Here is a 135,486-nt window from a genome sequence, read left to right as displayed (position 1 = left end):
GAGCGGGAGGGTAAGGGGCGCTGAGCCGGGCTGAGAAGGAGAGCCCAGCCTGGAGTTCTGGACCACCACCCTGAAAAGATGGAGACCCCTTTGGTCCAAACCTCTCAGAGTGGCAGGGCCTGCCCCCAGCTGACCTCTGTGTGACCACAGCCAGCTTGTCCCTCGGAGATGGGGGTGGGGAAACTATAGCCTTCACGCTTTCCCAAATCCAAGAGCCTGAGATTCTACAGGTCCAGACTTAAATGACCCGCCAAGGGGGCTAATTTTAGGTGCTAGCCTCGGATGGCCATGGCGGTGGCTGGAATCCCGGTCAGTACCTAGAGGGACTCACAGGAGACAGGCCGGGAGGGCAGGGGGCTGGAGGTGCTGAGTGGGGCTGACTGTGTGGCTGCGGGCCGGCTGGATGAATGGGGTCGGGGTGGGGGATAGGGAATCAGACTGAAGAGCTCTCAGAACCCACAGCCAGAAAAGAACCCGAGACCGTTTGACGATGCCGTGATCTGGTTCACCATCCTAGTTTTGCGATCCCAGGGTTCAGGTGATCACAGAACTGAGCACACTCCCCACCCGCCCCCCAGGCCACGTCCAGGCCCTGCTGGGGAAGGAGGGGCCGGGCACAGAGGCCACCCTGCAAGGCGCCTCCCAGCCCCACCACGCGGTGGTTCCTGAGGTCCCTGTCCGAGCACCGCCCCAGAGCCTGGCCCAGCCCGCACAGTGGGACCGCCCACCTCGCAGAGAGCCCCCGTGCCCCTCGCCCATGCAGGGTGGACCAGACCATCCCCAGAGAGCAGGCCTGTGCCATCTCATCCCCCCTGCCCCTTCCCCCGTCCACTGCCCAACCTGGAACAGTCCTGATGCCCAGGCTTGGTCCGCTTGCTGAGGTCTCTGTCTCGCCCGCCTCGGGCGGGCCCCTGCTTTGCGCACCCACGATGGCATGCAGAGCATGGTCCTTGTTCTCCATCTCTGGCCCCCTGACTGTGTGCTCAGAGGCCGCGTGGTCCTCCCCGGGGTAGGGAGCCCGGGGGAGCTGGGGCAGCTGTTCGGGTCAAGGCCGCTGGTCTGGGGGCCTGGGCTTGGGCAGACGATGAGCTGGAAGCAGGGCACTCAGGGCGGAGCCTTGGACTTGAGCGGGGCCATGCGTCTGAGAGGGCTCTGGGGTCCGCGGTCAAGGGGGTCAGTTCGATTCCCGGTGAGAGCTGCTTCCTGGCCTGGCAGAGGCTGCTGCTGGCTCTATGCCCAGGAGGCGGGGTCGGGGTGGGGAGGGGGCGGGAGAAGACTGGAGTCCCTTCCTACAGGGGCGGCAAGCCCACCGTGAAGTTCCCCGTCCCATCTAACCCTGTTCGCTCCCCCAAGGCCCCGCCTCCACTTCCCATGACGCTGAGGGGAGGGCTTCGCTTGCGAAATCGGGGGACACCATCCAGTCCTTAGCACAGCGGCGCAGGTGGGGGAGGAACAGAGGGGGAAGCGAGAGAAGCCGACAGGTGTTGCGCTGGAGGGATCAGGGGATGACGAAGCCGGCTGAGCCCCTCTGAAGAGCTGTGAGGTGGAAAGCTGGTGGCAGTGGTGGTCCCGCCTGCCCTCCTCCCAGGGGGCGTAGCTGGTGTCCCCTGGGCCCAGAGGGGACCCCCAGGCCTAGAGGGAGCCCTGAGCCCAGAACTGTCCCTTGCAGCTACAGGTGTCCTCAGAGGTGTGGGTGTGGGGGGACATGGCCAGCCGCTCCCGCCCAAGACTTGGAGAGACAGACAGCAGGATGCCCAGCACCTGCCCAGAGGTCCAGCAGGGTCACATACTTGCAAGTGCCCAGGATGGGTTGCCAGCGCCCTCCAGGCATTTTCTGGAACCATCTTCCCCTGAGGTCTGGCGCTGGGGTGGACCAGGCTCCCTGACATGGCCTCTGCGGGTGTTGATGATGACCAGCCCATCAGCATCGCGCCCCCAGTTCCACCACCACCCGGAAATCCTCATATTTGGAGGGGAGTCATGATTACGGCCCAAAGTGGGAGGAGCTTCCCTAGTGGCCCAGGGGTTAGGACTCAGAGCTTTCACTCAGGGGGTGAGAGTCCAGTCCTTGGTCAGGAAACTAAGGTCCTGCAAGCCCTATGTGTAATAAAAAAAAAAAGATTACAAAGGAGTTTCCTGACTCACAGTCTGACCCCAGAGTGCCCAAAATATCACTTCATATCCGGTCATTTCCTGCACCAGCCCCTGGGGGACAGGGCTACCCTGCCCTCTGCGACCTCAGGCCATCTGTGTGTGAAATGGGGGGTGGGATGCGAGGGTCTCAGCTCAGGCCCCTCTCTGCCTGACTTCTGCAGGTGCCCTTGACTTTGTGCTTCAGCCTTCAGGGAGGCCCATGGATACCACCTCTGGGGCAGAGGGACCCCTTATCTGAGGGTAGGAGCAGCCCGCTCCCCTGCCCCTGGGCTGGCTCTGCAGCAGCAGGCTCTTTGGGGGTCAAGGGCTCTGACCCCCACCCACCACTCAGCCCAACCACCCCCAGCCGGGTAGACCTGGCCTCTGCGCAGCTGTTTCAGCAGCTCCTGGTGAAAAACAACTTTTTCAGAGCCCTCCAGCTGCCGCCTGAGCCATTGTGCAACCCTCAGGCTTCTGACGCAAGCCCCTGGTGGCTGGCCCCGCAGTCCTGGGAGCTGCAAACGAGGTTCTCAGAAGGTCAAAGGCAACCCCTCACTTCTGACTTTGGGGTTTTCCCCACCCAAACACCTGGATCTCTAGATGGACGGGACTGGAAGGGGGCATCACAGCTTCCCTGGTTTGAACAACCCATTGCACAGAGGCCAAAACTGAGGCCCAGAGGGGAAAAGGATGCACAGGGTCACACGTGGGCCAGGGACTGGCTCCTGCAGGGCACCGGGCTGAGCCGGAGCAGACAGCTGTGGCCGCAGCTGCATCCGGACAAACATCCATCTGCCCGAGTGTGTGCGGCCCAGGCCGGGAGCTCCAGGAGCAGCGTTCCGGGGGTGGATGGCTGTTGTTCCTGTGAGCTACGGACCTGCAGGGCATCTTCCTCCCCTCCCCCTCTGGGATTAGTGAGTCCAGAACACAGTGACCAAAGATGGAAGTTCTGGAATGGGTCAGATGAGAGGGAAACAGCAGGGGGCCTGGCACGGCTCCCCCAGTCTCGGGCGGCGGCACCTGGGGGAACGGCTGGGGCCCGCCTGCCAACACTGCCCAGCTCCGGGTCTGCGTCAGGCAGCCTCCCGCCTCCCTCCACGCCTCCACTCCCCCGCAGGCCGGGACGCTGGTCCCCCTTCTTGCTGCCCCCGTGGCTGCCCCGCCCTCGGTCCACGATTCTCGGGTCCTTCGGGGTCTGGCTCTGCTCCCATCTCCTGCGCTTTCCCCGCCGCTGTGGAAGCTGCCCTTCTCTCGGGACGCTCTCCAGGCTGCTCTGTGTCTGCTTCTTTCTACTGACCATCTTCTCCGTGACGGGCTGAGAAGTGGTCTCCAAAGTGTCCACATCATAGCCCCGGGGAACCTGTCTTGTCAGGTCACCTGGCCCAAAGGAGCTTGCAGGTGTGATCCGATGTAAGATGCTGCGGTGGGAGGCCGCCCTGGATTTTCCAGGGCCAGGGCACGAGACCACAGGGTCCTTAGAGAAAGAGGCAGGAGAGTCAGACAGTGGACGCGAGGTCGGGGTGACGTGAAGAAGGGGCTGAAGACTGTGGACGCCTCTGGAAGCTGACAACGAGGTCTCCCCTGGAGACCCCCAGCGGAACCAGCCCCGCCCACACCTGGATTCCAGTGGTGACCCTGACCCTTCATGACAGTCAGTGGCTTTGTTCCATCAGCGTACTTGTGACCCCTGAGAGCAGGAAGCCCAAACCATCTGGGAAGCCCATCCACCTCTCCCGCATCCCGCTTGTCCCATTAATCAGACCCATGCCGACCGCTTCCTACTCTGGAAGGCCGGCTCCAGGATCAGGCAAACTGTGAACATCTCTGAAGTCCCAGCCGTGTCCCCAGAGCCAGTTCTGTCCCCACAGCAGAGCGGGTGCTTAGGGAGAACCCTCCAGAACCCATGCTTGCCGCGTCACTGCAGATCAGACTCCCAGTTCCACATCAGGGGATACCAGGTGCCAGGGCAGGACCCGGGGAGGGGAGGGGAGGGCACCATCTTCCTCATTGCCACGCATTTCTCTAAATCCCAGGAGCAAGCACCACCCCCCGCAGGCGTCCTTGCAGATGGAGCAGGCCACATGTTGTCCCCTTACCCACTCGGGGTCACCAAGCCCTGCCCGAGACCCGCTGCAGCCTCCAGGGACACCCCCGGCCAGGGAGCCTCCAGGGGGAATGGACCCTCCTCCTCACACCCGCCAGCCCCAGCCTCTGCCCCATTCCCTCCCCCCACTTCAAAGGAGACCCCCACTCTGGGCCCCCCAGGGCTCCAAGGGGGAGCCCCTCACCCTACCCCTCAGCCACTGATCGCCCAAGTCCTCTCTGACATCCAGTGTCCCCTCACAGGGTGGTCACAAGCCACACACAGCTTTCTGTTCCCAACCAGCTGCCCTCTACCTCTCAGGTTCCGAGGGGAGGCTAGAGGCCAGCCCTGACCCCCTGCACCCCAGTCTCTCCAAACCCGGGCAAACACAACCAGGATGTACAGTATGTGCTCACTGCACATGTGACTATGCACACGGCACACATGTGAATACACACAGGCACGTGTGTGTGCACACACAGTACACACTGCACATGTGACTATGCACATGGCACATGTGAATACACACACGGGCACGTGTGCATGCACACACAGCACACACTCACTGCACACGTGACTATGCACACAGCACACATGTGAATACACACACGGGCACGTGTGCATGCACACATAGCACACTCACTGCACATGTGACTATGCACATGGCACACATGTGAATACACACACGGGCACACGTGTGTACACACACAGCCCACACCCATGTGCCCACCCTTCTCCCCATCGCCCTGTCTGTTAGCGTGCCGGGTCATTGTACACAACTCCTTTCATACCACATGTCACGTTACGCCCACCTTTGTTGGATTCAATGTCGTCTTCTTTTACAATTTCTTTTTCATTTTCTTTGAAATGTTTCCTCAAGTAAATGTTTTCTAAAAGAAGCACAAGGTGTGAAAGGAGAGCTGACATGCTTGAAATGTTTTAATTTTTTCAAAAATTTTTCCCTGTGAAGTGTGACACAGACAGGAAAAGACCCAGGCCTGCGGAGGAATGCACCATCCGAAGGCGAAGCCACACCGCCCTCCCACCCCCGAGTCAGGAGCAGAGCCCTGCCGGCCCCCAGACGCCTGCAGCCCCTCCCTGGACGCCCCCTCCTCCCCGCACGTTGTGGTCACTGCTTCCTCCCTTTGTCTGAGGTGTCACCTCCTCCATCTGTGTCACTCACTCGAGGTGAGTTTTGCCTGCTTCTTTCACTATTCAAATGGGATCCCACCGCGTGTCCTCATTGGTGTCTTTTGCAGAATGTTGTGTTGTGAGGTTCATCCACAGTAGTTAGCGATGCTCATCGTTGTAGAGAGTCAGGTCCATGAGTTCCGGCCCCCTGGTGATGGACACCCAGGCTGTTTGCAGCTGAGGGCCATGCCCACCCCCACCCCCAGGCCACGCAGCCCTGAGCGTCTGTGTGAGTGTGTGTCTCTGATGACTGGGTATTCGCTTCTGTTGGGTGCATTTCTAGGGGTAAAAACTTCAAGGTCATCGGGTGCATGGCTATCCCCTTTGGGTAGAAGTACAAGTTTTCAGAGTGGTTTTACTAACTTGCGCTCCCCCGCTGTGTGTGCAAGGGTTCCTGCTGCTTCACACCCTTGGCAGCACTTGATGTGGTCAGCTTTGAGTGGGAGGCATTCTGTGGCCACGGAGCCGTAGCTCTGGGTTTCAGCTTGTGAATCCGAGACTCCTAGGGGGCAGGGCAGCTCTGCCCACATCGCTGGTCGATTACATTTCTCTGGTGCAGGGCCTTCCGCTTCTTGCCTGTTAGTCTCCAGAATGGCCTTTCCCTATGGCTTGGTGCTTCTTTCGTGCCCTGTAGAAATGACCCCGCTTTTGCCTTTTTTGTGCTGAAAATAGCTTCCCTGTCTCTGTAGTCTTCATTTCCACTCTGCTTTGATGAAGAGACGGTTTGTTTTAATAGCCCAATTTACCCATCTTTTCCTTCCTAGCTAGTGGTATTTATTGTTTGTGTGTTTGTTTATTTATTGGCTTCACTAGGTCTTTGGAAGAAAAGTTATGACCAACCTAGACAGCATATTAAAAAGCAGAGATGTTACTTTGCCCATAAAGGTCCATCTAGTCAAGGCTATGGTTTTTCCAGTAGTCATGTATAGATGTGAGAGTTGGACAATAAAGAAAGCTGAGCGCCAAAGAATTGATGCTTTTGAACTGTGGTGTTGGAGAAGACTCTGGAGAGTCCCTTGGATGCAAGGAGATCCAGCCAGTCCATCCTAAAGGAGATCAGCCCTGGATGTTCATCGGAAGGACTGATGTCGAAGCTGAAACTCCAATACTTTGGCCACCTGATGTGAAGAGTTGACTCATTGGAAAAGACCCTGCTGCTGGGAAAGATTGAGGGCAGGAGGAGAAGGGGACGACAGAGGATGAGATGGTAGGATGGCATCACTGACGTGATGGACCTGAGTTTGAGCTGGTGATGGACGAGGAGGCCTGGGTGCTACAGTCCATGGTGTCGCAGAGCTGGACATGACTGAACGACTGAACTGAACTGAGGTCTTCTTGGCCACATGCAGGCTTTTTCCAGCTGCAGCGAGCGGGGGCTGTTCTTAGTTGTGGTGCAGACTTCTCACGGCGTTGACTTCTGTTGCAGGGCGCAGGCTCCAGGCTCATGGGCTCAGTAGTCGTGGCATCTGGGCTTAGTTGATCCAATGCATGTGGGATCTTCCCCTAGCTAGTACTTTTTAATGTCTGATTTAGAAAGAATCTTCCTACCTCGGGATCGCTACCTTCCTGAAGCTTTATTATCTTACATTTAGATGCATAATCCAGCTGGAACTGCCTTTTGTGTGTGATGCAAAGGAGGGGTCAAGTCAAGCTGACGTTTTCCATCTGGACATCTGGAGATATCACCGTCCCATAAAAGGCAATTCTTTCCCCCTTTGTCAGAACCCAAGCTCCCATATGTGCACGCTATAGGGTCAGGCACACCCACGCAGAAGCATTTACACACATGGTGTCTGAGGCCGGGTCCCCCAGGGGCTGCCCCTGAGCCACAGATTCAGGTACAGGTGACCCCCAGAAGCACTGCAGAGAGTGCGGAGTTGAGACAGGTCAGGACAGGAAAAAGCAAAGAAGCTGGTGATTTAAGGGGCACCTGGGGCACGATCCTCCTAGGGGAGAAGGGGGAGGGAGAGGAGGAGGAGAAGGAGGAGGGGGAGGCTCCTGTCTGAGCCTCCATTTTCTCATCTGTGAAATGGGAGTTATGTCCATCTCATGGGGTGGTTACATGGCTTGAGAGAGGCTGCAGGTGGGGTATCACCCAGCCCATAGCGAGAAGTGGCAAGTAACTAGGGGCCATCATGATTGTGTGTTCCTGAGATGGTCCAAACTCCTTGTGTCCACCTCCAATGGCTTTCTAACTCTGGGAAGCCATGATAATGGAAAACGACTCTGAGCACACTCCCTTTAGCGAGGAGGACCCGCTCTCTCACCGAGGTCTGCCTGTTCCCACACTCCTGGCCCTGAGATCGGCCTTAGGAAGACGTTGCCTTTCTGTGAGGTTAACCGTGACACGTTTCTACGAGCATTTTTATACTGTATTTGGGTAGGAAGCATCTATGCGTCCGGGTCATCCAAGGGCTGGGCCATGGTCTGGCTGCGTTGCTGCAGGCGAAAACTCCGCCAACAGCTCAGCTTATCCGCAGATAGAGCCATTTTCTATTTTGGTGTCACAGTGAAGGCTCTGTGGACGGGGTCCAACTTGGCCACTATCTTGACAATGTGTTTGCGTTTAGAGCTGGGTTGGGTCTAAAAATAGGTCTGGGAGAGATGGCTGCTGAGGCCAGCGTTCTGCACGGCCCGAGGCAGGCCTGGGGGCTCGGGAGGGAGAATGTGAGGGGAGCGCTTACGAGACCCTGACTACTGGTCTCCCCTGGCCACCATCTGAGCACGCCGCTCCATCTTCCCGGGGCTGAGAGCCTCCTCCTCCAGGAAGCTTTCCTGGCCTGTCAGTTGGAGTGGCCTCCTTTTTGCATCCTCTGTGATCAGCTTCCTGTCTTCCCCATGAGACTGTGAGCTCCACAGGAACACGACTGAGTCTACCTGCTTCTTCTCTCCCTTCCCAGCTCTTGGTCTAGGTGTTTAGTGAAAGCTTCGGGTCAAGCCCGCGTGAGTGTTCATCTTGTTTCTGCGTCTCCAGCTCTGTGACCTCAGGCCCAGGCCCTCCCGCTCCGGGTCTCACTGTCTGCACCTGGGAGGCAGAGAGCATTTCCTCCTTGCAGAGCTAGATGTGAGGCTCAGACTCTCCAGGCACCCCCTTCCACGCTGACCTCGGACTTTTTCAGGCCTACATGAGCTGCTCTTTCACCTGGAGCAACAAGAACAAGGGACCCATGATGCGAATATAATGATGTACGTTTAGGGAGGGTTCAGGAAGCCAAAATGAGATAAATCAAGTAAAATTAAAACTCTGCCTGAGACCGAGTAGGTGTCCCCCAAGTGTTAGGAGCCATCACCGCCATAACCACCCCACCATCACCATCAATACCATCATTACCATCACCATGGCCTGGTGGGGGTGTGCTCCACAGTCTCTCAGGGACCCCACTGGGACTGAGCCCCCGAGCCCACAGCAGTGACGCCTGGTACGCCTTCCTTCTCCCACTTCCCTGCCAAGGCTTGATCCCTCTCACCAGGCTCCTCCACGAGGAGAAAGACTTCAGTGACCCAAGACACGCTGGTCACATGCATTAGGACTCCAGGCAACGGAGCAAGCTCTGTGGACCCGGGAAACCAGAGCAGGCTTCCTAGAGGAGGTGGCACTGGAGAAAGGCCTTAAAGGCTGAGCAGAGTCAGAGAAGCAAGCCCCTAACAGACCTTGGACCTCCTTGGGGCCTCTCCACTGCGGGCTCTGGGATGGGGGACTTGATTGTGAGGAACTGCAGTTGGCCTTTTCGACAGTATCTGCTCCATCATCTATTTTGGAAGAAAGGACCCCAGCTGGAGAAATAACCCCCTCTTGGCCCGTCCAGACCACAGAAAATGGATGCCTCCCAGGTGTTCCATCTCCACAGATGTAAAATGCAGGGAGGCCCAGACCCCAGGCCGGCCTGGGGGACTATCTCCCCAGCAAAGCCCTTGGCCGGGCGGGATGGGGTGGGGCCCCCAAACACTGGGAAGGAGATGTATGACAGCCGGCCCCCGTGACACTCCTGGGTGCCGTCCAGCCCACTCCAAAAGGCTCTGCTGCTGAACTCATCTGCCTGGCCCCTCTCTGCTCACTCTTCTTTCTGCATTTATTTCTTTTAAAAAAATATATCGCTTCAGTAAGTCAGAAGGGGGAAAACAAATGTCCCATATTAACTCATATACACGGAATCTAGAGAAATGGTCCTAACGAACCTATTTGCAGGGCAGGGACCGAGAGGCAGATACAGAGAACAGACTTGGTGGACACAAAGGACGAAGGAGGGGGTGGTATAAACTGAGGAAGTAGCTTTGAAACGTAAACATTGCCATGTGTAAAATAGATAGCTAGTGGGAAGTTAGAGTGTAACACAGGGAACTCAACCCAGGCTCTGCTGTGAGCGGTGGGAGGGGGTGGCAGACGGGAAGGCTGATTCACACTGCTGCATGGCAGAAGTCAGCACAATTGTAAAGCAATTATCCTCCAATTATATATGTATATGTGTATATATATGTGTGTGTATATATATATAGCTTCAATGCTCTTTTCTCTTGTGAAGAGTAATACACGCTCACTATAGAAAACCCAGAAAAACACAAGAAAAAGAAATTAAAATCACTCATACAATTACGACTGCTTCACACTGTTCTACGGCAGACGCCAACACAACACTGTAAAAATTAAAACACAAAAAATTTTTAAAAAATCACTTTTAATGTCAAGATGCAGTGGCAATACCTGCTGACGTTTGTGTGTCTTTCCAAGTCTTTGATTAACGTCCACACACACACACACACGAAAAAACAGGTTGAGATCTTGACTAGGCTGCCTTGAGTCTATAGATCAAGTTGGGGAACTGACATCTAGGCACTGTTGAGGCTTCTCTTCCATGAACATGGAATATCTCTCTTTCTTCCCTGGTGTTCATCTTTTTTCTAAACCTTGCTGCATTGAGATCATGCTGCAGGTAAATTTCAGCCCTGCTCGCCCACTTCACATTCTTTAATGTTAAGCCTTCTTCAAGCACAGATGCTAATTCTCGCCTTATTTTCTCACCCAAGGAGACAGTAGTGCACCTGTCATCCCCTATGATTGCACCTCTAGATTGTCTCCAGGCTTGAACTATAAAAACAGTAATGAAGCTGGAATCCAAGTCACCAGCAGAAATATCAGCAACCTCAGATATGCAGACGATACCAATCTAACAGCTGAAAGTGAAGAGGGATAAAGAGCCTCTTGATGAAGGTGAAAGAGGACAGTGAAAATGCTGGCTTAAAACTCAACATTCAGAAAAATGAAGATCATGGCATCCAGTCCCATCACTTCAGGGCAAGCAGATGGGGAAACAATGGAAACAGCAACAGACTTTATTTTCTTGGGCTCCAAAATCACCGTGGACAGTGACCGCAGCCGTGAAATTAAAAGTTGCTTGCTTCTTGGAAGAAAAGACATGACCAACTTAGCATATTAAAAGGCACATACATCAGTTTGTTGACAAAGGTCCGTATAGTCAAAGCTATGGTTTTTCTAGTAGTCATGCACGGATGTGAGAGCTAGTCCATAAAGAAGACTAAGCACCAAGGAATTGATGCTTTTGAACTGTGGTTTTGGAGAAGACTCTTGAGAGTCCCTTGGACTGCAAGGAGATCCAACCAGTCCATCCTAAAGGAGATCAGTCCTGAATATTCGTTGGAACAACTGATGCTAAAACTCCAATACTTTGGCCACCTGATGGGAAGAGCCGACTCACTGGAAAAGACGCTGATGCTGGGAAAGATTGAAGGCAGGAGGAGAAGGGGACGACAGAAGATGAGATGGTTGGATGGCATCATCGACTCGATGGACATGGGTTTGGGTGGAGTCCGGGAGTTGGTGATGGACAGGGAGGCCTGGTGTGCTGCCGTTCATGGGGTCACAAAGAGTCGGACACGACTGAGCAACTGAATAACAACAGTAATGAAAAAACGCTTCTGTTCACTAACACCTGGAAGCAGCTCAGTAAACAGCTCACGCAGGCTCTGTCAGCTGCCTCTCACTCTGCAAGCTGCACCCCCACCCCCACGTCCGTGCTGAGACGTGGTGTGTGCAGGCCCAGGGTCCTCAGAGAGCAGGAAGGTCCTAAGAGCGTGCAGTCAGAAATGGAGCCCCATCCGCCAGCCTGGGGACGGGACTCGCCTCCTCCTGGGTGGGCCTAGACCCTTCTGCTTCCTAAGTGCCCCAGACTGAGTCCCCAGGGGCTCTTGGAGATTCTACACACCGTGGACACCCTCAGAGCTCGTTGTCAGTGAAGGGATGAAGACCCAGGACCCTTACCCCACATCCTTCGTCCTATTTTTCTGTGCTTGCTTTGTTGATGAACCTTTTCCTGGCTGCCATGTACCTGCAAAGCAGGTCTCATCCCAAGGGCACAGCTGGTGGCTTTTCACAAGCTGACCATGCCATGCACTCAGACCAGCTCAGAGAGAGAGAGGACAGCACCAGGAATGCCCGGGGGCACCTCTGGTCCAGAGGCTCTCGCCTGGAGCAGTGCTGCCCCCAGGGCACGTCCTGGCAGTGAGTGCAGACACTTGTCATCGCTGAGAGGGTGCTGCTCGTTATCGAGCGGGTCGGGATGCGGTTCAACACCCCACTCTGCACAGGTTGGCCCCCAAAGTGAGGGCTACCCAGCCCCCAGTGACCGCAGTGCTGAGGCTGGGAGACCCCGCTCCGGTCCATCCTAATTTCTAACTGCATAGACTCGTTCTGGTTGGTGTCAGTCGCTAAGTCGTGTCCGACTCTTGCGACCCCATGAACCGTCGCCAGCCAGGCTCCTCTGTCCATGGGATTCTCCAGGTAAGAGTACTGGAGTGGGTTGCCATTTCCTTCTGCAGGGGATCTTCCCCACCCAGGAATTGAACCCAGGTGTCCGGCATTGCAGGCAGATGATTTACTGATCCAACAACCAACCCTGGTTCAATTGGGTCTTCCTGCAGTCAGGTCATCATTCCCCTCTGTTCCTTCTGTCCTACCCAGTCACCAAGCCTGGACTCTGATCACACCCTGCCTGAGCAGGAGTCCCGCCTCCCCGGCCTGGAGTCAGAGCGGTGCATGTCTCAGAGGTCAGGGACTGAAGGCATGATGCCCGTCGAGAGGACGCTCACCAGGGTCCCACCTTTGACAGGGCCCTGGCACCAGGTAGGCCCCCAAGGCGGGGGCTCTAGAAGGGAGCAGAGACACCGCGCCCCAGGCCCCTGCGAGGAACAGGACACCCCAGCGGAGGAGAGAATCCGCAGCAGGGACTCTCCCATGCTGGGCACCCCAGAGATGGACCCAGGAGGCCTGCGCCCCCAAGAACCCCCGCACTGAGCCTGACCCGGAAACAGGAGGATGGCCAGACACCGACTCTGCCGGCGGCTGGGGAGCAAGCAGCCGAGCAGATGGAGGGGTGGGAGGAGGACCAGCCTGGGAGGAGGCTGGAACTGGGCAGACTGGGAGGGAGCGGAAGGCAGTGATGTCTCAGGGAAGCTGGAGGCCAGACAATGGCCCTGGGGGCGGGTACTGGGAACGGGGGCCAGGCAGGCACACGGGGTCTGGGGGAGGCGAGCGAGCCTGGAGCCTCTCAGAGCCCTGGTGCAGCTAGCTGATCAGCAGGACCCCCTGGCTGGGTCCCTGGCATCCACACTCCTGGCAGGTTGGAGGCTGCCTGGCAGCAAGGGCCAGGTGGTTCTGCCCTCTCCAAGCCCCACGGCCCCTGGGGTACCCAGTGGCCAAACTGGCATCAGGCTGCACCTGTGAAGCCTGAATCAGGTCCCTGGGCTTGCACGCCCCCACCCCCCCCAGAGCATGCACCTGGGCACCCACCCTAGACCAGCCACGCGTGAGCCTCTGGGCACAGGGACCCATAGGTGGGCACGTGGGGCGCCCTGGGCAGGGCCTCACCCGTCACCCACCTCCCAAGCACCAGGCCCAGCAGGACGGTGCCCTGCACGGAGCTGGCACATGAGGAAGTCAGGTGGTGGGGACACCTGGGAGCTTCCAGGGCATCGGTGTCTCCCCAGAAGCCAGAGGGAGCGGATGGACTGCGACTGAGGGTGGGGTGGGGAGGAGGGGGTGGTCCCAGGCCCCCGTCCCCGTCAGCCAGGGAGGCCAAACAGGATAGCAGCTGTTTCTCACGGCCTGAAGGCGGCACATTTGATGAGACTACATTTGTCTTCAAACCAGGAAGGAAAAAATTGGATTTAACCAAAACCTAAAATCTGAGAATGTTTTTAGCATTGGAACCCTCCAGGGAGAATCACTCCAAGAACCAGAGATCAGACTCTCCAGAGTGAGACTGAACCATCTCTGCAATGTCGACTCCAGGAGTCGGACGCCTCATCCTGCCCACAAACTCTGTTTATTATTGTTATTATTATTTTGGCCGTGCCATGCAGCATGTGGGATCTTGGTTTCCCAACCAGGGATCGAAGCTGAGGTCCCCGCAGTGGAAGCGTGGAGTCCAGACCACCGGACCTCCAGGGAAGCTCCCTGTCCTCACGTTCTAGGCAGGTCCTTGTTGCCCAAACCACGCCTCCAGCCCCGCCCCACCCCCTGCCTGGAGGGGACCAGGCAAGGAAATCCCGATGCCCGGAGCAGCACTGGAGGAGTGTCGCTCTCAGGCTGACACCCGAGAGAGCGCGGGGCTCCCTCTGATGTCACCCCTGGTCCCTGTCCCTCCTGGCCCCGGCCCCACCCTGGCCCAGGCCTCGACCTTGGACTTCTAGACTGCAGAAGACAGCGACCTGCCCCCTCCTGATGGCGGGAAAGACTCCGGCAGGCTCCGCACGCAGCCTGAGGCTCGAGGGTGGTGTTTCAGGAGGTGGTTGGGCCTCCCCGTCATCGGCAGGCAGAGAGAGGTGCAGCCTGACTCCTCCACCCACCACTCTGAGACCCTGAACGAGTCAGTTCACTTCTCTGACCTCCGTTTTCTCATCTGTTAAATGGGTACAGGCTCCACCGCACGGGGGACACTGTGGAGAGGGTCTGGAAGCGCCCTCGGGCGGCGATCCAGGGCTGCACACACCTCCTGCCCCTCTGTCCTCAGGCGGTGAGCAGCAAGATGAGTCTGAGATGTGAAGGGAACACCCCCTGGATCCCACAGCCAGCTCCCAGCAGACGCAGGATCTTCCGTCCCCTCTCAGCGGCTGGCCGTGGCCACGGTCCCGCAGCTGGCAGCTCTGGGTGGGTGAGATAGTGTCTGTGTCGGCCCGGCTCCGGGGGGCACGGTGTGGGCACAGGAGGGGGCTGAGCGATGCAGAGAGCAGGCCTTTGGGGGAGACGAAAGTGCAGTGAGCCCCCAGCCCCTTCCCCACTTGGACCCTGGCCTCCACCTGGGTGGCAGGAGAGAGAATGGAGTGGGCCTTCTGCCCAGGGGACAGAGGGATGAGGGCAGAAAGATGAGGTCATGGGGAAAGAGAACATCACTTGTTTATAATCAGACACCCACAACCAGAGACACTGGGGAGCCGCATGCACAGGCCTGCGGACGGGCAGCCCTGGGCAGAGGGACCAGGCGGGGCCTCAGTGGTCAGCCAGCGGGCCTCTCTGGACAGCAAGGAGGTGACATGCATCACCTGTGAGCAGCAGGCTGTCAGGGCATCAGCCACTCAGCTCAGTGGACCCTGAAGGTCTCAGAGGGACCACAGGCCTCCGTCTCCCCGGGCAACCAGGGCCCCAGATCACGGAGGCGCCAACCCCTCTGGGCTTGTTTTGATTTGTTTCTGCTTCTTTGAGTATGCCACATAGTTTGCAGGATCTTAGTGCTCCAACCAGGGAATGAACCCAGGCCCTGGGCAGCAAAGGTGCAGAGTCTTAACCACCGGGCCGTCAGGGAATTCCCCACCCCTCCTGTTTCAAGGCAGGAGCCACTGAAATATGTTAGGTGGGAGTAGGTGACCAGGAGGCCTGGTCTGGGGGCTGGTGTCTGGGGGACCTGGGCTCCCTGGCAACCCGGGGAGAGGGGTGGGCTGGTGAGTCTGGGGTCTGCAGGAGTGGGCAGCGAGGAGGCTGCCAGCCAAGAGGTGACACCCCCCCCGCCACCAACTGAGCTTCACATCTGTACTCAGCAGACTCACAAGTTCCCAACCATTGAACTCATGTTCATGCACACAGACACACATGCACACGCATTAGTACACACACACACACACACACACATGCACAAATACATGTGGGCGTGCACATGTACATGCATGCACACACAGACATGAACGCACACATTCACACACCAGCATACACATGCACAGACACATGTGTGCACACACATGCACAGGTGCTCACACATGCACACACATGTATGAACAAACACACGCGGGAACATGTACACACATGTATATGCATGCCTGTCTGTGCACATGTGTGCATATATGCATGTACACATGCGGTGCACACACACCCATGCAGTCTTAGCCCCAGAAAGGCGTGGGCAGCCCCCCCATCTCAGCTCACCAGGAAGCCTCCTCCGACCTCCACCTGTCACAGAGCCCCCCACGCAGCCTCTGAGCCTCCGCCATCCAGTGGAAAGGAGGGAGCGCACCACGTCCACTTCAGCCGGGCCTTGGGACCTGTCCTCACCGCTGCGGACATGCACAGTCACCTCCCACCCAGAAGCTGTCAGAACCAAGGGGGCCGCCCTCAGCTGACCCCTTGCCCGTGGCTGTCGGGAGGCAGTGCGCACAAAGGAAGCGGGCAACCCGCCCCGGAACCAGCTGCTTGCCCTCGGGCCGCCCTCTCCAGCCACGCTCAGCTGCCAAGAGGGGCTTCCGATGTGGTCCTCAGCCACGCATGGAAGGCCCACTGGCTGGGCACGTGGCCCAGCCCAGCCCTGTTCACAGACCCTGAGTCCACGTCTGGCCACCTCCTCTCTGGAAGGTGCAGGTCCCCTGACTTCACCCTGCAAAGCCACCAGGGTTTGGGCTCTGACGGTTCAAGGGGGGCTCTGAGCAGACTACAGCTCGGCAGGGAGGGCCGGGGAGCTGACGGATCCTGATGGGAACCGAGGAGAGCTGGCGCCTGGCCCATCCTGGCGGGAGTCCCCGCTCCCCAGAATGGTACGTGCAGCTCTGGGCTGGGGACATGGGGGCTGTGGTCTGCCTCAGACGCCCTCTCCCTGGGGGCCAGCCTGGACCCTGTCTGGGTGAAGCCCCAAGGGGGTCTGTGTGATCAGCAGTGCTGGGCCCAGCAAGGGCCCGTGTTTCCTGGGCAGACAGTCCAACCACGAGTGCGAGGCCCTGCTGGGTGCCCCTCGGTGCACGTCGAACCTCACCTCGTTACCGCTTCAATTTTCAAAATATTCTCTTCTCCCCAGTTTGTACGTGTGGAAACCACGGCCCAAGGGATCAAGCCCCTAATATTGGTTTACATGATATGACGGCAGCCCTGTGATGTTACTTTTTATTTAAAATATATTTATTTTATGTATCTATTGGGCAATTTGGGGTCTTAACTATATCATGCGGGGGCACTGCAGCAGACTCTCCAGCTGTGGCATGGAGATTTAGTTGCTCTGTGGCTTGTGGGATCTTAGTTCCCTGATCAGGGATTGAACCCACATGCCCTGCATTGTAAGGCAGATTCTTAACCACTGGACCATCAGGAAGTCCCAGCCCTGTGATTTTAACCTTCTAATCCATGCTCATTATTGTTGTTCAGTCACTAAGCTGTGTCCAACTCTTCGTGACGCCATGGACTGCAGCATGCCAGGCTTCCCTGTCCTTCACCATCTCCTGGAGCTTACTCAAACTCATGTCCATTGAGTCGGTGACACCATCCAACCATCTCATCCTCTGTCACCTCCTTCTCCTCCTGCCTTCAATCCTTCCCAGGATCAGGGTCTTTTCCAGTGAGTCAGCTCTTCGCATCATGTGGCCAAAGTGTTGGAGCTTCAGCTTCGGCCTCAGTCCTTCCAATGAATATTCAGGGTTGATTTCCTTTAGGATGGACTGGTTGGATCTCCTTGCTGTCCAAGGGACTCTCAAGCCAGAGCGATTCCACTCAAACTCAAGGTCGACCGGAGGAGGGGACAGAGTCTGCCTGCTTCAGTGGGTCACCTGCAGCACTGGGGGTCTCACATGCCCCCGACTCCACCCTGAGTTGGGAGAGATGCCCACAGTCAGCTCCCTGAAGGTCCACAGGGATGCAGGCGGGGGCTGGTGCAGAGGTGGGTGTTCCTACAGGGGGATGGGAGATGGTGCCCTGGTGCAGGGGATGACCTGATGTCGGATGCTCCCCTGATGAGGGCCCACTGCATGTCAGGCCCTCCACACAGCATCCCTGGCCAGTTCCACAGCACAGAGACCCAGGAATAAGATTTGTGGCAATAAGGTTTACCCCCCTCGCATCACAGTGCCCAGTGCCTCCACACTAGATGGGAAACACAGCCAAGACTTACTCCTAAGATTTCTCTGGAGCGCGAAGTCAGCTCCCATGACCATACGGGAAACCAAGACTTGCTTTTGCCTATTTGAAGGATGCGGGCGGGCATGAGGACCCAATGAGACTGTTCAAAATTACTTTATTTTCTAAAAATGACTTTATTTTCATTTTTGAATAAGTAATACAAGAGGGACTCTTGTAATACATCACCGACTCAATGGACGTGAGTTTGAGTAAACTCCGGGAGTTGGTGATGGACAGGGAGGCCTGGCGTGCTGCGGTCCGTGGGGTCACAAAGACTCGGACAGGACTGAGTGAGTGAACTGAACTGAACTGAAGACAAGAGGGAAAGGCCACACATAAAGAATTAGGAATCAGGATGGCTTTGGACTTGACAATGGCTATACCGGCAATCAGAAGATAATGGAGAAATTCTTGCAAAATTGGCCTCTGTCCACCCACCCTTTCCTGTAGGAAAATGATTTCCAAACTAGAATTTTATACCCAGTGCAATAGACTGGATGTTATTTGGGAGTGTCCCCTACCCCCAAATTCACGTGTTGGAATAGCAACGTCCCATGTGCTGGTGCTGAGAGGTGGGGTCTCCGTGAAGTAACTGGGTCACGAGGGTGGGGCCCCGTGAGTAGGGCTGGTGGTCTTATATAAGGAGACCCAGAGAGCTCGCTCACCCCTCCTTCATGTGAGGACACAGCAAGACGATGGCATCTGTGGAGCGGGAAGCTGGTCTCACTCACCAGATGCTGCATCTGCTGGGGCCTTGATCTTGGACGTCCAGCCTCCAAAAGTGTGAGAGATAAGCGCTCACTGTTTCTAAGCCCCCCAGTGGCATTCTGCTGCAGCAGCACAGACACGCGGGGACCACCAAACTCCTGGTCAAGCATAGGAAAGGCCGAGGCTTCTCAGACAGTTGAACTCTCCCCAGCTCTCTTGTTGGGAAGCCTGCAGAGTACAAGCTCCTCAGAGAAGGGAATAAACCCAGACCAAGGAGGATACACCCCATGTGCCTGAGGTCTGGAGATTTAGACGAGGGGCAGAGGATTTGAAGTTGGATTAACAATAAGCATATTACGGGGAGGGGGAAAGAGCAGAACAAACAACATAGCCATGGATAACTGCAGGCGGAGAAAGATAAGGCAGGAAAAGTAATCATAGTATATTACCTGGCTCTGCTGTGAGCCCCATTTACACAGTCGTGTAAATCTAACTCACCCACATTCTTTGCATTGCAGGACTGGCGATGGGAAGGAACTGGTGAGGGAGGGGGCCATGGATAAGAGAAAATTTATGCCTCTCCCCCATAAGGCATGTCAGTAGATATCACATAAACTGATAAAAGTGAGATTGAGAAATAGGAGAATGTTATTTAGGAATGTTATTTAGGAATACAGACATAAATACCAAAAGAAATGCTTTTTTTTTTTTTTGGAGAAAGAGGAAGTGGCCGCCTCTGGGGAAGAATAACTGTGGTGGGGGCAGGGGACGGCTGTTTTTATAAAAGCCCTGGGAATTACTTAACTCATCAGATTATGCACACACACAATTTAGATTTTAAAGGCTGTAAAGGTTTTCCTGTGAACCACCGCGGAAGGAGTGCTCACTGCGGCTAGCGGGCAGTTGGCCCCGGAGGTGGGTGGAGACCCTGCCTCACCTGAGCGGCAGGCGGGAGGGAGGAGGAGGGGGATCCCAGGGCCCCGGGTTCCCTGGTGGAGATGGAGGTCTCAGAGACCACCAGGCGGTGTAGGAGCACCTGCTCTGGTGGGTGTGTCCCCCTCCCATCACAGCTCGGGAGAAGACCCTCGGCTGAGGGGCCCAGAGGCCTTCAAGGAGTCAGAGCGGCAAGACCATGTGGGACAGGACCCAGGTCTGCCCCCTCTGGTCCCGTCTGCCCTTCCATCCTAACTGGAGACCCTCGGGGTCGGAGGGTGACATGGGCCTGGGCGATTACTAGCGTCCCTCACTGAGCTGACTCAGCCACCCTGGGGGCCACGGGGACTCTGCCCTCCTGCTTCCACCAGATGCAAAGTCAGCACTGGGTTGTTGCCCTTTGGAGGACTCGGGAATGAGGGCCGAGATTCCTTTGTATTCTGAGAAGAATACAATATCTGGTCCCTCTGCCCTGAGCGTGGGAACAAACAACCCTCGAAGTGTGTGTGTGTGTGCACACGCGTGTGTGTGCACACAGAATCACACTCCTAGGCCCCATCTGTCCTTCAGGCTTCAGGCTAGCTTCTGGCAAATCCTCCAGTTGTGACAACAGCTGTGAACACTCTGCTCATGCCCCGTGAACCCCAGGGCCTCACAAAGGGCTCCGTCCTGCCCCCAGCCCCGTGTGATGTGCCGGGCACGGGTGTGGCTCAGGGGCTCCAGGGGCGGGATCCTCTGCTGGGCCCCCTGGGCCTTCCGCTCAGAGTGTGACCCGGGTCCAGGGCCGCAGGCTCTGGGCCGCGCAGGGACAGGGAGGTCGTGCAGCAGCCCAGCGGGGCCAGGGCGGCAGAGCCCGGGAGTGCCCCCAGAAGCAGTGCCCGGGGCCGAGGTGGAGGACCAGCCTTCACGGGAACGGCCCCAAGCACAGACCCGCGGGTCGGAGGCTCTCGGGGCAGCGGCTGCACCCAGACCTGCCCAGTGGCGGATGATGCCCCCTCCACCATCAGGAAGCAGATTCAGGCCCTGCCACCTGTCCCAAGTCATGGGGTCAGAGGGCTGGGTTCAGGCCCGTCAGAATCCGCCTCCCCGCCACCTTCAAAGTCAATCTACCCCCTCGGGCTCGGCGGTCTGGAGACCGGCTGTCACTCCTCTTTCTCCCACAGTCTCAAGCATCTGACCAGCAAGTCGCAAAGGCTCCACCTCCAGCAGACCCAGAACCTGCCCACCTCCCTGGCAGCTTGGCACCACCATCTGCTGGTGCCTCTGACTCTTTCCCTGCTCCCGCCCTCGCGGCCCACGACCCGGCCCCGTCCTGCCTTTATTCTCCCCGGAGCATGCGCCCGGCGGTCTGTGTTTCCTGTCTGTGCTTTAGTCGACCTCTCCCCGCGGGACGGCAGCCCCCAGGAGCAGAGCCCTCTGCTTCCTCCCTACGCAGGTACCCCTGTTCCAGAAAGACATCAGAGGGCAGGCATGCGCAGGGAGGCCCGCCCAGAGCGGGCTGTTCTGATGCAGAACGGAAGGGTGCTGACCCAGGGGCCCAGGAGGGCTTGCTGGAGGAGGTGGGGCTCGGTCACGTGGGCTTGGTCGCCCACACTCAGTGGCTCATATGGGCAAGGGCTCTCAGGAAGCCGCCTCAGCTCTGCTATTCAGGACGCAGTTTTGAAGGAGTCCTGTGCCCAGGCCCACGGGAGTCGGGAGCATCGGATGAGGCCCTGCCATGCGGCCTTGGGCCTCGGGAGCTACAGGCATCCATGTAGTGAGGTGTCCACCCAGCAAGTATTGACTGGACCCTGTTGTATAGGTGTGAGGCTCGAGGGGCCTGGAGGGGGCACCACAGAACCCACTTCTGCAAGAGAACACATCCGTGGAACACAGACAGGCCACCTGGGATGCAGAGATGTGGTGAAGATAGGTCTGGGGAAGAGGAGCTGCTGGGAGGACAATGAGGGGAACAGTGTTGGAGGTAGAGGGAACAGCCCATGCAAAGGCTCTGAGCAGAAGGCCCCAGCTGCCCCTGTGTCCTCCGAGGGATGTGCTGGGATGGTGGGGGTGGACAGCAGTTCCAGCCGGAGGGCAGGAGTGTGTGCAGGGCCCTTTCAAGCGGACTTTCTCCAACACAGCTGTTGGCATCCCTCATGTGGCCACCAGCAGCCTGGCAAACGTGCCGCTGAAACCCTGCTTCATTGTTTGGGTTTGGGCTTGTGTTTTCTTTTTAAGGAGAAACAGCTGGGAGGCCAGGAGAGCATGGACATTTGGAGAGACTCCTGAGGCCACGGGCCAGGACAGCCCGCCGCCCCGCCAGGCAGGGTGACGGCCCTGCCCTCGCAGGCCTCAGACACTGGCCTCTGAGACAAGGGTCTCCCTCCAGGCAGAGCAGCTCAGCATGCCTCCCACGCTTTTGGGAGCCCAGCTCAACCTGGCCGGGCTGAGCCCAGGCCGAGTCCTCAGCTGCCCCACCCGGGGCTCCACCCTGAACGTCTGCTGGGCCTGGGGCCACCCTGCATGCCCCCAGGGCCCCAGACAGCACCGTGCGCCCCGCCGTGACCCTGCACAGCGGCGGCCGGTCATCACCTCCTGGACATGTCCTAGGAGCCAGGCCCACTCTCTCCCCCCAGTCCTCACAGAAGCCCTGCTGGGTAAGCGATGCCGCCCATTTTACAGGTGTGGCAACTGAGGCACCAGCAGTTTGTGTCGCTAGCCTGCACCCTGGAGTGGGGGGTCAGCACCTCTGATGCCGGCACACAAGTTCTCTCCCCTCCCGTGTGTGGGTCCAGCCTAGACAAGGGGCAAGAGTCAGGGAACAGTGTGGGCCTGGGAACGGAGGCTGGCATCGCAGGCTGGGCTCCCACGTCAGTGCTGCCCAGAGAGGCTGAGGGTGGGGCCCCCTCCTCCCTCCACCCTCCGCTCGCTGCCCTCCCACACCCAGGGCAGGAAGGAGGGTCCCCACGTGCCTCAGAGGCGAAGCAGAGCCTCCCTGGGTTGGGGAGGAGGCAGGCGGTGCTCCAGAGAGGGTCCAAGCGGAGCTGGCCCAGGGGGTGGTGAGTGTCCTGGGATGGCTGGTGCTGGGCGGGGGTGGCAGGGGGACAAGGTGGAGGGTGGGGGGTCCACAGACTGCCATGAAGGGCCCTGCATGCCAGTCCAAGGACCTACCACCTGACCCGGAGGGGTGGGGAGTGGAAAGAGGCCCCTGCCTCAGGCCCAGGTGATGAGTACTGCTAGGGAGGGCTGTGGGTGGGCATGGAGAAGGGCCTTCTGAGGGAAGGGGCCCCCCAGGGCCTTGTCAGAACCAGGTCCTAGGGGCCGGCAGTGACCCCGGGGTGTCTGGCTGGGGGTTCCCACAGCCATGCCCTTCCCTGGAGGGAGACCTGGGGGACAGAGGGGTAAGCTGACCACAGTCGTCGGGGCAGTGAGATGCAGACCCTGGCTCCTGGCCTGCCCAGAGCTCTCTGCATCCAGCCTACCTCCCCCGAGTCCTGGCCGTGCCATGGGAATGAGGGTCAGTCACTGGAGAGTGCGGAATAAAACCTGCATTCATTGTGGATCCTCTGAGCCAAGAAACAGCAAGTTAAAGCCATGGCGGGGGGGGGGGGGGTGGGTGGGGGGTGGGGGTGGGGGGGGGTTGTCTCTTCCCGTCTATTACGGTTAAATGCCCTGAAGCAGCATCGCCCATGCTGGGGAGTGAGCTGGCAGCCGCATCCCCAAGCCTGCCTGTTGACTTTACGGACTGGGGCAACGGGTGTGAAAAGCAAAGTCATACGAGCCATGAAAACATCAAAAATGTGCGCCAACCGCAACCTAGACCTCCCACTCTGGGAGGGCACCCTAAGGAAATAATCCCAAACACACAGCGGAGGACACACACACAACCTTGTCCACCCCGGTCTGCGCCACCAGCTGTAGCAGGAACCAGGAAACAGCCTCCTGTCCAACCGCAGGGAAATGGCGGTGGCGACCGTGGCCCCCCTCGCTGGACGGAATACCACGCAGCTCTTTAAAAAGACAGATGTGGGTGCTGCATGGTGCCATGGGGAATACTGAGTATTGAATATTTACAGAGGAAATGAGGAAAAAATCAGGTGAGCCCAGGAGCATAACTATGTTCAGAAAACTTACTGCGGGTAAAGGTGTGGAGTGGAATGTCCCATGATGAAGGGTTTGCTGTTTGCAGGTGAGTGACTGGGGCTCCAGGCGACTCTTCCTTGAGCTGAAAATGTGATGCAATGTGTTTATATTGTTTTTCTGATTTTAAAATCCCTAAGTGGAGAGAGATGATGTCAGCTGGAAGGCTCAAGATGGAGCTTTGAGTTCACACTCGCTTCCCAGGTACAGCTAGACAATGCAGGAGACACAGGAGATACAGGTTCGATCCCTGGGTCGGGAAGATTCCCCTGGAGGAGGGCAGGGCAACCCACACCAGTATTCTTGCCTGGAGACTCCCATGGACAGAGGAGCCTGGTGGGCTGCAGCCCATGGGGTTGCAGAGTTGGACACGACTGAATGACTGAACACGCACATATGGTCCTTGGTGAAGTTGGTATGCAGGAGGCGAGGTGAGACCCGCCAAGCCCAGGTGACCCCTGCTGGACCAGGAGCTGTGAGGGCTCCAGGGGGTCTGACACCGAGGCAGGGACAGGGTGGGGGGGCAGACTAGGAGACAGCCTCCAGGGTAGAGATGAGCACTCCCGAGAACCTGCTCTCCACACCCTGGAACCGTGCACTTCCCAGATACTGATGAAGCTAGAGACCCCCCTTCTCCCCTGGCCCATCTCCACAAGCTGGGTTCTCCAGGGGCGAAAATCTACACCTTGAAATCCTTAAGGAAAGTGGGCTGAGTACCCCAGTACAGATACTATCAGCCCGGATGGAAGAGCACGACGGGCCGTGGAACAGAATCACAGCAAAGACCAGGACACGGACAAGCACTCCACACAAGGAGATGTCCCAACGTCCCAGCATGGAGACGCGCCACTCCCGCCCCCTCCCCGGGGCCACCAGGGAATGCAGACTGGAACCCCAGCCAGCCGCTCCTCTGGATCACCAGGGGGGTCGGAGTGCAAGGATGGGGCTGCATGTGGGTGAGGCTGTGGAGGCAGAAATCAGTCCATCCACTCTGTAGACCGTCCAGTAGGATCACCTGCAGACGCTGGCCCCCTCGATGAACACCCGGCAGGCACGTGACGTGTTCAGAGCAGCTCTGCTCACAACGGCCCCAGAGTGGACACAGCCCAGACGCCCATCATCGGGAATGCGGACCAACCACGTGATAACCACGTGACGGAAAACCACACAGCAAGAGGATGAGACATCCACAACCAGGCACGTCAGCAGGCGATGCCCTCAAACGCAGCACTGGGCAGAGGGGGGCGAACGCCAGGTACACTCCGTGTTTCCATTCCCGTCAAGTGAAGGCAGGCAAGCTCCGTCGGTGCTGAGTGGTCCTGGGGCCCCCGGGGCAAAGGACCAGGCTGAAGTTCATCTCCTCACAGTTCTGGAGGCTGCAGGTCTCAGATGCGGGCAGGGCTGCTCCTTCCAAGGCCTCTCTCCTCGGCCTGAAGACGGCCACCTTCTCCCCGTGTGTTCACGGCTCATCCCTCAGTCCATGCCTGTGAGCTCATCTCTTCTTGAAAGGACACCGGTCATATTGGACGAAGGCCCACCCTCAGGACCTTTGTTTTAATTTAATCACCTCTTTAGAGGCCCTAACTCCAATTGCCAGGCACATTCCAAGGTACTGGGGTGGGGGCTGAATTTGGGAACACCATCCAGCCCGTAACACACGGCCGCCCCTAGCTGCAAGGGAGGCTGGGAAAGCAGGCCGTTCAGGTCCAGCCACACAGAGGAGGAAACAGCTGCAGACCAGACGCACGCGGGTCTGCTGCCCCGCCCCACCCCGAGGCTGGTGAAGGGGACACGGGAAGCAGGAAGGGCACAGAGGCCCCCCTGCATGTCTGTGTGACCCTCCACCCCCAAGGCTGACTGCTGACTTGTTTGGGCTCAGTTTCCTGCCACTGTTTCAGCTGGACAATAGGCACATGCTCCGCCACGACGGGACGTTTGCACAAAGGTAGTAGGTTGGGAAAGTCCATCGCTTCCTGCACGGCCAGGGCTTCTGGAGCTCTGCTGGTACCGACAGCGCCCTTAGCGTGTGTCTGGCATGGCGGCGGGGCTGGGAACACAGAGGAGGGTCCCTCAGAGTGACCTTCCTGCAGATCCACTGTCCAGAGGGCAGAGGGAAGGGTGTCCCGGGCAGGGGGAACAGACCGTTCGAAGCCCCAACCACCTGCAGAGGGGCTGCAGGCGGCAGCGGACAGGGCTGGAAGCTCAGGTGTGGGCCGGCGGGCGAGGGGAGCCCTGGGGAGGCAGGAATGGGTGGGGAGAGGGACGGGGTCTGAACGGAGGGGCTGTGGGGAGGGAGAGCCTGAGGCTGAGACCAGGGACACTGGGCAAGAACCACGAGTGGCTGGAGCGAGAAGGGAGGCAGGGAGGACATACCCGGAGGACACGCCACTTACTTGAGTGGCGTCAGTGGACACACAATCATTGTTGCTTATATTTTTAAAAATTGCTTTAAGAGCCCCCAGTTTGCCAGCCCAGCAGGGCAATAGAGCCCCCCCCCCTCACCCTGACAGTCCCCATCCTGCCTGGGGCCCTCTGTCTGCTTCTGCAGGCTTTGCGGGTGGGGGGCACACCTGTCCACTCACCATGGTCGTCCATTCTCCTCATGCCGGGAGGGAGGGAGACCCAAGTTGCCCGGCTCTGCACACCACCCCTCCTCCACCCCCGCCCCGATCCTGGCTCCAGACTGAGCGCCCACAGGTCTGCCCAGGCCAGTGAAGGGGACCCGAGACAGTGGGTCTGATGGGTCCCACTGCCTTGTCACATGACCTGGGGTGAGGCTCACAACCTTGCTGAGCCCACCTACCGAAATCTGGGGAAGCGGGAGATTCAACAGGTCACGTAACTGAGAGGCCTGGCCCAGCCTTGGGGTGCAGTATACAGTCGGCACTCACCAAGGGGCAGACTGACTCCTGAAGCTCAACTGTGGACAGTGAGCTCGGGGAGGGGGGGGGGGGCCCGAGTGGTTAACGTGCCACCTGGTGAGAGGCAGGGAGTTTGCCAAAGGAGTGCTGTCAGGATTCACCAGGGGCTTTTTGTCCCAATACGCTCTCCCGTGGGCATGGGCTATCTCAGAAGCCCGCCTGCCTCCCAGGCTTGGGCCTGACTCACAGGCAGGCTGATTAACTGGACAGTCATGGCCTCACAGGGCGGCTCCGCACAACGCCCAGGCTCGGTGATAAGGGGCAGACAGGCTCCCGCATCTGGGATGGATCAGCTGCCGTGGAGAGTCGGCCCTGCTTGCGGGGACAGCCGTGAGCGCCAGGACCACCGGGAGGAGGGCCTCGGAGATGGGCCGCCAGAGCGTGGGTGTGAGAAGTGCGGGGGTGGGGGGGATGGGCGGGAGGGGGAGGCGGGGCGGGGGGCAGGGGGCAGGCAGACCCGGCCTCCCCCAGGCGCCCGAGGTCAGGCGTGCAGGGGCTGCCAGGGCTGGAGGGCGCCTGCAGCCGTGCGGGGGAGCCACACACACAGGAGCAGCCTGCGCTGGCCCGCCCGGCCAAGGGCTGCAGCGCTGCTAGGCCTGGCCACCCTGCTGGGGCACTCGGACTGCTCTGCATCCCAGATTTTGTCCCCACAGTGCCCGAGAGCATGCATGAGAAGCTGCAGCAAAGAGCACCAGAGCAGCCAGCCCTCCCTCTGCTGGGCGGTTCCGAGCACAGTGACCAGCCAGCACCCCCACGTACTCGCCTGTGCAGAGATCACACAGCAAGGCTTAGTGCATGCTAAGTCGCTTCAGTCTTGTCTGACTCTTTGCGACCCTATGGGTTGTACCCCGCCAGGCTCCTCCGTTCGTGGGGTTTTCCAGGCCAGAATATTGGAGTGGGTAGCTGTTCCCTTCTCCAGGGGATCTTCCCAACCCAGGGATTGAACCTGCATCTCATATGATCTCCTGCATTGGCAGGCAAGTTTTTTACCACTGTGCCACCTAGGAAGCCCAAAATGCTTAGTAAAGTGAAAGTCGTGTCTGACTCTTTGTGACCCCATGGACTGTACAGTCCATGGAATTCTCCAGGTCAGAATACTGGAGTGGGTAGCCATTCCCTTCTCCAGGGGATCTTCCCAACCCAGGGACTGAACCCTGGTCTCCCCCATTGCAGGCGGAGTCTTTACCAGCTGACCTACAAACAAAGACCAAAAAATGCTTAGTAGGTGTTTGTTAAATAAGCGGTTGGTGGTACAAGAGGTAGGGCTGAGTGGTGAGGGCGGGGCTTGGAGTGGGCGAGGTTTTCATGGAAGTGGGGCGGGGCCGAGTGGCTTGGGGGCGGGGCCGGCTGGTTGTGGGCGGGGCTGGATGGAGGTGGGGGCGGGGCTGGGTGGGCTGGGCGGAGCCAGCTGGTTGTGGGCGGGGCTGGGTGGAGCTGGACGAAGGTGGGGGCTGGCGGATGCGGTACTGGTCTTTTCATGCCTCTCAGTTCAGTTTAGTTGCTCAGTCATGTCCGACTCTTTGCAACCCCATGAACTGCAGCACGCCAGGCCTCCCTGTCCGTCACCAATGCCCGGAGTTTACCCAAACTCATACACATTGAGTCGGTGATGCCATCAACCATCTCACTCTCTGTCGTCCCCTTCTCCTCCCGCCTTCAATCTTTCCCAGCATCAGGGTCTTTTCCAATGAGTCAGTTCTTCGAATCAGGTGGCCAGCGTATCGGAGTTTCAGCTTCAGCATCAGTCCTTCCAATGAATATTCAAGGTTGATTTCCTTCAGGATGGACTGGTTGGATCTCCTTGAGGTTCAACGGACTCTCAAGAGTCTTTTCCAACACCACAGTTCAAAAGCATCAGTTCTTCAGTGTTCAGCTTTCTTTATAATCCAGCTCTCACATCTCTACATGACCACTGGAAAAACCATAGCCTTGCCTAGGTGGACCTTTATTGGCAACGTAATGTCTCTGCTTTTCAATATGCTGTCTAGGTTGGTCATAACTTTCCTTCCAAGGAGTAAGCGTCTTTTAATTTCATGGCTGCAGTCACCATCTGCAGTGATTTTCATGCCTCTCACACAGAGCTTACCACCCTGGAGTTTTCAAGGTTGCTTCAGGGAAGCATGGCACCTGGTCCAAGGCTGAGAGTTGTTGAAACTCCTGTGGTCCTGGAGCACAGTAGAGAGAGGAAATCTCTCCCCAGTGGCCAGACCGTGGGGGGTGCTTCTGCAGCCTGGCTGTGGGAAGACATGGAGCAAACACAGACCAGACAGTGTCTGAGGCCGGCAGCTGGGCAGGACGCCCGCACCTGCTTCCCTCCCGTCCCCACAAAGGGCCCTGTGTCCCCCTGGCTGGACCCGTGTCACAGCTCTGAGCATTATTGGCTCCAGTGCCTGTGGCCCCTGTGGGGTGGGGCGGCCCTGTCCGCAGAGTGGTCACTGCCTTTGAGGCTGCACGTGGTGAGCGAGGGTCCTGCAGAGGTGCCAGCAAGCCCGCAGCCCTCACCCTCCTCAGGACACCCCTGGGGGGCAGGGCGCCTTCCTGGAACAGCCCACCCTCTCTGGGAGGAAGCCTCAGTTCAGTTCAGGCACTCAGTCGTGTCTGACTCTATGTGACTCCATGGACTGCAGCTCGCCAGGCCTCCCTGTCCATCACCAATTCCCAGAATTTGCTCAAACTCATGTCCATCGCGTCAGTGATGCCATCCCTGGCCCCCCAACCCGGGCTCCGGGTGAGACTCTCCCGACCTCGGGCCTGGAACACGCCCTGGGGGCTGGCCGAATGCTCCTGGTTCCTCGCGGTCCTGGGGAGGATCGTCATCCCAGCCTCTTGTCCTTTCCACTCCTAACACCTACCCAACTCAGCGCTCCAGACGGAACCTCCACACTGGTCCTGAGGCCCCTGCTATCTCCATTGCCTGGAGAGGGAGGAGAAAGGAAACTTCTGGAAAGACGATTTCACAGCAGACCACCCAGACAGAACACCAGGAGGCCGGTCTCCTCTCTCACATCCTTTTTAGCACATGGGCAGCGGGCCTGCGGCCTCCTTCGGACTCACAAATATTAGCCCTCGAGGGAGGCGCTCAGCCCCCTGCCAGGAACCTCGCCCCCAACCCCCACAGCCCCGGTAGGGGCTGTGGAAGCACCTGGGGCTGCAGGCAGGTCACCTGAGCTCTCAAGGAGCCACGTCCTCACCCGGAAAGTGGGGACAATCCTGCCCTTGGAATCGGGTGGCTGTGGTTTCTCCCTAGAGGCAGCCCGGCACACTATGGACCAGGGGACCCGAGTCTGCACCCCCGGCCCTGACCGTGGACTGCTGACCCGAGAGCCCACTTCCTCGCTCTGGCCACCATGCCCACCCCCGGCTGCAGGCAGGGAGACGCTGGCTGAAGGTCACCACCTGGCACCTGATCCCCAAGCCAGCCTCGCACACACCTCATCCTGGCTCTGCTTTCAACGTCCCCATTGGCCAGCATCCACACACCCGGGAATTCCCTGGACAGGCATCGTCCCTGTCCCCTCAGCCTCTTCCCTCCGGGCAGCAGTAACAGAAGTGGAAAACTGCACACTTCGGGTGCAGAGTGCCCGCTGTCAGAAGGACCCTGTAGGCCAGCCACCCAACCACCCTCTGAAACGGGTGGAACCACATGGCTGCTGGCTGGGCTCACAGACATCGCATGGGAATGGGTCCTGTGTGTTAGCTCGCCTGGGCTTCCAAACCACAGAGACTAACTTCCCACAGCCCTGGAGGCGGGAAGTCCAAGATCAAGGGGAGGGCGTCTTCCGAGGCCTGTTTCTTGGTGTGTAGGCAGCTCTCTTCTTCCCGGTCCTCATGTGGTCAACCCTCTGTGTGTCTGTGTCCTGATTCCCTCTTTTCACGAGGACAGTGGTCTGATTGGGACCCACGTGCGTGACCTCATTTTACCTTAATCACCTCGGTAAAGGCTCATCTCCAAGTAGGGTCACATCTGAGTGCTGGGGTGGGGCTCTGGTGCATGGATTTGAGGGAGGGGTGCACAATTCAGGCCTAACACCTTGTGTGGTCATTATTTTAGGGAAGTGAAAGTGAAAGTGTTAGTCGCTCACTGGTGTCTGACTCTTTGCGACCCCATGGGCTGTAGCCCGACAGGCTCCTCTGTCCATGGGCTTCTCCAGGCAAGCATACTGGAGTGGGCTGCCATTCCCTTCTCCAGGGGATCTTCCCAACCCAGGGATCGAACTCAGGTGTCCCACATTGCAGGTGGATTCGTTACCATCTGAGCCACCAGGGAAACACAACTTTAGGGAAAAAGAAAAGTGTTCGTTGCTCAGTCATGTCTGACTCTTTGTGACCCCATGGACTGCAGCCCGCCAGGCTCCTCTGTCCATGGAATTCTCCAGGCCAGAACACTGGAGTGGGTTGCCATTTCGTTCTCCAGGGGATCTTCCCAACCCAAGGATTGAACCCGGGACTCCCGCATTGCAGGCAGATTCCTTACTGTCTGAGCCCCCAGGGAAGCCCTGCTCTAGGGAAGGAGGACATCAAATCCGAGACGCAAGGAGCAGTCTGGCCACAAGGGAGCCCCGGGACCCCAAGTCCACCTTGCCGAGCACCCCCTCTTCAAAGGACACCGAGGCCGCCGCTCCCACACTGCCTCCCTCCTGCACTTCCCCTCCTGTAAGTTCCCGTGCAAGGCCTGCATCTGCTCCCTGAATGACCAGGGCTGGGCATGACCATCGCTGCTTCCCCGGCCAAGATCAGAGCTCATGTTCACGAAGCCCGTACCCAGTGTTCTGTCGTGAGAGGCATGATTTTCTACATGGGAGTAGAAGTGCACACCCCGAAAAAAATCCTCAGTTACTGAGGCTGACAAGCAAGGAGTAGCTCTGGAAACAGCATCTGTTCATTTAATAGGGCCGGAGGGGAACAGCGGTTTTGGCGTTTCTTTTCCTTGTGATGATTTTTAAAGAATTTCCACCGCAAGGATATTGCGAGATGAAAAATGGATTTTTCACTGGAGAGTGGGCTCCGTCACGCCATACTGTACTCCAGCATTGCTCTCACGGCGGTTCGCACGCCCTGCCTGCTGTAGACAGGATGCTTTGGTCCTCAGTGTGAGGGACGTGTCCACTCCTCCACTCACCTCTCCCTCCATGGAGCACCTCATGGACAGGGCCCTGTGAGGAGCTGAGCTAGGAGACCATCCCTGGTCACAGGGATCCAGGCGGGAGGCACCCCCACCCAGGGCAGAAACCCCTGGCTCCTGCCGTGGAATGGGGCTGACCAGGAGCGGCAGGCAGCCAGTAGTGGAGCTGGAAAGGTGGGTGGGGGTCAGCGTGGGCTCAGAGCAACAGCACAAGCCTGGGGTGGAGACAGGATGGATGGCCCACATCTCATCCAGGAGGGGGGAGCAGCCCCACTTGATGGAGCGACAGGGACCACAGCTGTGTGCCCCATCACTGGGTAGTGGCCCGTAGGCCCTCCTTCCCTCAGCAGCATCCAGAGCCACCCAAATCAGCCTTTTATTCATTCTTTCGTTCACTCATTTGTTTTTTCATGCAAGTCATTCACTCATTCATTCATCCATCTACCCATCCATCCCCCCACACCCACCCATCCCCCCATCCATTCATCCCCCCACCCACCCACTCACTCACCTACCCATCCATCCCCCCACCCACCTCCCTACCCATCCACCCATCCATACCTCCCTCCAGGGCTTGCCAAGCACTTCCCCTGTGTGTGGCCTTGAGCCGGGAGCTGGAAACAGATGCTTCAGACCTAGTCCCTGACCTCAAAGAGCTCCCAGGCCAGTGGGAAGACTGACTACAAAGCAGTCAGTGCTGTCCAGGGCCCAGGGCTACTCATTCGTGAGCAGCCGTGTGTCACGTAGTACCTTCTGGCAGATGAGGGACAGTTCAGCAGGACGAGGGACAGGCCAGCCCGGCTCAGACACCAGGTGGGAAGCGAGTCTGCTGCCAGCAGCACCCCCGGGGCCACACACAGGCCGCCGGCTGGTCAGGGGACTGGGGCCGAGCCAAGGGAGGATGGAGGGAGCCGGGCTCAGAGCAGGGCCCAGCCGCCATCCTGCAGAGGGCACACCAGGGGGGCAGCCAGCAGCGGGCAGCACAGGGACGAAGCGAATCGTCCACAGGGCCCCTGGGCCCTTGACGGCCAGCTGTTGAGGGGCCCTCACACACGAAGACCACGTGCCCAGGACCCCCCCGGCGGGCCCAGCTTCTGTGCAGCTCAGGGTTTGCAGAGAAGGGCTGGCCTGGAGCCCCGCGAAGCTCCTCCTATGGCCCCACTGTTCCCGGGGCAAGACCCTCCACCCAGGCCAGAGGGCTGGAGGCTGAGGTCAGAGCCGGTCCTAGGCACGCACAGGCTGGGGGCACCGCTCCTGGTCAGTCTCCATCCTCTACCTCAGCTTCTTCGTAAGGCCACAGGACGGCCCCTCCCCTGAAAGGGTGCGGGGGCCGAGGCGCTTCAGCCAAGATGGGCCCAGTCCCGCAGCAGAAGCCTGGCCAGAGCTAGGGTTCAGTCAGGAGGAGGGACGGGGCAGGAAACCCACAAGGTCCACCACGTGATGGAACCCAAGATCTTCTGGGTCCGGGCTGAAGGCCTGGCCCAGCTCTGCCGCTCCCTGGCCTTCTGGTCCGCGGCAGTGGTTCAGCCTCTCAGGGTCAGTTTTCCTGTCTATAAAATGGGCACAGTACAACTCTTCTCACACAACGGCCTTGTGAACAACGAACAAAAAGGCCCAGCAAGTGTTAAGTGCTCCTTAACCTTAAGCCTTAATCTTAACCCTGCCAGCCACTCGGATGCTCCTGGTGGGGGGGTGTGTGCACCCCTTTTCTGGGCATGAAGACTGAGGCCTGGGAAGTTAAGGAACCACACACATAATTCTACCCATGTAATTCAGTCTTTAAAAGCCAATTCTTTTTTTTTTTAAGATGATTTTTTTTTGATGTGGACTATTTTTAAAGTCTTTATTACATTTGTTATGTAGGTTGGTGAAAAAGCTGCAGTTTTGAACCATGAATTTTAAATCATCACAACTAGGTTCAAACACATCTTAATCATTAATACGAACCATTATAATCAACATATTTTTGCCAATGAGAAGTAACTTTTTTTTATTCCTGTAGCATAAAAGTCTGTGCTTCAGGATTTGACGAACTCTTGGAAAGCATTTTCTGCCTCCGGCTGGTTGTGGAAGAGTTTTCCCTGCAAAAAGTTGTCAAGGTGCTTGAAGAAGTGGTAGTGGGCTGGTGAGAGGTCAGGTGAATACGGCAGATGAGGCAAGACTTCGTAGCCCAATTTGTTCAGCTTTTGAAGCCCTGGTTGTGCGATGTGCGGTCAGGCGTTGTTGTGGGGAAGAATCGGGCCCTTTCTGTTGACCAACACTGGCTGCAGGCACTGCAGTTTTTGGTGCATCTCTTCAATTTGCTGAGCATACTTCTCAGATGTAACGTTTTCACCAGGATTCAGAAAGCTGTAGTGGATCAGACTGGCAGCAGACCACCAAACAGTGACCATGACCTTTGTTTGGTGCGAGCTTGTTTTAGGGAAGTGCTTTGGAGTTTCTTCTCAGTTCAGCCACTGAAGCTGGTTGTCGCTGGTTGTATAAAATCCACTTTTCATCACATATCACAATCCAGTAGAGAAACGAAGGGTTCATGGTTGTTGCATAGAATAAGAGAAGACAACACCTCAAAAACTGTTTTCTTGATTTGGGTCAGATCACCAGGCACCCACTTACTGAGCTTTTTCACCTTTCCGATTTGCTTCAAGTGCCGAATGACCATAGAATAGCATTGAGTTGACATTGACATTAACTCATTGACACTGAGTTATCTGACAACGTCCGGTGTAGTTGTAAGAGGATCAGCTCCAATGAGTCAGACATGATTTAGAGTCTGAACAACAGCATAATCTAACCACATTTATTTAAGAATGTATTCCAGTATCAAACAGCTGAGGTCAACAATGCAAAACCACAGGTACTCTTGCACCAACCTCAATACAATGTGACTTCCGTTTTATGTTTTGGTTTTTTTGGCTACGAGGCATGTGGGATCTTATCTCCCTGACCAGGGGTTGAACTTGCACCCCTTGCCCAGCATTGGAAGGTGAAGTCTTAACCACTGGACCACCGGGGAAGGTCCTAAAAAAATAATTCTTTCTCAGGCCCTTCACGTGCTCAGAGATTTTCTGGGCTCTTGTGGAAAATAAGAGCCACCTTTGTTCAGTACCAGCGCGTTCCGTGGGCACCTCAGCAGGGTGGGGAGTGCAGGGGGCTGCTGATGACAGAGGTCCTGAACCTCCTGGAGATCGGAAGCTGGGGGGAGTGGGAGACAGAGACAGGGTCCACCCACCGGCCGTCGTCCTGACCTGGGACGAAGGAATCATGGGTGGAGGTGGCCATCAGCCTTCTCCATCAGTCCCCGCTGTCCGCAGGGCGCTCGGGCCTGAGGGTGGACAGTGTGCAGAAGCGTGGGACAAACCCCGCACAGGGCCAGGCAGCCTGGGAGCTCCACTTCCTATAGAAACAAACTCGTTCAAGTAACAAAGTGACGACGTAATGTGCATACAACAGGGAGGTCAGGACGTAAGGATGACCAGACCCTCAAATTATTATGCATTCCCCCCTCCCCCTTTGGAAACATTTCTTTAATGGAAACTTCTAGTTCCACACAAGAAAGTAAGAAAACTGATTTTATTTTCCTTCAAAATCTTCAGCTATGCCATTCGGGTGGTCCACGGTGCAAATTAGTAAAGTTATGATATAATTTAATGACGTGAGAAAGTCAAACCAGGGTGAACAAAGAGTCGGATTGGCATCGTTCAGGGCTTAGTAAAGCAAAGCCTTGGAAGAAATCTCAGATGAAGGCAAAAGATCACCTGGCCAGAAAAATCCCAGATTACAAGCAGTCAGCTTCAAAATCAGCATATAAAAACAGAATTATGCTAAAGCTCTAATCATCCAAAAGTGTTCAGTCTCTCAGGAAGACATGATCCTATGTATAAACTTTGTTTTCACCCAGCAAATCAGGATGACCCAGATCAGTCCTACCCTTTGGAGGTTACCGTCCTGCTAGGACTCGGGGCAGTGGGCGGGGGCCAGGCCAGGATAAGCCGGTCCAGCCCTGGACTCAACAGGACAAGCTGCCAGGTAGAACTGCGGGTCTGGGGCTTCCAGAAGTGGACCTGAGGTCCAGGTCCTCACGGCTTCGCCAGATTTAGCTGGTGCGACTACAGCTTTGATTTCAAACTTCCTATGACGGGCTTGTTGACCGCGAATTCCGACCACCATGATGCCCTCTCCAGAACCTTGTTTCCCTGAAGGACGGCAGTCCAGAGGTTCTTATAGAGCTGTTAAAAAATATATGATACACACAGATGGAATAAGAAAGACTCTGAGTGTGTCAATGCAACTGTGCAAAACATAGGAAGCGCCGTCACTTCCTGGAAGCATTTGAAGACGATTTAAATTCAATTTGCATAAGCCCTTTCTTTGTCAGCAGAGGAAAATTGGGAAAATACAACTATCAAGGTCCCTAATGTACACTGCCCTGGTGGCTCAGACGGTAAAGCATCTGTCTATCCATGCAGGAGACCTGGGTTCGATCCCTGGGTCGGGAAGATTCCCTGGAGAAGGAAACGGCAACCCACTCCAGTGCTCTTGCCTAGAAAATCCCATGGACGGAGGAGCCTGGTGCAGGCTACTGTCCATGGGGTCGCAAAGAGTCAGACACGACTGAGCGATTTCACAGAATGTACACTTATGTTGAAAACATCCTGCTTGGCCTTCTCTTTGGAAATTCTCATGGAAGGTGGATCCTGCAAGTTGACACTGATCATTTGCTCTGAAATCTGCCCTTCTGCAGCCAGGCAGCTGGCGCGTGGTGGCACAGCCAAGCAGCAGCCTGCGGCTGGTCCTCTGGGCCCCCAGGCCTGGGCAGGCCCGGTCCCCTCTCTGCCCACCCCGCCAGACTGAGCCCCCTAGGCCGGCCAGCCGCCGCCTTCGGGCCCCCAGGCTGGACTGCTCTCATTAGTCATCCTAGAGGAAGGTCGTGAGCGTGCAGGCGGTTGCCTGACCCGTCCCTGCTCCCAGCACGGCCAGCGTCCAGGCCGAGGTCCGTGGAGGCAGGAAAGGGGCCAGTTTTACATTTGGCTGACGTTGACAGATGTTACTTTCAAGAAGCTGCCCTCTCTCTGCACCTGCTAAAGGTGCTCAGCGATTCCGCCCACGTACTGCTATTCCTGGCTCCCAGGGAGACGCAGACGAGGCTCTCTCCCCGCGGGTCATAAATCCGAGGTGACACCGCACGACCTGGACGTGGCACTTCCCTTAAAGATGGCCTCGGCCTCCGACAGCTATGTCTGTCCATCTAAAGCGGATTTCCCACCTCATAGCACCCGGTGCAGACCTCAGCCCGTAACACTGGGAGAGACATGCACCGCGTAAATCCTGCCGGGCGAGGCCCGGGGCTGCTCTGGTCTCAGTGTGGAGTCCAGGGCCCCACCTCAGGCCAGGGCAGGATGGCATGGCCTCCCCTACTCCGCAGTCGCCCGCCTGCCTGCCCGTGAATCAGGGCTGCCACCTGCAGAGGCGCCCAGCCGCCCGTACGGGGCTAGCACTGCCGGGAGCCCATGTCCCAGAGGCCAGCTCTCCGCCCGTGGGCCAGTCAGCACATCCTCCTCATACTCCCACTGGGCCGCAGCCACACCAGGGACCAAGGTTCACACTTTCCTGCCTTCCCTCCGAACAGTCCATCTTTGCCACCTCCCAGCTGGGCCAACTCAGGACACCCGCCTGGTCCCCCTGGAGGCTGGGTCTCTCCCTGGCAAAGCAGCCGCCTCAAGGGAGGATGCCCGGCCCAGCTCAACAGCCAGAGGACAGCCGGCCCTCCTCAGACGTGTGGTCCCCGCCTTCCTGACTTGACGGGGGGCTCTTCTGATCTGCCCACCCCAGCACCTGCACTTCCATCCCAACCCTGGGGGTGGCTTGGGCTGGGCAGAGGTCCAGGCACCTGCCCCCTGGACCGACAGCAGTGTCCCCCGAGGACAGAAGGCTCCTGTCTCCTTGGAATGTCCCCTGGGGACACAGAGAAGGCACCTGTCCCCCGACGTTCAGTCTCCTGGGTCAGCAAGATAAGCCTCAGGAGAAACAGCATGATAGCCATGGGCCCTCACCACGTGACTTTAACACTGACATGCCACGTCTCCATGGAAACAGTCTCCATGGAAACACAGGGACAACCAGCCACGGGCGGTGGGGAGCTGGGAGTGCTGAGCAGGCCCGCGGGCGTCGTCCCGCACAGGCCTCTCCACGTGGTGGAGGTCACACCAGGCTGCCTGTGTGCTCAGGAAGGAGCGTGGCGAGGCTCACACCGCAGGACAAAGCGGGGGACCCACCTGCCAGGGGACGAGGGGGGACGCTTTACCCAGAAGCCAGAGGAGACCTCCTAGAAGAACAGCACTCCACTTAGAACAAACAGAAGTGCTCCCAAGTAGCGGGGAACACTGGTGTAAGGGCCCTGGGGTGGGAGTGAGCCCAGTACAATAGCGAAGCAGAAGGACAGTGAGGCTGGAGTCTGGAGGGCGGGAGGAGGTGTGCGATGACCCCGGAGAACCAGGCAGAGGTCAGCCACAGGGGCGGGCGGGAGCGGGGAGGGATCTGGTACCGCTTTGGTGTGGGGGACTTTGGGGCAGCTTGAGAAGCAATCATTCTGGAGCATGGGGAGGGGTGGGGGCAAGAGAGGAGCTCGGGCAGCCACCTGGGGGCTGCCCCGGAAGCCCAGGTAGAGGGGTGAGGGGGTCAGGACGGCCGAGAGATGGTCAGAAGACCCAGGAGTGGGGCGGGCCCTCAGGAGAGTGTGCAGAGACCACAGCTTCGCGCAGGCCCACGCTGACCTTGGCGTTGCGGCCTCCTAAGAGAGTGGCAGGGCCACCCTGTCTCTCAGGGAAGGGCAGGCTGGGGGGCGGCTGACCCGTCCACGACCACTCCAACTTCTCCCAGTCACTCCCTCCCCGCTGGCCACGTGACGCTGGAGACCACCACCCCCCAGCCCCGCCCCGAGCCCTGTCGCCATCTCAGCTCTGCCATGACTGCCCTGGGGCCCGGAGCGCCTCCTGCCGCCCACAGGAGGAAGGCCACTCTTCATACCTCGCCGTCGGCTCTGCCAATCGGTGAGTCCAGGATGAAGTCCAGAGGGGCGATGACGTCCACCAGGGCAACAGCATCATCTTTCAGCTGTTAGAAAACAAAGTCCGTACACTTGGCAACGCCCGGCATCTCCACGGCAACCACCAAGTAACAGAGCCTGCAACCCACGAGCAATGGTAACCCCAGCAGGCGCAAGGCTCCATTCCTCAGGCATCATCTTTTCATTGGCCTGGGTTACAGGTTTCCCAAGTGTGCATCTGAATATTTTCACCATGTTGCTATCCACTCAAGACTTCCAACATTTTCTTTTTTTTCCAACATGGTAGGGACTGCTCGTAAAACTGATGATTCTGTGGCTCACTAACTGGCAACTGTCTTCAGAGGTTTGTCTCTGAACCCTGACTGATCGGGGCAATTACTGTTCCAACAGAGGAAAATATGTCCAGAAAAAAAAAAAAAGTAAGAGTAAAAGCATTTATAAGTCCCTGGAAAAGCCATCATCCCAATGTGCTTTGGTTCACGGTAGTTTTATTACTCTCCCGTCCCGTTACACAAATTATTCTACAATATGACAAGTGGAATTCATATGAGTAGACTCCTAAGAATTTTCTTGAAATGCAAAAATACATTTTTTACTTAAAATAATTGTGAAATGCCATATGCGGTATGTGTGCTTAGTCACCCAGCTGTGTCCAACGCTTTGTGACCCCAAGGACTAACAGCTCGCCAGGCTCCCCTGGCCCGTGGAATTCTCCAGACAAGAATTCTACAGTGCGTAGCCATTTCTTTCTCCAAGGGATCTTCCCGACCCAGGGATCGAACTGGGGTCTCCTGCATCGCAGGCAGATTCTTTACCATCTGAGCTACCGGGAAGCCCAAAGATAAAACAGAGGACAGCAGGCCTGAACGGGGACTTGAACCCCGGACCCTCAGGTTAAAAGTCTGGTGCTTCACTGACTGAGCTATCCAGGCCCTGGGGCTGAACTGAACACAGGAGCCAGGGCGACTGAAACAAGGCCGATTAAAGCCATTGTTGGGCAAAGAGTCACGAGAGGAGAGGAGCCCGGCTTTGTGGTTCAGGCGCTGCTCCACAGTCCCACACGCCCTTGGCACTGTGGTCCCAGGGGGTTGCGTGTATAAGCCTGCCCCGCTTCAAGGAGAAACAATAGCAGAGCAAGGTCCTGCCCTAGACCGGGGGTTGGCCAGCATTTCATGCAGGGGGCCCACGGGAAAGAGCCCATCTTTGCAGGCTGTGGGGTCATTGTCTCAGCAGAAGTAGGCGTGAGACAGCGAGGACACCCTGACAGATGATGTTGCTCCAGGCCCGGGCTGGAGCAGGGAAGGAGCCGGCAGCCCCCCACTGCTGGCCCCCACCCCCCCGAGTCAGGACCAGGACTCAGATCTGCCAGGCAGCTTGCGCCCAGGTACTGCCCCTCCACCCTACCCCAGCCGCCAGCTCCAAGGTCTAAGTGTCACGTTGCAGAGCAAGGGAAACGACTGCTGTTATTTTTTATAAAGGCAACTCACCCCCACAAAACACAAGAGGGAAAACCCCGCTCCTGTTTAAGTCGACGTGGCCCGAGCAGACGGAATGACCCCAGAGACACCCTTACCCTGAACCCACGTGGGGAGAGAGAGGCTTGATGCCAACAAGCACATCACCCGGAGCTGCCTCAGCTCGGAAGCAGAGAGGAGCCCAGCGGCCCCTCACCCGTCAATGGAGACACTTGTGTACATATATCTGCCGTGTACACCACAGACATACCACGGACAGAGTGCTGGGGGGCTTTGCTTCATGTCTGATCATCCAGAGCAGAGAAGCGCCTCCAAATGCACTGCTTAATCCAGCAGCCAGGACACACGCTGACGGTTGAATTAAAACTAAAGAAAACCCCAAACCCTCGCTCACACCTGCTGCGGTTCCACCACCGGCAGCCCCAGGTGGCCGGTGGCAACCGCACGGGCGAGCACAGCCCTGGAACCTGTCCCTCCCTGCACGAAGCTCCAGTGGACAGAGCGCAGCAGGACACGACGTGGGGCCACCTGCCTCCTCTGGGTGACGAAGGCAGAAGAACGCAGTAAAAAACCAACGAAAGTGCCACGAGATGATTTTGAATTGGAGGCTAACGTGAAAGGCCTGAAGCAATGGTCGATGTCACTTTAGAAAGTGTTAGAATGAGCTGGATGTGTACGAGTCCCTGAGAGTGGTGCTTCCTGACCTTTCTGCCATAAGCACATTCTCTCTAGTTTTCCGGGGTGTGCTAATGGTGGCACTCAATGGACATGAGCTTGGGTAGACTCCGGGAGTTGGTGACTGACCGGGAGGCCTGGCGTGCTGCCGTCCATGGGGTCACAAAGAGTCGGACACGACTGAGTGACTGAACTGAAAGGTGGCACACACACCAATGAGTGGGAGGCCAAGGTCACCGGGACAGTAACATACGTATCATCACATGTAAGTCACATACGGACACAAGGGGTCACAACTCACCTGTGCACACAGGGCCAGGACTGCGCTCTCTATCGCTTTGCCCGCACGCTCACCGGAGCAGTATCCACCTGGAAGCACAGCGCGGTGACTCCGGGGTCTGGGATCCTTACCCCCAAGGATCAGTCGCTCAGTCGGGCCCGACTCTTTGGGACCCCATGGATTGTAGCCCGCCAGGCTCCTCTGTCCACGGAGTCCTCCAGCCAAGAATACTGGAGTGGGCTACCATTCCCATCTGCAGGGGATCTTCCTGACCCAGGGATCAAACCCGGGTCTCCTGCACTGCAGGCAGATTCTTTACCATCTGAGTCACTGGGGAAGCCCTTTAAACCCCCAAGTTACCCACAAATAGTGCACACATCATGAAACAGCCCATTCTGTGTGAAAACGTCTCGCTCCCGCTGCCCGGGTCCCGCTGCGACCACCTTTAAAGAAAGGTGAGGCCAGGCCTGGGGTCCCTGTCCTCCTCCCTGCCGGTTCACTGAGCAGGTGCTGCTTGTGGGGGGAGGGGGTCACAGCTGGGAGCTGGGGATGCTGAAGGTCAGGAAGGGCGGCCACAGGGGGCCGGTGGGGAGGAGGAGGCAGGGCCGGCAAGCTGGGCTCCACAGGAGTGGACGAGACCCCAAGCAGAGCACTGCGCAGAGTGGAGGGGGCTGCAGGCTCAGAGCGGCGTCTGGGGGCACGCGGGGGTGTCTGCAGTCACCAGGCAACTGGCCCAAGAACCGCCCCCTTGGCCTCGCCTCCCACACCCACGCGCGCAGGCCCAAGGAGAGAGCCCCAAGTCTGCTGCAGAGCTGGCTGCTGTCTGATCTTTGCCACAGAGAACAGCGCCCGCTCACTCAGAGAGGGTGGGCTCCTGCCCCCGCACCCCACCGCTCCCACCAGGGAGCCCTTGTACACCTCAGTTGGTAAAGAATCCGCCTGCAATGCGGGAGACCTGGGTTCTATCCCTGGGTTGGGAAGATCCCCTGGAGAAGGAAACGCCTACCCACTCCAGTATTCTGGCCTGGAGAATTCCATGGACTGTAAAGTGCATGGGGTCGCAAAGAGTTGGACACGACTGAGTGACTTAAAAAAAAAGGGGGGGGGGGGGCGGGCAACACTGGCCCCAAGGAGGAAAATGTGGGTGCTCTGCAAGGGGAGGGAAAATCGTACTCCTGAGACAGCACAGATACAAGCCTGGGGCATGAGGAGGTACACAGGACAGCTCTAGTATTAACACGTCATGGAGATGCTTCGGGAAAACATCTAAAAAATGTTCCTTAGAAAGACAGTGAAAACAAAGTTTGAAAAAAACTCAGGTTTATCCCGTTTCCGCCCATCTTCCAGGATCAGCCCTTTCATCACCTCCTCCAGGAAGCCCTCCGGGTTGCCCGCCACGGCTCAGGCCTATGGGCACCACCCTGGTGCTGCTGTGCCCCCTGGCGGTCCCCCACCCCCACCCCCGCCATGGCCTCTGGGCTCATCTGCTCCCCGAGAGGAGCGCTCAGTCAGCCGCGCGGAAGGAGCGCCCCACGCGGCTCCGGGCCGGGGTCTCACCTCGGTAGAGCAGCGCGGTGTGCTGGCCCAGGGACCACACTGCGTAGAGGGCGCTGAGCCGCCGGAGCACGGCCCGCAGCGGGGGCGGCACGCGGGGCTGGTGCGCGTGCTCGTGGAACCTGCGCACAACCGTGAGCTCCAGGAAAGCCAGGGCCAAGGGCCGGCAGTGGTACACCTGCAACAGGGCGGGGCGCACGCGTTCGGGACGGCCCACCGGGTCTGCGTGCCGGCAGCACCCGGGGAGCGGGCACAGCCAGCCGGGGCTGGGCAGCGCCTCTGGGGAAAGGCTGGCAGGAACGCAAGCCCGCCTGCAGCAGCTGCTCGACCTCGGGCCCAGCGACCGCGCTCCGCTCGGCGCTGTCTGCGGCCTCGGTGACCCCACAGCTGACACACAGCCGCCACGGGCTCGCCCGGGTCATTCTGGCACTAGGGACTGGGGCGTCCCCTGGGAGGTGGGCTCCCCGAGGGCACGAGGTCGGTTCTCTTGCACTGGGAACCACAGAGAAGGTTTCCCACATGCTCCCTGGACTCACCTGGAAGCCACGTCAGCCCCTCCCGGGGCCTGGCCCCGCCCCTGCCCCCAAGTTTCTCAAGGAAACAGCCCCTCTCCCTCACTCCCACCACGTCAGGAACTGAGGGAAGCGCTTCACCGGGGGCCAGCCGGGTTGCACTCGCGTGTGAGTCCCGATGCTGGCTCGGTTTGTGGAAGCAGGAAGTCACCATGGGTCCCGGCTTTTTCTCTTTTAACCAACAGCCAACACATCTGCTGCTCATCATTAGCTTTGCTTGTCAGCTTTTCTTTCCCCATCTCTAGTTTATCAGTTTACTGGATTTTGTTTTTTTTTAATTAAACAATTACACATGCATTCCTCATTTGTTATAATGAGCATGTGTTGCTTTCGAAATTAAATAATCCAGCAAAGAGGTGACCCGGGATGGGGGAGGGAAGAGACCCCTATTCAATGTCTGCATGAATTTGCCCCAGAATTCCTTGGTGGCTCAGACAGTAAAGAGTCCACTTGCAATGCAGGAGATCTGGGTTCAATCCTTGGGTCAGGAAGATGCCCTGGAGAAGGGAATGGCTACCCACTCCAGTATTCTTGCCTGGAGAACCCCATGGACAAAGGAGCCTAGCGGGCTACAGTCTATGGGGTCGCAAAGAGTCAGAGGTGACTGAAGCGACTAAGCATACACATGCTTCAGCCAGAATCCACAGGGCAGGGTCCAGAATATGCTCCAGGGAGGCAGGGGGCGTGGTCGCCAAGGGGGCACGGTTCTGAGCTCACGGCCTCCTCTTGACTTTCAGAGCAAGCAATGGGTCCTCACTTCCGAGGCCAAGGCTCCCCCAGGGTCTGCCTGAGAACCAGGCATCCTCAGGAGGGAATTCAGGGGAGGATGTTCCCCGACCTCATGCCAGTCTGCCTGGTCTGATCCGAAGACCCCACTGCGCCTCTGACGCCACCAGGTCACACGGCCTGCATCCCCGCGTCCTGCCTGCAGGGCCGGCGGGCCTTCAGAGCAGTTGCCCTCTCGTGCTCACCGTGTCGTGGGTGCCCTTGACTTTGGAGGGAGAGAGACGCAGAGAGGGGATACTCACGGGAGGGAAGCTGACAAAGCTGATAATGGAGGCAGGTGGGGAGTGCCCCCCACAACACGGGCCAGGCACTAAGCTAAGAGCCCCCCCAAAGGCATCACCTCAATCCACCCTGGACCCCGAGGGTGAAACAAGGTCACGCCATCGGCGACTGGTGGAGACACACTCGGCGCAGGTAGGCCGGCCCCCGTGTGCACCCTCAACCTCTCTGCGAGCGGGTGTCACTGAATGGACCCCCACCCCCTGACGTGCCCGCGAGCTATGGGCTCCTCCCCACTTGGGGAGATTCTCCCTGAGAGTCCCAGTCCAGGACCGAGTCCAAACTCTGCCCTCCTCTGCTCACTCCTTCTCAACCACGTGCATTTTCTAGAGTCAGTCATACTGTGCTCGTCCTATCTTTCCGTGAAGGCAGGACATGGGTCAGTTTCAGCCACAGCATCGGCTGGTGCGGGCCTGGAAAGGCGGCCCCACCTCTGACGTGGCCACCCTAAAGACACATCCTGTGTCCTGCTGAGCTCCGAGTCCCCCGTGGGCCAGCTCAGGGCCTGGCCCTCGGAGTCTAGGGGCCAGCTTCCAAATCCACTTGGCTTTTACGAGCGTGTGCGCACGGTGGGATGGGAGCAAGTGGCTCCCATCCCGGCCCGAGCTTCTTGGTCTGTGAAGAGGGAGCAGGAGGGAGCCGGCCTGCGGGCGCTGCCGTGAGGAGCAGCAGACGGAACCTCATGTACCAGCGCCTGCATCGCATCCCACGAGCTCATCTTGCCGGTCTCAGTCCCGGAATCAGGCCCACATGGTGGACCTGGACCATCACAGGGACCCAGGAAGGCAGTGCGTGGAGGGCCTGGACCGTCACAGGGACCCAGGAAGGCAGTGCGTGGAGGGCCTGGACTGTCACACGGATCCACAGTGCGTGGAGGGCCTGGAGGGTCACAGGGACCCAGAAAGGTGATGCGTGGAGGGCCTGGAGGGTCACAGGGACCCAGGAAGGTGGTGTGTGGAGGGCCTGGACCGTCACAGGGACCCAGGAAGGCAGCGCATGGAGGGCCTGGACCGTCACACAGATCCACAGTGCGTGGAGGGCCTGGACGGTCACAGGGACCCAGGAAGGCAGCCACACCGGGCCACGGGCACGCAGGAAGTGTCTGAAGGGAGACAGGGCAGGACAGAGACTCCCGGAGCCACAGAGAGTGGACCTGCTCCCCCGCAGCTCCCCACTCCAGACCGGAGGCCCCACTGGCTGAGGGGTTCTTGATCTCTCGACCAGGCCCAGTTAGCTCCCCCACCCCCAGGGTGCCTGGCACCATCAGGAGATAGTCTGGGGTTGTCACAACTCAGAGGTGCTGTTGGCGTCTTAGTGAGCAGAGGCCTGAGTGCTGCTGGGTCCCCCACAGTGCACAGACAGAACCCCCAAATCACGCAGCTCCAACACCCATAGGGGTGAGAGCCTGGTTCCAGCCCCGGCACGCTCTGCTTCCCTCCCGAGTCCTCACACTTGGCGCCCACCCTTGACTTCTCCCGGACGGCCTGCCCTTGCCATCAGAGATCTGGCCACCATATTAACAGACCTGGGCCAGCGCCCATGATGGGTCCTATGAGGTGCCCGCACTGGGGCCGTGGGGTGGAGGGCACAGAACAGAAACTCTGAAGGACAGTCCTAGCCCACACGGCCCAAGCTGCTCCGTGATCACGAAGAGCTCCCAAGAGAGGCCGGCAGCCGGACACTGCAGGCCAGGAAGGCCCGCTCCCTGCTCCCTGCTCCCTGCACGGGCCCCTCTCTCACAAATCCTCACCCCCGATAAACCTCCAGTCCCAGGAAAAACATTCCGACCCAGGTATCAATTTCTGGTGCGCTCTGATTTCTGAGTATATTTGCATTTTAACAAGTTACGAATAAGTGTCAGTCGCTCAGTCGTGCCCGACTGTTTGCGACCCCAGGCACTGTAGCCCACCAGACTCCTCTGTCCATGGAGATTCTCCAGGCCAGAATACTGGAGTGGGTTAGCCATTCCCTTCTCCGGAGGATCTTCCCGACCCAGGTATTGAACCTGGGTCTCCCGCCTTGCAGGCGGATTCTTTACCAGCTGAGCCACCAGGGAAGCCTAAATTATGAATACTTCAGGCAGAGATGGACTCTGAGCTGCCCAAGTCTGGACACGAGCCGCGCAGTGTAGCGAAAGGGCTGGGCTCGGGGCTTGGGTGGCTCGGGTGCATCGCTGGTCCCGGGAGCAGACAGCCAGGGAGGACGCGGCGGTGCGGGAATCAGGAGCAACTCACGAAGAAGCAACTTCTGAGACAGACACGTACCTGACAGTTGTTTCTGGCTTCGAAGTCGCTTTTTCCTGAGCGTTTCTCTTGACTGAGCCTCTGGTAGCTCTCCCTGAGCAGGTAGCAGACCAGCCACTCGTATGCCGCCAGCGGGGCTTCAGAGTGAGAGACGGAGAGACACGTGAGTGCAGGGCCTCAACCCTCACGCCGAGTGAGTGAGACAGGGCCGGCTCACAGACCTGGAGTCTGTGCCCCGGGGACAAGGGCTGCCCACCCGACTCCCACCCCTCGGTGCTGGGCAGGCTGAGACAGGCAAAGGGGGAGGGCGTTTCCTGGCTCTGCTGTGAGGCCGGCCCGAGGTCTACACGGTTCCAGCAACCACAGAGTCCACGAGGTCATGGAGCCCCTTCTGGGGTTGCTGTTGTTCAGTCGAAAAGTCATGTCCGACTCTTTGTGACCCCGTGGCTCCTCCGTCCTCCACTGTCTCCCGGAATTTACTCAAGCTCATGTCCATTGAGTCGGTGATGCCATCCAACCATCTCATCCTCTGTCATCCCCTTCTCCTCCCGCCTTCCGTCTTTCCCAGCATCAGGGTCTTTTCCAGTGAGTCAGTTCTTCGCATCAGGGGGCCAAAGTATTGGAGCTTCAGCTTCAGCCTCAGTCCTTCCAATGAATATTCAGGTCTGATTTCCTTTAGGATGGACTGGTTGGATCTCCTTGCAGTCCAAGGGACTTTGAAGAGGCTTCTCGAGCATCTCAGTTCAAAAGCATCAATTCTTTGACACTCAGCCTTCTTTATGGTCTTTTGGGGGCAACCAGCTCATTCACAATGAGGATACACATTCCGGATGAAACTCAGGCCTGCACAACGTCAGGGTGACTTTCTGGCAGGTGGTGGAGGAGTGGTGCTCTGTCCACCTGGCCGGCCAGGCCCTGGGCCCTGAGCCTCACATCAGCTCTGCTGAGACCTCACCCCCTCCTCCGGCCCTTCAGGGGAGAGGAGAGGAAGCTGCTGACAGGGTGCGGACGGACAGGGACCGGCTGGAAGGGGATGGAGGGAGATCCCCACCCTCCCGGCCCATCCCAGCGCTGTGCCTGCCTCTGTGGGTCCTCCTGAGGTGTGATGACACCTCACAGGTTCCCAGGACGTGGGTGACTCAGAACACCCAGCCCAGCAGGGCTGTTCCTGCTTGCTCCAGTGAGGACCAGGGGACAAGGAGGCGCCCGGGCACATGGCGAGGGAGCCAGGCAGGTGTGGGGTCTGAGCTGGCTGCGAGGCTCTGGGTCCACGCGCTCATCCGCTACCCAGGCAGAGGGCCCAGGCCTGCGGGACCCACAGCTGCTCTGGGCTCTGGAGCCGCAGGACCAACCTGGGGGCACTGGGCCTGGACCCAAAGGCTGGACGCAGGGGCCCTGGGACTTCCCCCCAGGTGGCACAGCCTGTTCCCTGGGAGCACATCCCACGGTACCCACCGCTGCAGACCTCCAGCCGTTTTGTGCTGCCGTATCTGCTAACAAACCTCACAGCACAGCTGAGCATTTCATTAACGAGCAAACGCTCCATCTCAGAGGCCTGAGGAGTCGAAGGCTCAGAGGCTGCAAGCAGCCTGACCAGCTCCCACAGCACGTCTCAGGGAGCCTAGCGTGAGGCAGGTTGGGGGGTGTGGACCCTGACACGGGGCACCCCTCCCACAGTTCTGCCAGGTACAGTGGCTGGAATGGGGCCCCCAAAGTCATGTCCATGTCCTGACCCCCTGGACCTGGGAGCGTGCTCTCACTTGGGCAAAGGGTCTTTGCAGAGAGGGCACCTCCTCCTAATACCTTACGGGGAAACGGAGGATCAGAGAGGGTAAGCATCTACCCCAAGGTCACACAGCTCACTCCAGAGCCTGAGTCCCCAGTTTCTCTGAACACAGGGTGTGACGCGACCCCACTGCCCTGTGACCCTCTGACCCACACAGCGGTCAGAGCAGCCAACCCACTTAGTGTTAGTGGCTTAGCTGTGTCTGACTCTTTCCGACCCCACAGACTGTAGCCCACCAGGCTCCTCTGCCCATGAGGATTCTCCAGGCAAGAATGCTGCAGTGGGTTGCCATTTCCTTTTCCAGGGGCTCTTCCCAACCCAGGGATTGGACCCCGGTCTTCTGAATTGTAGGCAGATTCTTCACCGTCTTAGCTGCCAGGAGAGCCCAGCCAATCCACTGCACTCCAATTATCTAATGTTGTGAGTGAGCCAACTAGAGGAGAGGACTGGGTTTCACGTGATCACGTGATATGCGGCTCCCCAGGGCTCAGGCCCATTTGTTAAACGCATCCTGGGCGCACACGCATCCACAGCACATAAATCAGAGGCACCGGGTGGAAAGCCGCCCTGCCCCTCCCGCTCCGAATAAGCCTAATTCCTTAAGGGAAGAAAAAAATCTCCTGACCTTGCAAACAGGCCTGGCTCAACCCTGGAAAGGTCCTGAATGTCCCGTCCTGCAGAGCCCCAGGGTCACTTGTCACTCGTGGAACTTTTACCAAAGATGCAGCTGAGACGAGGCCTGGCCCCGAGGTCTGGGGTTTAAATGATTGAGCACCCTGCGGATGAATGGAGGGCTGCGAGCTTCGGGCTCCCTTCTCCCCATGGAGAACGTTGTCAGGGTTCCTTCCCGCCAAGCCTTCTCTGCCAGATGAGTTTTGCTTGCGCTCTTCCCTCCAGAAAATGTTTTCACTTGGTTGGAACGAGTGAAAATTAGAGCACTCGCAGGAAAAACAGATGACGCTGCCCTGGCATCCTTCCTGCCTCTGTGCACAAAACAGCTTCTGCGTTCACGGCGCCAGCGAGCGGGGCGGGGGCGGGGGCGGGGGGTGCGTGGCAGGCCTGGGTGGGGGGCGGACACAGCAGGCCCCGTGACGTGTCCAAGAGCTGGCCGACCATGTGTTTACGCTCTGATTGCACCAAGGGGGATGGTTTTGTGGGGGGTGGAATTCCGGTGGGGTGGATGTTACTAGAACGATGAGGTCATTTCCTGGGCTTCCTGGAGCAACATCTGGGGGCTCTGGAACCATCAGAAAGACCTTTAAGTGTGTCCCAGCGTCCTCCCAGCTCTTTAAAAAGACAGATGAAGAAGGTGCATCTTAAGAAAAGCTGTAACAAAGGGTGGTGAGGGAACTGAAGCAGTGACGAGCAGAAACGTCTCTGGCTGCTGCTGTCGATGAAAATGGAGGAGAGACCGCTGGGAAATAGGCCCAGCCTGGGTCCCACCCTCACTCCAGCCACAGACGTGGACTGGGCAGCAGAAGCTCCTCTCCTGGAGACCTGGGCGGCGGTGCAGCTTGACAGCCCCCCCCCCCCCCCACACACCACTCACACACACACCCCCCCACACACCCACACACACACACACACACTCACACACCCTACTCACACCCACACACATACCCACAACACACACACTCACACACCCATACACACATGCACACACACCCCCACACATTCACATTCACACACACACACACACATACACACACTCACACACACCCACACACACACTCACTTTCACACACACACACTCACACACATTCACAGACTAACACGCCCCCCCACACCCCCACACACACTCACACACACACAGCCACACCTACACACTCACACACCACTCACACACTCACACGCTCTCACTCACACACAAATTCACACACATACACACCCCCCACACACACATTTACACACCCCCACTCACACACCCACCCACACACACATTCACATACACACCCACACTCACACACACCCACACCCACTCACACACACACCCCCACACACTCACACATTCACACACACACACACACCCCCACCCCCCACACACACACACATACCTACATACACACACTCACACTCACAGCCACACCCACACACTCACACACACACATGCAACACACACGCATACACACTCACACCCACACACCCCCACACACTCACATTCACACACCCACTCACAGCCACACCCACACTCGCCCATACACACACGCACACTCACACACACAGCCACACCCCCACACACACACACTCACCCATACACACACGTGCACACACACACTCACTCACACCCACACACTCACACACACCCACACCCACACACACACACACTCCCCACAGCCCACAGTCGGGGATGCTGTGATGGGTCATGTGCCCTTCGGGCACGTGGGGGTGGCTCCTTCACCCAGAGGACCACAGGGGATGCGCACGCTCTGTAAGCCAGGTGCCCTCCTGCCACGCCAAAGGCTCTCTGCTAACAGTGCTGGGGGAACGTAACGGCGTCTCGACAGCCACTTCTGTGACGAGAGCTGCGGCTGGAACAGGGTGGGGTGTCTGCACACTGCGGGCCGTTCCGAGCCCTGTGAGGAGCTGAGCGCTGCGCTGGGTGCGCCCGCGTGTCCCCGCCCACATCCTCACCAGCCAGCAGGGACCGTGAGTCCCCACCCAGGGGGGCAGGCGGATGGGGGACGCACCCTAAACCCCACAGAAGGTGCGGGTCCAGGAGCGGGCCCAGCACCCTCCATCTCTGGCAGGTGGGCTGCCTTTCCGGCTCCTGGGTGACTGGCCAGAGGGTCAGCTTCTGCCCGCCTATTGGGTGGGGGCATGTGCGCCTGGGGGTCGGGTGGGACCACACAGGGGGCCCCGAGGTGCTTGGCCACAGGAGTTCCGGGCGGCAGAGGGACACACGCTCACTGAAACCCACGAAGGGGGCGCTGAGCGCTTCGCGAGGCTCCGCTGCGGCGTGAAGCTGCTATGGTTGGCACAGGATTTGACAGAAAGACGCGTGGGCCCTTGGGAGGAGGGCGCATCCTTCAGACGTCATTAACACGTGGTAGGGAGGGGCGGGGCTGTGACCACCCCTGCTCTTTCTGTGACGTCTCTCCTTGACCACTCACTGGGAAGTGGGGGTAGGGGGGCCGGTGGGAGCCGGCACTCCAGGGAGGGGGGAGCAAGCTCCCTTCTCTCCATTGTTGGCGTCAGCGCCGGACACAGGGAGGTGTTCGTGGATGAATCATCAGTGGAAGAATGAGGCGGCAAAGCAACAGGCTGCTTCCTGCCGGGCACGGCACACCTGGAGGCAGGGCAGGGCATGCACTTACCTGAGGAGTCCAACAAGTCGTCGGGGCTGGAGCCCTCAAACCTCCTGCCAAGGATGTCTGGATAGGCGTCCAGGAAGTCCACGGTCTTCAGGGGGCTCTCGATGCGGGCACCGCCTAGGGGCAGAGCCGGTGACTCCAGGGAGAGCCGAGGAGCCCCACCCAGGTGTGTCTGGCGGACAAATCCCCCCCCGACCGCCACCCGCCCCGGCCCATCACTTCAGAAGCTGGTCCAGCCCCGTTTGACTGCGTGTTTCCTGGCTGCAAACACAGAGTCCATTCTGACAGAAGAGCTGGCTCAGGGTGCCCTGGGAACCTCCTCACCCCGCAGGGCTGCAGGGGCGCCGGCCGCCTCACCTTGGTCCCGGCGAGCCAGCAGGCCAAGCAGGTAGTTGCTGGTCTGCTGCAGCAGGACGTTGTTGTCGCCTTCGTATGTGCAGTTGGGGTCGTTGTCGTCTCTGAGGTCGCCCAGACGGTTCACTGCAAGGGGGCGTGCTCATCACTGGGGGTGCGGCGGGAGAGATGCCCTCACCCCCTGCCACCTGGGACTCTGAGGTCAGGTCCCAGGCCCAGCCTGACTGGACGAAGCATCTCCTGCCCTCTCCAGGCCCAGCTCTGCCCCCAGCCAGCAGTGCGCCCTATCCATCTGGCTGCTCCCCCTTCAAGGATACACTGGGAACACCCGCAAGGCTCCCGGGACGCCCTGCGCTGCTCTCAGGAAGCACCCACTGCCACCGGCATCCCGTTACCATCATGAGTCTCACGGATCGCCTGGCAAAGCTCCCTCCGGAGGGCCCACTGACGGAGTGGACTACCTGGGCGGGCGCCCTTCTTCCTCATACAACTAAAGGCACCCTTCTCTTTACACGCGACGTCTCAAATATCTGAAGACAGCGCTTCTTTTTCTCTTGCCTTTCCTACCAGTGAAATAACCCAATTCCTTCACAGATTTCATAAAAGATTCTTCCCAGACCCTCCCCACCTGGGTCTCCGGCATATTAATAGAATGTTCTCCAGATGTGAGGCTGAGATGGGAGAATGGGTAGGACCCCCAACTTCTCACACTCACATACTGCTATGAACAGCCCAAGAGGATGTTAAGGTGCTCTGTAGCAGACACGAGGCTTGTGGTCACCTATGACACCCTGATCGTCTTCCGCTGACTTGCTGCCCCATGCCACAGTGAGAGCACCGAACATGAAGATCTCAGAGCGACCTTAGAGAGGTGACTAGAAACTGATATTCAAATCTAGATAAAGGGCTTTACATTTATCCCTGAGTTTGGCCACACTGACTTCAGCCCAGAAGGAATTATGTGATGACACTTGATTCGGTCATTTCTGCTGTCTGCGGGCTTCATGATTCAAGCTCCTCATTCTAAACTATTTATAGCGTCTCTATGAGCTATAACAACAAACAAAAACTACAAAGAACACTGCACGGAAGACAAAACACACGGGTGAGTAACTTCTGTGCACCATGGTTACCCACATATCAGTAACGCAGAGAGTGCAGAAGTCGAGGGCCCCCCCGCCTGCCCCCCACCGCATGAGGAGTAACCGGGACGCATCTTCACCGAAAGCACACAGCTTCTCCAGAGAGTCGCCGAGATGCTCAGACAGCCGGTGCCTAAAAGGCTCCAAAGGAACAAACCATCAGGGAGGTCTCTGCCAATTCTTCTGCCGTCTCGTCTGAGTCACCAGACTTTACCCATCGGTGACTGAAGGTTAGCACACGGTAAGTTAGGCAGGGAAGCGGCAAATAATAAGGATGATGATAATAATAATGGGCTTTCCTGATGGCTCAGACGGTAAAGAATCGGCCTGCCATGCAGGAGACCCGGGTTCAATCCCTCTGTTGGGAAAACCTCCTGGAGAAGGGCATGGCTACCCACTCCAGTGTTCTTGCCTGGAGAATCCCATGGACAGAGGAGCCTGGCGGGCTACAGTCCAAAGAGATGGACACGACTGAGCAACTAAGACTTTCACTTTCATAATAATAATAATAACAGAGTAACGGGGCACAGGCCACCTGCCCCACATTGTCAAACCCTTCAAGTGTGTTCATCCACGCACTCGCTGCAAGAACTCCTGTCATGCCATGCTATCATCAGCCCATCTTGTGGAGAAGAACACCAAGGAGCAGGGTGCGGGGTCAGCTCGCCCTCGGAGACGCAGCCAGCGGCCAGCAGAGACAGAGGAGGTGGGGTCTGGGCCCGGCCTGTCGGTCACCTGCTCTCTGCACCGCCCACCAGCTGCTCAAACAGCCGCCAGTAACAACAGAAGTGGACGCTAGGTCTCGGAGTGTCTCATCGGAACAAAACGTGGGGCCAGGGTACTGCCAAGTCATTAACCAGACAGTTCCAACTCAGATGAACGGACGATAAGCTCCCTTCTGTTTTGGCTTTCGGTCTCCATGCTGCCTCGTGACCCCCGGGTTTCAGCCAGGGAGCATCAGGTGGCAGGGAACTGAGGGATGGGACGGGAGAGCAGACCCTGGCCAACCTGCTCTGGAAAGTTCCAGACGGTAAATGCCGTCTGCCGAGACGTCTCAGCTCTGTGGGGGGAGCAGGACCACGGCCACAGGAAGCGTGTAAATGAATGGTCACGGCTGTGTGCTGATAAATCATTATTTACAAAAATCTTTATCCACGGAAATAGCCTTTGGCCCACAGGCTGTCGTGTGCTGACCCCTGGCCGTGCGCTGACCCCTGGCCGTGCACTGACCTCTGGCCGTGTGCTGACCTCTGGCCGTGCGCTGTCCCCTGGTTGGCTGTGCGCTGACCCCTGGCCGTGCGCTGACCCCTGCCCGTGCACTGACCCCTGCCCGTGCGCTGACCTCTGGCCGTGCGCTGACCCCTGCCCGTGCGCTGACCCCTGCCCGTGCGCTGACCCCTGGCCGTGCGCTGACCCCTGGCCGTGCACTGACCCCTGCCCGTGCGCTGACCCCTGGCCGTGCGCTGACCCCTGGCCGTGCGCTGACCCCTGCCCGTGCACTGACCCCTGCCTGTGCGCTGACCTCTGGCCGTGCGCTGACCCCTGGTTCGCTGTGCGCTGACCCCTGGCCGTGCGCTGACTCCTGGCCATGTGCTGACCTCTGGCCGTGCGCTGACCCCTGCCCGTGCGCTGACCCCTGCCCGTGCACTGACCCCTGGCCGTGAGCTGACCCCTGGCCGTGTATTGATCCCAGTCATGTGCTGACCCCTGGCCATGTGCTGACCCCTGCTTGGTCGTGCGCTGACCCCTGGCCGTGTGCTGACCCCTGGTTGGCTGTGCGCTGACCCCTGGTTGGTTGTGTGCTGACCCCTGGCTGTGTGCTGACCCCTGGTTGGCCGTGTGCTGACCCCTGGTTGGCCGTGCGCTGACCCCTGGCGTGCGCTGACCCCTGGTTGGCTGTGCGCTGACCCCTGGTTGGTTGTGCGCTGACCCCTGGTTGGCTGTGCGCTGACCCCTGGTTGGTTGTGCACTGTTCCCTGGCCGTGTGCTGACCCCTGGTTGGCCGTGCGCTGACCCCTGGTTGGTTGTGCGCTGACCCCTGGCCGTGTGCTGACCCCTGGTTGGCCGTGCGCTGACCCCCAGTCGGGTGTGAGTCACATGGTAGGGATGAGGACAGAAACCAGCCCACGTGTCTCTGGAACCTACTGGCCAGGTAGCCGTGTCCTCCACACGCCTCGCGGCACTCCTGGATCCCCCGCTGGGCCGTCCACGAGGCCAGGGGCTTGCCGGCCGATGACAAGGCATGGATCTCGCGTCCCAGCTCTGCCTTGGGAGGGAGAAAAGCCAACAAGATCAGGGGAAGAGAGGCTCTGACCCCGGAGGTCAGGGGCCGGGCCAAGCTCAGCCTCAAAGGCCTACGCCCCCTCCAGTCTGACCCAGGTGGCTGACAACCACAACAGTAGGAGACCCAGTTTGAGCTTAAGAAACAGGGTTCATCTAGGCGTGGATACCCTGCGCTCTGGTCACACAACTTCCTAGCACTGAAGATAAACAACTGCAGCTGCTCCGCGGGTAGACTCTGGTGGGAGGCTGATCGTAGGAGAACACGCTCATGACTCAGTCTACACGAAGTTCAAGCGCGAACCTGAGCGACGGCTGCTCAAGCTCCAGTCCTTCATGGGGAGAGGAGGAAGAAACCCAAGGGTGGGAGGCAGCGCTGACACGCTGCCCCCGGCGGGGGGGGGGCGGGGGGGAGACACAGCCCCAGAGCAAAGTCCTGGCCATTCAGGACCCCCTGTGCAGGCCCCGCTCAGGGTCCCTAGTTTTAACACATCTAGTAAATATTCTTTTACTTCAAGTGATCATTAGTAGCAACAATTACAAGAAAGATACACCTACACACACACCTGCTAAATAAGGTGATGTGTTTTACCAGCATCTTCAGCTTCACAGAAGCGCTACTTTGTAACCCATGCCTGGGTTGAACTACTTTTTCTGAGCTTCAGAAAAAAAAAAAAAAAGACCATGGTGACCCTTGGAAACATTACTAGCAGGACAATCCATTGTCAGCTGGCAAAACTTCAGTGACTCATGTTTGAGGTGGGGGGGAAAATGCATTAGCTCCACATTCCTGATGAAATGGTCCTCGGGGTCACGTCAGCCTGACTGCATGGCTGTGCACCCTGCCAGCCCCCCACCCCTTCACCCTCTGCCTCTTGACGCCTGGGTGTCTATGCTGGATATTCCAAAATGTGCTAATTTGATACAGGCTTTTCAGGGCGTGGTCAGTAAGCCCGCTCTCTGTAGCTTTTCTGATGAGTTTTCAGACGCACTTGCCGCTGTGCCTTTTCGCTCTGCCCAGGAGGCAGCGTGAAGCAGAAAAAAAAAATCAACGTGTGAGGCGTCCACCCATGGAAATTACCCGAAGACCCTTTCTGAGCACAGGGGCTGATCTCAGCGGGTCTGCATGCTTGCGGCTGGCACAAAGCCGCGCCTGTCAGCTCACATCCAGTCAGCTGGACGCAGACCTTTGTGGGGTTGTTTACAAAAGGATCAGAACCGTGAAATCCACGGAGGGGGCCGGTAATGTGGATTTTGTAAAAGCATCCTGTTCCCCAGAGGAGAACAACAGCTGAACTCACAGACGGGAACCAGGGGCCGTGTCAGCACGTCCTCGAGAATGGGGGATGTGGACACGTGCCGACACGGCCCCCATCCTCATGACGGGCTCCGGGAGGATATGGCCCAGGGGCCAGGTTGGACGAGCCTGCATCATCCCTGCAGATCCACACACCCAGGTTGTTTTGAAAGAAAGGCTGAGCCTGCCCTGTTCAAACCCAGTGAGATTTAAATGAAGGTGAACACAGCAGAGAAAAAGCAGGGGGCTCTCACCTGCCTGACGCTCCGGTCTTTCCCCAGGAGTCCTTGCTGAAGCTCCCCCAGATCTAGGAAGAGCGATTTGGAAAAGTGGTCCAAGGCGTAGGTGGCGGCCAGGTATGGCAGTAAGCGCCATTGCTGAAATGGACAAATATCCGCCTGAACATCCGCACGTCCTCGGCAAGACAACAGGGCAGAGGCAGCAGGAACCCACCCCCACCGTCCCCACATTAATGCACAAGGCTCTGTACCTCTCCCGGAACCCCCCACCCCCCCACCACGACACCTGCCCCCGATGCCCTTCCAGCACAGCCGGTCTTCCCGGCCACCCTGACAGGCCCACTCAGGGAGAAGCGCCCACGGGCACTGCCCTGCACCGCTCTCTCCGCTGTCCCGGTCATGCGATCCCTCAGCCAGAGTAAATGCTGAACTATGATACAGGGAACTGAGACAGCCAGGTCACCATGCCCGAGCGCAGGGCCGACCTGGCCATGCCTTGCCCTTTGTGACCCTAGGAGGAAGACAGCGACTGCCCACGGGCCAGGAGGGGAAACAGGCTCCCAGAGGCCAAGGGAGCACGTCTGTTTCACCAGCTCGGATCCGCTGTTACCTGGATGGAGGGGGAGGCTGAGAGGACCTGGAAGACAGTCAGCACCACTGCTGCTGGCTCCATCGTCCATCGTCGTCTGCAATCCCTACGCGCGGTCACCGTGCCCACGCCCGAACATGGCTAATCCTTGCAACCACCCACAGAGGGGTGTGATCACTACTCCAACGTGCAAGGGAGAAAACTGGAGCACAGACAGGCTCAGCGCCTCACCCAAGGGCGCACAGCAGGGCGGGGTGGACCTGGGGTCAGAAGCCCACGCATGGGGCTCGGTGGGCCCTGGTGACCACTGAGGCCAGGCTTCAAGCCCAGGCAGGGGGCGCGCTGTGACCTCACGAGGACCACGGGGTCCAGCGTTGCGGTGGACGCTGCGTGCCAGCCAGGCACGAACTAGGCATGAGGCTCTTCCTTACTTGCTCATTTGGTATTAAACCAGGTTCGTGGTCCTACTAAGGGTCAAACAAATTCAATCCAGTTACAATGTCCTGAAACTCTCACTCAAACATGCCTTTGCTCACACATTGCTGGGCCCAAGACCGGGGCTCGGTCTAGCTGCTGCCTCTGGGGCCCCACCTGTGACCTGGGGACCACTACCAGCCCACCTGGTGCGCAGGGCAGCTGCGTGGTGGGTGTGGAAGGGCTAGGGATGCAGAGACGCTGGTGGGGGCGCCCTGTGATCAAATGCCACGCCCGCCCCCACCCCGGCCAGGCACCCAGGTGATGCTCAGCTCAGGGTGCACCCCTGCCATCCAGGGCTGCCTCGACCTTGGAGGACCTGGAGGGGGGAGTGTCCCCTCTGCTAAAGGATGTCATCATGAATGCCGCTGCACACTCAGTCACTGCGTCCCAGGATGAACGGGCATGTCAGAGCGCGGCCTGGACACGCAGGACCCTGTAGAAGGGGTGAGCGTGCACACCTGCCTCCCCCCCACACTGCCTCACCAGAGCGCCTCCTCCAGGCCCCTCATTTCTATTCAACTAAAGATCATCGTGGAGACCATCTGTGGCCCCCAAGGCCACACTCCTTCCAGGGCCTGGCGTCACCGTATAACTCCAGAAGAGGCCCGGTCAGCCCCCCGTGACCCAGCTGCAGAGACCTGAGAGAAGCGGCATGTTTGCACACGGACGGAACGACAGCGGACTCACGCCCGCAGACGCTGTACCTGCATCGGGTACTCCAGCACTGGGACTTCCTCCTTGCCCGTCGGCCCGAACTGACGCCTGGTGGCCGAGAAGCGCAGAGCGATGGACACGGCCAGCTTCAGGTTCGCGACGGACATGCCCACGATGGCGACCCGGTTGGCCGACAGGCTGCCCAGGGACTCTCTGAAGCGCTGCCCCACGTCCTGTGGGAGAAGAGCGGGTGGCGGTGGACCCGGGACCCGCGGGCCACCTCGGGGATGGGCGCGGGGGTGGAGGGGTGCGCCTGTCCTCCTCCAACACTCCAGGCCCAGCCCCTGGGGCACCCCAGACACAGCACCCCCCGGAGCTGAGTGGGGCGGGGGGCGGTATGCCCATCACAGGACGGTACGGGGGACACCCATCCACAGGAGGAAGGGGCCCCGGGCAGACACGCCATCACCGAGGACCAGACGCAGCTCTGCCAAGAGCGAAGCTGGAGGCGAGGGCGGAGAACACAGCTGGCGCCAACGTCCTGTTCGTAAAAAGGGCTCCCTCCCCGCTCCCCCGGGCTTCCTGCCTCCCCGGCGAGCCACCATCCCAAGGGCTGTGACGGTCATCGGGACGGCCGTCCGTTGTTCTCTGTGATCTTTTGTTGTTTGCTGTTGCTCAGCTGCTCAGTCGTGTCTGACTCTTTGTGACCCCATGGGTGGCAGCACGCCAGGCCTCCCTGTCCATCACCACCTCCCGGAGTTTACTCAAACTCACGTCCATCGAGTCGGTGATGCCATCCTACCATCTCATCCTCTGTCGGCCCTTTCTCTTCCCGCCCTCAATCTTTTCCAGCATCAGGGTTTAAAACTAGTAACTGTCTGTGTGCGTCTATCTTCAATCTGCTCTAAGTTTCAAGGTGCTTACCATGGTCCCTCACGGCAGCTTGGCTTTCAGGCCCATCGGCGGCGCTTGGGTACATCGGCCCGACGGTCTCACCAAACGACGTGATCACGTGTGCCTCCCTCACCCCGTGCTGCTTCTCCCGCTTCATTTATTTTATTATTCAGGCTTTTCTTCCAAAACTATGTCCACTCTGGTATTTGTGCGGCAGCCTTCCAAGCCCCTGGCCATGAATATTTACTTTGTTCTTACGCACGAGTGACAGTTTCCCTGCGTTTAGAAAAAGCACGTGTACAGTGGTTTTCCCTCCGTGGTGAGAAGCGTCCTTTCCCTGACTGCTTTCGGTCAACGTCGCGCTGGGAAAATCGGAGGTAAAGGGGCTTTGATCCCACGGCAGCCGCTCTGCCTCCTGTCCCGAGAAGGGCTTGGGGTCTTCTCTCTGAGGTTCTAGTATTTCTCGACGGTGAGCCTGGGGTGACAGCCCCTGACCCCTCTGTGTGGGACCCCCGCAGTCGAGATAGTCTTCCTTCCGTAATTTAGAGCCCTCTATCTCTGCTGTTTCTACGAACTGTCTCTGGGTTCTCTGCATCCCTGCCTGCCGCTTGCTTCACTGAAGTTCAACCCCGCTGGATCGACCTCCTCCGCTGGCTTCTCTCGTCTGCCTCCATACTTCCGGGTTTCATATCACTGTTTCCTCTTCTGAATGGCCTCCTATGTCACTTCCAGCCTCTCTCCTGATCGGCAGGTACTTGTCACGTTCGCTGAAGCCCTGCTCTCGGCTCCGGGCAGCCTACGTGTGGCGTTGGGTCATCCCAGCCGTGGGTTCAGGACCGGCGGTGCTCAGCCACCCTGACCTGGCCAGGTCTGGAAGGGCCCAAGCCCGGGCCCCTACACGTCCACCCTCAATGAACTTCTGGGCATGGTCAGTCCCAGACGCCGGAGGATGCAATCGCCCCCTCGGGTGCCTGGCCCAGCAGGCAATCCTTCCCTCTCCCTGCTGTGGGGAACAGTGCTGGTCGGGGCAGCCTCCCCAGCTGTAACCCCAGGGGGCTGGTGAGGATTGTGGGGGGATGTCATGCCTGGGGCCCCGGGGGTGTGGTGGACCCAGACACCCCCTTCCTTGGTGGAGGCGCCAGGACCTGAGCCTGGGGAGGTTGGCACAGGCCTCCAGCTCCCTTGGCGACTCTCCTCCCCCACCAGCGGGGTGCATGTCCAGCAGACCTGAAGGGGCCGGCTTCCTCACCCACAGACTCCCCCACCCCAGCCTGGAGGCTCCGGTACCTTGACGTGGGTGACGTAGGCGCCCTCAGGGGTGACGTCTCCCGAGCGGTTCAGCAGGTCCTGGCGTGGAATCCTGACCTTGTGGAACATGGCAAACCTGGGTGGGGACACGGCTTCTGGTTAAACGGGGGGACGGCCCCAGGGCTCACCTCCCCCTCCCGAAACCTGGTCAAATCAAAGCGGAGGACAGCTCAGAAGGTGATGTAACCCCCCAGAGACCGGAAAACCCCAAGAGCAAACCCAGGAGGGAAGACACGGGAGACGGGGCGTCTCAACAGATCTTTCTACCTGTGAAAGCAGGCTTTACCTGGTTTTTTATTTTTTGTGGTTTGTTGTTGTTGTTTGCTGCCCTGCATGGCTTGAGGGATCTTAGTTCCTGGACCAGGGGTTGAACCTGGGCCTTCAGCAGTGAGAACATGGAGTCCTAACCACCGGACAGCCCTAGCTTTCCCCCAAAAAGCTTAAACAAAAACTGTGGTGTGAGTGATGGGTTCCGCATGAAACAACTCGGTCGCTGTCTGTTGGTAATGATGGAGGCCCCCGACCCCCAGCTGCCCCTGGACACTCAGGTCTCAGGGCCGCACACAGGCTCCTACTACGCTGGGAGGGAATGCCCTCGACGTGGCTGGACAAGCCCAGATGACGTCCTTCAGCAGGAAACACGGACCTTCTTCCTAAACGTGAGGATCTCTGACTCACGCTTGGACCCCGCACCAGAGTCCCCCACACGGGGCGACAGAGCCAGCAAACTGGGCTTCAGACCTCCCCAGTCAAGCAGAAGGATGAGCCGTCCCATCGGGGCTCCAGATGCAGGGGTCAGCTCCCCTGAGCAGCTGGAGAACACGCCTGCACACACATCCCCAGGGGTCATGCATATGTGTCAGTAATCAAAGGTATTTTCTATGGTTGTCAGGAAGGAAAATCTAACTCACAGTAGTCCAGGGGACAAGGCTGTGCAGAGTACCGGGTGGTGCAGAAACTGCCAAACAAAAAAACCCCCAAACATCTATGTCAACACTTGCTATAGCACCTTGGGCTTCCCAGGGGGCACTAGTGGGAAAGAAATCGCCTCCAAGATAGTGAAGTCACTCAGCCGTGTCCAACTCTTTGCAACCCCATGGACTGTAGTCTACCAGGCTTCTCCCTCCATGGGATTTTCCAGGCAAGAGTACCAGAGTGGGTTGCCATTTCCTTCTCCAGGTGATCTTCCCGACCCAGGGATCGAACCCAGCTCTCCAGCATTACAGGCAGACGCTTTACCTCTAAGCCACCACGGAAGCCCAAAGTGATCTAGGAAAGTGAAAGTCACTCAGTCGTGTCCAACTCTTTGTGACCCCATGGACTATACAGTCCATGGAATTCTCCAGGCCAGAATACTGGAGTGGGTAGCCTTTCCCATCTCCAGGGGATCTTCCCAACCCAGGGATTGAACCCAGGTCTTCCGCATTGCAGGCAGATTCTTTACCAGCTGAGCCACAAGGGAAGCCCAATACAGTACTCTTTAAAGACACAGGTTTGATCCCTGGGTTGGGAAGATCCCCAGGAGGAGGGCCTGGCAACCCACTCCAGCATTCTTGCCTGGAGAATCCCATGGACAGAGGAGCCTGGTGGGCTGCAGTCCATGGGGTCACAAAGAGTCGGATAGGACTAAAGCGGACACAACTAACGCACATAAGCATAGCGCCTTATCGGATTTCTAAGCATTTTCAGTGCCACACGGGACCCTCTCTTACTGAGCCACAGGAAGCAGGTCTGTGAGGGATAGCAGTGCCCTTCAGAGAAGGCGGACGGCTCCTCGCCCCCAGCCTACCCCCGGCCCCTCCCCAGATCCCCAGGTCACGCACCGCACCCCCCCACCGTCCAGAGTCAGCACGCTCACCTCCACCTCCGACCCAATGTCCTCACGGTCTGTGCCTCTTCTGGCCTGATTTCCTCAACAGTCTCTGCCTTGGTCTCTCCAGGCCCCACCTCGTCCCCGCCCCGTCCCGCACACGGGGCAAAGGCCTATGCAAACTTCAGTTAGGGATGGTCACGCCTGGCACAAGAACCCTGGATCCCTGGGACCAACAGAATCGAAACCCACAGGAGGACGTGGTAAGCCCTCTGACAGGACCGCTGCCCACTCCTCGCGGCCCCCCGCCAGGCAGCATCTGCGTGCAACCTTCAAGCCGGCCAGGCCCTCTCCAGATAGGCAGGTGGGTCCTCTGAGCACCGCCACCCCCTCCGAGGCCTGCTGTGCCTCCCCACCCCTCCCCGCGATGAGCCCTGGGTGGCCCCACAGCACCACGAGACGTGGTCCCGCCCACGTTGCTCACTGAGCCACCTGCTTCTCAATGGGAGCTAAGCCATCCTGTTATAAGGGGCCACGCGCCCGGAGCTGAGCAATTAGGGCCACGGGTGAGCCAGCCAGGAGTGAGACTTCATCCCCTGGGAGCTGGTACAGTCTGCACAGACCCCCAAGTCGGGGGAGAGCCTGGGGCTGACACAGCCAGTGCCCCTGGGGAAGAGTCGAGGCCAGGGGCGGGGCATCTGGAGGCCCCTCCCAGATTCCTTCAGAATCACCTAGGATTCTGCACCTCAGGCCCCAAGGCCTCCGCCAGCGTCCAGGCGAGGGGTCTCCCTCCCATGTCCAAAACACAGGCCCGGCCTGAGTGTCTGAAAGTGCTGGCCTGGAGGCGGCCACGCGGCAGGCATCTGTGGGGCTCAGACCCCTGCGCCCTGAGAACGCCTGGCCGCAGTGCCGACGCCCCCCGTGTGGTCCAGCCTGTTACTGGAAAGCCGCGGGATGCTCTTCCAAGTCTGCTGCTGTAAACTCGGAGCGCCCTTTTTAAGGAGTGGAAAATCTTCACCCGCCCCTGCCACTCAGGGGACGGAACCAGGCTGAACGTATTTATACTTGCAAAAATAGTCGCCTGGGGTTTAACCGAAATCAGAATTTCACACGTTCTTTTCTGAGTCACAGACAGTCAACGCTGGCCAGCCTGAAGCCTGGAATCCCGTGTCCATGGAGGACACAGGTGTATGTGCGTGCGCTGGGTGGCAACGGGTACGACATGGGGATGTGAACATGCAGTGTGTCTGGCTCCCCGGCCCTGCACCCCTTCCCTCCTGGACCCCCCACATCAGGTCCTAACAATTTCCTTGCTCCTTGAGGCCTCCCACCACCGCCACCCCAGCCCCACCTGGGACCAAACGCACCCAGCAGGTCTCAGCACATACCCCCGCCCCTGCCCACCACCAGACGCTTCCCCGAGTGGCCACTGAGCAGGCGTGAGGATGCCTGCAGCCCATCTTGAAGGTGAGGCTCAACGGCTCACCTGAGGGGTCTTTACTATCTTACTTTCAGAGTTATTTGACTAAAAGTAATCCACGTAATCTAGACAGGCTTGCCTTGTGGCTCAGCTGGTAAAGAATCCGCCTGCAATGTGGGAGACCCCGGTTTGAGGCCTGGGTCGGGAAGATCCGCTGGAGAAGGGACAGGCTGCCCACTCCAGTATTCTGGGCTTCCCTGGTGGCTCAGCTGGGAAAGAATCTGCCTGCATTTGAGTCAGTTGTAATGAGGTGGATGAAACTGGAGCCTATTATACACAGTGAAGTAAGTCAGAAAGAAAAACACGAATACAGTATATTAACGCATACATATGGAATTTAGAAAGATGGTAACGATGCCCCTATCTGCGAGACAGCAAAAGAGACACAGATATAAAGAACAGACTTTTGGACTCTGTGGGAGAGGGTGGGATGATTTGAGAGAATAGCACTGAAACATGTCTATTACCGTATGTGAAATTGATCGCCAGTCCAAGTTCGATGCATGATACAGGGTATACTCAAAGCTGGGGCACTGGGACAACCCAGAGGGGTGGGATGGGGAGGGAGGCGGGAGGGGGGTTCGGGATGGGGGACATGTACACCCGTGGCTGATTCATGTCAATGTATGGCAAAAACCACAATAGTGTAAAGTAATTAGCCTCCAATTAAAATAAATAAGAAAAAAGGAATCAACCTGCAATGCAGGAGACCTGGGTTCGACCTCTGGGTTGGGAAGATCCCCTGGAGAAAGGAAAGACTACCCACTCCAGTATTCTGGCCTGGAGAATTCCATGGACTGTACAGTCCATTGGGTCACAAAGAGTCGGACATGACTGAGCGACTTTCACTTCACTGATTTCTAGACAGCCTTCCTGCAGACTCACTCACTCCTGTGATCCACCTACACATTGTTACTGCTTTTTATTTTAAAAAACAAGAGGTCTCTGGACAAAAAGTCACTCCATCACAGCACTGCCCTGCAAGCAGCGGGCAAGTGGGGGAAGCAGGGACTCAGCTCCCGGGCGCCCTCTGCTGGGCATGCGCCCCGCGGCCAGCAGGGACAGCGGCGTGTCCAGCGAGGCGGGACACTGGCCCCATCCCAGCCCCTGCCCAGGACAGGGGGTCCGAGGGGGCCCAGGTGCTACAGAACCTTCAAAGGCTCAGGGACCAAGTGAGGCTGCTTCCACGTCCTGTCCGCCAAGCAACCCCTTGGAACGGCTCAGAGCGGTGACTCTGATCTCGGGGAGCCACTCTGGGCCCCGGCATCAGGGTGGTCACCATGCTGCCCCCTGGCGGCCCCCTGGGCTGGCACGGCTGAGACTTATAGGAGCTGTGCTCCTCCCACATGACGCGTTTGCTTGGAGGAGGGCCTTGGTGGCCCGGGGGGAAAGCTTCTGCCTGCAGTGTGGGACACCAGGGCTCAGTCCCTGTGTGGGGAAGATCCCCTGGAGGACGGCACGGTGACCCACTCCAGTATTCGTGCCTGGAGAATCCCATGGACAGAGGAGCCTGGAGAGCTACAGACTATGGGGTGGCAAAGAGTCGGACACGACTGAGTGACTAACACTTCCACTTTTTTTTTGCTTTGTTGGTGTGACTGTGTCTCCTGGGGCTGAGGGGGGGGCGCTGTAGTTAGACACGGTACTGTCTCTAAAGCAGGAGCTGACTGGGGGGGAACCAAGTGCAGAGCGTTTCACTGATGTCCCAAAACAAGCGTAAAAGTTCTAACTCGTAAAAACCAAGACATACGGGGACCGGGAACCCGTGAGCCCGCCTGATGCCGTCCACAGACTGCAGGGACCGGCAGCGCGTGTGCACGGCTGGAGGGTCACCTCCCGCCGCCAGGCTGCACATGGCCACACAGACCCGCCGTAGACACAGCCGCCGCGCACACGCTTTCTGGGCCCCATGCTAGGGCACGCGGAGCTCAAAAGGGGACAGGGCCTTCCACCCCTCCACTCGCGTGGCCCCCGTGATGCTGCCAACCGCTCAGAGGAGTCAGCAGCACGTGGCCCGTCCCTGCCAGAGGCCCCCTGCACCCACACCGAGCCGCAATGGACGGAACGACGCCCCCTCCCCACCAGGTAATTAACAGGTCTTCGCACAGGCCAGTGAGAGAGGCGCTCAGAGCTCTCGACGGGAATTAGTTAGACAGCTTGTGCGTGCGTGTGCCTGGTTTTGCCTTTTAACAACGTCCTGCCGCCTTCTCCTCCAGCTACAGAGTGAAAATCGATGGTACACCCCTCCTCAGGCACAGGCTGGGGCCTCACCTGTTCCGAGGGCCGGAGCGGAGATTTGAGACACTCCCCAGGCCACCAGCTCCCCAGCTTACAGGGAGGGACAGCTGAAAGGACCCTGAGAGTGCTGGGAGGCTCACCACCTGCTCCGGCTTCTGTCTAAGAGACGACCTGCCTCCTGATTTATATTCAAGACGACCAGAGTCAGGGTAACCAGAGGGCTCCAACTACGGCCGGGCATGCTCCTTTGTTCTCTGGCTCCCCACGAAGTGGCAGGTATACAGACGCTCCTAAGACGCAGTGTGACATACAGGACTAAGGAACCTCCCAGCTCTGCTTCCCCACATGGGAAGCATCTCAGAAGGCACAGAGCATCTCAGCCAGGCTTTCTGAGAGACGGCAGGTGAGTCCTGCCTGAATGCTCAGGTGAGGGGGCACCGACGGTTGGCACACAGCTGGGAAGACACGGCTGGCCCCCAGGCAGGGCTATGTGAGGGGCCCACCACGGGGACATCACGGACGAGCAGACAGGCCGGGAAAGCTGCTGAAGGTCAGCCCAAGAGGCAGAGGTGGACCCGGGACCTGAACCCAAATCGTTTCACTCCCAAATTCGTGCCCTGAATGAGCCGGAGAATCCCTCCGGGAGGCTGCAAAGCCCCTCCTGACATGGCTCCCCTGCCCACCTGCCCCCCGTCTAGCTCCCCAAGCCCAGGTCTCGTCTCAGACCACACTGCCCCCACTACCCAGAGCCCAGCTCCTCCCGCAGGACGGCACGGGTGTGGGCTGGGCGCCCAAGCTCCGGGCTGGGGGAGCACGCCGGGGTCACAGGTTGAGGACCCAGGGGCTCAAACCCTGTCTCTGGGCTGAGAGCTGGAGTGGCCACAGGCCAGAGGCAAGTTCGCTGCTCAGCATGCAGGGCCCCTTAACAGCTCCTGAGGCTGGCCTTGGAGCAGAACCCAGCCCCTCCCGACACAGTCTCTGGTGCAGAAGTGCGGCGCGTCCTGCAGGGTGCGGGGGCGGCACTGAGGGGCCCGGGGGAGGGGGGGGGCTCACGGGTGGGCGGTGCTGAGCAGGCAGCCTCGCGGTATGGGCCCCAGAGGAGGAGCCGTCAAGTTCAAGGGCCGGACTCACCCGTTGTCCAGGCCGTTCTGCCCCAGCTTCTTCCCGATGTCGCCGACCATCACTCCTGGCATGGGAAGAAGGGTCTTTGGGTCCCGAATCTGCACAGACCACAAAAAAAAAAGAAAAAAAGACGGAAGCTGTGAGGGCCACACGGAAAAGCAGATGAAAATGTCCAAGACCCCCCGCTCCGAACGAGCCACGGCGTCCCTGCATGCAGCTGCCGTGGGTTTAAACTGACCTCCTGAAATGTGGCCCTGTTGGGAGGTAGGGTCCTTGCACATATTAACTGAGGATCTGGAGGGGAGACTGCCCTGGTTACCAGCAGGGGCCTGAATCCAATGGCCTGCATTCTCCGAGGGTCAGAGGAGGGGAGGACACGGGGACAGGGGGCCACGTGCAGACAGAGGTGGAGACTGGTCGGAATCGGCCACAGCCCAGCATCGGGGGTGTCAGCGGAAGTGGGAAGAGGCGGGAAGGACCCTCCCTTGCAGCCTGTGGGCAGCGTGTGTCCTTTCTGACACCCCGACTTGGCCCCTCGTCTGTGGTACTGTTCTTGGTCACCATGTCCCCAGGACACTGGTCAGTGTGCTGTCTGGAAGACCCCAGGCACTGCCTATTCACACTTCAGATGCAGGACTTTCCACGGGGTGAAACGGGCATGACAAACGGCCGTCAACGTGTGTGTGGATTATTTTTGTAAATTCCCGCTGCCCCAAAAGTGACAGTGAAAGTCGCTCAGTGGTGCCTGACTCTTTGTGACCCCATGGACTATAGAGTCCATGGGATTCTCCGGGCCAGAATACTGGACTAGGTAGCTGCTCCCTTCCCCAGGGGATCTTGACAACCCAGGGATCAAACCCAGGTCTCCCGCATTGCAGGCAGATTATTTACCAGCTGAGCCACCAGGGAAGCCCAAGAATACTGGAGTGGGTAGCCTATGCCTTCTCCAGCGGATCTTCCTGACCCAGGAATCGAACCCAGGTCTCCCACGTTGCAGGCGGATTCTTTACCAACTGAGCTATCAACGAAGCCCATGACTTTGAATAACTTTAAATGGAGTATAATCTATAAACTTTGAATCACTGTATTGTACACCTGAAACTAATACGGCTATAACAATACAACACTGTAAACCGATTATACCTCAATTTAAAACACCTTTTTTAACCAAAGAAGAAGAAGTGTTGTGGTGGTGCTGCTGGTGGGAGGCAGCTGGCGTGCAGGGCTCCCCTGAGCAGTGGGTCAAGATGACCACAGCCAGCCCTTGGCAGGGACGGGGGGGTGTACCACCTCATCCCCATGGACCATGACCACCAGGGGAGAAGACTTTGCGTGCGAGGCTTCTGGAGCCATTGCTGCTGCCATCGTGGTGGCCTGTCATCATCGTCCCCGAGGTTCCGATCCTGCCGAAGAGGTCAGGACAGCAGGACAACCAGGGCGAGACGGGAGCTGGAGCCCCAGGGCCCCGAGCCAGCCGCCCCTCCTGCCCCGGTCCCAAAGAGCCACAGCAGCCGGCACCCCGCTGCCGTGACCTTCAGCCCTGCAGACGTCCAGGCGGGGACTCGGGGGCCCCGCCCTGATGCTGTCTCGGCCACTGTCCAAACAGCTTTCGGTCAAGCCCGAGAAGCACAGTCCTCCTCTGGCAGTTTCTCTGTGAGCTCCTTCCAGTTAGGTCCAGGTGCCACATCTCTTTCACAGACCCACCCCCCCAGCCCCATCCTGCCTGACTCCACCCTTGCTTTGTCCAGATCCCTGCCACCACCCTTCCAAAAAGCTGTGCTACGTTGGGAATCCACTGATGGGGTTTCGCTGTCTCTCCAAACACAACAGCTAGACAGACTGGCAGGCAGACAGACAGACAGCCCGGGAGCCTCCTGGTCAGGAGTCAGGGGTCAAGACAGGCTCCTGAGAGGGGCTGCCCTGGGGTGACCACAGAGGAAGGGCCATATGCACAGCTCACAGAGCAAAACGTTCAACCCCACAGTCAGACACAAGGCAACTGTCTTGGACCACTAACCACACGCCCTACTTGTTGCTTTATGGCTTGTTCCAGCGCTAAATGACTGCTAGCTGGCTCGTGATGATGGATCAGAACCTCTCTCCCTCTTTAAGAAAGGCTTTGGGAAAAACTCAATTCCTCTCCAAAGATGTCTGCTTCTTTAGCAAAGAGTCAAAGACGAAGACAAGGAATGACCTTGAGGAAGACACAGGATGGCCTGTAGGATGAAAGCTTGCTGCAGTGTCCGCAGGCCTGGAATGAGCCTGGTGGGTGGTCACCACCTCCGCCCAGCCCCAAGCAAGGGGCTGGGTTAACCTTGACTCAGTCTCATTCTTGGCTCTCCTCTAGCTGGACATCGAGTAATCCTCTCTCCAGTTATCATCTTACCACTGAGGTCCAGTATTTGAAGGCCGATCAGATGACAGCTCTGTGTTACCTCTGCCCTTCCCAGTCACCTTGCCAGATTCAGGATATATTCCAAGTATTACAAGCACAAACCGTTCTTCCGGAGAGAACTCACCTCTGACTCATAGAACAAGCTATTGACAGGGGAAAGCACTTTGGAACTCAGAGGACCTGCCTTCCAAGCCCAGCTTCCTGACTGTGTGGCCTTGGGAGAGTGACTTGGACCCCTCCCCATTCCGTTTCCTAACATGAACTGGGACTAACGTCTGCCTCTGGGTGGCCCAACAAGTCAGGGACTTAGTGAAACAGCTCAGGTGGGGCCTGGCACCCAGCAGATGCTTTACAAGTGGGAACCAGCAACTATCGTGACGGATTTCCTCCACTGCCAGACGCACACTTACTCCCATTTTAATGAATCAGCATATGTCTTAAAACTGATGGGTCCATTAACAAGGCTGCTTTTTCTCCCTGTCTCTCAAAAAGCTGCTTTCTAATCAACTGTGTATTTTACAACTGATGACATCTTGGACATAAGGTAATAAATCTGTTTCCTGCCACAGAAAAAAAAGAAAAACCGAGTATTAGTACCTAGAGACTGTAAGTCACTACAATGTATTAAACCAATTCTGTTAAATTTAAAAAAAAATTATACTCTTCCACCTATCAGCTAATGACATATAGCATGTGTGTGGGGGGGGGGGGCGGGGGGGGGTGTTCAGGTGCTCAGTCGTGTCCAACTCTATGACCCCGTGGACTGTAGCCCACCAGGCTCCTCTGTCCATGGGATTCTTCAGGCAAGAATACTGGAGTGGGTGGCCATCCCCTCCTCCAGGGGATCTTCCGGACCTAGTGATTGAACCCGTGTCTCTTACATCTCCTGCACTGGCAGGTGAATTCTTTACCATTAGCGCCATTTTGTGATGACTTATTTCAACCTCTCTCTCCTAGTAGACGGTGAACTTCACGAGGACAGGATTCACGCTGCCCTCAGGGCTGCACAGGAGACAGGCTAGGTACCCAGAGAGCATAGGCCGGATGGAGGGGCGACAACACCCACTGAGGGTTCACAGAGCCACGCGTAAGGGGATGCAGAACATCACGCACGGCTCCACAGTCTGAGACAGAAACACTGGAAGACGCTGCCTTCCGGTCCGGTTTCCTATACTCCAGAAGCAGGGTATGGTGGCCTCAGGTATCAAAAAATACACATGGTCTGCCGGCGATCACTGTAAACTGAAAACTAAGAACACGAAGGACCTCCCTGGTGGTGCAGTGGTTACGACGCTGCACGTTCACTGCCGAGGGACGGGGTTCAATCCCCGGGCGGAGACCTGAGGTCCCACAACCCACCTGGTGTGGCCAAAATGAAATGAAAATAAGGGCATGAGCATCGGAGGAAATGGATCAACCGGACGTCATGGAATTCAAACCCGAGTGCACAGAGGACAATACCACAAAAGTGAAGATAATTACAGAATGAGAGGAAATATTTGCACATCCTCTGTCTGAGAAGGCTGCATGTGCGGAATACATAAAGAACCCTTGTGACTCAACAACAAAAATACCCGATTTAGAAATGAACCGAGAGACTCAGTGCACACATGGACCAAGGCCAGACCACATGGAAAAGCCGCGCTCTGACCGTCAGCCCACAGCACAGCCCAGACAAGGACTCGATCAGTAACTGGGTCAGTAACTGGACAAGGCCAGGACTCAATCAGTAACTGGATCAATATCTGGACAAAGCCAGGACTCGACCAATAACTGGATCAGTAACTGGACAAGGCCAGGACTTGACCAATGACTGGATCAATAACTGGACAAGGCCAGGACTCAACCAATGACTGGATCAGTAACTGGATCAATAACTGGACAAGGCCAGAACTCGATCAATGACTGGATCAATACCTGGACAAGGCCAGGACTTGACCAATAACTGGATCAGTAACTGGATCAATAACTGGACAAGGCCAGGACTCGACCAATGACTGGATCAATAACTGGATCAATAACTGGACAAGGCCAGGACTCGACCAATGACTGGATCAGTAACTGGATCAATACCTGGACAAGGCCAGGACTCGACCAATGACTGGATCAATACCTGGACAAGGCCAGGACTCGACCAATGACTGGATCAATACCCAGACAAGGCCAGGACTCGACCAATAACTGGGTCAATACCTGGACAAGGCCAGGACTCGACCAATGACTGGATCAATACCTGGACAAGGCCAGGACTCGACCAATGACTGGATCAGTACTGGACAAGGCCAGGACTCGATCAATAACTGGATCAATAACTGGAAAAGGCCAGGACTCGACCAATAACTGGATCAGTAACTGGATCAATACCTGGACAAGGCCAGGACTCGATCAATGACTGGATCAATACCTGGACAAGGCCAGGACTCGACCAATAACTGGATCAATAACTGGACAAGGCCAGCACTGGATCAATAACTGACGGCTCCCTCGTCGTCGTCCTGCTTCTGACACAGACTCAGTCGGAGAAGGCCCCCCCACCAGTCCCCAGGACACCCCTTCTTCTGGCAGCCATGCCCAGCTCCCACCAGACCCCCAGCCCCCATCAGGCACCCTGAGCTGCCCTCTGCTCCACTAGGAAGCTCGCACAGTCCTCCGCCTGCCTCTGAGTCTCTGCCAAGCACAAGTTCAGCCAGCTCTGAGCAAATAGCCTTTGCTTTCACCATCCCTGCTTGGTTCCACAGGAGAAAGGATTTGAACAGACATTTCTACCACGAAGATACAGAAATGGCCAACTGGAACGTGAAAATATGTTTCACACTGTTGGTTATTAAGGAAACGCAAATCAAAACCACAACCAGATACTGCTTCACAACCTCTAGGGTGGTTACGGAATTAAAAAAAAAAATGGATAATAACCTGTGTTGGTGAGGATGCGGAACAACTAGACCCCTCAGCCCTGCTGGTGGATTATGTAAAACGCTGGCAACCAGCATGAGATTCCATAAAAAGTTCAATGCAGGGTGACCCTAAGACCTGGCAATTCTTCTCCTGGGTACCAACCCCCAAAAAAGACTGAGGACCCATGTACAGACAGACAGGGCTCATGAATGTTGACAGTAACACCACTCCCAACAGCCAAAGGGTGGAAAGCACCCAATGCCCAGCAAGGGAGGAACGGACACACGAGCTGTGGACCAGCCACACAATGGATCGTTCGGCCTCAGAAAGGAAGGTGGTTCTGGGACAGGCTGCAATGTGGATGAACTTAAAAAACACGCGAAGGGAACAAGGTCGGGCAGAAATGGTCACACAGTGCGTGACTCCTTTCTTGCAGAACATCCAGAAGAGGCAGAGGCAGAAAGCAGCCAAGGGGCTGCCAGGCCTGGGCAGGGGGTGGCAGGGATGGCGTGCTCCTTGGGTGTGGGGCTTCTGAAGAGGAGACGCTCTGAAACTAGAACGGCAGGACGTCATGCATGCACTCACTGCCACTAAACTGTTCACTCTCACATGGCTAGTCGTGCGTGCTTAGTCGCATCTGACCCTCTGCGACCCCACGGACGGTACAGCCTGCCAGGCGCCTCTGTCCCTGGGATTTTCCAGCCAAGAATACCGGAGTGGGTTGCCATTTCTTCCCGACCCAGGGGCCCAACCCGCGTCTCCTGCATCTCCTGCATTGGCAAGCGGATCCCTTACCGCCACACCACCTGGGGAACCTTTGTATGTGACACGAATTCTTCTCTCGTGAGAGCCTCCCCACTGTCAGAAAAGTCTCAGAGAATAAAAATGTCAGAATGGGTGCAGGGATGGCAGGAGCTGGGTTTCATTCAGTATCCAGTCAGCCCAGGCACAAAGGTCCTGGGTGAACTTGGGGGCTCCAGGTCTGTGGATGCTGCTGCCATCCTGGGCAGTGGGGAACGGGCCAGCCGGCTGTCCCAGGCACCCCCAACGGCCAGAGCTCTGTTTGTGACCTGAGAAGGGGCTACATGAAAACCCCCAAGTCAGACTTCGCCTCGGAACTCCTGGAGCCCCTCAGATTGGCTGCCAGAGCCTGGGTGTTGGCGCCCAGCAGGATGGAGACTCTCCCCGAGATGAGCCTGGGCTTGGGGTTTCTCAGCGGCAGCGCCTCACATATGGGGCTTATCATTCTTCCTGGGGCGGGGCAGGGGGCGGGGGGTGGGTGTCCTGTGCGCTATAGAGTGTTGAGCTTTACGTAGTATGCGTCTGCACCCCTAAATGCCAGAATCACCCCTGCCCCCAGCTGTGATGAAAACAGCTCCAGACGTGGCCAGACCCCCCGACCCCAGGGATGAAGCCTGCCCCTACCTGCACGAGAAAGGGGTGCAGCCCATGGCACCGGCCCCCCGGCGTGTACAGCTGAGCAAACACCACTGCGTGGGTGGCGGTCTTGCCCATGTTGCCAACCCAGAACTTGGCGGCTTCGAAATCGGGGGAATGGATGATGAATTCCTGCATGAGGGGGAAAAAATGGACGTTAGAGACGGACGCACACTGGAGTCTGCATCTCTTTGACACATTCAGTCTTCTCTGTTTGAAACCTTGGAGGTGTGAGTAAGAACGATGGCAGGTTATTTCCTGTGTGGCACGGAGAGCCCCATTAAAAAAAAAAAAAAGCATATCCTGGGTCTTATGACTTAAAGAAGAACCTTCCTATGGAAGATGATGACGAACATGGCAAACAGTAAAACACGCTGCAAGCTGCCAGCGCCCCGATAGAGTTCACCCGTTCAGGGAGCCTTCCCCAAGCACAGATCGGGGCTGGGGGCCCCCTCCTCGCCTTCACGCCTGCCTGATCCCCCACCCACTGCCGATTCGCCAAGTTCGGCTCCCTCGCCCACCCTGTCTGTCCCCCCACAAGCTCCCCGGGAGCCCAGAAGCACAAGGTAGACGAGCGCAGGAATTCAAGAAGGAGCAGACAGGAGGGGACAGGTCCCCTGAGGACACGGCCGGGGGCCTGGGGAGGCAGGAGGGAGCAGAGGGAAGCAGGGCTGGGGGCTGCCCCCCGGGAGGTCCCACCTGCTTGTGGACGTCACCCAGCCTGCTGGCTCCCTCCAGCGCACACCACTGCACTCTCCTCCACATCGACACGCTGCATCTCCTTGTCACTCATGACATCAGGTAGAGACGCTCGTGCTGGTCCCATCCCATCCCTGCCCCACAGCCCCGGCACAGCCAGCTTCTCCGTGCTGGTGGCGGGACTGCGTCTCCCCTCCAGCGTAAGAGTCCCACCGGCGCGTCAGAGGCCAGCAGCTGTCCCTGGCAGCAGTGCTGAGTACACAGCAGGGTGCTCAACAAACACCCGCGGGAGGCCCGCGGCTCCTAACCTCAGCGGTCTTCACTTAAGGACTAACGCCCAAAGGAAGGGCGTCAGAGACAACAGCCTCCAAAGTAACTGAGTTTCACCCAGGCCATGGAGGTCCCAAGGCCGTGGGGGTACCACCCTCCCTCTGCAGAGTCAGGAAGGGCCTCCCCGTCCCCCAGCCCAGCACTGAGAGTCCAAGGACACCAGGGAGCCGAGTGAAAAGAAGGGCTGAGAGCCAGAAAGGCCCGGGTGCATATAAAGATATCTCGTGGCTTAAACAACAGTCCCTTGGACTGCAAGGAGATCAAGGCAGTCAATCCTAAAGGAAGTCAACCCTGAATACTCATTGGAAGGACTGATGCTGAAGCTGAAGCTCCAATACTTTAGCCACCTGATGGGAAGAGCTGACTCGTTGGAAAAGACCCTGAGGCTGGGAAAGACTGAAGGCAGGAAGAGAAGGGGAAGACAGAGGATGAGATGGTTGGATGGCATCACCGACTCGACGGACATGAGTTTGAGTAAACTCCGGGAGTTGGTGATGGACAGGGAGGCCTGGCGTGCTGCAGTCCGTGGGGTCGCAAAGAGTCGGACACAACTGAGTGACTGAACGACAAGGATACCCAAGAGGCCACACGGCTTGCTCTCAGCCCGTGGGGTGTGGCTGACCCTCATCTCTGCTCCCAGGCACCACCAGCAGCCTGCAGGGCACCCACTGCGACCCGCGCCCCTCACCACCCCTGTTCTTCCAGGGGCTTCTCAGGTTCATCCTCTTGTGCCCCCTGCCCACACTGCCTCCCGCACACCCAGCCCACCTGTCCCATGAATAAACGCACGGTGAGCAGACACACGGGGCAGGGCTTCACCCTGCCGCACGCAACTCGGCCAAACCACAAGCACCAGGCGGCGGAAGGGCCGCAAGTTCCCAGGACACAGGACCCGTGAGGAAGGGGCAGGAGGATGTGGCCGTCTGGGAGACGTGGGGGCCAAGGAGCCTGATACCAGTGATGGGAGAGGGGCGGCAGGACGGGGAGCAGCAGAGACCACGGGTCCCCCGCATGGCCCGTCCTCTCCCCGGCGCCCCGCTGCAGACCAGCCGACACACCACGCCGCTGTCTGCTCACAGACTGGCCTCCTCTGGAGCATGAGCTCCCTCCCCGAGGACTGCCGGGTCCCCACGGCACTAAGGACCGAGCCTGCACAGAGCGGCCTTCCACGCACCGCACGCAGAGCGGGGCCAACCACAGAGGTGCCACGGAGCGTCCACGGGTGCAGGAGTGGCCCCGGGACCAGAGGGGCTGGGTTGCTGTCCCGAGAGCCTGGCCCCAGACAGGGCACATGGGACAGGCCACTAGAGAGGGACGACGCTCAAGGCGAACTTGCGTTCCTGTTTGTCCCATGAAGCACGAGCGGCTGGAACCGATCACGAATCGCACACCAGATAAACCTGGTAAACAAACGGATTTTATAAAAAGACAGCCTGTGCCCTCGCCACATTCACAGCCTACCCAAATCCAATCCACAGCAGACTCCCGGGTGCGGCCAGGCTTCACCTCTCACCACCTTTATCTCCTAAGCTCTGCTGTTCACAGCGTGATGGATCTCGGAGTGCACTTTTAGGCAAGAGCCAGGTTTCTTGGTCTAATTATGTGACAACACCACGTTTCACGTGCGCGAAGCCTGGAGACAGAACGGGTGGGTATCACCTACCTGGGTGGTGGGGTCGTAGTGAGCGGTCGTCCGCATGCCCTTGGTGTTACTCCCATGACTCACTTCCGTCAGAGCAAAACATCCAAAAATCTAGCATGGACACAGAGAATGCGGTCAGGTGAAAAGGCCCTTTCTGCACCTTCCTGGAGGGAGCCTGCCGCCAGGCTTCCTTTTCGGCCTAGACCACCAACCAAAGCCCTCAGTCTCCATTTCCTGCCTGACGCCCAGCGGGCTCACTGAGGCAGCCTGCCACGCGAGACACCGGCTGCAGCTCCCACCTGGAGGGTGGACAGCCAGCAGATGGGCTGATGGGGGCCTCGCTAAGTCAGCACGGTGGCTAAGGGCAGCTCTTAGGCTGCAGAAGAAAACGAAGGTGCTACTTCGATAAGAAAAAGTTCAGTTCCTATCATGCTAGGAATCCGGCACGGCCCAGTTTGGTAAAGAACAGCATGAACTATTTGGCGAGCAGCCCCAGCACAGCATGAAGGGAGAGGAGTGGTCCCCCACGTGCAGACCCTCTGCGGCAGGGCGCCCTCCCCACACATCTCCAAGGAGAGCAGGTGACAGGACACGAGCTCACACGTGAACCCCAGCTAACCTCCATACTGAAGATCTTTGGAAGGTATCTGAAGTGTCGTTCAGAACCGGAGCTGTAAATCGCGGATCCAAAAGTCTGAAAATACAACACCAGCATGGAAACAGGTGGAAGCTAAGGCGTGCTGCCGCTCTGGGACTTTACCCCCACTCCCCACCCCAACACACACACACACACACCCAGCCCCCGACATCACACCAGCCCCCAGCAAGGGCTCCAGCTTCCAAGACAAAGCAGCACTGGGGTCCACAGCCCAGGGTAGACCCTGGGACTCAGCTGCCTGGCCTTGCGCTCACAGAGTGACGAGACCCGGGTCTTTGTCACAAGCCATTTACGTGCATTGAACAGGACCAGGAGAGGGCCCGTGAACAGCAAGGAGGCAGGAGATGGGGGGGGTGGGGGCGGACAAGAGTGTGGGATGGGCAAGGCGAGCCCACCTTTCCTTCAGACAGCATGTGGACGATATCACCTTCCCAAGTTCATCTCCACCCGCGTATCAAAGAGGCAGAAACACAGGCTTCACCTTTGACCTATTTTTCCTCCTTTCCTTCCTTCCACTTATCACGATTTTTGGTATAAGAGTCCCAGAGCTGCTATTTCTATGGAATTTTAACTGCATTGCTTTATTCAAGGACTGACGTGTGTAAGTCTGCATAACCAGCTGAAAAAAACTGGGCTTCTCACTAAAAGTCACAAGGTCTACCTACATATTTTCATCTCTGCTTTTGTTTCTTCACAAATTTTCTTTTTTTTTCCGCTTTATTTATTTCGGTGCAGCACGCGAACTCTTAGCTGCAGCTTGTGGGAATTTAGTTCCTGACCAGCAATGAAACTCAGGGCCCCATACACTGAGAACGTGGAGTCTTGGCCACTGGACCCCCAGGGAAGTCCCTCGTCTCTGCTTCCGTTTCCTTTATCATTTTCTAGAAATCTCTTTAAGTAAGCGTTTCCCAAATGCACAAGTCTCACACAGCTCTAGAAGCGGGCAAATGCTGCCAACCAGCAAACCACAGAGGCAACTGCCGAGCACATCTCAGGTTCGGTGGACGGAGCGCTGCTCAGCCCCGGCACAGCGTGGGAGGGGCCCCTCTCCGCTCCCCTCCTCTGCCGGGGCAGCTCACCAGCAAGTGCAGGATGAACTTGGTGGCCAGGGACCAGTCGTACATGCCCAGGCATTCGATCAGCGCCAGGACCTTCGGCAGGCTGCCTAGCATGTCCCCCACGGGGAGGAAGTCGTACTCGAAGACCCTCTTACAGCGCAGGAAGTTCAGCTCCTGGTACTTCTCCACGGAGAGCAGGCTGCCGCGGGGATGGGCGAAGAGGGGGTCGTTCTCCAGAGCTGAGAAGATGGTTTTCTGCAAATGCAGCAGGCAGGGAACAGTGGATTTGGAGGCAAAGTACAGAATTTTTTCACTAAGCTCTGGCTTACATGGTCTTCTCAAGGCCACGGGCTGCCTCGGGTGGGCAGTCTAACCCAGAAACACAGGGACAGAGATGAGAGTCTTTCTCAGGGGAGAGCAGAAGATACCAGGCTTAGGAAGCCCAGCTTGTCTGTGTCCATTTATTCCAGGCTCCCAAGAGTTCCCCGAGGACCCCCGCCATCTTTCTGCTGATGAACCAGGAGCCCAGCAGAGCCCCCCCGCGCCACCGACGCCCCCAGCGGCCCCCAGCCCAGCCTCACCTTGAAGCGCAGCGTGTCCTTGCCCTCCCAGAACAACGCCAGCTCCTTCCAGGGGAATGAAGCGCGGGCGCGGGCCACGTGCAGGGGCCCCTGGGGCGGGTCCGGCAGCACAGGGTCATCGCTCCTCTCCCCGAGGGGCACCATCACTCCTGGCCGCCACCTGCACAAACACACAACCCGAGTCAGCGCGTGTCCTTCTCACGCCATCACCGACAAGGACAGACATGCCGCGGGATGTGAAAGACAGACAGACAAGCTCTGATCACGAAGGGAAGGGCAGTGGGGACAACCCCGCACAGCTGGTGTCCACTCTCCCAGGAAAGGGGGGGAGGCGAGTGTCCTGGGCTCCACTCCTGCACCAAGGTGACCAGGAGTCAGACAGGGGCAAAGGCCAGCTCTGTGTCCAGCGCTGTGAAGCGCCCACCGCGGTCAGAGGACGCCTCACCTGCCCAGGGCCGCCAGACCCGCAGCCCGGGAAGCCTCGCCCTGGAGTTCAGCCAGTGCTGGCCGGCCCACTCCAGCCACACCCCGGCAGTCCCCTTGAGTCGACCTGGACGGGGGACGTCTGCAGAGTCTGTGACTCTACTTGACACAGAAGCATCTGGCTTCCCACTAACAGAGCGACCTAGCTCTCTTGACCAAAGGATCATTCTGGAATTTACTGAGCAGACTAGCTCCTTTTCCAGTGTCTAGGTCAATGAAGGCAGGGATGGGAGGGGCTTCTGAACAAAGACCCAGAGAGACACCATGAGAGCCGAGTCCTGGGTGTGGACCCCGAGGGCAACTCTTTAAGGTCCAGGAGAACATTTAAATCCTGTAGTTAAACATGAGGATAGCCTGGGAGGTCAAACTCTGAGTGTGATGGTCAACACTGTTGATACACAATGGAAAAGTGGTCACTCTTACTGGCGAGACCCTTGCGTCTTCTGGGTGAGAGGGGAAGGATCCGCAGGGCACACTTGAGGACCTGCTCGTGTGTCAGATAGCTTCCGTGGTGGCTCAGTAAAGAATCCACCTGCAATCCAGGAGACTTGGGTTCTATTCCTGGGCTGGAAAGATCCCCTGGAGAAGGGAATGGATTCGATCCCTGTGTTGGGAACATCCCCTGGAGGAGGGAACAGCTACCCACTCCAGTATTCTGGCCTAGAGAACTCCATGGAGAGAGGAGCCTGGCGGGCTACAGGCCATGGGGTCGCAAAGAGTCGGACACGACTGAGCGACTTTTATACTTTGTGTATCAGCGACTGTGCCCTCGACAGACAGCAGCTTATTCCATCTCTTAAACTGTAGAGCAGGTACTACTGTCCCTCTAAAAGATGCAAGAACCCCAATTCAGAGAAGCTTGCTGTCTTTTGCAAGCTCCCACCACTGAGAAGTGGCAGAGGGGGAAGTTGAACTCTGCAGAACACGAGCCCTGGGCAAGCTCTTTAGCAATCACTTTAAGATGCTGAGAGGACTTCCCTGGTGGTCCAGTGGCTAAGACCCCATGCTCCTGATGTAAGGGAAATGGGTTTGATTCCCAGTCAGGGAGCTAGATCCCACATGCCACAACTAAAGATATGTACAACCAAATATAAATAAATATTAAAAAAAAAAAAGATGCTAAGAAAGAAGCACAGACTAAATCCAGAGCAAGCAAAAAGCAAGTAGACAAAAGACTAGAGCAAAAAGTATGGACTAGAAAAGAGAAAGTCGACAAAAATAAAAGTTGGTTCATGGAAAACACTGACAAAACTGACAAACTTTTAGCTTGATTGACCCAGTTTAAAAAAAAAAAAAAAAAAAGAGGGAAAAAAACACAAATTCCTAACTTGAGGGACCAAAGCGGGACTATTACCACCAACCTTAAAGAAATAAAAAGGATTCCAAGGGAATACTATGAACCACTGTATGCCAACAAGTTAGATAACTTTCATGGAACTGACAAGTTCCTAGAAAGACACAATCTACCAAAACTGACTCATGAAGAAATGGAACATGAGATCAGATCCATAAAGAGGAAAGAGACTGAATTAGGAATCAATACCCACAAAGAAAAGCCAGAGGGCTTCCAGCGTGAATTCTACCAAATATTTAAAGAAGAAAAATAAAAATTTACGAACTTTTACAAAAAAACAGGAGAGGAGGGAACACACCTATAAAGTGCTCCATTAAGCCAGTATTACACTGAAACCAAAGGGATGACAAGAAAACCACAGACTAATATCCCTCATGAATATAAATGTAAAAATCCTCAATAAATCTTGCAAAGTGAATCCAGCAACATATTAAAAAGATTATACATCACGACCACATGCGATATACCCCAGGAATGTAAGGTTGATTCAACATTTGAAAATCAATTCACATAATACACCATATCAACAAAGTAAATGGACAAAAAGTACATGGTCCTATCAACAGATGCAGAAAAGCATGTGACAGAATCGAACACCCTCTCATGATAAAAACTCAACAGACTAGAAATAGTTTGATAAAACTATTGAACCTGATAAAAGACATCTACAAAAACCCTCTAGCTATCATTGTCCTTAACTATAGAAGACTTAATGCCTTGCCCCTAAAATTAGGAACAAGACGAGGATGTCCACTCTACCACATCTAGTCAACAGTGTACTGGAGGTGCTAGCCAATGCAATCAAGCAAGAAATGATGTAAAAGGCATCCAGGTTAGAAACCTATCTCTACCTGCAGATGACATGATTTTGTACAGAAATTCCTAAGGAATCCACTAAAAAACTATTAGGATTAATAGATCAGTCTACCCAGTTTGCAGGGTACAAGATCAGTAAGCAAAACTCAGCTGATTTCTATACACTAACAGTGAACAACTCAAGAATGAAATTAAGAAAACAATTCTATCTATAACAGCATCAAAAATGATAAAAATACTTGGAAATAAACTCAACAAAAGAAGTGTGAAACTTATACTCAGAAAACTATAAAACATTTTTTTTAGGGTTAGTTGATCTATAAACCCAAGGGCCAGCCTGGAAGTCCTCTCTCCCCCCTGTCCTAGAATCCAATTAGTTACCAAGACCCTCCCTCATTGCACCTCTCTAGTAAAAACAACAGACTGCTTCCAAATAGGAAAAGGAGTACGTCAAGGCTGTACATTGTCACCCTACTTATTTAACTTATATGCAGAGTACATCATGAGAAACGCTGGGCTGGAGGAAGCACCAGCTGGAATCAAGATTGCCGGGAGAAATAGCAATAACCTCAGATATGCAGATGACACCACCCTTATGGCAGAAAGTGAAGAAGAACTAAAGGGCCTCTAGAAGAAAGTGAAAGAGGAGAGCAAAAAAGTTGGCTTAAAGCTCAACATTCAGAAAACTAAGATCATGGCATCCGGTCCCATCACTTCATGGCAAACAGATGGGGAAACAGTGTCAGACTTTATTTTTTGGGGCTCCAAAATCACTGCAGATGGTGATTGCAGCCATGAAATTAAAAGATGCTTACTCCTTGGAAGGAAAGTTATGACCAACCTAGACAGCATATTAAAAAGCAGAGACATTACTTTGCCAACAAAGGTCCATCTAGTCAAGGCTATGGTTTTTCCAGTGGTCATGTATGGATGTGAGAGTTGGACTGAAGAAAGCTGAGTGCCTAAGAATTGATGCTTTTGAACTGTGGTGTTGGAGAAGACTCTTGAGAGTCCCTTGGACTGCAAGGAGATCCAACCAGTCCATCCTAAAGGAGATCAGTCCTGGGTGTTCATTGCAAAGACTGATGTTGAAGCTGAAACTCCAATACTTTGGTCACCTCACGTGAAGAGTTGACTCATTGGAAAAGACCCTGATGCTGGGAGGGACTGGGGGCAGGAGGAGAAATGGACAACAGATGATGAGATGGCTGGATGGCATCACGGACTCAGTGGGTATGAGTTTGAATAAACTCTGGGAGTTGGTGATGGACAGGGAGGCCTGGCGTGCTGCGATTCATGAGGTCGCAAAGAGTCAGACGCGACTGAGCAACTGAACTGAACTGAATACCGAATAAATCCTATCCTTTCTCTTTGAGCCCAAGAAATCTTATCATAACAACCTCCAGTTATTGAGCAAACATTGACTGTGGGTGGAGCAGCTGCTTTCCAGATGCTAGGAACCCCAGTACAATCAGTACTCTCACGTTCCAGGTGATGAAAGCAAATGTGTTAGTAAAGAAGACTGTCCAGGGCCTTAACGACCTCAGTCCAAACTCCAGAATCCTAAGCCACCGACATTACTGCATGATGTTACACACAAGTATCTGAAGCCAGACACCTGGCGTCAGATTCCAACTTTAGAGCTTAGGCATGGGGCGAACTTGGCAAAGTTACTTCACCTGCCTGGCAGGTGGTGACAACACAGGCCAGGCTGATCCTGCATGGCCGGTAGGCTGTTACCACTCACTGGGACACCTAGGGCATTTCCAGGCACGGAACGGAACGGAACGTCTATACCATTTGGGAGGTGGGGGGCGGAGGCATCTATACCATTTGGGGGGCGCAATAGTCGTTCTCAGACAATTTCAGAAGAGGCCCTAACATGCAGACCCGACCATGCTCCCGCCGCTAGGTGACAGCTGTCCGCTGACCTCAGGGGACAAGTGTCTGAACTCCTCAATACATCTCGCGCGTTTACCTGCCCGGCCGCCCGCCCTCGCAGCCTCTGCGCTCAGCAGTTCCTGAAGAAGACGCGTTTGTCCCCCACCCCACCCCAACCTTTGCACGCGCCGCCCCCGCGTACCCTCTGGGCAAAGGCGGCCTGGACCTTCAGATGTCGCCGGGCCCTCCGATCGCGGCCCCCGCACCGCCCAGCGAACACACCACAGGCTCCCAACTCTGGTCCCCTGGAAGTCCACCCAGATCCCAGAAGCAGGGGAGCGCGCGCGCGCGCAGCCGCAGACAGGCCCTGCGTCCCGCCCCCGGGCCTGACGTCATCGCGGTCGCCGCTGCGCCCTGTCACCCGGGAGACGCAGGACGCCTGCGCGAGCCCTGGCTGCTGGAAAGTGAAAGTGAACGTTGCTCAGTCCTGTCCCACTCTTTGCGACCAGGCCAGAATTCTCCAGGCCAGAATACTGGAGTGGGTAGCCGTTCCCTTCTCCAGGGGATCTTCCCAAGCCAGGGAAGGAACCCAGGTCTCCCGCATTGCAGGCGGATTCTTTACCAGCTGAGCCACCAGGGAAGCCCAAGAATACTGGAGGAGTGGGTAGCCGTTCCCTTCTCCAGGAATTCTCTGGAATTCTCCAGGCCATAATACTGGAGTGGGTCAGTCAGTCAGTCAGTTCAGTCGCTCAGTCGTGTCCGACTCTTTGCGACCCCATGGACTGCAGCTCCCCAGGCCTCCCTGTCCATCACCAACTCCCAGAGTTTACTCAAACTCATGTCCACTGAGTCCGTGATGCTATCCAACCATCTCATCCTTTGTCGTCCCCTTCTCCCGCCTTCAGTCTTTCCCAGCATCAGGGTCTTTTCACTTGAGTCAGCTCTTCACATCAGGTGGCCAAAGTATTGGAGTTTCAGCTTCAACATCAGTCCTTGCAATGAACACCCAGGACTGATCTTTAGGATGGACTGGTTGGATCTCCTTGCAGTCCAAGGGACTCTCAAGAGCCTTCTCCAACACCACAGCTCAAACGCATCAATTCTTCTGTCCTCAGCTTTCTTTACAATCCAACTCTCACAAATCTGTTGTTCCATGTCCAGTTCTAACTGTTGCTTCCTGACCTGCATACAGGTTCCTCAAGAGGCAGGTCAGGTGGTCTGGTATTCCCATCTCTTTCAGAATTTTCCACAGTTTATTGTGATCCACACAGTCAAAGGCTTTGGCATAGTCAATAAAGCAGAAATAGATGTTTTTCTGCAACTCTCTTGCTTTTTCGATGATCCAGCGGATGTTGGCAATTTCATCTCCGGTTCCTCTGCCTTTTCTAAAACCAGCTTGAACCTCTGGAGGTTCACGGTTCACATATTGCTGAAGCCTGGCTTGGAGAATTTTGAGCATTACTTTACTAGCATAGTGAGATGAGTGCAGATGTGCAGTAGTTTGAGCATTCTTTGGGATTGCCTTTCTTTGGGATTGGAATGAAAACTGACCTTTTCCAGTCCTGTAAGGCTTGTCATGATATTGGATCAAAACCCTATAAGATGCAATTGTTGACTCAAGCCATTACGGGGTTGAAACAACAAGCGAATCAACAGGTTAAATGTTTTAGTTGTGGTAAGAGAGGACATGTGCATAAAAATTGCAAGACTAATAAAAATACACCTAATAAGCCTACTCCCACAAATGAAAAGACACCTGGATTATGCCCTCGTTGTAATAAAGGCAATCATTGGGCTAATCGGTGTAGATCTAAGTATCGTAAAAATGGATCCCCTTTGTTGGGAAACTGGAAGAAGGGCCCCTCTCAGGGCCTGTCAAACAATGTGAGCTCTCAACAAACCTGGAATGCTGTTCGTTTTGTGTACCCAGCCAGCGAACAACCACCTCATCCAGCCCTTCCAAACCATACACCCGGATTACTGACCTCCTTCCTACAACCTCCAGGAGCGCAGCAGTAGATATCCCTGCCATTGATAGTTTACTTCTTATGCCAGCTGTGAGAATTTATAAAATCCCTACCACAATTAAAGGTCCAATACCTAAAGGAAGTGTAGGGTTATAATTAGGATGCAGTAGTTTAACAAGTAAGGGAGTTCAAGTCCTAATAGGGATTATAGATGAAGATTATGAAGGCAAGATTTCTGTTATGAAGAAAACAGAGTATCCTTATCAAATAATAAAAGGAGATCATATAGCTCAATTGTTATTATTACCTATGTCACTACTAGTAAATCTCATATTAAAAGAACTGGAGGATTTGAAAGTACAGGAAAACGGGTATATTGGCAAACTTTTGTATCTGATTCTAGACCCCCATTATCTGTATATATTAATAATAAGCAATTCTCAGGACTTGTAGATACTGGAGCTGATGTTTCTACAATATCTAAAAAGCATTGGCCAATTTCTTGGCCTTTAACAGATGTTCCTATTATGTTGGCTGGAATTGGAACTATGCAAAATATTCAAAGAAGTACTAATATTTTGACCTGTTCAGATCCCAAACAACAACCTACAACTTTACAAACTTTAATTGCAGATATCCCTATTAATTTATGGCAACTAGATCTATTGCTACAACGGGGAGCTTATGTAACAGTTCCTACTATATCTCCTCAAGCTAAACAAATTATGGCAAATATGGGATATAATCCTGTTCAAAATACATAGGCTTTTTAGTGGGGGCCACTGCCAAACAACAAAAAAACAGCACTTAAATTGATATGGAAATCTGATGAGCCTATTTGTACAAAGCAGTGGCCTCTATACGTGAAAAGTTACAGGCTCTTGAACAGCTAGTAGAGGAACAATTATCTCTTAATCACATCGCCTCAACTACTAGTCCTTGGAATTCTCCTTTCTTTGTTATTAAGAAGAAATCTGGGAAATGGAGAATGTTAACTGATTGAGAGAAATTAATGCTATAATCAAACCCACGGTTGCTTTACATCGAGGCATTCCGTCATCCTCTGTGATACCACAAAATTGGAAAATAAAAATCACTGATCTTAAAGACTGTTTATATCCTATTCCTCTACAAGAATCTGATGCTATCCATTTTGCCTTTACTGTACAGTCAATTAATAGTAAAAACCAGTGTCTCGATATCACTGGAAGGTATTGCCACAAGGAATGCTTAGCAGTCGTACATTGTGTCAATTATACGTCTCCAAATCACTTGAATTTATTAGAAAACAGTTCCCTCATGTTTATATTATCCACTACATGGATGATATTCTTTTAGTGTCTCCTTCTGCCGAGGAACTTCAACATATCTTCTTAGATACAGAGATTAAACTAAGAGAATATGGGCTATATATTGCTGTTGATAAATTACAAGAGGAGGGACCATATACCTATTTAGGATATATATTGCAAAGAAATATTAAACCACAAAAAATACAAATTCGAGCGGATTCCTTGAAAACTTTAAATGATTTTCTGAAATTATTAGGAGATATAAATTGGTTACGACCATCTTTAGGAATTCCCAATCATTCCTTAACACACCTATTTCAAATCCTACAAGAAGGCTGATTTAAATAACCTCCAGGTACTAACAGAACAAACTAAACAGGAGTTGGATTTTGTAAATCAAGCTATAGAGCAAACAACTTAAACAAGAAGATCTGACTGTGGCAATTTCTTTACTTAGTCTTCCTACTTTAGATTCCCCTACAGGAATTATGGCAACTGCAGGGTATCCTTGAATGGGGACTTTTATCCCACACTCCTAAGAAAATAATGACTACTTACATAATGCTATTTCCTTTCTTGTTTCAAAAATGAGATCCAGATGTATACAACTTTCTGGTTATGATCTGTAAGAAATTGTTCTTCCTTTCACTAATGATCAAATCCATAGATTATTTGTTACCAGTTACCAGTATGGATTGGCAAATTGCCACTGCTGATTTCATAGGTGAAGTTCATAACCATTTTCCAAAGTCACCTTTGGTTACTATTGCTGCTAAACACAAACGGATAATTCCTATTACTACTAAAACAATTCCTCTTGTTAATGCTCCCGTGTATTTTACTGACACAAATAAAACTCTTGAAACTGGTTTTACTGGACCCACAGCAAAGGTTTGGCTATCTACCCTAACCTCTGTTCAGCAAGCTGAATTAGAGGCTTTGCTACCTTATTACCTTATTATTATTAGGATGTTTCTACAGCATTAAATATTATATCAGATTCTCAATATGCTGTACGGATAACACAAATTATTGAAACCATATCTCTACCAAAGTCTTCTTCTAAATCATCTATTATTACAATATTATCTCAATTACAAAATATAGTAAGGCTTCGTTCTGCCCCTTTTTACATTTCACATATCAGATCTCATTCTAATTTGCCCGGACCATTGGCAAAGGGCAATGATTCCATCGACTCTTTGTTAATTGCTTTTCTTACTCCTTGTGAATTTCATCAACTCACACATAAATACACATGGCTTGATGAATAAATTTCAGCTGTTCAGACAAGAAGCCCGAGATACTGTTTCTGCCTGTCCTACATGTACCCTTACTCACCACATTCCTACTACTACAGGGGTTAATCCCAGAGGCCTTTATCCCAACGGCATTTGACGGACTGATGTTACTCATGTCCCTTCTTTTGGACGTTTGGGAGCTATTCATGTTTCTGTGGATACTTATTCGGGCATGATTTATACTTCTGCACATTCTGGAGAAACATCTGCTCATGTTATCTCACATTTTTTGCAAGCCTTTTCTTACATGGGCTTCCCAAAACATGTTAAAACTGATAATGGCCCTGCATATGTGAGTCATGGTTTTGCAAAATTCTTATCTGATTGGAATATTTCTCATTCTACAGGTATTCCATATGATTCTCAAGGCCATGCTATTATTGAATGCACTCATCATGCTCTAAAACATATGTTATTTAAACAGAAAGGGGGAGAAATGTATGGCATATTGATGACACCAAAAGAGAAATTAGCCCAAACTTTACTTTAAATTTTTTGGATTTAAGATTGGATCATTCAATGCCAGCAGCAACACTGCATTTTCAGAACACTGTTCTTAGTGAAATATTACACTTCTGGTCAAATGATTGCGGATAATACTCCAGTGTGGTGGGAAAATGCTATGAACAATTGGTGTTCATAGTTCTACTATGAACATTAGTTCATACTATGAACATTAGACTTAAGAAAGGATAAGGTTATGCTCTTGTCATTTCAGATGATGGACACCACCATGGGGTACCAGAAAGGCCTGTCAAAGGAAGGAAAGAAGAGGACATGGTTTGACATTAACCCTCCCGGAGAGCCGCCAGTGATGGGGAAACAAGACTGACAGTCAGCAGCCACCCACTTGACGTCAACTGAAGAAATTGACCATTGGAGGGGAAAAACTGATCAAAGGACAGGGACAGCCTTTGACCTCACTACCTTGTTTTTGGCTATATTATCTGTGGTAACTACCATGTCTGGCAGCGAATCACCAAGAAAGTTGATGGAAAACAACAGCAATTAGTGACTATCGCTTTAGCTTCTATGATCAACAATAATCACCAAAAACAAGCTTCAAAAAATATAAAAGGGGGATATGTAGGGAATATGCTATCCACAGGCCTGTACTATAATTAACAGGGCCTCTTGAAAAATAAGAATGACTTTCTCATCACCCCCGGGGCAAAGGGCTGGGAGCAAGTAAAAAGTACATCGTGGAAAAACATCTTGCAAACAAGATGCTGAAGTACTGATGTGCCAATGGAAAACCATTAGTGACTGTTGTCATAACCAAAGATTTGGGGGAAGTTGCTGAGAAAGGTTGTCACTAGCTGACGGCCTGAAGGTTTGACACTGAGGACTGTGCACTGTATATCTTTATCCCTGATCCGAGATTCTAAAAAACAGATATCTCTAGAGCACGTACAAGGAAGGAGATATTAGCAATAAAAGGCATGCAAGGATTAGGACCTGGGCTTTTGCCTGCGAATGGCATCAGCCACCTGGTCCCCCCCTTATTTCTGAGTCTTGTTTTTCCTTTTTCTTTGGTGGCACTGCTCCCCAGGTTGGTTCGTCCCTGGGCAGGCCCCGACTCTGGAGAATTCCACGGACTGTGCAGGCCACGGTGTTGCAAAGGGCAGCTCTGCATGACTGAGTGACTTTCACTTCACACTGTCTGCTCAGTGGGGTCCTGATTGTTTCAAGTACAGTTCCTCTTCAGTTCCAAGATTGGTTTGTTCCCATTTCCTTGAGCCCGGATCTCAGAATTGTGGCAGCTCATGTTATGGCTACAGTCCGGTCATCATGTAGCTTAACTTCTCCCACTTGATGGTGGTGGGGCGTTCACTCTCTGCAAAACAGCTCAGAGGATAAAGCTCAGAATATTACCTATAGCGTTTGAGGAGGCAGTAAAGGTCCTTGACTTTGTTTAATGACTAAACTATTATTATTTGGTATTTTAAAAGTCTTTTGTTTTATGTTTTTTTGATCATGCCATCCATCTTGCACCATTTTAGTTCCTCAACCAGGGTTTGAACCCAGGCCATGGCAGTGAGAGCTCTGAGTCCTATCCACTGGACCACCAGGGAACTCCCTTATTATTTGGTCTTGCTTGGCTGCTTTCCTTTGCTTCTGTGTTTTCTTATTTCTCTGGTTAATTTATTCTTTGGCTAAAGTTTTTCTACAGTCAAAAGGCAGGTGGAGGACACAGAGGGGAAAGACTTAAGGGTCCTGCTCTGTTTCACTCTTATCCGAAGGCCTTGACCTCCAGGTTTCTGCTCAGCGATCACTCTCTCGTCTGAGCGTGTGGCATGCGCCAGGACTGCAGGGACCAAATCAGTCAGGACCAGCAAGGGGACAGCCTCAGGGCCCAGAAGCTTAAGAGCACAGAGTCTGAGAAACAGGCATTTTGTTTTGTTTCTGAAGAATTGAGCCCACATTTAAATCAAACAACATGCTTGTTATACGCGAGAAGCCAAGTAGACACCTTACCTCAATGCTGTTTTGATTATGGACATTACATAACAAGTTGAGTGGGAAAACAAAGGCACTTTCCATCCTGAGCCTCACTAATATGATTCAGGCCAAGTTCCTAATGAAAACGTTGCTCTTGGCTTTGGTGAAATCAATGTTTGCAGATAGGCAGTGATATTTGCAGAGCTGAGAAACATGGGAGAAGGCTGCCCTCCCTCCCCACCCCAGGGTAAACAAAACTGTGCCCCTGTGAACTTTTCTGTTTTGTTCTGTTTTCTGTATTTGGACAGCCAGGTCTTCTGAAGTTAGGACTCCCTTGAAGAATTTTTTCCCTCCACCACAATTGGTTCTATTTAACTCAGTTATCACTGAGTCCTCCTTTCACAACACTTTTCCTTCAAGATTAGAGGAGTTTTATAGTGTGAAACAAACAAAACAAAAACTTCCTCCTTCTGCAACCTCTGCACCCTGTGTGTATTGACTGTTGCACATTTCATATTCCATGATCATTGTCTTCCCTCTCTGCCTCTCATCAGCCTGAAGGTTCCTCAAGGGTGGGATCTTATTTAGCTCTGCATCCTCAGTGCTAAGTCCAGGTCCCTTCACATATGAGCAACTAGTAAGGCTTGTAATGATTAATCTTTTGGCTCCCCCACAGGCTAAACATATTTGGACAGCACTGGAGATTAAATTATGCCTCCCCCCAAAGACATACCAAAGTCCTAACCCACTGTACCTGTGACCTTACTTGGAAGTCGGGTCTTTGCCAGAGAAGAGACACAGAGAAACACAAGAAGGCCAAGTGATCATGGAGGAAGAGATTAGAATTATATGGCCACAGGCCCAGGAACACTTACAGTTGCTGGCAATCACCAAAAGCTGAGAGGCAACAAATAGATTCTCCCGCCAAGCCTTCAGATCTGTGAGAGCAAATCTCTACAGTTTTAAACCACCCAGTTTGTGGTAATTTGTTATGACAACCCTAGGAAACCAAAACAGCATGAAAATCAAATACATGGTCAAAGACTAAGAGGTTTAGCAATCATTTATCTCTTACTTAATTCCATAGACATTGGTCTTTGCTCGTTTCTCTGATAAACTACATGGAACAAACAGACTGGTTCCAAATAGGAAAAGGAGTACGTCAAGGCTGTATATTGTCATCCTGCTTATTTAACTTATATGCAGAGTACATCATGAGAAACACTGGGCTGGAGGAAGCACAAGCTGGAATCAAGATTGCTAGGAGAAATATCAACAACCTCAGATATGCAGATGACACCACCCTTATGGCAGAAAGTGAAGAACTACTAAAGGACCTCTTGATGAAAGTGAAAATGGAGAGTGAAATAGTTGGCTTAAAGCTCAACATTCAGAAAACTAAGATCATGGCATCCGGTCCCATCACTTCATGACAAATTGATGGGGAAATAGTGGAAACAGTGGCTGACTTTATTTTGGGGGACTCCAAAATCACTGCAGATGGTGACTGCAGCCATGAAATTAAAAGACGCTTACTCCTTGGAAGGAAAGTTATGACCAACCTAGACAGCATATTAAAAAGCAGAGACATTACTTTGCCAACAAAGGTCCATCTAGTCAAGGCTATGGTTTTTCCAGTGGTCATGTATGGATGTGAGAGTTGGACTATAAAGAAAGCTGAGCACCAAAGAATTGATGCTTTTGAACTGTGGTGTTGGAGAAGACTCTTGAGAGTCCCTTGGACTGCAAGGAGATCCAACCAGTCCATCCTAAAGGAGATCAGTCCTGGGTGTTCATTGCAAGGACTGATGTTGAAGCTGAAACTCCAATACTCTGGCCACCTGATGCAAAGAGCTGACTCACTGGAAAAGATCCTGATGCTGGGAAAGATTGAGGGCAGGAGGAGAAGGGGACAACAGAGGATGAGATGGCTGGATGGCATCACCGACTCGATGGACATGGGTTTGGGTGGACTCTGGGAGTTGGTGATGGACAGGGAGGCCTGGCATGCTGCGGTTCATGGGATTGCAAAGAGTCAGACATGACTGAGCATCTGAACTCAACTGAACTGATAAACTACATGACTTGAGTTAGTTTTCAATCCTTGATTCTGATAGAGACCTTTTAGAAAAAAATACCAACTGAGGGATTAATGTTCAAAAAGATGGAAGAATCTTTGAGGGTTTTTTGGAGTATTGTAACAAGAGGGAAAGGGGCAAGGCACAACTTCTGAAAGAATGACATAGCCCAAGGACACAACACAAACTGATTAAAATCAAATGGGGCCAAGATGGCAGACAAGACTAGACCTTGATCCTGAATCAGCACGTGTAATGACTGTTAAAAGACCAAGGAGTGGGTGGTGGCCCAAATCCAGGAAATCTCTGCCCCCTTCCCGAAAATAGTTGGAATAGTCCTCCAACTCATTAGGATATAAAAATATCCAGCTTATAAAAACTAATCAGGCCACATTTCATGGTCACCTTTGCCCTCTGCGATGGCCCACACTCTGTCTGTGAAGTATGCTTCTCTCTGTATCTGAGTAAATCCACTTCTTACCTATCACTTTGTCTCTCATTAAATTCATCCTGTGATGAGACATCAAGAACCTGAGCTTCATTAGGTCCTGAAACCACGTACTGTGGGTTTTGGCTGGGTTTGAGTCCCAGACACGTGGGTTCAAGGCCCAAGCAGGGGTTTGGCTGGGTTTGAGTCTCAGTCATGGGGGTTCAAGTCCCAGTCTGAGGTAAATGGTTTCAGTATCACTAGATTCTACAGACTGTGAAGGTGATGTTCACCTACACTGGCAGTAGCTGCCCTTTTCTCCTCCTCCTTGGGACACAGGGTCTCCCCCGTGGCTCAGACAGTAAGAATCTGCCTGCAACATAGGAGACCAGAGTTTGATCTCTGGGTGGAGATCCTCTGCAGAAGGGAATCGCTACCCACTCCAGTATTCTTGCCTGGAGAATTCCAAGACAGAGAAGCCTAGAGGGCCACAGTCCATGGGGGTTGCAGTCAGATGCAACTGAGCGACTAACACTTTCACTCGGTGACAGGCAGGTGACAGCTGGCCACCTGTCCTAATAAACCCCACAGGGCAGCACTCAGATGCAGGAATGCATTGGCTGCAACTTTCTCAAACAAGAAAGCAAGGCCAGAGTAAAATACAGACGCAGGAGCTCTCATAAGAGGACTAATCCTGAACATTCACAAACATGGGCTCCTTGACATTGATCAGGAACCAATATGGAGACAACGAGATTCCAGACACAGGAATGATTTTAATGATTCCGTAAATACACTACAGCCAGAATTCTCCAAAAGTCCACTCAGGTTTTGTTACTGTCCACACCGACACCCTTGAATGTACCCCCAGTTCAGTTCAGTCACTCAGTTGTGTCCTACTCTTTGCGACCCATGGACTGCAGCATGCCAGGCCTCCCTGTCCCATCACCAACTCCTGGAGTTTACTCAAACTCACGTGCGTGAGTCAGTGATGCCACCCAAACATCTCATCCTCTCTCGTCCCCTTCTCCTCCCGCCGTCAACTGTTCCCAGCATCAAGGTCTTTTCAAATGATTCATCTTTTCACATCAGGTGGCCAAAGTATCGGAGCTTCAGCTTCAGCATCAGTCCTTCCAATGAACACCCAGGACTGATCTTCTGATGGACTGGTTGGATCTCCTTGCAGTCCAAGTGACTCTCAAGAGTCTCCTCCAACACCACAGTTCAAAAGCACTAATTCTTTGCCACTCAGCTTTCTTTATGGTCCGACTCTCACATCCCTACATGGCTACTGGGAAAACCACAGCTTTGACTAGGAGGACCTTTGAGCAAACGTTATACTCCTCAGCTCAGAACTCTCCACCGGAACCACGCGCCAAGGAACTCAAAACAAGAGAAGCGATAGGTCCACCATCTTCCCTTTCACTTCCGGTCCCAGCGCCCCGCCCCGTGACGCAAACGGGCCGCGCCAGGCCGCGAGCGTCATCGCCGCGCGCCGCTTGAGCCGGGGGCCCAGGGCTAGTCATGGCTGAGGTGGCCAGAGTCGTGGTGAGCGACCCGGGTTCGCGGATGCTCCCGGGCGGCTTCTGGGCGGCGGTAGCCGTGTGGGTGGAGAAGCCGCAGGTGGCCAACAAGCGGCTGTGTGGCGTCCGTCTGGAGGCCCGGCGGAGCGTCTCCTTGCCCAAGACCGGGCACACCCACCCCAGGCCCAATACAGGCCCAGAGCCGGAGAGTCTTGCGGAGGCTGGAGGATGTGGGCCCGACTCGGGGCCGGGACCCATCCGGCGTTCCTCCGACGGGGGCCCGGGCACTGGACCGAGCGCGGGCCCCGAGCAGGGCCGCCAGGAGGCCCAGGGCCGGCGTCAGCCAGAGGAGGAGCCCGGGGAAGCAGTCGCCGCCGCCGCCGCCACGCCTCAGCTCTCACGGACCCCTGGGCAACCCGGCAAGGCTGCAGCCGGGGAGGGCGACCTCCCCGCCGCCGACCTGGGTTCTCTGTGGGACGCCTTCGCTCGGAGCCTCGCCGGCGACAATCGAGAGGCGCTAGCCTTCCTCACCCGCCCCGGGGCAGGATCGCCTCCAGAGGGTCGGCTTGAGCTCGACTTGGTGCTCAGAACCGTCATCCCCAAAACGAACCCGCATTGCCCGCTTCGTGGTCCGAGGAGAGAAATGGTCGTGCAAGGTATAAAGAGTGTGTTTCTGATAGTGGCAGTTTGTCAAGAGATTCCCCACAGAGCCAGGCACCAGTTACAGTGGCAGGGACGGGTTTTAATTGGTGATACCCTTTCACGGCGCTGGAGTGGGAAATGGCAACCCCTTTTCCAGGATCCTTGCCTGGGAATCCCCGTGGACAGAGGAGCCTGGCGGGCTATACAGTCCTTGGGGGTCTCAAAGAGTCGGACACCGACTGAGCGATAACTACTCTGCTTTGTGCCAGAAGAGACTGGGTGTTTTACAGGGAGAGTGAAAGAAGAGACCGGGGCAGTGTTGTGAGGGAGGTGAAAGAGTAACAAAAAGCAAGAAAGCTGCGGTGATAGGTCATGCAGAGCCCATCCAGGGTTTGCTAACTGGTGCCTTCGGAAGTTAGGTCCTCCTCTCCGATAGAAGCTGGGGTCATAGCAACCCCATCTTCAGGTATGGGCTGGAACAGTCTGTTCTAATGTCAGCCTTGAGTTTTCCCAAGTGGGCACTTCAGGGGGGCCCAGAGTCCTGCTCGGGATGTGGTCTTGAGTTCTTGGGAACAGTGACAGTGTTTGTTCCAGTCTTCATGGGCCACGGCTGAACCCTAACAGAGACAGGGCCCAGAGGAGGTTGCCTAGAGTTTGGTCCAGGAGGGCGTCTTTGGCAGGGGATACAGTTAGGTTAAAAAGCGGGCAGTAAGTGCAAAGGGCTAAAGGCGCCTGGCCTGCCTGTTTCCTCCTGATGGCCTTGTTGTTCAGTGACCAAATTTTGTCTGACTCTTTACCACCCCATGGGCTGCGGCACGCCAGTCTCCTCTGTCCTCCACCATCTCCCGGAGCTTGCTCAAATTCACGATGCCTTCAGGAGGTTGTAGATTGTTTATGGAGGGGAAATGTAGAAATGTGGATCCTTAATACAGAGGATGGGGTTGTTGACCGGAGTGTGGTCTGGAAGACCTGGGGGAGAAGGTGAGGGAGGGCGGGACGATGAGTGGTCGGGAGGACTTCAGTAGGTAAAGGGGTGAGGAAAACGGCCTCCCAGCGCGTCAGAGCTGGCAGCTGTGCCGGATCCTTCTCGCGCCTGCAGCCTCGTTGACCTCTCCTGCTGCCGCATCTCTTCTGCCTCTAGCTGGACATACGGCTCAGCCTTTGGTGCACTCGTGGCTAGACTGGTGCCCCCCTCCCCGCCACCCCCACATCATCCAGGGTACCCTCTTTCTCTCCTAAGGCCCGTACAGTAACCCTGTCACATGTGTAGAGTCCCCCTTTGCTGTGTAACACCGTGAGGTCACAGGTTCTGGGTGTTAGGGTGTGGGCTGCTCTGGACGCGGCTCTGTGCGGAAGCAGTGATGCTGAGTCGCTGGTGGGTGCGTACCTCCACCCCCGCCCCCCAGTACTGCTGGCCTCTGTGCCTCTTCCCAGGGGTCCCCTCCTCCTGGAGGAGAGACCTGATCCTGATGGCTGAACTAGTCTAGGAGCCCTCGGCTTTCAACACCTCTTACAGTTCTGCTTTTGAACTGTGGTGTTGGAGAAGACTCTTGAGAGTCCCTTGGACAGCAAGGAGATCCAACCAGTCCATCCTAAAGGAAATTAGTCCTGGGTATTCATTGGAAGGACTGCTGTTGAAGCTGAAACTCCAATACTTGGGCCAACTGACGTGAAGAACTGACTCATTTGAAAAGACCCTGGTGCTCGGAAAAATTGAAGGTGGGAGGAGAAGGGGATGACAGAGGATGAGATGGTTGGATGGCATGACCAACACAATGGGCATGAGTTTGAGTAAACTCCGGGAGTTGGTGATGGACAGGGAGGTCTGGCGTGCTGCAGTCCATGGGGTCACAAAGAATCGGACACGACTGAGAGACTGAACTGAGCTCTCCCGGCCTGCGGGGATGAGCACATCCATGCTTACAAGGCCTTCAGACGTGGATGTTTGTGTGCGCACATGGGAGTTGCTCTCAGTGAAGAGCGGGGCGGGCTGGGTTTGGAGATACAGCCGTGACCAGGACAGTCACTGTGGTCAGTCAAGTGGGGAAAAGCCCTGGGGGTTGAAGGCACATTGATGGGGGTGGATTCAGTGCTGTGTGTTTAAGACCACTTCCAGTGAGCCTCTGAACTGAGCAGTTTTAATTGATCATCCCTATCTTCTGTCTCCCCAGATGTCCTCAATGGAGCTGTAACTTTTTTACCTTTGGAAGAGGATGATGAAGGGAATTTAAAGGTTAAAATGAGCAACGTGTATCAAATCCAGCTCAGTCACAGTGAAGGAGAATGGTAAGTACTGGATAACTGATTCCTCTTTCTTGATGATCTCTGGTTTCAAGCAGTGATTTCTTTGGGCAGCTGTAAGATCCTGGGTCCCCAAGGAGCTACAGGGACTCGCCCTCAGGCAGATCAGGTTTGTGGGCTGTGCTTTCTGGTCGATGTTTTAGCCTGATACATCCTAGTTCCTTTTGGCACATGGGTGGTCACAGCCTGGCTGGAGTCTTTGGCCCCTACTATCCATGTAGCCTTGCTGGTTCACAGCACCTGGTTCTAGTACTGAATTCAAATAAACACCATCCTTCTATTGTTTTGTAATTTCTTACACCTTGGTAACAGGGGTAGGCGGAAGCCTCCTTTTGTATTTCCTGCTGAGGCTCACGTGGTCTTAGACATAGTGAGTATTCAGTGATGTTTTATTCTAAATGCTGCAGTTTAATCTGTTCCCTTAAATCCACATGGTGTTTGGCCCTGTCCGGAAAGGGTGAAATTTGGTTTACTTCCATTTGGTACTTTTTAAATGGAAAAGTCAGAGGAGAGGGAGATCACGCGCTACTCTTCTGCTCTTTTCCTGGAGATCTGCATGGGTCTCTTTTTCCCTGACAGCCCTTGGGTTGTGTCTGTTTGACCGCCGTGAGCTGTGCGCGTGCTTTCACGGAGAGCCAGGGGCACAGTGGGAGAGCTTGGGTGGCAGCCTCATCGACGTGGGTCCTGCCAGCAGTGCGACCTTGGGAGTGTCGCCTCTGCCCCTCACTCTTCTCACCTCTGAAACAGGTTTAATCCTTTTGAGCCCCTGAGGAGGGGCCTGGGTCAGGCTTCCCAGGGCCCTGTCAGACACTGGGTGGGATGGCCAGGGTCTGCCCCGGCGGGGAGCCTCCCCCGAGGGCCCCTACCTGTCTGCTGGGGAGTGTGGGCAGACACGGGGGGAAAGCCGTGTGTGCCCCTGGGGGCTGCCCAGCGAGTGCTAATGCGGGAGCTTGGGGGTGAGCCCTGGAGCCTGCTGTCCGCCGGCCCTGGTGGGGAAGCCCAGCCCGGGGCCTGGCCACGGCAGGCGCTCCGCGTGGTTGACGTGGTGAAACCCGTCTCTGTCCTCCACCAGCTCTGAGCACTCGGCTGGCCACTCCACGTCTTGACCAGGTGATGTTTCCTGTTGTTGCCCCGCTGAGCACGGGTCACAGTGGGGCTGGAGCACGAGTCAGTGGACTTTTGGTGGCGCTCCTGGTCAGCGCCTCGTTTCAGCAGGATCTGTGGTCTCCCCACCATGTGGTCGCACTGGGTACCCGGAGTCAGCATGGCCCAGGGAGAAGGCAGGTGAATGCTCTAAGGCCAGTGCTACCACGCGCAGGGCTACAAGAGTCCCCTCGTTGACCAGGGCAGGGCTGCGCCCACTGTCCCAGCGTGGGCGGGGGGGGGGAGGGGGGACCCCGAGGCCTGAGCAGGTGAGGGGCAGTGCGGGGGCCCCGGCATCACCTGGGAGAGAGCATGGGGCCGAGGAGGAGCAGGGGAAGGGCCTGCATGAGTCCAGCAGGATCGCTGTCGAAGGGCAGGGAAGGAGAGGGGAGCAGCCAGTTCTTCCCGGAGCCCCGCCCCTCCCCTCCCCCTCCCCCTCCCCGCCTCTCCCTGCCTGTCGCCCACCTGGTGACGGGCACCTGGTTGCAACTCTCAGTGGAGACTCCTGTTTCTTCTGAGAGTGACCTGTGTCCTCTGACGTGCTGTGGCAAAAGCCTGACAGTACAGTTCACCAGACGGGGCCCCTCGGCAATTACAGCTCCCCCTGGGCGGGGCTACGTGACAGCACAGCTCTCCCCACCGGGGACTCCTTGCCGGCCCTCCCCTCCCGCCTGCCTACCCCGTGCCCCGCCCCACCCAGCTGCCTGTGCTGTGCTTCTTCTTAGGGGCCCCCGTTGAACGCCACCTCCTTTTCTGTAGCCCGACAAACTCGACACTTCCCTGCATCGCGCTGCCTGGCTTGCAGCCCTAGAGAGTATGTCATCCTGACCTGGGTCCTCGGGAGCGAGCACCTGCCGTGACCAGGTGCTTCGGGGGCTGGGTCACGCAGCGAGCTGGACAGACCGGGGCGGTAGCCGCCCTGCACTCCGCTGGCGGAGGATGCACAGTGGTCAGCATGGCCTGGGGGCCCAGCGACTGCCTGTGTGTCCTCAGTTTGGTGACTGAGCATCACCTCTCTGGCCAGGGAATACTTGGTGAACCAGCGCTGTGTATCTGGGATGCACATGTGAAATGTATAAAACCTGGAAAAGTTAAAGAAACTGTGGATACTCTAGAATCTGGCTGGTTAACGTGTGAGCGGGATGTGAAAAGTTAAAGAAACTGTGGATACTCTAGAATCTGGCTGGTTAACGTGTGAGCGGGATGTGAAAAGTTAAAGAAACTGTGGATACTCTAGAATCTGGCTGGTTAACGTGTGAGTGGGATGTGAGAGGAACCCTGCTGTTTGTCCCTCCTACTGGGCTTTGTTAAGATGTGTAAGTGCATGTTTAACAACATTTGCAAGGGAGGAGGAATTCTTTGTGCTCTTTAAATGTGTTTTTCTCTACAGGATGAAATTCTGTAACTAGTTGCAGATTGTTTTGTGTTTTGGTTACAGTATTTGGAAATCATAGATAGTTCCCTTAACTTCTGTCTTCTTTTGGTAAATAAATGTAGAGTTTAAAAATAAGACTTGAAACCAGCTCTGCTTATTCATATTTCTCTTATTTTCAAAGGTTCATATCTGTTTTAATTTTCTGTCCAGAACGATGGCATTCAGATGGCACTGTGTATCCCAAACCCACCTGGCTTGGAGAAGAGTTGCTGGCCAAGTTGGCCAGGTGGTGTGTGGAGAGCAGGCAGAGTGGGTTCAAAAGCACCCTGTCCCTCATCTCCATCATGAAGTACAGTAAGGCTTACCAGGCACTTAAAGAGAAGTACAAGGACATGGTCAAGGTAATTCTGGGGAAAGAGGTCTGGGACCCCCCCACCCCCTTTTAAAAGAGGTGATGTGCCAGACTACTCCAGCTAACATCGTTTTTCCTGTGTGCCTTTTAGTTTCATAGAGACACAGATATTAAGTCAAAATATACCCACCTGTGGCCCCCATTACAGCCGTACTTTGACATATTTAGGGTTGTAAACCATAAAAACATTGGCAATTATGTTATGGAAAAAGATTTTTTTTTTTGGCACGTTACTAATTTTCCGGGAGAACAAAAAGGAAGTATTTTTAGCTAAAAATAATTGAGTATTAAATTAATTACTAAATTGCCATAATTCTTGAGTATAACCAAAAAGTCATCTGGAGAAAACATATGAAAATTTAAAGTACAAAAGCATATACTTCCAAAAAAGAGATCAATTTTATAAAATGTCCTTAACTTTGTATCTAAAATGTGGGGAGCGGGGAGAGATAACAGTAAACATCTGTGTATTCACACCCAGCTTAAGAAAGAAAGCATTACAAGCATATCTCTGCACACTGTGCTTTGCAGATATTGTATTTTTCACAAATTGAAGATTCAAGATAGCCCCTTGTGAAGAAGGTCTGTTGGCATTGGTTTCTGAAAGCATTGGCTCAGTTCGTATGTCTGGATGTGTTTTTGGTAATTTGCCCAGTATTTCTAACTTGTTCACTAGGATATATTTGTCATGATGACCTGTGATCATGGTGACCTTTTGAAGTTAGTACTACAGTTCATTGAAGACTTAGATGAGGGTTGGCATTTTTTAGGAATAAAGTTTTTTTTTTTTTTTTTTTTGCTGCACCATGCCGCTTGTGGGATCTTAGTTCCCCAACTAGGGATTGAACCTGTGTCCTCAGCAGTGAAAGCATGGAGTCCCAACCACTGGACTGCCAACAAACCCCAACAGTAAAGTATTTTTTAATTAAAGTACCTCCTTTTTTTTTTTTTTTGCATAATGATTTTCTGTTCAGGTCAGTTGCTCGGTCGTGTCCAACTCTTTGCGACCCCATGAACCACAGCACACCAGGCCTCCTTGTCCATCACCAATTCCTGGAGTCCACCCAGACCCATGTCCATTGAGTCGGTGATACCATCCAACCATCTCATCCTCTGTCATCCCCTTCTCCTGACCTCAATCTTTCCCAGCATCAGGGTCTTTTCAAATGAGTCACCTCTTCACATCAGGTGGCCAAAGTATTGGAGTTTCAGCTTCAACATCAGTCCTTCCAGTGAACACCCAGGGCTGATTTCCTTTAGGATGGACTGGTTGGATCTCCTTGTAGCCCAAGGGACTCTCAAGAGTCTTCTCCAACACCACAGTTCAAAAGCATCAATTCTTCAGTGCTCAGCTTTCTTTATAGTCCAACTCTCACATCCATACATGACTACTGGAAAAACCATAGCTTTGACTAGATGGACCTTTGTTGACAAAGTAATGTCTCTGCTTTTTAATATGGTGTCTAGGTTGATCATAACTTTCCTTCCAAGGAGTAAGCGTTGTTTAATTTCATGGCTGCAATCACCATCTGCAGTGATTTTGGAGCCCCAAAAAATAAAGTCTGTCACTGTTTCCACTGTTTCCCCATTCATTTGCCAGGAGGTGATGGGACTGGATGCCATGATCTTAGTTTTCTGAATGTTGAGCTTTAAGCCAACTTTTTCACTCTCCTCTTTCATTTTCATCAAGAGGCTCATTAGTTCTTCTTCACTTTCTGCCATAAGGGTGGTGTCATCGTGTCTGCATATCTGAGGTTATTGATATTTCTCCCAGCAGTCTTGATTCCAGCTTGTGCTTCTTCCAGCCCACACACTCAATAAGCTACAGTATAGTTTAAAGGTAACTTTCATATGCACTTGGAAACCAAAAAGTCTGTTTGGCTCACCTTACTTCCCCTGGAGTAGGAAATGGCAACCCCCTCTAGCTCTCTGGCCTGGAGAGTTCCATGGACAGAGGCGCCTGGCGGGCTGCAGTCCGTGGGGTCGCAGCGTTGGGCACGACTGAGCACACACGCACAGAGCACCTTCCTGTAGCGTTCACGTTGCGGGGCGTCTGGAACTGAGGCGCCTGCGCTGATGGAGCTGGCCTCCCTTGTCGTCTTCCTGGCGTGTCTCCCTGCCTTCTCCGGAAGTAACCACGGTTTATCACCGCAGCGTTCTGTTTTGTTTTGTTTAATCTGCTGTTGCTGCGTAACAAAGCATCTCCAAGTCTCAGGCCTGAACAGCACCTGCTCATTCCTCGGGGACCACGCGCTGGTCCCGGGCTGGCTGGCTTCACTGTGCCCCACCTTCCTTCCCAGGTCCTGGCCTAGTGGTCCTTCTATCCTACTATTCAGAAGCTTCACGGAGGCACTCCTTTCTTCTTCCACCTTTTGAAATCGTCCTTGGTGAGACGGTTCATGTGAACTGCCTACCCTAGACTGGAAACAGAAATCTGAACTTGTAACATTGGCGGTTGGTTTTTTTCTCATCTGCAGGACACCTGTTGTGCACATTACTGGTATTAACAGTGAGGCCTCACACTTGCACAGCCAGCATTTTCTAGGTTCAAGGGACCTGATGGTCATCCTGCTTGGTCGTTAAGTCGTAATCTTTACAAATAGGGAGATGGGGATGAAACAGCTGAGTGACACTCCTGGTGAGTGAGAGCAAGACGCCAACAGACCACCGGTGGAGCACTGACCCCTGACCCCATGACCCCTGCCCCTTGGTTTCCTTGACACCCTGACCACTCGATTCCTTGTTCATCAGACTCAGTCTTGGGTCGGGGGAGGGGGGGCGTGCAGGTAGCGTAGCTGAGCCTTTTCCTCTAGGGTCCAGTGGCCTCATCTAAGTGTCTTTATTCTGAAATCTTACTTTGGACCCCATTGCTCTCCATGTGTCCCGTTACATGCAGGTACAGTGAAAATTTACAAATGTTCTCGATAATTTTGTAGGTGTGGCCTGAAGTCACTGACCCTGAGAAGTTTGTATATGAAGATGTGGCCATTGCTGCCTACCTGCTGGTAAGACAGTGTGTGCCCTGAGCTGCTGGAGGGTGGAAGGCTGCCTGCAGCAGCTCAAGGTTTCTATAGTTCTGTTTGTCAAGGCTGGGCTTCCCTGATAGCTCGGTTGGTAAAGAATCCACCTGCAATGCAGGAGACCCTGGTTCGATCCCTGGGTCGGGAAGATACCCTGGAGAAGGGAAAGACTACCCACTGCAGTATTCTGGCCTGGAGAATTCCATGGACTGTATAGTACATGGGGTCACAAAGAGTCAGACATGACTGAGTGACTTTCACTTGTCAGGGTTGGTTACACGTGTAATTTTTTTTTTTTTAAGTTTTGCATGGTGCTTTTGTGTGAATGTAGAACAAGTTTAGATAGTGAACCAACAGGAATTCGATTTTTTCCAAATTACTAGTCAACACTGAGACGCTGGCTGGTGCTAGGGAGCCCTTAGGGGCCCCCAAGGCCAGGTTGAGCACCTGCCTCCCGCCCTCACATTTGGTGATGCGGGTTCGGGGCCTTCCTGGCCAGTTCGCTGACTGCCTGGACTTGGGCACACCCTTTAGCTTTATAGTCTTGGTTTCTGTATCTGTGAAACGTCTAGAGGAGATAAGCTATGATTCCTTTCAACTGTAATTCTCTCAGTCTTAGAAGTAATCAAGCCTCTCAAAGTATACAAAACCTGAAGAACTTAGAGAAGGCTGGGAGGAACTAATAGTGATCTGTAGAACTCCTGCCCAGAGCCGAGCGTGTGAACGTGGGCTCTGGGTGGGAGAGGAGGAGGTCTGGAGCCCGCGCTGCCTCGGGTGTGAGCAGGGGGCCGTCCCCGCCTCCCTCTGCTCACCTGGGCATCGCCGGTGTGGAGGCCCCGGGCCCCAGAGACCGCCTCGGGTGTGAGCAGGGGGCCGCCCCCGCCTCCCTCTGCTCACCTGGGCATCGCCGGTGTGGAGGCCCCGGGCCCCAGAGACCGCCTCGGGTGTGAGCAGGGGGCCGCCCCCGCCTCCCTCTGCTCACCTGGGCATCACCGGTGTAGAGGCCCCAGGCCCCAGAGGCCTGCCCGCCTCTCCTGGGAGGGGACTGCAGCCCCACGTGGCATTGCGTCTGAATTACTCCTGGGCAGAGTGCATCACAGACTGACCTTGTTTTTCCTGTTGACTTTAGATCCTCTGGGAGGAAGAGAGAGCCGAACGGGGAGAGACTGCCCGGCAGTCCTTCGTGGACCTTGGCTGCGGGAATGGCCTCCTGGTCCACATCCTGAGCAACGAGGGGGTAAAGCGCGCTGGGGGAAGTTTCTAGACCTTTCTAGGGTGTCTTCACGTCCAGTACGAGGCCTCTCTCTAATGGTGCGACCTGGGTTCGGAGGCGGCCGGGCTGTTGGCGCATGGCTGGTGGTGACACCATCGAGCAGGCAGCCTGTCCCCAGGAAGGTGAGGCAGCCGCCTCGCTGGACGAGAAGAGGGTCCTTGGGGACAGACGGCCTGCGAATGACACCCTTTCAGCAGCCTGGGTGTTCCTGTTGGTACTTTGTTTGGAAGACCCACCATTTCAGGGCGTGGGGAGGGGAAAGGGACGAGGGAAGCTCTGCTCTCTAGGAGCTTGGAGTCTAGCTCGGAGGACTGGCCGGCGCCCACATGCTGAGCACGAGTGTGAGGCTGTGACGCTCAGATCTGCCACCGTTTTCTTGGCTGTGGAGCGGAGGCCGTGAGAGCCGGGAGCGGTTCCGGGCACGCGGGTAGCAGTGCCCCCGCCCCCCAGGGCCGCACCATCCTGCCTTGTGGACAAGCGCATGTCCTCCTCTGCTGGGCTTTGGGATGAGGTTGTTGGGCTGCCTTCTGAGGTGCTTGATAGAGTGTGCAGGCCCTGGAACAGCTTGTCTGCGGATGTTAGCACGTTGCACAGTGACTGGGAGCCGGGGGTGGGGCCCGGGGAGAGCTGCGGGTGGTCGGGGTGCGCTGGGTGCTCAGAACCCTGGAGCAGGGCTTGTCTGGGCTGGACGAGAAGGCGGGCCCGCAGCTGAGCTTGGCTGAGCACAGAGGCAGCTCCCTTTAAGGGAGGTGTCCCCCGGGGCCTTGTGTGAGCCTGGCAATGTCTCCAGGCCTCGCCTCACGAAGGCGCCGCAGCCCACGTTGTGTGTGGGCCCTGGGCCGAGAGTGTCTGTTCTCAGACACCCAGGGTCGCTGCGCTTCTCAGGCAGTGGTCCCTGTGGCGTCTGCTTCATTCTCGCTCATTTATGATGACACAGCCACGTTAACCTTTGGTTCCTGAAATTCATCATTTCAGCATCCAGGCCGAGGCATAGACGTGCGAAGAAGAAAAATCTGGGACATGTACGGACCCCAGACCCGCCTGGAGGTACTGACTCTGTCCCTTCCCTGACCTCAGCAGGGTTTCCCCAGTGCAATTGTTTCCAGGAGAAAGTCTGTGGGAGGTGGCCAGTCAGAGGTGCCAGTGACCGCAGTAGTCCAGACTCAGCTCCCTGCTCTGAGGCTTGAACCGAGGACGCCCCCTTAGATTTTCCCCGCCTCCGGTTATACTGAAGGGAGGACGCTGACCTCCGGAGCGGAGGTGCTGTCTTGACCCCAGGTCTGCACCCCAGGGGTGCTCTGGGGGCATCCCCTCTGGAGCCTGCCGCAGGCTGCAGTTGAAACATTCCTTTGGCAGTGGGTGCCCTCCCTGCAGGGACCGGGTCAGGGCTGGGGGCAGGGTGGGCAGGAGAGGCCTCCAGCCAGGGACAAGTTGGCAACAAGTCCAAGGAAGGGGAGCACGGGGCGCGGGCAGGGCTGGGCTGTGGGCGTGTGGACGTCTCATGGAGACGGCACGGTGGCTTCCGGCTCCCTGGCGGCTGGATCTCAGTTGGGCCACAGGGCTGCCGTCAGCCCCGCTGAGGTCTGGAGCAGCTCCATGCTGTCAGAGAAGGAGGGGTCTTGGGGGCACGCAGGTGGGCAGCTCCCCCACAGCACCCACCAGGCAGGTCTGGGCTGCAGCACTTCCCAGCCTTGGCCTCTCACCCAGACCTCCAGGTCAGCAGGGGAGCGCGTGGCCCTGGGGCTCCGTCCTTGGCTCTGGAGTGCCATGGGGGCTTCTGCTGCCAGCCGCCCACATCGCCTGCAGACCCTTGTCCCTGAGCTGGTAAGATGCATGGGTGTGGCTCGGACACCGCCTCTCATCTGCACAAGGGCAGGACGCTGACGGACAAGTAGGAGAACCATTTACTCTTCAGGGTGGAGGACGTTGGGAACCTGCAGAAGTGGAGAGGAGCTTGTAGTGAATCCCAGAAACTCAGGGGCCAGCTCAGCATTGTTCTTCTGTCTCATCCCCTCCCCCAGAACCCCAGCACTAGCCTCACTGTGTTTGAAACAAATCTCTAATATATTGTTTCACCTGTGAATAGAAAAAAAAATTTTCAAGGCTATATTTTCTCTTTGCCTTTCTTTTAAAGTTGAGAGTAGTGTTGCCAAAAATTAAAAAGGTTGGAGGCAGGGACGTTCATTGCAGATGCCCGACACCTCTTTACTTGCTCAGGTTTTCATTATGTATTTACACTCTGCTTTATGCTATGAGAGTTTGCACTTGCTTGTATAGTCAAACAGGGCTTCCCTGATGGCTGAGTGGGTAAAGAATCTCCCTGCTCTGCAAGAGACACAGGTTCAACCCCAAGGTCAGGAAGATCCCCTGGAGGAGGGTATGGCAACCCACTCTAGGGTTCTTGCCTGGAGAATCTCATGGACAGAGGAGCCTGGCGGGCTACAGTCCATGGGGTCGCAAAGAATGAGACATGACTTAGCAACAGGGATGTGTTCATACATTACAACACATGAGAACATCTAAAAAGCCTCAGGTTTGAAGAACTCTGGTAAACTAGGGGATGGACTCCTGCTAGGGGTGGCTCTGCAGATACATACGTGGACCATGTGTTCTTACATAGGTAATAAAGTTGGGCTCTGAATTGCGATACGAGGCTGATGATCAAAGCTAAGGGAGTAACATGGTTGATTTCACAATCCCGTGTGTCCCAGGTGAAGAAGCAAGATGACTTCTTCAGGTGAAAAGTTCAGACAGCAGTTGAGTAGGCTCTCTGTTCAAGTTCTGGCTCTATGGAAGCTGGCTGGCATGCTGTGCCCCTTGCAGGACAGGTAGAAGATTCTACTTCTTTCTTGACTTTGGGGGCGTTTTTTTTTTGAAGTTGAAGTATGTGAAAGTGTTAGTTGCTCAGTCATGTCTTGACTATTTGCAACCCGTGGAGTGTAGCCCCCCAGGCTCCTCTGTCCATGGAATTCTCCAGGCAAGAATACTGGAGCGGGTAGCCACGCCCTTCTCCAGGGATCTTCCCGACCCAGGGACCGGACCTGGGTCTCCTGCATCACAGGCAGATTCTTTACCGTCTGAGGCACCAGGGAAGTGGTAATGCTGGATTAGTTTTTTTGTACAGCAAAGGGATTCAGTTATTCATATGTATATTTTCCGTAGCCTTTTCCGTTATGGTTTATTATAGGATATTGAGCGTAGGTGCTATGCGGCAGGACCTTGTTGTCCATCTGTGGTATGCATGGTGGTCTGTACACGCTGATCCCAGGCTCATAACGTCCCCCTCCCCCCCCCCCCCCCCTTTGGTAGCCATGGGTTTGTTTTCTGTGTCAGTGAGTCTGTCTCAGTTCTGGAAATAAGTTCATTTACGTTGTATTTTAGGTACTACACGTAAGTGATCCTGCCTAATGTTTGTTCTTATCTGACTTGTTTCACTGAATGTGATAGTTTCTAGTTTCATGCGTGTTGCTGTAAATGGCATTATCTCAGTCTCTTTAATAGCTAACACCTCGTTGTGTGTGTGTACACAGTGCTCAGCGCTTGTCTGTCCCCTAGTAAGCGAGTGACCCCCGTGAACAGGTGCGGTCTGAACATTCAGAGGCCAGGTCTGTGATGCAGCTCCTTTCTCTCCGATGCCTCATTTGATTGTAAGCAAGAGATGGTTAAGGGAGAAACACGTGCTTTTGATAACAACACTGTGATGATCACAAAATATCTTAATTTTGGTCGTAAAACTCTGTATCAAAAGAATTACTGCAGTTTGCTGTATTCAAATTTTCAATTAAAGCTTTTTTCTGAAACAGGTGGGGCTTTGCTTGCTTGCCTTGGGGGCTGCTTTCTTCAGTTTTAAAATTAGGAGGATTATGAGTGGCTGTATAGACTCTCTTGTCTCTCTAGTTCTTACTGACAGATTAACTATTGAGACTGTTGACTTTAGTAAATAATGAAGGCCTGCTAATTAACTAGCAGAAGGGATAGGTGTTCACTGAAAGTTCTTCAATCATAAAAACAAGCTGTTCCCAGCTTCACCACAGAAATCGTCACAGCAGTGAGCATGCCTGCTCCATGAGTAAAAGCTTGCCGTCCGAGTGTTCACACGAGATCTCATCTCAGTAGCAAAGGCCGGTGCACACCGTGTCTGTAAATTCTTCCTGCGCTTTCTCTTTCCCTCGATGCGCTTCAGACTGTGGGCTGACGGACTGTGGAGGCTGTGTAAATGCACCGGGTTACGGTCAGGTCAGCCTCAGACCGCCCTGCTCCCCACCCACTCTTCAGGCCATTCCTCGCTCCCAGGTGTGCACGCCTGCTGAGCCGCCCCAGGCGCGTCCGGCTCTTGCAGCCCTGTGGGCTGTAGCTCTCCAGACTGCTCTGTCCTTGGGATTCTGCAGGCGAGGATGCTGGAGCGGGGTGCCATTTCCTCCTCCAGGGGCTCTTTCCAACCCAGAGATCAAACCTGCGTATCGTCCATCTCTTGCATTGGCAGGCAGGTTCGGGAAGCCTTGCCTGCTCCCATATTCTGCCAAAAGTAAAGCGGTTCACACGTCCCCCATCTCCTTCACGTAAAAAGGGTGTTTTTAATTATGAGAGGCTGATGAGCTCTCAGAAGGGTGTTGTTAGCTCCTCAGGTGATGATGCTCGAAGTTGCCATTTCCCACGCCCTCAGGCGGGCCTGGGCTGGGCACACGTGTTCCTCACTCCTGGCCCAGCTTCTTACCTTCTGCAGGTGAAGACCCACAGCCCCGGGGGGCTGAGACCTGCCCCGGGCAGCCGTGGTTCTGCAGGGGGCTGTGCTCTTTGTCTCCTCCCGTGCTCTGCTTTTATGGACTAGACGTTCAGTCTTGTTCTGCGTCTTTCTTTTAGGAAAGTGCGATCACACCAAATGATAAGACCCTTTTCCCTGACGTCGACTGGCTAATCGGTAATCATTCCGATGAGCTGACGCCGTGGATACCAGTCATTGCGGCCAGGTGAGTCGCTGGACGCGTTGGCACCGTGGTGGCTGGGGATGTTCTGCTGCCTCAGTCTCGCTGTCCAGACCCATAGCTCCTGGCTGCTCATGGCCGTGGAGCACTTAAACGTGGCTGGTTCACCTTGTTGAGATGGTGGCATATTGGCTATGTTGAATTAAATTTAAAAATATAAAGTAAAATAAGTGGTTCACACGTTCACATTGTATTTTTGTTGTGATTCGTTCTATTGTGTTTGCATCCAGTGTTGAAATGTGTTTTTCCTGGGACGTTTTCTCATAGCAGGAGGGATTGCCTGTCAGTATAAAGACGCTCTGTTGGTTCAGTTCATTTACAGTGTTAGTTTCAGGTATACAACATAGTGATTAAAAATTTTCATTGTTGTACTCTGTAGTTAGCATAAAATATATGATATAAAATATATAAAGATAAAATATTTTATATAATAAAATATCATAAAATGCTGTGCCGCACAGCGTCTCCTGTATGTTGTTTAACTTGTACACAGTCTTCTGTATCTCTTTTCTCCCCCACCCCTACCCTGCTTTCCACCCACCAACCCCTGCTCTCTCCCTAGTGGTGACCACTACTTCATTCTATATATCTGTGAGTCTGCTTTTTTTGTTGTTACTTTCATTCTTTTTTTTTTGATTCAGCATACAGGTGATAGCACACAGTATTTGTCTTTCTCTGTCCGACTTTATTTCACGAAGCACAATACGGACTTTTTAAGAATAACATAGGTCAAGCAGCAACCCGTAATCTTGTGGTGCCTACCTCTGAGATTTCGTATCCACAGCTGCAGTCTCCAAGTGCATCAGGAAGTTTTAGGTTCAGCTGATGAGCACAAGTGCAATAGAAAAAATATTTTTTGTAAGAGTAATTACATTCATATTTTTTTGAAAAGGTACTATGCTACATTGTGTCTAGAATTTAAGCTGGGGAAGGCTGTAGTTCATTTTTTTTACGTGAAAAACATGGTTACCCAGTAGCACGTCATTTGCGTTTTGCCCCATACACCTTGCCGTGCGGCTTTCCGTGGCTTTTTCCTCACTGAGCCTCTTCAGGACTTTCGCTTTTTGTGTCTCTGAAGGTCTTCCTATGACTGCCGCTTCTTTGTCCTGCCCTGTTGCTTCTTTGACTTCGTCGGGAAGTTCCAGCGGATGCAGAGCAGCAAGACGCAGTACCGCGGGTACCTGGACTTCATCACAGAGGTGGGCTCGGCCTGTGGCTTCCACGTGGAGGAGGACTGCCTTCGGATCCCTTCCACCAAGCGGGTGTGTGCTGGTCACCGGGGCCGTCCTTGTCACAGAACCGTAGACGATTCGGTGATGCCCGTCACCCCAGAGGTGTCGTTCTGACCCAGCGGCCCCCAGCGCCGGCGGTTTCTGGGGCCCACTCCGTGCCTGCGGTCCCTCCCGCACAGGCGTTCAGGACCCCCGTCTCCAGGCCGGTGGCCCCTGCAGGAGCCCTCACCTGGCCCCCGTCTCTTCCCCAGAGGTGGCGACTGGCCCTCGGGTGCCTCCCAAAGTTGGCATCAACTTGGCTTTGGTTTCTGGCCTTGGTGCTGCCGGAGGCTGAATGCTTTAAGTTCTGACTTAAGTTCAGTTCAGTTGCTCAGTCGTGTCCGACTCTGTGACACTATGGACTTAGACTCCCAAGTAATGGGCTAAAATTGCTTCCGAACTTCAGAATGATTTCAGATTTTCTCTTTAAAAGCCTCATTAATTCAGATTTACTTGAAAGGAATTTGTCCAGGGAGAAATTGACCCTTGCACTGCCTGTCACCCTGCCAGACAGTTGGGGCTGACCTGCTCACCACTCAGGGGGCTTGAACCTCTGGGAGTCAGGGCAAGTGTTGACATCGGTTTTATGTTAACCTCTGGTCACTTTCTTCCTTGAGACTCTAGGCTGTTGGTGCTTTTAGAAAAGCACACACACAAAAGCCAGTCATCCAGATCCCAGCTTCACGGCCTGACAGCAGTGAAAGGGTGGAGACGGAGCTTAACTCTGGGCTCCGGCGCTTGGTGCCGGTGCACTCAGGCCCAGTGCAGGCACTGCCCAGCAGGACGAGCGGCTGCCCCGGGGGTGCTGGGCCCCTCAGTCAGCTTCAGGCACACCTGTGCTGTCTCGGCTCAGAATCCTTTTGGAAACGTCCTCTAGGACTCACCTGAGAGCCTGCATGTCGTCCTCTCAAATGCCCTTTCTTGGCAAGTCACAGCCTTCTGAGGTGGGAGTTGAATTTGGCTAGAGTTTGGGCTTTCCAGGTGGCGCCAGAGGTAAGAGAGCCCTCCTGGCAACGCAGGAGACATGAGAGACCCAGGTTCGATCCCTGGGTCGGAAAGATCCCCTGGAGAAGGCAGTGGCCACCCAGTCCAGCGTTCTTGCCTGGAGAATCCCATGGGTAGGGCCTGGAGGGCTGCAGTCCATGGGGTCGCAGAAGACTCGGACATGACTGAAGCGACATGGCACGCATGCATGCAGAGTTTGGGTCGTGTGTGTCCGGAGATCCTACAGTTTTGGTGTTTGCCTTTGCTGTTACTGCCAGCTGGAGACCACAGGCCCCCACGCAACCTCTCCAAGCCTGTTTCCACATAGATTGTGTGGTTCGGGGTTGGATGCAAGCAGGGGTGTCCACACGCAACAGCGGTTAATCAAGGACTGACCGCATGTCTGGCGCGCTCACTCCACGCACACAGAGGTCGTCACCTGCCCAGGGCGGCACAGTTAGCGGGTGACGCGGCTGCAGAGCAGTGAGGGGGCTCCGACGTGACTGGAGGCTCTTCCATCAGGGTCAGGCCTGCGGAGGACGTCCAGAGACGCTGTCCCCGCAGCGGCATCTGCAGACCGGGCCTCTTGCTCCAGGGCAGCCTGCGTCTGGACGCGCCGGCAGGGACGTGCAGCGTGAACGGGCCATCCACGCGGTGCCTGGTGCTCTGCTGGGGGCACACATGCTCCCCGCGCCCCCGGGCGAGGCTGCCTCTCACGAACTCTGGGGGTTCCCGTCAGGGTCTGTGTGTGGGGCGAGGGGCAAAGTGTTTAAGATGGGGCGTGACTGGTCGGCTCAGTAAAGGCGACCTTGGCCTGTATGTATTTGTTAGGCTCCGTGGGAGTCTGAGTGGTGAGGTTTTCTGTGGGCTTTTGCTTTTAGTTTATTTGAGGTCACTCATGCTGGTATTCGTCTGTAAAATAAGGATCCCTGTCAAGATAGGTCCCTGAGACTTGAGGAGTTTGTTCTCCAGGACGAGAGGATTCCGTGGGGAAGCACCGCTGGGACCTGTTACAGCACTGCTCTGCCCTCCACCTGCAGGTCTGTCTCATCGGGAAGTCCAGGACATACCCGCCCACCAGAGAGGCTTCCGTGGACGAGGAGAGGACCCGCTACATTAACAGTAGGCGGGGCCGCCCCGGGAGCCCCTGCAGTGGGGGTCCTGCCCCCCCGCCCCCCGGGGCTGCTCCCGGCAGTGCCCCTGGCCTTGAGGGACCCGGAGCCCTGGACGCCCAGCCCGGGCACGCCGCGGAGGCTGGTGCCGATCAGCAAGGGCTCAGAGCCCCGGCGGAAGGACTCTGGCTGTCTGGATTTCACCCCAGGGAAAAAGCCGAGCGCCTGAGGAACTGTGCTGCCCTTCCTCAAGAGTTTGTTGACCGAGTGGTTTTGCAAGTGGCTCACTTGCTTTTGGGAAGAAGTCCTGCAGGTGGGAGTGCGCAGGCCTGGAATCGAGGAGGTAACCACCAGCCCAGGCTTCCCGCTGGGTGCAAGGCAGGAGCTTCTTAACTTGTTCTCTTCTGCAGACCAAGTTTGAAACTGTGCGTACGTGGCTTAGTCGCTCAGTTGTGTCTGGCTGTAGCCCGCCAGGCTCCTCTGCCCAGGGCCTTCTCCAGGCGAGGATACCGGAGTGGGCTGCCAGGCCCTCCTCCAGAAGATCTTCCTGACCCAGGGGTTGAGCCCCCGTGTCCTGCGGCTCCTGCATTGCAGGCAGATTCTTTATCATTTATCATCTGAGTCACCTTGAAACTGTGTGGTCAGTTTTAATTAAGTGTATTTTAAGGAAACAGGGAAGCTTCTTACAAGCTCATTAGAAAACCCTCTTCCTTGTAGTTCCTATTAACACACAGAACTTCGTGCCTCAGAGGAGGAAGCTGAGGTCACAGGGAAGTTTCAGGGTCCAGAGGTCCTCATTTTTCTGTCTACCGAAATGATCCAAACAGAAAGCCAGGTTGCTGGCTGCCGGAGAAGTGCCCCGGCCCCAGGAATATTCGGGAAGATTTGGGAGATGTTTTGCTCTGATAATTGACTTGTCTCTGAAATCCCAAAACGCAAAAGTCAGTCGTGATGAAAGGGAGACGTTTGTATCTGATTGCTCTCATAGGGGGAGTAGCAGGCTGGAATCTGTGACTCTCGAAAGGGCCAGGGGACTCCCCTGCTGGCTCAGTCAGTGAAGAATCTGCCTGCAGCGCGGGAGACCCGGGTTCGGTCGCAAGGGGTCGGGCACGACTGAGCAACTGGCACTCACTTCCTTACTTGGAGAGCGAGGGGTCAGGTTATCAGGGGTGTGCAGACGGGCTGAGGGAAGGCGCCTGTCGCCCCTGGAGAGCTCTGTGAGGCTGCTGGGGAGACCGAGGCCCCGCCATCAGTCGGGGGTGCTGCCCACCAGCCCCGCGGTTGGGCCAGACCAGCGGTGGTGAACAGCGGGTCTCCCCCGACCCCCGGCATGGAGGAGTTGCACTGAGTTTCTTCCTTCATCCCCACACCCCTCCCACCCCCTGTGTCCGTGCGTCGTGGTAGCACCATCGAGCCTGTCCTATCCAGGGATCCCCGACCCTGTGGCCGTCTGGCTGGGAGAGCCTCTTGGGGGGCCCAGTTCAGGTGGCTGATGGTCATGTAACTACAGACGAGGCCCAGGGGCTCTGAGGAGTTCGGGGGTCAGCACCCGCTTCCTGAGGGCACCCTGCGGAGGTGGGCCAGGCTAGAGAGGGAGGAAGCGGGGGGTGGGCTCCATGTGAGGCCTCGAAGGGCCCAGAGGCTCTAGGCCTGCAGGCCATGCTGAAAGTAAGGCTTTTGGCCCTTAGTTCCCAGGATGGCCCGTTGCTCTGGGGGGCCCTTTTATATGATTGCGCCCAGGAGGTGCTGGCCTCTGCCTGGGTGGGATGCCCTGTGAGTGAGCGAGGACGGGGTCTCTTCCTGGGCTCAGGCAGGGGTATGGGGTGGTGGTGGCTCCAAGGATGGGGTCTCAGGCCTGCCCGCACGCTGGAGATGGCAGCAAGCCAAGCGGCCACCCTTCCCACATGGGTCTCTGAGGGTTGGCCCACCCTGAGACGCTCTGGCTGCCTGGCCAGCAGCAAGAAGTCTGCCTGGTGTCGGTGGGGGCACCCGTAGCCCCGCAGCTGCAGGCTCCCCGCCTCAGTCACGGGAGCTGGCCACCCGGGCCCAGGACCCCCGTGTGTGAGCCCTGTGTGACCAGTGAGTAGGTCTGTCCCCTGGGCTCGTTGACCCAGGGCCCGGTGTCTGCCGTCTGCAGCCTGGCCGAGGGGACACGGGGTGGAAGGGGGTGGGCCTGCCCTGAGGTGGGGTCGGGACACGCACCCGGAAGGGCCAGCCAGAGGCGGTGTGCGGGGCCGCGTGTGTGAGCCTGCGTCGGGGAGCCCCTGAGGGGCAGCCCCGGGGGCAGCAAGGGCCTTCTGGGCCCGGGTTTAATTTCCCCCGACCCTCTCAGCGGGGCCTGGGGGGCGCTGGCGGATGGACCTGCCCTCTGCACCCTGAGCGGCAGCGGGTGCTGGAGCCGCGCTCCACGGCGGGCCGACTGGCCGTGCCCGGGGGCCGGGCGGTCCTGCTGGGTCAGACTCGGGGCACACAGGCTGGCAGGGGGAGTCCCGACAGCTCTGCCCGCGGAGGAGCCGTGGGCTCAGTCACGGCTTTCGCGTTTGGGGGCAACCCCGTCTCCCACAGGGAGCCTGTCCTTGGCGGAGGTGGCCGGGGAGCTGGACCGGGAGACACTGAGGAGGCTGAAGCGGGAGTGCGGCGGCCTGCAGACGCTGCTGAGGAGCAGCCCGCAGGTGTTCCAAGGTGAGGCGCGCCGTGCGCCCCGGCGCCAGCCCTGGGGGGAGCTGGGGCACCTGCTTTGCTTTGGCCTCTGGCTGCCTCTAGACTGGAAGCACCCCGAGCTCCCAGCCAGGCCTGGGAGGGCCCCCCACCCACTCTGCCCGAGTCCCCAGCCCTGCACTGCCGCCCGGGTTCCAGGCGAGCAGGGGACGGGGGCCTGGGCCCGCATGCTCCTCCACGCCGCCTGCAGGCTCTGCAGGGTGGGGAGCTGGCCCCGCCCTCCCTGCGGTCTGCTGGGGGGAGCGTCACAGATGTGTACACGGGCACCGGGGTTCAGAGGAGGCCTGTTCCCCTTCAGCCACAGGACAGAGATTCTGCAGACCCCTCAGCCAGGGGTTCTGTGGTTAGTTGTGTGTGCTTTCTTTCTTTCTGGAAGTATTTTAAAGCATATCCCAGCTGGCATACTCTCCACCCCTAAATGCTTCGTGTGTGGCTTTAAAGACAGTGGGCGGCCCCTTGCATCACCCTGTGTTGTGGGTGACGTCCCCACCCAGGGAGGCCTGTCAGGGAGGCTTCAGCTCGGGACACGGCGTCTGAGCCGGTCGTGGTGACCGGGACAAGGAGGAGCACCTCGGGCAGAGGGAGCACCGTGTGGGAAGGGGCAGTGGGTGGGCATGGGTGGGGCTGGCGGGCTGCAGCCCCCGGGGCCTCTGCCCCCTCAGCCCCGGGCCCGCAGGTCCCGGGTGGGGACACAGGCAGCTGTCCGAGCCGCAGGTAGGGCGAGTGCCCTCCCAGCCCGCCTTTGTCGCCCTCCCACGGGGGGGGGGTCGCATGGGGTTGGGGTGGATGGGCAGGGGGACTCGCAGGGCTGGAGCACGACCTCCGGCCCCTCCCACAGCCTGTAAGCCCCCCCAGGAGGAGCGCGCGGGTGTTGACGCCCGTGGTGCCTCTCAGTGACCTGGCTGGCCTTCTGGGGCTGTTTTCATCTCCACTTAGACTAAGCGCTCCTGCTGCGACGGGGGCCCTGTGGTGGAGCTGTAGCTCAGGGGGCTTGTGGAGGGCAGCCCAGTGGTGAGTGGAGACTCGAGGGGCATCCCTGCTGGCCGGGCTCCACTGCACGGAGCTTCGGCAGCTGAGAACTCACCGTGCCGGGCGCTGCTCTGCCCTCTGCTCTTCCCAGCGCGTTTTTGGTTTGATTTCATGAAATAGTGTCCTTTGTCCCCCATCATAAATACTCGTGTGCGTGATTGCTTTCTGTGTGGTTGGCACTGAGGGGCATGTTCATTTATTTTTGGAAACACTTCTGAGTCAGAGGCCTGGAGACTGAGCCCCAGTAAACACGCTGCTCCTGATCACGCAAAAAATATGCCCTGAGCTCAGGCTTTTCTCGGTAGGAGATTTTTTTTTTTTAAACTAACATGGCTGGTTTTCCAGTCACAATTAACACGAGTGAGGGGGTGAAGACAGTCTTGGATCCTTCAGTTCCGCCTACTCTGAGCCTCTCGCGGGCCGGGCTGGAGTCCTTGCCCAGCCTTGAGGATGTGGACCCAGCTGGGGAGACCAGGCCTCAGCCCAGGGTGTCTGACGAGTGGGGGGGCTGGTCACCCGGGCGAGACGGACCCCAGAACCGGTGCTGCTGTGCGCACCCCAGCACCCAGTAAATTTACCTCCACAGAGAGTTTCTGGGGCTTCCCTGACAGCTCAGCTGGTAAAGAATCTGCCTGCCATGTGGGAGACCCCAGTTGGACTCCTGGGTCGGGAAGATCCGCTGGAGAAGGGATAGGCTGCCCACTGCAGTGTTCTTGGGCTTCCATCACAGCTCAGTCGGTAAAGATTATCTGCCTGCAATGCGGGAGACCCCGGTTTGATTACTGGGTCCAGAAGATCTGCTGAAGAAGGAAACAGCAACCCACTCCAATATTCTTGCCTGGAGAATCCCATGGACAGAGGAGCCTGGTAGGCTACAGTCCATGGGATCACAAAGAGTCGGACACGACTGAGGGACTAAAGCACCGCAGAGTTTCTGGGAGACTCTTGTGCTGCTTCCTCAGGACACTTTGGTTCAGGCAACGTCTGTGGTCAGAAACAGTGGAGGGGTGGAGTGGTGGGTTTGTGAGTCCGCAGGGCTCGGGATGGGGGCAGAGTGCGTTGGCAGGGTGCGTTTCCTGCCTGTGACGCGCTGAAAATCAGGGCCGTGTTTCCACCCGGGGAGAGGCTGCTGGGGGGCGCACACGCGGGGAACAGGCCCGCCCAGGCGGGGGGCGGGGAAGGCACAGAGGCAGCCGTGTCCTGGGTGCAGAGGGGCCACCGGCCATCCCGGCCCCGGGGCGCCCTGGCCTCTGCCATCTCCAGGGCCGCCCCTCGTCCTGAGTGCCCACTCCCCCAGCCTTACGAGTCCTGGCTGGGCCCCTTCTCCTGACCCTGCAGGGACTGCTCCAGAAACATGGCCAGTGGAGGGCCTGCCTCGAGCTGGCCGGCCCTAAGGGGCAGGGACCAGCCACCGTCTGGACGGCGGGGGTCTCTCCCCAGCTCTGGTCCCAGCAAACCCCTCACTGTCTTCCCCCAGATTTCTCTGGAGCCTGTTCAGGGAGTGGGGGGGACCCTGTCTTTCGGATGCACACTGCTGGAGTTTGGGGGTGTTTCGCACCCCATCCAGGCAGTGAGGGGCACCCCCCCGTCTTTCGGATGCACACTGCTGGGGTTTGGGAGTGTTTTGCACCCCATCCAGGCAGTGAGGGGCACCCCCCCCCCGTCTCTCAGATGCACACTGCTGGGGTTTGGGGGTGCCCTGGGCACCCTGCTCCTGCCGGACCGTGTCATTCCCGGCTGTGCCAGGAGGTGCTGCTGTGGGCACACCGTGAAGGCTGTGGTTTCCTGCCTGGCTCTCAGGCTGGGGAGCCAAGCTCTCCGTCTGCCTCCCGAGAGCGGGGCCCCCCTGGCCCTTTGGAGGTGCTTGTCTGCCATGCCGGAGGCTGAATCCCCTCGTTGTGTCCTCCACACCCAGAGGCGCCTCTGTGCTTCCTTCCTCTGGCTTCGAGGGACAGTTTTAGTAAATCATCAATCTCCAGAGATAGGCAGTCCCATCATCGCCATAACACGAGGCAATCTGCAGGGGAAATTCAAGCTTTCATTTCCACTTTGAAGTTTTCCTTAGAGGTCAGGGAGCCAGATTTATTCAATGAGTGTCCTTTATTCTCCCAGAGCGGTTGCATCTCCACGTGGTTTTAGCGCTTCCAGGGGAAACCACCAGGGCTTGGCTGCTTCACTTCATTTCCATGGGGATGTTGATTTCGCGGGGCAGCTTCAGCCAGTCAGGGCACCAGCTCAGGAGCCCGCTAGGCAGGCGGTCAGCTGACAGGCGCACCCCTCCCCGGGGTCCTCCAGCCACCCAGCTCTGCGGTCACCCTGCCACCCAGCGCCCGTCACCGCATCGCAGCCTGCTGCCCCCGGGGCTGCCGGGAGCCCCCAGTTCCTCTGGTTGTAAGCCCCACCCCTGGTCTTCACCTGCTGGAAAGGACCCTGCCCCGTCTCACTCTGCCTCCTGATTGTGATGAGGCCGCGGGTCCTGAGGGGCCAGCACCGCGTGGCAGATGTCCCGACGTCCTGCCTGCATCAGGACCACACTCGTGGTCACCCCGTCCCTCAAGCCGGTGCCATTGCTGGTCACCCAGCTGGTCAGCCCTCATGGTCACGCTGGCCTTGTCAGCACCAGGGCCTCAGGCTCATTCTTCTCACCCCTCTCCATGGTGTCCGGCAGCTCCTCCTGACCACCCCCAGCCCCACGCCTCCACCCTGCCCTCGCTCCCCCTCACCCCTGCCTCCGGCCCCGCTTTAGGGGAGACTGCAGGCCTCGGGCGGTAAGGGGCTCGATCTCCCTCCCCCTGCCACGCCTCCTGGGATGCCTGCGTCCACCCCATCCCCCTGGGGCCTGCAGCTAACTTGGCGCGTTTCTTTGTTCCAACCGCAGTTCTGAACGGGCGCGTGCGCATCCGCGACTGGAGGGAGGAGAGGCCGCGGAAGCAGGAGGAACCAGAGGCGAAGCGGGGGCTGTCCCCCGACACCTTCAAAACCCGCATCTGCTGGTTCTTCGCTCATCACCCCGACGGCTGCGTCCTGCCGGCGGACTGCTGCCCGTTCGCCCACGGGCCGGGGGAGCTGCGGCCGGCCCCCCGCACCAGGAAGAAAAAGCCGGCTCTGTGAGCGGCTCCACCCTGCGAGGGGCAGGCTCCCAACTCCCCTGAGTCCTGGCCGTGGTCGAGGTCGTGGGCCCCTTCTTCCGGGGCGCGTTCTCACGGGGCGCGACCACGCCCTGCCGACGCTGGGATCCTCCCGGCCCTCCGCCCTGAGTGCTGGGTTCGCTCTTACGCGCTCTCTGCGTCTTTACAGCAGACAGAGCCACGGCCTCAGGTGCGGGAAGGATTTCAGCTGGGCCTTCTCGGCTCCTCAAGCCCCCAGTACTAGCTGCTCTGGGGTCGGCCTCCTCCTGCTCTAGGTCTCCCCACAGATACTGTTGACTTTTGATTCCAGGGGAAAAAAAATTCCTGATGATGTACTTCTGTTGTAAAGTGTGTTTACAGTTTTACACAAAAAGGTCATGTCGGTAACACTGTTGTGCCCCCTGATTTTCATGGACCATGTCCATCGGCCTTTCCCTGTGGAGGGTTCCTCATGCAGGACTCTGGGTTCATTCACAAGGGATGAGAAAGAACCCACTGCTTTCTGCTCTGGGCAGCCTAAGGGGGTGCTGCTGAGAGGTGTGAGGGCCCGCTATCAGGAATCCCCTGATCAACTAGAAGCCCCCCCGCCACTGCCATGGGGTCAAGCACAGGCCAGCCAGCAGGTGCCTGGCCAGGCTCCAGGAATGGGCAGAGCTGGCTTGCTGGGGGCAAGGGCAGCTGGGAGGAGCCCAGGTCCTCGGGGTCTCTGAGCCCCGTTCCGCCTCTGAGCTGTTGTTCCCAGAGATGAGGGGTATCCATCCTCAAGGCCGCAGAGCTGAAGTTCCTGCCGCTGCCGCCTGGCGCATCCGGGCAGCTTTACCCGGGTGAGGGCTGCTGGGCGTTTGCCCCGGGTGCGGGGCCTTTCTGCTGCTTACCCTGCACCTGGGCATCGTTGGCCAGATGTACCGTCCACCAGAGAGGCAGTGGGCACAGGCTCGGTGCACAAAGGCCGCCAACTCAGTGCTGAGAAAGCAAGACCGGCCCAAGCTGACCTTCGTCTGAGTGTGGGCCCCCTCTCTTAGCTCTCTGCCTCGGGCAGGCTCGGGAGCCTCAGTTTCCCTGTCTGTGAGGTGGGAATGTGAACGCCAGCCTTGTGAAGGTGGAGGCATGCGTGGTCCACGCAGCACAGGCCCAGCCTCCGGCCACCGGAGACCCAGTACTCCCCTCCTGGTGGAGGTACGCCTGCTGTTCAGTCGTGTCCACCTCTGCAAGCCCATGGGCTGCAGCACACCAGGCCCCCCTGCCCCTCACCGTCTCCCGGAGCTTGCCCAAGTTTATGTTCATTGCATCGGTGATGCTGTCCAGCCGTCTCATCCTCTGACCCCCTCTTCTCCTCCTGCCCTCGATCTTTCCCAGCATCAGGGACTTCTCCAGTGAGTCATCTGTTCACATCAGATGACCAAAATATCAGGGCTTCAGCATCAGTCCTTCCAGGGCGTATTCAGGGTTGATCTACCTTAAGATTGGCTGGATTGATCTTGCTGTCCAGGGGACTTTCAGGAGTCTTCTCCTGCACTGCAGTTCGAAGGCATGAGTTCTTTGGCCTTCTGCCTTCTTTATGCTCCAGTTTTCACAACCGTACATGACCACTGGGAAGACCATAGCCTTGACTATACAGACCTTTATTGGCAGAGTAATGTCTCTGCTTTTCAACACACTGTCTAGGTTTGTCATAGCGTTCCTGCCAAGAAGCAGTCGTCTTCTGATTTCATGGCTGCAGTCACCATCCACAGTGATTTTAGAGCCCAAGAAGAGGAAATCTGTCACTACTTCCACAGTTTCCCCTTCTATTTGCCATGTGGTAAGGGGGCTAGATGCCATGATCTTAGTTTATTTTTTTTAATATTTAGTCTTAAGCTGGCTCTTTCACTGTCCTTCACCCTCATCAAGTGGCGCTTTAGTTCCCCTTCACTTTCTTCCATTCGAGTAGTATCACCCACATATCTGAGGTTGTTGATGTTTCTCCGACCTATCTTGGTCTCCCCCACTACAGTCACATTCTTGCCTGTCTGAGCCAGCATGGAAGCGCTGATACAGTTCTTACTATGAGTCCCAACCTCACACCTGCCTGGCCCACAGCCGATGGGACCAGGCCTGAAGATCTGACCCCAGGGAACCAGCTTGAAGCAACAGATTCACCATGTGGGACTCTGAGCAAGAGGTGTGGGGTGTGGGGTCCCCGGGCAGAAAGGCTGGCAGCGTCCCATGCCCACTGGTGAGGGGCAGGGCACGCCTCCCCTGCCCGGGAAGACGGATCGTGGGCACGTGTCCCGCGTGGGGGTTAGCCGGCAGTGCTGCGGGCTCGGCTTGTCCGGTGTGGGGTGGGCGGAGGCCCCCCCAGGCTCCTCCGTGGCCCTGGAGAGGCAGCAATGTAGACGTCAGAGACAGAGAGGGTGAGACACTTGCCTAAGGCCGCACAGTAAAAGGCCGCACCAAGGCTGGCTGGCTGGAGTGCACACAGGTCATGAAGAGAGAGGGTTCCCTGCCCTCATGGGTCCTTCCCAAGGAGAGGTGCGCCCGGAGGGGCATCCGGGAGCCACGGGGGGCGGTGGGGGTGGTCACAGAGCCAGACAGCCAGTTCCTGACTTCAGCAGCAGGGGGTTGGAAGGATTTCTCTAGAACCTTAGTGCCCCAGAAGGCGGCTTTTACTGAAACTCCCTGTTTCTTAAACGGTCTGTTTAAACCAGGAGGACTCGACGCCACTAAAAACAAAGCAGAACCCAGCTCTCAGCCTGCCCGGCGGCTGCTTGGGGGCGGGGAGGACCGTGGTCGGAGCCAGCCGTCCTTGGCCAGCGCCCCAGGGCGCTCAGCACTCCCTTCGCCTGGTTTAACCTCAGGTCCCTCCCCCTGCTGGGGTCCCTGCAAGCAGAGCCGCAGCGGGAGCCGGACCGTGCCCGGGGAAGCGGGCCAGGCGCTTCCTCTCCGAGCCCCACCTCAGTGCCTGCCTGCCTCCTCCCGCTCCCCAGGCGCCGGCAGGGGCCCAGCTGGGGGTGTTGGGAGCCCTTCCCTGGCACAAGTGAAAACCCCAGCTCAAGGGATTGCTGAGGGCCTGGCTGCAGCCTGGGGCCGAAGGAGGGGAGCCTTGGCGCCGGCAGGCTTCCCCTTACAGCGCCCGGTGGAGCTGCCCTCGGAGCCCACCCGGCGCCCGGTCAAGGGGTCAGCCTGCGGCCTGCAGGACTGGAGCTGTGACCTCACCGCTTCCGGGGACAGCGCACCCCTCACACCGCCCGCCTGCCTCCAGCACCAAATCCCCGCAGTGGAGCTGCACGGGGCTGGGAGAGGCGGGAAGGTGACGTCCTGGCAGCTCACGCTGCTGCTGACCCGCATCTGGGGGCTGAGGGGGCGAGGGGCGCTGCGGGCTCTGCCGGTGGCCTTGGGTTGGCACTGGGCGGGTGAAGGCGGCAGGAGCCCCGGAGCCCCCTCCCCAGCCAGGGGCGAGGCCCCCCAGGCACCGGAAGGCGGCTCCGGTCAGCGGCGTGCAGGTGGACGCTCGGGCCCCGGGCCCAGCAGGTGGAGGGGAGGCCTGTCACAGCCCCACCAGCCCCGAGCGAGGTCACACAGTTTGGGTAAGATGGACAACCACGGTGACGTGACTTCCAACAATGAGCTCGCAACACAGGCTTCCCCGGGGCCCTGAGACCAGCCCGCCAGGCCTGGGGCAGGTTTCCCTTCCCCTCTCTGAGCCTCCGTTTGCTCACCTGTAAAGTGGGGGGAAGAGCCCCCTCCAGGCCAGTCACTTCCAGGGCCCAGGTCCTCTGGGGCCCTTGCTCCTTCCCAGCCCAGGCGCCAGCCCACCAGCCTCACACCCCATCCTGCGATGCCCTCAAGGGCTGGCAGTTGGCCGGCTCAGAGGGGGCCCAGACAGCTACTTCTGTCCGCAGCACCTGACCCAGAGCCTTTGGAGTTTCCACGGAAACCAGAAAGCAGATAAGCCTGAGGTTTTTTGTGATCGCACCTCTCCTGGCGTTAACCAAAGGAGCACAGAGCAATCATAAATCTGAACTTGAGCCTTCGCAGCGGGGCTTCTGCACCGCCCTGAGGACCAGCGCCGCCCGTGAAGGGAGCCCAAGGAGGGGAGGCGGGAGGGGGTGCCCGCGGCTTCAGCCTGTGCTGCTCAGTAGATTTTGCCCCCCAGCTCCGTGTGCCCCGGTGGGCACGACAGCCGAGGGCCGCAGCCGCTGACCTCTGGACCACCCAGTGCAAGGGGCACGCAATAAACACCAGGCAGGCGCTGGTAACCTCCACACTCCTCCTGGGCTTAGCAGGGATCTGGGGCCCTGAGACGCGGAGTGTGAGGCGGGATCATGGTGACGTCAGGACTGGGCAGGGCCAGGGGTCAGGCAAGAAGGGGGTCTCGGGTGGGTTCACACGGGAGCCCTGATCCCTTGGGAGCTGTGAGAGCAGTGCTGGCCGGCCAGCCCAGCTGGCAGCAAGGGCCCCTTTTGTACCCCTGGTGCCCTGGGCTGGACGGGGGAACGGGCTCCCAAGGGGAGGCCCTAAAGAGGGCGATTCCCTCTGAAAGAGGCGGAACGGGGCCTGCCCGGCCCTGCCATGAGCAGGGGCCACGACGCCCTGAGCCCTGCGCAGGCTCTGCAGTCGCAGAGAGTCCGCCTAGACTTCGCCACTGAGCAACAACTCGGAACGCCTGCTCTGGGCGGGGTCCTCTTCTAGGCTCAGAACCAGGAACCCACGAGCCAAAGATGGAGATGTTACCCAAAAAAAAAATCTGAATCTAGAATAAAGAACTGCGAATCATGAAGGAAAAAAGGCAGATAAAGCAGACACACAAGACACCTCAGCGAAGAGGATATTCAGACAATCGATGAATGTGAAGAGGTGCTCAGCTTTTTCATCCTTGGGGAAGTATAGATCGAACCACCCCGAGGGTCAGTAACCGCCCGCTGGAATGAAGACCTGAGATGTACAGACCGGTGGTCACCGCTGGGGGAAGCTGGTTCCGGCGCTGTGAGCCAAAGTTCGGGTCGCCCCATCTGGCAGCATCTGCGGGGCTGTGACTCAGCACGTCCACTCCCGTTGTGGACGCCCAGCAGAAGCACGCACAGTGGCCGCCCACTGGAAGCTCCCAACAGCGAGCGGCTGACACGCCTGCGACAGGACTGCGACGGCCTGGCACCCCGCACCGCCTGGCTGGGTCCTGGGCGCAGGGCTGCGTGAGCAGCCGGACGGAGACTCATGTCGCGGTGCTGCATTTGCAAAGGTCCCGCCCAGGCAAGGCCGTCTGCGGCGGGATGGACGCGCTTACTCTCGGGGAGCCGTGGGAGGCGGGCAGAGGCCTCAGAGCACAGGTGCCCATCTGCGATTTCTGATCTGGGTGGTGGCTTCAGGCGTGTGGCCTCTTCATGAGACCTCATCCAGCTGTTCAGTCAGGAAGGGTAAGCCATCTATCTACTTAAGAAATAGGTCCACAAAGGTCCATCTGGTCAAGGCTATAGTTTTTCCAGTGGTCATGTATGGATGTGAGAGTTGGACTGTGAAGAAAGCTGAGTGCCCAAGAATTGATGCTTTTGAACTGTGGTGTTGGAAAAGACACTTGAGAGTCCCTTGGACTGCAAGGAGATCCAACCAGTCCATCCTAAAGGAGATCAGTCCTGGGTGTTCATTGGACGGACTGATGTTGAAGCTGAAACTCCAATGCTTTGGCCACCTCATGTGAAGAGTTGACTCATTGGAAAAGACCCTGATGCTGGGAAGGATTGGGGGCAGGAGGAGAAGGGGACGACAGAGGATGAGATGTTGGATGGCATCACTGACTCAATGGACATGAGTTTGGGTGGACTCCGGAAGTTGGTGATGGACAGGGAGGCCTGGGGTGCTGCGGTTCATGGGGCCGCAAAGAGTTGGACACGACTGAGCGACTGAACTGAACTTAAGAAATGTACCAACCACACCCCCTAGCTCAGCCCGCACCGTGAGACAGTTACAAGACCCACCAGCACACAGGTGTCTCGAAGACCACGTGAGATGCCTATCCACAGGCACCGGGAGTTCCAAGTTCATTTCTTCAACAAATTCAGAGCTCCTGAATATTTATGGGAAGGACTGATGCTGAAACTGAAGCTCCAGTACTTTGGCCACCTGATGTGAAGAGCCAACTCAATGGAAAAGACTCTGATGCTGGGAAAGATTGAGGGCAGGAGGAGGTGGTTGGATGGCATCATAAACTCCAGGAGATGATGACGGACAGGGAAGCCTGGCCTGCTGCAGTCCATGGGGTCACACAGAGTCAGACATGACTTAGCAACCGAACAACAACTCGGAACGCCTGCCCTGGGCTGGCTCCTATTCTAGGCTCAGAGGAAGCAATCTTGAAGAATCAGAGCTGAACCCTGCCAAGCCGACCATTAGGAGCTCACCGACCAGTGAGGGGTGCCTAGGTTCTGGTGACTGGCAGCCTAGGTTCTCACGCAGCGCCGGGCTGTGAAACGGTACTGCAGACGAACCCCTGTCCTCAAGCTGCTCCCAGGCTGGTGGGGACTCAGAGAGACAGTAACACAATAACACAGAGCCGTGGGAGCCGGAGGAGTGCCTGACCCAGGCTGGGGAGGGACGAATCAGGGAAGGCTTCCAGGAGGAGGTGACCCTGGAATGAACCTCAAGGCGGCTGGGGCTGGGCTGGGAGTTGGCGCTGCCGCTTCGTCCTCCCAAAGTACTCAGGCTGCTCACTGTCTGCTCCCCTCAGCCTTGGCTCAAATATCCCCTCCCTGGGCGGGTTGGTCTGAGCTGGTTCACTTTTGGTTCTGGAAGCAGGATGGTGTGTTCCGCCTGCCTGTACCTCAGGGGTCCAGCCCAGGGCCTGGTATGTCCTGGCGGCTCAAGAAATATTTGTCCAGCTGATGCTTGATAGACTGGCTGACATCGCAGCCAGGACCCCCACACTCTGAGCTGGATTTACTGTGCTTGTGAGATGGGCCTTTTGGCTAAAAACACGCAAGATTTTGCCACCAGCACTGCGAGTCCCAGTCTCAGCACTAAGGCTTGTTAAGTGCTCTGTGACTCGGGTAAAAACACGTCTCTTCTCTGAGCCTCGGCTCCCCTGTGTCTCCAGGGCACCACACCTGCTCCGCACCCTCGATCAGAGCCCGGCGCACAGCAGGAGCTCAGAGCGGGCAGAAGACACTGTTGTTTTGCTGTTGTTCAGTCGCTGAATCGTATCTGACTCTGCAACCCCACGGACTGCAGCACGCCAGGCTTGTTTTGCACGAGACCATTTATTGAAAGGATCGGGCTGTCCTGAATCTCAGGGACCAACAGGCAGGACCACGGCCACCGCCTGCAGGGGACCACAGCACCCCTGGGGGCTGACACGCTGACGTGCCGCTTGTTTGGACCCGGGTCTCGTGACCAGGAATACACTGCCCGCTGCCTGTGTCTCCCCACCCCCACTCCACTCGGGGGCCGCCATCTGCACCAACATTTTCTTCTATTTGTAAACAGTCTGCTTTTCTTCTACTGAAGTCAAGTGAGTGGTGGAGAGGCCGGCTCCTCCTCTGCAGACAGAAGGGACAGACCCTGCGCCCCCAGCCTCTGCTGCTGACGGCCTGGCCTCCACGCCCTTCTGACGACCTCTTGCACAGTCATCATGAAGGTTTGCTGGGGCTTCTGAGGTTACAGGGAGCAGCTATTAAGGAGGACTCTTGATATTAAGCTGATTTTTATTCCCAGTAGGTCCTGGAGCTGGGGAGCTTGGGGGTGGGGGCGGGGTGGGCCGACAGGAAGGAACCTGGCTCTGTTTGAAAAGGAGAGACCCTGAGTCGGCACGTGGTGGCCGGGAGGAAAATAAACCCTCAGGAAGACCCTCAGGAGAATAGACTCTCTTTCCCCTATACGTTCTGATCAGCCCTTCTCAAACGATCTGTAGGGAAGAACCATTTTAAAAAAATTCCCAATCTGTCAGACCAGTACTTTAAAATATAATAAACTGTTAGAAAATGAAATAAAAAGAGAGTCATTCAAAAGGCAGGCCCATTTAAGAATCATTATTTAAAAACAATTAGCAACAGGGCTTCCCTGGTGGCTTTGGAGTAAGGGGTCCACCTTCCTGTGTAGGGGGTCACAGGTTCCATCCCTGATCCCGGAAGGTCCCGCACGCCACGGAGCAACTAAGCCCGGGCACCACAGCTACTGAGCCTGCACGCCAGGGCCGGGAGCCGCGACTACCAAAGGCCACGTGCCCAGGGTCCACTACTCCACAACGACAGAAGCCGCCTTGATGAGAGGCCCCCAAACCCCCGCTCGAGAGCAGCCCTTGCTTGCTGCAATGAAAAGCTCTTGCAACGACGAAGACCCAGCACTGTCAAAAGCAGATAAAATTATTTGAAAATAAAATTTAACAACAGACAAAAAGTCACTTTGTCAAACTGTCACAAACGTTTCTGTCGACTCTTGATTTCTGCGTCTTTTTTTTTCCCGACCAGCAGTAACAGTTTGCAGGTGGCTCTGGGCCAGGGCCAACTCGGGGTCACACTGGCCCCGTGGGGTCAGCCTCAGGAAGATGGCTTGTCCTTGGCCGAGGACGGCGAATTGCCTGGAGCTGAGAGGCCTGAGTGTCCCGGAGGCTGGGGGCCCTGCAGAGCTGCAGGCCTGGTGCAGCTGAGGTCACTGAGCTCCAGGAGAGGGCCGGGGCCGTGTCCGGCGTGACCCTGAGAGGTGGTGGGGACCTGGGCAGAGATTTGCAGGTGGAGAGGTTGCCTCCGAAGATAGAATGGTGGGAAGGAGGCCTTAACTTTGGGAGGCGGCTCCCCTTGGACCTTGTGATATCAGACTGATCAGACAAGTTTCAATTCTTTCCCTTTGACCCTGTCGTGTCTTTTAGTTTCTTAGCCTTCTGAGGGAGTTTCACGCTTCTTACAACTTGGGCAGGAGGACCAACGAGAGAAATGAGGGGTGGGGAGGAAAGGGGGAGTAGGGCTTGCTCCTTGCCACACCGATAGCCCAGGGCAGCCCAGCAGCATGAAAAACAGCAAATTGTAAGCAACTGGATGGTTGCCGGGGTGGGGAACGGGGAGGGGGGCCTTGAACGGAAAGTCTGTGAGCTGCCTGGGGGCAGGGGGGTTCATGACAGCCCTGCAAATGGGGACAGTTACTTCTATGGGCTTCCCTGATAGCTCAGCTGGTAAAGAATCCGCCTGCAATGCGGAGACCCAGGTTCGATTCCTGGGTCGGGAAAATCCACTGGAGAAGACAAAGGCTACCCACTCCAGTATTCTGGCCTGGAGAATTCCATGGACTGTATAGCCCATGGAGTCACAAAGAGTTGGACATGACTGAGCAACTTTCACTTTCACTTTCATGGTATCTGTGAAGAAATTGAGACCAAGAGAAACGAAGTGAGCTGCCCATGCTACACAGCAGGTGAGCGTCAAAATGTTGATTTAACCTGATCATCAAAGCATTGATTTAACCCAATCAGACTCCAGAGCGCCGGCTCCTTCCAGTGTACCATGCTGCCTTTTGTTACGACTGAGCTCATGACACAAATGCTGATGTATTCAGTCAAGGTTGGACTTCACTGGCTTATGTAAATGGCAAAACTGCCTTCTGCATTTCTTCTGTGGAAATGGAGCCTGACTTCTTGCTCCCCTTTTGGCTCCAGGCTGTGAATTCCAGAAAGATAGACACGGTGTCTGTCTTTCCTGATTACCCCTGCATCCTCAGTGTTTACAATGGATTCGGTGCTTAATAGGTGCTCAGTAAATGTTCGTATTAATGGAATGAATGCCTCAATGAACAAATGCACATGTTGTGGGGACACAGGATTTATCCTCACAGTTATCCATCTTTCCAGCCATCCATCATCCCTCCATCCACCCATTCATCCATCTGTCTATATCCATCCACTCATCTACCCGTTTAGCCATCCACCCACCCACTCATCCATGCACCCACACACTCATCCATCCATCCACCCAGCCATCCACTCATCCACCCATCCACCCACCCTCTCACCCATCCACCCTCTCATCCATCCACCCACCCACCCATCCATCCATCCACCCACTCATCCATCCACCCACCCACTCATCCATCCATCCATCCATCCACCCACCCATTCATCCATCCATCCACCCACTCATCCACCCACCCTCTCACCCATCCACCCTCTCATCCATCCACCCATCCATCCATCCACCCACCCACCCACTCATCCATCCATCCAGCCATTCATCCACCCACCCACCCATTCATCCATCCATCCACCCACTCATCCATCCACCCTCTCACCCATCCACCCTCTCATCCATCCACCCACCCACTCATCTATCCATCCAGCCATCCATCCACCCATCCACCCACCCACTCATCCATCCACCCAGCCATCCATCCATCCACCCACCCACCTATCCATCCACCCACCCACCCATCCATCCATCCACCCACTCATCCATCCATCCACCCACTCATCCATCCACCCTCTCACCCATCCACCCTCTCATCCATCCACCCACCCACTCATCCATCCATCCAGCCATCCATCCATCCACCCACCCATTCATCCATCCATCCACCCACTCATCCATCCACCCTCTCACCCATCCACCCTCTCATCCATCCACCCACCCACTCATCCATCCATCCAGCCATCCATCCATCCACCCACCCATTCATCCATCCATCCACCCACTCATCCATCCACCCTCTCACCCATCCACCCTCTCATCCATCCACCCACCCACTCATCTATCCATCCAGCCATCCATCCACCCATCCACCCACCCACTCATCCATCCACCCAGCCATCCATCCATCCACCCACCCACCTATCCATCCACCCACCCACCCATCCATCCATCCACCCACTCATCCATCCATCCACCCACTCATCCATCCACCCTCTCACCCATCCACCCTCTCATCCATCCACCCACCCACTCATCCATCCATCCAGCCATCCATCCATCCACCCACCCATTCATCCATCCATCCACCCACTCATCCATCCACCCTCTCACCCATCCACCCTCTCATCCATCCACCCACACACTCATCCATCCATCCATCCATCCATCCACCCACCCATTCATCCATCCATCCACCCACTCACCCATCCACCCTCTCACCCATCCACCCTCTCATCCATCCACCCACCCACTCATCCACCCACCCATCCATCCATCCACCCACTCATCCATCCACCCACCCACTCATCCATCCACCCACCCACTCATCCAGCCATCCAGCCATCCATCCATCCACCCACCCACCCATCCATCCACCCATCCACCCACTCATCCATCCACCCACCCACTCATCGGTTCATCTTTTTATCCACCCATCAGCGCCCGTCCATCCATTCACACTCCCTCCCTCCATCTTTCCTTCCTTCCTTCCTCTTTGCCACCCTCCCTGCTTTCTTCCTTCAGTTCAACGAGAGGGAGAGAGTGGGACAGATAGAGAAAGTAGCACTGACATATATATGCCGTGTACACACCAGCATATATGTCAGGCATAAGCTGGGCTGCTGGTGAGGAGTTGCTATGTAGCACAGGAGTCCAGTCTGATGCCCTGTGATGACCTGGGGGCATGGGGTGGGGGGAGGGGAGGCAGGTGAGGGAGGGAGGGGACATATGTATAATTATGGGTGGCTTGCATTGTTGTATGGCAGAAACCCACACAATGTTGTAAAATTGTTTTTGTAATATTTAAATTAAAAAAAAAATTTTTTTAAGGTATTGAACCAGGAACATCTCATGTACCGTGCACTGTGTTATCCTGTGTGGGGTCCCTAGTGACATTTGCAATAATGTAACCTCACAACTTCTCAAGAAATTGCTCAGTAGTGCTGGTTACTGAGGTTGAGATGGTTGGGTGGTGTCCACTGATTCAATGGACATGCACTTGGGCAAAACTCCTGCAGACAGTGAGGGACAGGGAAGCCTGGCGTGCTGCGGTCCCTGGGGCCGCGAAGAGTCTGACATCACTTGGCGACTGACGGACAACAAACCTTGCAAGGGTGTAACCAGCATGCTGAGCGATTCCTTGAGAAGCTCTGCCTCCCTCTCCTGGCAGGTGTTAAACATTTCACGAGGGGGGTGGTGTGAGAACGGAGCCTCTCCTTGACGGCAAGGCCCTGTCGTCACCCGGCCCGTTATTGTCTGGGAAGAGAACGGACTTGAACAGCACCCGCGGAAAGGTGCTGAGTCCTGGGGGCTTGGCCGTCGTTACCGGGCAGCCCTCTGCGCGGCTCCATGGGTTGGGTGGCCCCAGCGTTGTAGCCGCAGAGCGTTTGCTCCACACGGACCATTAGCAGAGTTCTTTCCAGGATTTCATAAAGGAGACAGCAGGACAGAGCCTTCAGCAGACACAGGCAGTTTTCGAGGTTTCCTGGTGCAATGATTCATCCACAAATGTACTTTGAAATTCATTTCTCTCCAGCGGTGATCAGGGCCAGGCCCTGGACAAGTTGTCTCCCTTCCCCCAGCGCCAGGGAGCAGAGGAAGGGGCCGGCCAAGTGCAGGGTCTCCTGAGTTCCGGAGTCAACGGCAGGCGAGCCCCAGCCCTGCCACCAACCTGCCGTGAGAGGGCCTCCAAGTCCTCTCCTGAGGACCACTCAGACCAGGGGGCTCTCTGGTCCTTCCAGCTCAGGTATCCTCCGATGTGGACCCTCTCCTGGGTTCCTGCTCCTTCAGAGTCTGTTTTCAGCCCACAAGAGGCCATGGCTGGAGAGGATGCAGACCCTGGGATCAGACACCTGGCCCTGCCATGCAGTCTGAGCAACCTGGGTCAGACCCTCTGCCCACACCTGCACGGGTGGGTAGCGGGGCAGCGTGTCCCATCCGCAGGGAGGGCGGGGGTAGGAAGGCCTGCTGGGGGCGGGCTCTGGGGTGGAAGTCCTGCAGGCTCTGTGCACCCCTGGGGCCAGACAACAGAGGGGGGCCCCAGCTGCCACCGAGGGGGTCTGCCCTGCTCCATCTCCAGCCCCCCGGCCCAGAAAACCCCCAAAGACATGCCCACTGGAGGCTGGGCCCGGGCAATTCAGCTGCCCCCTGCATAGGCTCTCTCGCCCTCCTGGTGGTGGCCAGGCTCAGGGGCCACGTCAACGGCAGGCCCGTGTTGGGAGGCGGCTCCATGGCTCAGGGTTTACACGAGGCACAGACGTTTGGCAGGATGTGAAGAGGGCGGGTGCCTGGGGAGAGGGAAGGAAAAAGTGACTTCCAAGAACTGAGCCGCATTCAGGAATCTCTTCGCCTCGACAGCGCCCTTTTCCTGCGCTGGCCTCGCTGGCCTGACTCTGTCCGTCCAGGCTGCAGCTGGGTGTTAGGGCAGAATGGGGGCAGGAAGACTGTCAAGGTCCTCCCGACCCGGGGGGCGGCAGGGGGCGCGCGGGTGGAGAGTGAGGGTTCTGGGTGGGACAGAAGCACCTTCGAGCAATTTAACAAGTTCTCACCTGCAGAGCGAGGAAGGGTCTTCCTGGGCAGGGAGGCCTGGAGGTGATCAGGGGCACAGCGGAGCCTTCAGTGTGGACGCCCCTCTGCTCGCAGAGAGGCCTGTGGCCACATCAGCCTGGACAGGCCGTTTCTGGGACCCTCAGTCTTGTCGCCTGTGAGCAGGGGGCTGGGGGTGGTGGGAGAAGGCGGGGGGCCACTGTAGCATCATCGAGGACTTCCTCTGGGTCTTTCCCGCCTGGCGATCTGAGGGTAGGACAGGATGGTGCCCATGCTCTGGGTCATTTGTCCCGGCGTGCCCTCAGCCCAGGAGATGAGCAGGGTCAAGGGTCAGCGGTGCCCAGCCTCCGGGAGGTGGGGACAAGCAAGCTGAGTTGGGGACTAAAGCACTGTTCTCGGCAGACAGAAGGACCCTTTGCTGAATCCCCATGCTCGGCGCCATGTCTGGCCTCTCCTGGGGGCGTGGTTGAGAGAACCCCCGTGGGCAGCAGGGCCCAGGAGCGCTTGGCACCCTCCTGTGGGATGACTCATCCAGCTGCTTACTGGGTGGCCCTGGACCCTGCAACCAGTCTTTTGGAATGTCATCTTCAGAAAGCCAGGTGGACGGGGCCAGCTAGAGCTCTGGGCGGGAATAGTGGCTGGGGAGGTCACCCTGCTGGAGCACCAACTTTGGGAGACCCTGGGTGAGCCCCTTTTCTTGGGGCCTATAGAGTGATGGGGAGTGAGGATAGTCCTCTGAGCCTCTGATGGGAAGGAGATGGGGTGCAGAAGTCTGGTGTGGAGTTGAGCTGAGGAATGAGTGGGCTTGGTGGGACCCCAGGAGACAGGCTGAAGGGAGAAGCAGGTGAAATTGGAGCTGCAGGTGTGGCCATGAAGTCGAGCGGAGGTACCCAAGTAGAACTTAAGGAATGTTCTTTAAAGGGGAACAGACAGCAGGTGCTCACCCCTTAACCTCTGCTCTTCCCTTCCTCTTGGGTGGGATGCAGATGTGCTAGTTGGAGCTTCAGCAGCCAGATTGTGACTTTGAAGACAGACACTGCACACTGAGCATGTTGAAGCAGAAAGAGAGCGGGCTCTGGGGTCTCTGCTGACCTCATGCCTCCTGACATCTTCTACCTGAGAAAGTAAACTGCTGATTTGCTTAAGCCATTTAATTACGTCTTTTGGTCTTTCCAGTAGTCATGTACGGGTGTGAGAGTTGGACTGTAAAGAAAGCTGAGCACTGAAGAACTGATGCTTTTGAACTGTGGTGTTGGAGAAGACTCTTGAGAGTACCTTGGACTGCAAGGAGATCCAACCAGTCCATCCTAAAGGGAATCAGTCCTGAATATTCATTGGAAGGACTGATGTTGAAGCTCCAATCCTTTGGCCACCTGATGCAAAGAGCTGACTCACTGGAAAAGACCCTGAGGTTGGGAAAGATTGAAGGCAGGAGAAGAAGGGGACGACAGAGGATGAGATGGTTGGATGGCATCACTGACTCGATGGACATGAGTTTGAGTAAGCTCCGGGAGCTGGTGATGGACAGGGAGGCCTGGCGTGCTGCAGTCTGTGGGGTCCCAAAGAGTCGGACACGACTGAGCGACTGAACTGGACTGAACTTCGCTGACTGCAGCCACCCCCCGGCCCTATCTCACTCAGCCATCCTAGGGGCCCAACTGGGTGCAGGACCGGACGGTACGAGCAGAAGGGAAGGAGGGTGGGAGATGTGGGGGTTCCAGAGAGAATGTGAAGTAGCTACTGGAGAAGTCGACTCAGCACGTCTTTACTATTTTGTAGGAGATAATGTTTGGGCAAAGCCGGTCAGTACTACCAATATCAGGAATGAGAGAGATGACACCATTCTAGATTTCACAGATACTAAAAGGAAAACAGGAAACGGTCTGGATAACTTCATGTCAACAAGCTCAGCAACCTAGCTACAAAGGACAAATTCC

At 56.1% G+C, this 135,486-nt stretch overlaps 2 protein-coding genes across 7 annotated transcripts; one reads left to right on the top strand and one right to left on the bottom strand.

The window, feature by feature from the left end:
• Window positions 1–33,416: 33,416 nt before the first annotated feature.
• On the bottom strand, window positions 33,417–84,093 carry ACOX3 (acyl-CoA oxidase 3, pristanoyl). Of its 5 annotated transcripts, none has more exons than XM_061145419.1 (18): window positions 83,929–84,092; window positions 79,193–79,352; window positions 78,633–78,866; window positions 77,515–77,589; window positions 76,917–77,006; window positions 74,213–74,356; window positions 67,507–67,595; window positions 60,827–60,923; window positions 58,696–58,878; window positions 56,941–57,063; window positions 55,255–55,375; window positions 51,971–52,093; window positions 51,617–51,730; window positions 46,538–46,653; window positions 42,640–42,814; window positions 41,104–41,171; window positions 38,613–38,699; window positions 33,417–34,983 (listed from the first exon to the last, which is right to left on the bottom strand). In XM_061145419.1, the coding sequence occupies exons 2-18, from the start codon at window positions 79,334–79,336 to the stop codon at window positions 34,849–34,851; spliced, it is 2,118 nt and encodes a 705-aa protein (XP_061001402.1). In that variant the 5' UTR covers window positions 79,337–79,352; window positions 83,929–84,092; the 3' UTR covers window positions 33,417–34,848. The 5 variants fall into 5 exon arrangements, with proteins under 5 accessions (XP_061001402.1, XP_061001404.1, XP_061001405.1 ...); XM_061145420.1 differs by lacking the exon at window positions 33,417–34,983 and adding an exon at window positions 35,146–35,815 and having other exon boundaries at window positions 83,929–84,091; XM_061145421.1 differs by lacking the exon at window positions 74,213–74,356 and having other exon boundaries at window positions 83,929–84,093.
• A 10,633-nt stretch (window positions 84,094–94,726) lies between these two features.
• On the top strand, window positions 94,727–120,524 carry TRMT44 (tRNA methyltransferase 44 homolog). Of its 2 annotated transcripts, XM_061145417.1 has the most exons (11): window positions 94,727–95,412; window positions 97,570–97,684; window positions 100,399–100,618; window positions 103,566–103,634; window positions 104,779–104,886; window positions 105,898–105,969; window positions 109,783–109,889; window positions 110,983–111,166; window positions 113,200–113,614; window positions 115,837–115,953; window positions 119,897–120,524. In XM_061145417.1, the coding sequence occupies exons 1-11, from the start codon at window positions 94,758–94,760 to the stop codon at window positions 120,127–120,129; spliced, it is 2,295 nt and encodes a 764-aa protein (XP_061001400.1). In that variant the 5' UTR covers window positions 94,727–94,757; the 3' UTR covers window positions 120,130–120,524. The 2 variants fall into 2 exon arrangements, with proteins under 2 accessions (XP_061001400.1, XP_061001401.1); XM_061145418.1 differs by lacking the exon at window positions 115,837–115,953.
• Window positions 120,525–135,486: the final 14,962 nt, after the last annotated feature.

This window comes from Dama dama, chromosome 6 (genome assembly GCF_033118175.1).
Source record: "Dama dama isolate Ldn47 chromosome 6, ASM3311817v1, whole genome shotgun sequence".
NCBI lineage: Eukaryota > Metazoa > Chordata > Mammalia > Artiodactyla > Cervidae > Dama > Dama dama.
This window is presented reverse-complemented; position numbering and strand designations above follow the sequence as displayed.

Excerpts from the sequence above, each read along its gene's own strand:
- TRMT44 (XM_061145417.1), top strand. The coding sequence starts at position 94,758 with ATGGCTGAGGTGGCCAGAGTCGTGGTGAGCGACCCGGGTTCGCGGATG. Across the intron at positions 100,619-103,565 it reads AGTACAAGGACATGGTCAAG|GTGTGGCCTGAAGTCACTGA; the intron begins GTAATTCTGGGG and ends ATAATTTTGTAG. Across the intron at positions 115,954-119,896 it reads CAGCCCGCAGGTGTTCCAAG|TTCTGAACGGGCGCGTGCGC; the intron begins GTGAGGCGCGCC and ends TTCCAACCGCAG.
- ACOX3 (XM_061145419.1), bottom strand. The coding sequence starts at position 79,336 with ATGGTGCCCCTCGGGGAGAGGAGCGATGACCCTGTGCTGCCGGACCCG. Across the intron at positions 77,590-78,632 it reads AGTTCATCCTGCACTTGCTG|ACTTTTGGATCCGCGATTTA; the intron begins GTGAGCTGCCCC and ends TTGTATTTTCAG. Across the intron at positions 52,094-55,254 it reads AGGACACGGCTACCTGGCCA|TGAACCGTCTGGGCGACCTC; the intron begins GTAGGTTCCAGA and ends GCCCCCTTGCAG.